The sequence below is a fragment of the Electrophorus electricus genome, chromosome 17 (assembly GCF_013358815.1).
Source record: "Electrophorus electricus isolate fEleEle1 chromosome 17, fEleEle1.pri, whole genome shotgun sequence".
Taxonomy (NCBI): Eukaryota; Metazoa; Chordata; class Actinopteri; order Gymnotiformes; family Gymnotidae; genus Electrophorus; species Electrophorus electricus.
The window spans coordinates 17,517,787-17,640,699 of NC_049551.1; the positions used below are offsets into that span (position 1 = coordinate 17,517,787).

A 122,913-nucleotide genomic window follows, 5' to 3' on the forward strand; every position below is an offset into this window, starting at 1 on the left:
ATCCAAAGTGACTTACGTTATGACCAAGTATTATTTGAACAATTGGGGGTTAAGGGTCTTACTCAGGGGCCCAACAGTGGCAACTTGGCAGCAGTGAGGCTTGAACTAGCAACCATCTGATTACTAATCAAATACCTGAGCCACCAGTACCCTCCACTAGACTGCTGAGCTGCAAGTCACCCTCAGAATTGGACCTTTCTGAGGTTTGTAAATGGGCAAGTGGCCTGCCCCTCAGGAGCAGTTGGGGCTGTAAGATTCCTAAAACACCTGCTCCCTGCAGTCTCAGGATACGTGGCTGAATGTTTAGGAAGCTTAGGAAAAGAATGGACTATGCCTGTGCACAAAGAGCTCCCATCCCTGGACTTACTTTACTCGCAAACAGATCATGTTGTGTTTCACAAGCGCACAACAGTGATGACTGCTGTGCTTTTGAGACTCATCTTCCTTCAGTGTTCTATGGTGGAAGTGGTTCTATGGCTTACGACAAGCAAAACTGTCCATATTTAGGTATGTCTGGTGACTATTTGCACATGTAACAGGTTTTACAGATCCACTGTAGGTCAGTACCATTTTATACATGGATTTACGAAGAGCATGCACCACCTGGAAATTATCTGCATACTGGGCTGTTTCTACCAGGGGTATAGCTAGTTTATGGGCCATATTTGAATGCATTTCCCTCCAAGATATCTGTGCTCTGGTTAGCAGGGTTACCTCACACATATTTATCAGATTCTCTGTGTTTAATCTCAGTGCATGGTACACACTGTGTTCAGTGCAAGAATGCTTTGGAGTCCGAGCCTCTTCTCTTTGCCCCTGTGGATGGTCATGGCTTCATGGGAGTAGATCTAGCCCGTACTGAGATACCAAATTAAAGAAAATGTTTGAAAAAGAATGTTGTGCCCTAGGTCACGGAAAACAGGAGTGATCTTACCAGATGTGTGTCTCCTTGCATTACATATTACACAGTGGAAGTACACAGGAAATAATGGTGCTTTATAATGTATTTCCTGTGTAAAGATAAACATTTTCTTTGTTTTGGTATTAATTCAACATTTATCAAAATAGCCTTTATGTATGATCACAGGGTGATGTATCTGAAGCATCCTTTAATGATGTTTCCTCATGTATGTTTCTGGTATGACGTTCCAAGCTGTTTTAGGAACTGGTCAAGATCATCACATTGGTAAGCAATCCAGTGATTGTGGAGACCAGAACATTTTCCATCATGTAACTCGCTACTCTGTCCTGTGTAAATATTTGACTGTTTTAATATAGATGTGCATATTTATGCTCTACCAAATTGCCATCAATCTAGAGAAATTTTTCTTGCTTCCATACTTTTGGCCTGTTAAATATATATGACTTCCATGATTCACCCTACAGAAATACCATTGAATGAGAAGTAATATTCCACACTCAAACATCGTTTCAGTTCAAATCCATTGTCCTGGAATTTACCACTTTTCAGATACTTCCAAGCTGTGCTGTGTTCCCGTGCACTAGTTTGCTACAGTTATATGATGTCTGTACTCCTGCATAAAACTGAGGTAAATTTATTTGTATAGTGCCTTTTACAACACATCGTCACAAAGCAGCTTTACAAACGTATGAGTCCAGATCCCTAATGAACCATCCAAAGGCGACAGTAGGGAGGAAAAACTCCCTGGGAGGGATTTAGGAAGAAACCTTGGGAGAACCAAGACTCAGGATGGAACCAGTCCTCCACTGGGCAGCCCTGACAGTAACCAGTCCATGTTTTAAATATCATCTTGATATGAAAGTTGGATGAACTGCTTTTGAATTGCAGTCAGTGCTAAAATATTTTGCTTTTAAATTTTGATAGTAAATCAGTAATTGTCACACTATCTAAGGGATCAGTCAGAAACCATCAAAGGTATACTTTTGCTGTAATATTTTGGTGCCTGCCTATAAAACCTAATCAACCTAACAGCTACATCCATGCATGCCTTACTCTACTGCCCCATTGTTGCTTTGAGACCATATCTCTATCTGTTGTACATCTAATGTCAGCTGACAGCATAGTAACAATAACTAAAGCTTAATTATGTTCTGTGTTGGACTTCATGGCTAACAGTCAGCTTTTCCAATCATGCTCTCTGCAGTTTGCAGAGCTAAGTAATATCCCTTAGACTAACACACTTCTAATGTAAATCTTCTCCTGAGAGCCTTTTTGACCAGGTGTGTCAGATAAAAGAGTTGGAACTACACTGGAGGGGAGAAGATCTCCAGGATGTAAATCACCCATCTCTAAAACACTGTTGAGAAATACACAGTTAATGGCGTATTCCACTCGAGCTTACAGGCTTAAAAATGACAGGAATTATACAAAGTATAAGCCTTGCACATGCTCTGTGGTAAAGTAGGTGAAGAAAACCTCACCAGATGTACTCGAAAATGGTGGAAATTAAACCACATTCCTAATTTTGGCCTCTATGAAGACACACCAGTAAACAAAAATATGATTACAGATTTAATTGTACAAATATATGCACAGCCAAATATAGGCGAAGAAACAAATTGTGCATATATAAAAATTTTATTCTACATGTGATACATATTAGAAATGAATGTTATTACAAGAACATTCTTAGGTCCCAGATACCAGTATCTCCAAATAAAGCTGTTTTCATAAATAAATACACATTATGCAAAATGGTACAATTTAACATCTTTTTGTAAAGCATAACCTTTTTTTGATGATGTATCAAGTAAATCAACAATGGTGAGAAAAATAATTTAAATCCCCTACAACTGTACTCACTCCAGCTATAAGGGAGTAGAAAGTTATCCAAGATGTCTACAAAATGATCACATTTACTCTGGATCCATCCATAACATCATCTGTATTTACACATCATTTCCATTTACTTAAAGTATTTGAAAGATCTGCAGCCCCCATCAGAACTGGACCAACAGAATGACGTGGCACCCCCTCTGTTTATCAACCTGACACAAACTGCACTTGGCTTTTTTCCTGTTGTATCACCATGAACATACAGTTCTTAAAAATGTGGAATACTGAATCATACACCACCCATCAAATTTAGACTTCGAATAAAATCACAAAATGGAAGTGTACTATTTCTTAGTAGACACCGTACAAGAAAGGAAATATGAAAGTACAATCAGTTTTTAGTCATTAAGTTCACCATTCATCATAAAAGTGCATACTTAATATCTAACCTGTTAAATGGTTGGCATCTAAGGACTTCATTTTGCTGGTTTTTAGACAATTTCTCAATCATTCCCCTTTCTGCATTTATTAGGCATACATCAAATTAGCTCCAGTAAAATCACCATGAGTTCTGCTAACAAACATAGCCTGTGCAATCCATCACCAACAGCAGTGGCAAAACATGACATCAGCACAATGACACTCCTGCTGACCCACCTCATATGTCGCTAGATAAGGTGCAATATATCTGTTCTAAGGAGAGTTCATCACCACCATCTACTGGACAAATCATGACATTCATAACTTCCCAGCTATAGTCCATTCAGGAAACTGCAACAAACGCATGAGACCTCCTGAGATTTAACACTCTGTGTGTATAAAAGGTGAATCAATGACCTTTTGAAGTAATACTATAAATCACTGGGTATGCAGGAATTTAGCAGCTACATGTTCAAATATTCAATCAAGCTTCACCAACTGGCCAGGGGTGGTATAGGACAACTAAGATCAATCTCTAGTTGAGGATTAGGTTAAGCAATCCTGGAAGATTTCCTTAAAAACAAAACAGACAAAAAACACACCAACTAAAACTGACTGTTATACTCTTAAAATAACACTAACGTGAGTGACATATACAAGATCAAATCAGGACATTTTACAAAGCTACATTTGTAAAATGAGACATTACTATAGTCAAATTTATGGTATATGTATTACAATACTTTATATTAAAATAGTGGATGAACAAAAAACAAACAAACAAACAAAAACATTACAATAAATTATTTCCAAATATGTTTGGTACAAAAAGTAACATTTTATTTGTATGTGTTAAGATGGGGAGTCATTTCTAAAGACTAATTTTCATTTAACATCTCAAAGTGGGTTTTAAACGTCTACAAACCCACTACAACAGAGAACAAATCAGTGCGCAAATTCTGCAAATTGTATGTACAGCATTTTTTAGTGTTGACACTTTATTCAACATATAATAGAGTATGTTTTAAAAAACATCATAAGACTGCAAATCAGCTCTTCTGCAAGTGACTCTGAAGGTAACTTATGTAGCCTATCAAAAATATCACCTTTATTCAACACACAGAACTATTCAAAAATAGTATTTAAGCTTAATAAAAGCTTCAGAAAATTAACTAACTCCATCTACCCATTTAAAATAAACAGAGATGTTCATGAACCCCCGTGTGCTTTCCAAAGCCGGGGGAAATGAAGGCTCACAGTTTACTGTATTAGAAGCGAAATGACAAGTAACCCTTTCAGACGACTCACAGGCTCACTGGAAGCTACTTCAAGGATTGACACCAAGCACTTATGACAAAGACACACCGCAGATGCAAAATCTCAATCAGAAAACAATTTAAAAAGCAGTGCAGTGCCTTAGGTGCAAAGTCTGTTCACTCCAAGTAATATAATATTATTATTATTATATAATTCTAATAATGTTATTTGTTACTCTTGAATAATAATAAAGAATAACAATAACGATATATTATTATATAATTATTATTATCATCATCATCATCTTGCTGTTTTGTACACAAAACTAAATTTCAACAAACTGCATCAAATAAGATTTAATCCATTCTTGATCATTCTAATATTAATTACACCAATTGCTATGCAGTGCAATGGACATTTTCTTACAAACATTTTCCCTGTTTGTCCTATACAGACACTTCTTTGCATACCTTGCGTTTGTCTGCGCCAACCTTTGGCCGTGTGTCTTTCCAGAATACAATTTGTTGGCTCAAAGGAGGACCAACATCCCTGCCACTGGAAGGCGTTGCTCTCACCCTCTTGATTCAGAAACTCTGGGTGATGTAGAAGAAGAACTCCATGTCCACTGCTTGGTGAGGGACAGAAGAGCTTCCTCCATGAATGACGGGGATGAGGGCCCCGTCCAGCTCATTCAGATATTTCTGTGGTAGGAGCCGTCCTCCTGAACCAGCCTGGTACTCCACCTACCAAACAGCAGCGCAATTACAAAATGAACTAAAATGCCCCACGAGTGCTGGTTAACAGTGTTCCTGCAGTAACAAATACCATTAAGCAGATGAACATTAAGTTTACTATTCCAAATTAGTCATTAAGGCAGTGTTTGTACAAAAATGATGCACTGAGACATTTCAGTTCTGGTTCACTTAGGACTCACACTGACATATTTGTCAACAAACTACAAGATGCAGACAAGTCATATGCATATGGATACATCTTAATGGAACAGCTTTTGTGATGGACAGTTTGTGGCATTAACTATGATAATGTCATCCAAGATGGAATGCCACTCTACACTGGGTTGACTGTGGGGTGTGTGTTTGTGACACTGGTGACAGTCACAGCATTATGGAGGCATTTCTATCAGAAAACTGCATGAGCTTCTCTGCTGTAATAATCTTTTTGAATATGTGGGCACATTCTTGTCCTTATTCCAGTACAGTACAGTACTGAGGCATTCTGCCTCCTCATTGCTCCAGACCTGCCCGCTGCTCTTTCCTCCACCTCCACTCTGTTCTGTTCTCTCTGGGGCATTTAGGGCTGCGACACGTCCTTCATTTGGTCCGTCTGATACCTCTGGGTTGGACTGTGTTCCAGGATCATTTGGAACGAGGCCACTTGAGCTGCCAGGCTCAGTGGCTATGTTTGAGGGGAGGGGTTATTTTATCCCTTTCTACCTTATGGTTCTCCATTTGAGCCGTATCAGTGCACCGTAAGCATCAAGTCAATGTTCTACATCCTTCTACATATTAATTTTTATTTTATGCTTACCTACATGGCTGCTAGAATAAAGGACTGTTTACACTAAGTACATCTTTTTTTCTGACAAAAAAAAAAAAAAGGATGCAATTTTTAATCAACTTCACTGCATTTTTAAAAAAACATTTCTATATCATTTAATTTCTCTTCCATATGTGTCAAAAGGTTTTCGCCATGTTTAACATTCAAAAACAGAATCAAATAAAAATAAAATACAAACATGATGGAAGCAAGCTAGCTAATAATTTGCAGTTATTCCTGATTAAGATAAACAAAAAATGAGTATAAACAGGAACCATGTTACAAAAGGTACTCACTGCTGTGGTCTTTCATTATTTTAAAGTTTCAAATAGTCAGTCAATCACTTAAATTTAAATTTTAATAGTCAATCTGCTTCAAACAGTACTGAATGCAGACAGCAAGAAGGTACACAACGTGAGCTAAAAAAAATGACCCACATGTATATCAAATCTTGGGGCAGTTCACTGTGTGTAATGCGTCTAAACACACTGTTAGGCTGTATGAATCTACAGCTTGTGACTAGATCAAATCAGCCCAGCTTAGTCTTTTTTTCCCCCCTTATATCTTTATGTATAATAACCTACTTCAAGGCATTGCTTGCCAGCAGATAAGAGTTTGGATGGCAAAATTGAGAGATTATTCTGATGTCTTTATTAGTGGAAAAAAGGGAGGGCTCAACCGCCCCTGCTGTGTCTGCACGTCAAACGACCCGCGCCACCGCTGGTCTGGAAGCGGACTGAGAGCGACTTGCTCACAGGATCTCATTCTGCTGATCTGGCTCAAATGGCATTTGCTCCAGCAAACCACACTAACAGACCAATCGCACAAGGGTTCGTTTCAAAGTCTGACTGCACCCTAAAACACACCTGTGTTGTAGTGCTCATCTATACAGACTATAAATCACTGTTCTTAATCAAACATTATGAACTGCAATGCCAATGTTTTTAGGTTTTTTATTATTACTCTGTAAATATTCAGAAGAATTTGTAACCTGAAATACATGCTTTGCAATTCACAAAATGTTTGACAAAAAAAAAAAAAGCTTGTATAAACATGATAATACAACATGAAACAGAGTTACCATGTCAGTGTCAGTGGACACCCGAAGTCCAATAGCGTTGATTCCACTCGTGATGAGGACAGTGAGGTGGGGACAGAGGGCGGCACAGCTAGCGGTAGCGATCTCTCTCTGGAACTGACTGCAGGAGGCAAGCACACTGGACAGGGAGCAGTCTGGGCTCTTCAGCAGGTAAAACACCTGGAGAGGTGAGGGAGGGAGAGGTGATGAACAGAGAAACAGCTTGGAGAGGTGAGGGAGCTTAGATTATGGCTCATCAAGGCCCCTGTAGTAGAGAGTGATCTTAGATAATAGCTCATCAGGGCTTGTGATGACGACATTGTAGAGGACGCACCTCGGTACACCGAATGGCACGCTTATCCATCTCAAACTCTGAGTCCTGTTGGATCCGGATACTGGGCACCCCCTCCAGGGACTTCCCATCTATGGGACTGGTAATGCTGTGAATGTCTCACACACACACACACACACACACACACACACACACACACACACACACACACACACACACACACACACACACACACACACACACACACACACACACACACACACACACACACACACACACACAGAGAGAGAGAGAAAATTTAATTGTGAATCCAATATAATGAATCGTATTGAATCGCGAGCAGAGTGCATCATTACACCCTTAGAGTTGAACATTACCATGTTAAATGATGACTTTTATTCTCCAAACAAACAGATTTAAATGCAAGGCCTTGTCTTTTATACAGACCCTATCAGACTTGACCAGCACCATCAAAGCCAAACCAGCAGGCCTACACAGTCTACAAAGCACTTCACAAGACTGGCAGAAGATTTACAACAAGCTCTTGATTAGTATCGATTTGCATGGAATTCAGTGAGCTTGTACCCAGTATTGACAAGAGGAGTCCAGTCTACCCAGCGCACAGTGACATTCTCTCGGGAATCGCTGGAGTCGGCCTTCCCGCATGCAATCTGGAAGTCCGTCTGGTCCTTCAGGGCCTGCCGCAGAGCCTCCATAGTCTCCGGAGGGATCTGCACCATCAGCCCATCTGAAGGTTCCCCAACAGATAAAACATACAAGGAAAAGCCACAAGTTCTGTACAGACATTTTGATCAAACTAGCATCTTTAATCAAATATGATTTAACTACTGTGGCAAAAAGCAATGTGTCATTCATGAATGATAAACAAACCATTTAGTGGCTTTCATTCATTAACAGTATTAAGTATTTTGTCTGGCTGTTAGCCAGTTACCTTCCATGGTCTGGGGAAGAGGCATGCACATTACCTTCCACAATGCTAGATTTGGCAAGAAATCCTGATGAGGCCTTCAGAGCGCCATTGAAAACCACAAAGCTTGCTCCAGTCACTGCGAATGTAAAAACCACCAAATCAAAAAGGTGGCAGCTTAAGGAAGGATACACTGGCTGGCTACACAGAAAGGGGAGCAGCAAAAGGCAGCTGACCTCTCCTGGTCTTTCCCTGAATGCTGTTGGCTTGAGTCTGGTAACTGCCATCCTCGTTCTGTATGCAGACCAGGTGCGAATCTGCCTCGGTACTGAAACAAGCTCCCACGCTTATGACGTGCTCATTGGAGGAACTCACCACCTTGGTCATCTGCAAGTGATGCAGGCCTTTCAATTTAACATGTGCATGTCTTGGGAACATTTGTTTGAGATCCAGGCAAATCAAATGGCGAAGAAAGGTGCAGGATCCCTGCTTGTGTCTCTGTCCCTAAAGCCATGTCTTTACTGAGGTCTCACCTCATTAAACTTTGACCTTGGTATGTCGATGTAGCTGTTGCCCACTTCCATGTGGATCCGTAGGCCCTCGACTACAGGAACACTGTACTGGTAATTTCTCAGATCCTGCAGATTCATAAAACACCGGCGTCATCACTGCCTGTACGAAATGGACAAATGCTACCCAAAACAAATTTAGGCCAGCTCACAAAATGTGGTTTCTATATATACACTCAAGAGCCACTTTATTAGAGATTGCAGGTGCACATGTCATAAATCTTCAAGCTCTTCACCAAATGATGAGATCTGAGAATGGCTGGTTATTTCTGGGTTATATACCACCCTCATCCCAGCAGCAGCTACACTCTGCAAATGAACCTCTAAAACGTACCTGCAAGATAAGTGTATGCAATAAAGTGACCAGTGGGTAAAATTGGCACTTCCAGTAAAAGTAGCAGATAGTGGTGGTGAGAAGAGCACATTGATACACCATGTTTATGTGAAAAAGCTCCGTGATGCACAGAAAGGGTGTAGGCTGGAAGAAACAATTAAAGCAGGAGTAAAAGCGCACCACCCATAAAACCTGTAAATGTAAAACGGTGATCTTCCAAAAAGCCTTTTCTATCAGAAAGTGTGAAACTGGCTGACACACAGACAGTCCCTAAGAGGGTCTAATCTAATCACACGCAGCCTTAACTGGCCTGGGCCACTCGGTCACTAGGTTAGGAAGGCTGACCCCAGCAGCCGCCTTCTGGAGAATCAAGTTGCGCCACTAAAAAGACTATTTAGTTTCAATGACCCAAAAATGTTCCTGCAGAGATAGCAAAACAACATAATTTAATATTGCATTGTGAATAGGGTTACAAAATGACAGACAGTAAAGATGATGAAAATCTGGTGGTCAGAGATTCCACACACTATTTTAATTCTCATTTCATTTCTTTTATCTGAGGCTTTTATCCAAAGTGACTAAACTTCAAATGAACACAACTTGAGCAACTGAGGGTTAAGGGTCTTGCTCAGGGGCCCAACAGTGGCAACCTGGCAGTGGTGGGACTTGAACTGGCAAACTTCCGATTACTAGTTGAGTAACAACCACTGAGCTACCATTGTCCCACAAGGAGCTCCATGTGGACTTGCACTGCAGAAACTTGTAAAAGGCTGTGTGTTATCCATTTTTTGTTATACTGAATGAACATCCACTGCTGTAAAAATCACAGAAAATTTCTCAACTTTCCCCAAGAACTGGTCATGATGGCGTAATCCTTATCAAGGTCGGGTTGATATCTGAGTACATAGCGGAAAGATAAAGAGGAGGTGGTACTTACAGCAAGAAGGTTCATGATGGTATGTCCTGTCTCCCTGAAGACAGACTCACGAAACCTGGCACTAATTAGTGGGCTGGGATACACTGGGGGGAGGAGGGGCAACATGTTAGAAAGTTCATTCAGTTGCTTACCTGTAGCTGTAATATGTTGCGTACTATCAAAAGATCCATAAAACAGAATGCTTTCCCCAACATAAACATGGGCCAATGCAGTCAAACCACCTTCAAGCTAACTTTGATTCACACCATTTTATTCTGGCCATTCATCACTTCAAATCATCTGGGAAAATGGATGATCAGCAATTGGTGAAGTTTTAAAATTTCCCAGCCGCAATGGTACTGTTGGATGTCACGATCAACTTAAGCATCCCTGCAGTTCATCAAAGAATGCAGCGTGATCAAGGGACAAAAAAAGAAAAAAGGAAAACACCTTGGATGGTGTGGAAATGGGAGCAAAACCACTGAACAATATGACATGATAAAATGAAAACTTGTGCATTGTGAGGGGATCGTTCATAGTGCTTTCTCGTCCTGTGAAAATCTTGAACATTACATATGTGGAAGTGATCTTCTCATTTATCATGTCAATGAACTCAATGTTTGGAACGAGTTCTCAAAGACTGCAGACAGCACCATGCGCCAACACCTCAGACTGTCCTGAGCCTCAAAAAGGAAAAAGGAAAATACTGAAAGCTTACCACTAAATTCTGTCCCCAAACTGAGCAACAAGCGGAGGGGGAAGACTTTGGCCCAGGGAACCTCCAGTTTGTGAAGGAGGACCCCACATAGGAAGGGGCTGAGGGGCAGTGCAAGCCCCTCTAAAGGCTGAAAACTCGGACAGAAGAAAAGGAAACCACCATGGTCCTTGCTTTCCAGAAATTTGTCTGCAAATGTCACATTGCCAAGCTCCTCAATAAATTTCCCTGAAGGGGGGAAAAAAAAAAACGCAACATCACATTCAGTAAGACTCTACAAGCCTATAGAAACCATGCAGACTGTTCATTCCATACTGAATTCTAATGAACAAATGGGAATTGGATTTTATCAAAATTATATATTCTTGGGAAGGCCCCATGCTGGCCAGGGACTCACCATTCTGAGCATCTTGGTATATACTAATGTAAAGGTTGAAGATGTCTCTAGGCAAACTGTTCTCCTCTGAGAGACGCTCGAGAACAAACACCAGCTCTTTCTGGCCCACTCCCTGCAGACCAGTGGAACCCAAACACCAGCACTTCCTCTCGCAATCTGACACACAGTCACATACAGTTTTCAGTAAGGTAAGAAAATAAAATGAATTTAAATAAAAATAAATTAATGAATAATAATAATCATCATCAAATATATAATGATATAATAAGGGCTATGTTTCTTTATTCTCTGTACATGTTACCAACTTGACATACATGTTACCAACTTGACATTGACCACGAGGTTGGCATTCAGCACAAAGGTCAAAGGTCTTGGACCTCCTTCCTCCAAGAGCAGCATAATCTGGCAGGTGGCCGGTCGCTCCTCCACCAATAAATCTGTAATATGGAGGGAAGTTACACACCATATCAACATGTGATATGACTAAATTATTCAACTAAAAACCTTCAGCATTCTAAAGCACCTTGACAACTGTTTGGTCTGATCCTGTGACCTTGGGCCTTTCTGAGGAACACAGAGCCATATCACCAACACATTTTTCTCAACACCTGATCACACCCCTTTTAGATCCACCAGGACTCACCCCCTCCATCTTCATCTCCGGTGGCAATGAGCAATGGTGGTAGTCCCTCCTCATCCTCGGGCACAAGGGAAGGCACAGGCTCCACACAGCTGCCCAGGCCACAGAGTAGGGCGTAGTCCCAGGGCCCACTGGGCACCAGGCAGGTCACCTCTGCGCTGCCCTCAGGGTCACCTCCCTCACAATCCTTACTGTCAGGCTTTGAAGAACAAAGGATCGCAAATTAGACAGATTAGACGAACTGGACAATTTTCTTCTGTTCTGCTGTTAGCTTTGTTTGAATGATAGTTTTACATATTCTTACATATTCTTTACGGATGCATTTTCTAGACAAAACCAAATCTGTGACTATTTACAGTTCTAAATGGGGCAAGACTTCCAGGGCAAGACTGAAAACTGGGTCACAAACATAAAAGGCTAGTGTTTAAAGGCCATCTATTATTGCAAGTCTTATTATTAGTAACACAGTAGAACTATGATTACATTTTAGCCTCAGGTCCGAGTAGCCTTAGCTGAGATAAAAGGTAAAGTATTACTCCAGAGCTTATATACCATTGAAGGGTCTGGTGTGACTGGACTGGATTCCTGTGAGGATCTCCGGGGCCTCACAGAGAGCTTTGTGGTGTCTGCCACTTCGCCGTTCGGCAGGATTCCATCAGCAAACCAAACATGCTTGTGTTCTCTCGGAAAACCTGTCAGTTAATAAACACACAAGATATGTTATTATCCTGAGAAGACAGCACAGAAGACATCTAAACCAAAACAAAGATGGACAGATTTCTCCTTTACACCCCCTGGTCATCATTTCTGCTGTTTCTGTGTGTCATATACTGGACTCCACAGTTTACTTAAGGCTGAAGCACCACACTGTTCATAGCCAAGTTTAAGACATGATGGAGCAAATATTTCCTATCACAAAACAGCAAGAACTGGCTGTGCCTGCCCATTGCCCTCAGTGCGCACGCACGCGCAGGCACACACACACGCACACACACGAGCTTGGAGGTGGTGTGCACGTACCGTCGTTGCCGGGGTGCCTGAGGACAGAGACAGGCACCATGACGGTGGGTGGGGGGGAGTTGAGGGTGCCAGCTGCACGTGCCTGCTGCAGGGGGGAGATGGTGGAGCAGTACTCAGAGGGCACGCTGGGGTTAGGGCTAGGGCCGGTAGGGCTCATCATCCTCTCAAGGGCGTGAGCTGCACAAATAAACAAACACCAACAAACAAATGCGTCACTTTCCCCCCCACCATGTACGAGCTCTCTCGCAATAACATTTGTTTTGCGCAAGGGGACATTTAGAGTGTGAGGGAAAAACAAACACAAAAAAAAAGCATAAAACCAAGCAGCAAAAGGACCACCTACTAGCGTAATTCATGTTTTGGTTAAATAAACCCATCAGCAAATCAACACATTAGCCTAAATGACAATAACGTAACCACATCACTGCTAAGAGAAGGCAGTTCCTTTCATCATTAACAAATTGCTAAAATCTATACACTCAGAAATGCTCAAAGTCCAGTGCAATAAAGATTGTTTATTCTTGCACCAATCCTTTAGACATAACACGCAGCCATAATGTTTACCACAGTCGTAAGCATCAGTTAGAGTGAGTGTCATGGGCCAGCCAAGCAACTGCAGAACCAGACCGAACTGTGCATTAAGGTAAGTAAAAGTTGCTTCCAAACAGAACGTCTAGTGCTCCAACCATAGCTGCTGAGTAAGCCTTGCCTCGCAGCGTATCGATTAAGGATCACAGAACCTCATCGAGCTGATTATACTGGCACCAGATGTGACAGTAGTGAACACGCAGGCCAGAGTATAAGCTTACAGTCCCACACAAGTCACCAAAATGATTCGGCAGGCTGAGGTAAAGGAATGAACACGGATGTCCTTCAACTGCGCCACCAAGTCAACCAGCCTGAGCACATCCTGCTTCATTATCGCCAAGGCGACTTCAAGGAAGTTATCACATTTTAAAGTTCAGATATCCGCTGCTAAAAACGTAAGAGCAAGAAAATGCAGAATCTATTTGTCAATGTGCTCAAGGTAGCGTAGATATTCCATTCGGCTAGCAGGTTTCCTCACCTCGGTCTGGTTTATCTCGAAACCAAATTCCCCTACATCTTGGCCCAGCCGGGTGTGTTAGATGCAGAGTCCCTGGAGTGGTTCAGCACGAACTGAGCACGGGGGATGAGCATGTCCCATTCTATCAAATGAGCGACTGAGAGTGTGAGAAAGAGAGAGGGAGGGAGAGCGAGAGGGAGAGCGGGAGGGAGGGAGGGATGGGGGTGCACATCCTCTCGCTTCAGGACTCGCGGTCGGGACAGGGAGCGGCCCACTTTCACGCTCTCACGCTGAGGTCCCATCTGCTTCCCCCAGCTACTGCATCCTGGCTCCCACCTCTCCCCCTCTCTCTGTCAGATGCCTGCACAGATGGTCAAGGCCATCTTAAATGGCTGCCCTGGGCAGACAGAAGCCAGAGAAGAGTGGAGGGTGACAATGCCTCCTTCTCCAAAAGGGAGATGCCGAAGATAAGGGTGAGTGTGCACGTGTCTGTCTGTGTGTGCATGTGTGTCTGAATCTGTGCCCAATGTGGAAAGCAGAGAGACTGAGAGCATTGCGCACGCTGCACCAGGTGCATCTGTACTGCACACACAGTCAAGGACATACACCAGCACCCAGAGGCTCCACCCAACGAGTCAGTATCACTCACTCATTTTCCCCTCCCTCTCCCTCTCTCTGTGTGCGCATGTGTATGTGTACATGTATCATTTCTTGAGAGAGCTGGTTGGCCCCTAGCAGCTGACACTCTGGTGATGAATGTCCTTTTTAATATGCAAATGGACCTCTTATGCTGCTAAACACAGGCGAGCCCTTTTTAGACTACACCGAAGCCCATCAAAGCCACCCAACACAGGCCCTACCTTTATAACTTTAGCAATAAAGTTCCTTCTACAGTCCTCCTAATTCAGCCACACCAATACAACAAGGAAACCACATTACATTCAACCAAATTTTCCAGCGAACAATTAATTAATTCAACCTTAAATTTAGAATTTTTACTGGCATTAGCTAATACCAATATATACATTTTAGCATTATATTCCAGCAGGTTAATAACCAAATATCAAAACACAAAAAAAACAAAAAAAAACAAACTATGAGCTTTTAATGTTTGAGACTTTACTGGGCAAAACGTTTCACTGAATCTCTTCCATTCAGTTAACACCAAAAGGAACTAACCCTACCAAAAGAACATGTGACTGACATTATCTGCTACAATGTCCTAGCTGATGACACTGCAGTAGTGTCTAAACGTCATGTCTCATAAAAACAGAGGTTTACCCAAGTATAATGATCATGACAACAATAAGAGGAAAAGGGTAAACCAGACACCTCAGTGAGCACAGGCTACATGACAATATGATACAGTTTATTTTACAACTTGATTAATACAGTCTTAAAACTGGAAACCATTCGCTATAAACTAACGTCAGGGAATCTATAAAAACACTGTAGGCTCAGTACAACCTGCTGACTCAGGTTATTTTACTAAGCATCTACCTCTCTATATTTAGCCCAGAACTGGCAGACTATACACATACATATGAGTGTGTTTGTGTGTGCATAATAGAAGTTAATACAAATACATAATACATTCTTTGTTTTAGAGAATGCTACTGTCATAGTAGTGCATGCTGCACTACTAGCAACCTGTATGAAATCCAGACCTCACCTAAAGATTAAGGCAGGAAGGTAAACTTTAAAAAGCAACTTCACTGGACTGTACTGCTTCTAAAAAACCTTTATTCAAAGCCATATTGTTAATTTAAAATGTGCCATGGTGAGAATTACTCCCTACAATATTAATATACAAGGGTTGCAATGCTGCCAATAGTCCATAATGCACAATTCTACAATAGTAATCCATTTTTTTTCCCACAGGGAGTTTTCTTCTGCAAAATGAGGGAACACATATAGAAGAGAACACTTTACCTACTGACACAAATATCCACAGCAACTCTAAAAAATAAAAGTATTAAAGTATTTTAATACAGAACACATCAGACTGTAGAAGACAGCAAACATGAGGCTGTATGCTGTACAGATGTAACTGGACAATCTAATTTGACCACTCAAGTCCATTATAGCACCAGCAAGCCATTAATGAGGTACCTGAGACTCAGTGAGCAACAGAGCAGCTCTTTCAACAACTTCCATGTGATTCGTTCAAATTTTCCAGCTTGGCATCAGTTCAAAGTAAATGACAATGAAACTAAATGCACTTACCTTTTTGTATGGTTTCATAGCAGACGACACAAACTCTTGCCTCTTTCTCCAAATACTTCAGTTTGCATTTACGGTTGCAACAAACAGCACAGTATACCTAAAACCATAATCAGCACAGGCTACATGACCAGACGATCCATTTTACTTTCCAACTTGATTAAATACAGTCCAAGCTTAAACGTGGACACCATTCACTATGGACTAATGTCAGGGAATCTATAAAACATTGTAGGCTTACTACATCATCTCTATGTTTGGAGATATTCTCTCTCTCGCTCTGATCCAACTCCCCATCTTGTGTAGTTAACAAATTTTAAGAAAAAATGATTAATGTAGGCAGCATGCTGATTTTAGAGAATGCTACTGCTCAGTACTTTATGTGACAGGGCTACTGCCATATGGCTAGTGAAAGGAAAAACATGAGCGAATATGAATAACATATTACTGTGATTAACAAACATGAACAGCCATGATGGCGATTAATGAGCCTGTTAATATTAAAATAAGCTACAAACATGCCCATGCCAATTGACTCACTTTGCCACAGGCTCTGCAGTGATGCCTCCTCTTGGTAAAGGTGAACCTTTGTGCACATTTCATACAGTTGGGAGCCTCAGAATCAGGGACCCAAGGTGGCTGCCTTGAACCCAGGCCGTCCTCTTCTGCTCCTGACCAATCGAGTGAAGACACTCCTTCTCCAGAAATCTCCCCTGGGTAAGGTGGGGGCTCTGAAAGCTCTTCCTGGCCATAGCTGTCATCATAGTGTTCATGACTGGGGTACTTTGAGTTATTCTCACCCTGGCTGGGAGTCTCACTCACTGTAGGAGTTACAGGAGAAGACTGTGTAGTTTCATCTTCAGAACTCGACACATTCTCCTCTGATTGAGAACTACTCTGTTCCTCTTGTGGTGGTAGTGAGCTTGCTGTTTGGCCAGACAACTGCTTTGGCCGTGCTCCTCCATACCATGGTTGTTGGGTTGTGTTGCCCACAGCCTGAAACTCAGTGGGACTGGGCACATTGTGTTTCTTAATCATTTGCATGTCTGGTTTCGAGGAGCTACTTTCCTGAGATAAGGAAATATTGAAACGTTCACTCTCCTCCAAATACCTACCAGATCTGTCACTTTCAGGTGAAACAATTATGTCTACTAACTCTCCCTCTAAAACTCTGTTAAATCCTGAAAGGTCATCAACTACAAATCTTTCTGCCGACATCTCAGGGTTGCCTTTATCTGCTTGCCCCATCAAGTAAGCATCTAGTTCTTCGTCAGTTACTAACATGATATTTTGCTCACTTTCAGGCAGGTAATCACTGGTGAAGTCAAACTCTGAGGGGTCATCAGGGCTCCCTGTATAGCTAGGAGACTGGCTACCCTCAGGCATGTCTCTATATACGAGAGTCTTTGGAAGAGATATGGTGCAATCAAAGTTTCTGTCAGGGAGAAGAGATGTAAAGGATGCTGCCCCTTCTGGATTTGCCATTATTTGTACCAGTTCGGGATCATCCTCTGGGCAGGAACCCACCTGGCTAAGACATATAGAAGTCCCTACTTCAACAGATGGCACAATAAAGTCCTCAGCCTCTACAATGGCTGGAATTTCTTTGCAGTCAGAAGGTGGGTCTTCAGTTTTGTCTTTGGTTTCTTGCAACATTGTCTCCTGATGGTCAAAAGAGGCCACAAGAGATCCACACATGGATACAGCCATAGGGAGACATGAGAGGGAAGATGCCCCTTCTTTAGAGGGAATGGCTGAGGAAGTTTCTTGGCCCGCATCGCTGTTACCCGCACTCAGCTGTATATCTGCCAAGCTGGACAGACTTGTTCCAGCATCACTGGTTCCTATAATGTCCTCTATCACACTAGAAGAAACTAGGTTATCCGGGTTAATAGTGTCTTCTAAAGAGCACTGGGAGTTGCTGTGAATTTCATACAAGTTTGAGACGTCTGGACAACAACTCTGAGGCATCTCCACTTCATTATTATCTAAAGGTTTTAGGTTATTTGAAATGTTCGGAGTTTCACTAGTCCTTTCCACAGCTGCAGGCAATATGACATCCAGCAAGCTGAGAGTGCTAGAAGAGCCAGTGAAGTGGCCATCATAGTTCAACTGTTGTAACTCTTCACTCTGTTTAAACGAACCTCCCGGAAATGACACAACTGGACTATCAAAATCCACCAGCAGCTCCTCCTTAAGCTGTTTTTCAGCAACCTCCAGCACTTTCAAGGCATCAAGACTGTTTACCTGTGGGAGACTTGCTGATCCTGTATCATTAACTAGGTCACAGACAGGCTTCAAAGATCTATCTGGACATGGAGGAGTCAAGCCTTTGGAAGCCCTGCTGTCAACAGAGGATAAGAGGTCAACACCGGCCAACGCCTTCCCCTTTGCCTCTTCGTCTCTTTGGTTTTGAGTGCTGCTACTTGTAGCTGGACTATAGTGTAGGTCATTGACATCAGGGAGAGTTTGTGAAACTGTGGATGTCTCTGGTGTAAAGCAGCGAGATCCCAAACAGTGACGAGGGTAAGAGGTTGAGCCTTGGCATTCAGAATTTACAAATGTAGTAAGTTTATTCTCTGCCTCCTCTGGAAACAGGACAAAATACAGTCTGTTACAATTAATTTTTAAACCCATATTCTGTAAACTTTATACATTAGCCTAAGCAGCCTTATAACAATACACTTTAACCTAAAACCTACATAAATATGACAAACTACAAGCAAAAAATAAAAATAACGTAAATGACAATTTACATTATTTACAATAATACCGTATATTATATAACCAACTGTACTGTTAGTGAGGGAAAAGACAACGAATTAAATCAGAAATTGCGCATTTATCTTTTTCATTTCACAGGTTATGCTACAGCAAAATACAAAAACGTATCTAACCTGTGTTTAATTCAAAGTCATCCAAAAGCCTGTCCAAGTCACACACAGCAGCTTTGAAGTAACTGTCCATCCTAGGGGTACAATATCCTTCACTTACCCCTGTTGGAAGAAATGAACATCGAGTAAAATTATACTTTTATCGGACACCGAGTGAGTTTAAGATTTAATATGCCGCGGCATGCTATCGTCAGTTAAAGGTCTAGATATCCATCTTAGCCATGTTGGGACTGTAAATGACAGACAGACTAGATAATTAGCTTCAGGAGATTAGACCACTGTTTTAAGTTACAACTTCATATTCAGATACTCCTATGTGCTGTAACTTTACTAGGTTATACATGTCATTGATGTGTCTAGCTAGGATACATTTCCACTGCCAAAGGCCCAAACTAGCTAATAATATGGCCAACGAGCCTTTAAAGTTAAACTTAAGCTAAAATGGTCTTTTCGTGACGAGAGCCGTATCATTTCACTGCCTTATTAGCTGGCTGATAATAATAACGTGCTTTAAGGTTAGAATTAATTACATGCTAGCACCCTAACTACAAAATCGCTGATAAAACTAAAATATCACTGTTTAGTCAGATTGGTTAGCTAACCTAGCTGGCTTTTTGTTTACATCTAACAAACACTGTATACACACTAGCTAGCAACTATCAGCATGTAAGCTATTATCTTTAATAGTTAACTTTAACATGTCTAGTTAGCATCGTGTCGGTTAAAAGAAATATTGTTAGCCAGCGTAGCTAACTAACGCTAAATAGCCATTTAGCTGGGGAGAGCTAACCTAGCTAACCCAGCCTAGCATAAGCTAACCCCCTGACACAAAACAAACCCCAGCAGTGTTGAGATGACTAGTCACGTCCTTGGTTTGTCGGCTAGCTACCGTAAAAAGCTTCATAGTTCAGCTGTCGCTCTTCCAAGCGTTATTCCAGTGCAATAAGTCCTATTGTGGGCGATTTACTCTTGCGAGCTAGCTGGCCGGCTAGCTAAGCCGTATAACTACAGCAGATAAACAAATGCCTCTGTGCTCTGCCACAGCGCACATTCCGTCCTGTGCTGTTTGTGCCATGGCAGGTTAGACGCTCTCTTAAAGACAGCGGGCTCTTGTTTCGAGACATACGCATGATTCGGTGAAATCAACTCATTAATTCTGCAATTAAAAAGAAAAAAGGGGGCAACGACACATTTACTTTTTACAGAACGAACTCAATGTACCAGATATCTATGAATTTTAAGTTCTGCATGTTCCCATTAAAGGGGAGAAGAGATTTCACGCAAAGATGTTTAGAATACTAGTATTATTTTACCAGTACTACTATAGTACTACTACTAGTTTGATGGGCCTGAGGACATGACCACGGTGGCACCGAATAGTTTGAGAAAACCTTCCAGTTAGCTTCCAATAACTGCCCTGTATCGTGTTTTAGACGTGTTTCATTGCGTTCTGCACAACTAAACCTCCCAGTGTGACCCTGACTCAGTAACGTCTACTAGAACTTACTTGTAAGTTTTGCAATCATTGAATAGTAATTTACCACAAAATGATATAAATAATGAACAGAACAGACCAAATAACGTAATCTCTAAAGAATGAACAGTTGGATAGTCCTGTCAGTATTGCATGGATTACAAAATACTACTGATCTATAAAGTTTGTACAAATTACCCTGTACAATCAGAATAAACTAATTCTCTATTAAACCCACAACACAGTTTGTGGCCCTTTGTGTTCCACATCTGAGGTTTGGCTCCCTTTAAAATTTCTTCCTCCTGGGAAGGTTTTCTCTGCCATTGCTGCTGGCTTGTTCATTAGGGCTCCAGTCTAAGATCCTTCTGTGTTCTTCCTTTACATCAGGTGAGCATAATCAGCATTACAAGTTGAACCGCTGTACAACGAGGGACCAGTGCATAAAACGCTGGCTGGTGTTTGCTATACGGCTCAGAAAGACCAAGGGATTATGGTCTGTATATACCGTAACAAGAGAACTGCCTCCAATATAAACTTCAAAATGCTGCAGCGCTAACAAAAGAGCAAGTGCCTCTTTCTCTGTGGTGCTGTATACTAATTGATGTTTTACAAGTTTCTTTGAGAAATAACAAACAGGGTTTTCTAAGCCTTGGGTATCCTCCTGTATTAGAACAGCACCAGCATCTACACCACTACCATCAACCTCCAATATAAAGGTACGTGAGAAGTCAGGCACAGCCAGAACAAGTGTATGGCATAACAATGCTTTAATAGCATCAAAAGCATCCTGGCACATAGGGGACCACTCAAAGGGAACTTTCTCACGGCATACGTTTGTTAAGGGTGTCACAATTACAGAAACATTTCTACAGAAACATCTGTAAAAACCAAGCACACCCAGAAAACATCTGAGACTCCATTTGTTTTCTGGGACAGGAAAGGACAGAATGGCTTGTACTTTGGTATCCAAAGGACGAACCATCCCATGGACAACTAGTTTGCCCAAGTATGCTACCTTGCCCTTACCAAAATCACATTTGTCTAGATTTAAAACAAGCGAAGCATCCTGCAACTTTCCAAAAAAACATTTCTAATGTTTGCAGGTGTTGCTCCCACGTATGAGTATAAACAACTACATCCAGGTAGGCTTCACAATTCGGGACATCACCTAAGACAATATTCATAAGTCGCTGAAAGGTTGCAGGTGCATTTTTGAGACCAAAAGACATAACCGTGTACAGCAGGAATTTATCAGGGGTGGCAAAAGTTGAAATGTCTGAGGTGTGAGGAGTAAGTGGCACCTGCCAATAACCCTTTAGGAGATCGAGATTACTCACGGAATTAGCAGATCCTATTCTGTCAACACAGTCCTCCATACGAGGTATGGGAAATGAATCCTGCACTGTAATATCATTCACTTTATGATAATCTGTGCAAAAGCGAAAGGTTCCATCAGGTTTTGGAACTAGAAGACGGGGGAACACCAAGGGCTGTTACTATGGATGGCTAAAGCATTATAAAGCAGATATGTTGTTTCCTGTTCCAACAAAGCACATTTACTGGGATTTACTTGATAGGGATGTTGTTTAATCAGAGGGTGTGAGCCAACATCTATATCAGGCTGAACAACAGGAGTACATGAAGGGGTATCAGAAAATAGTGATGGGTATCTCTCAGAGCAAGGAGGTCATCCCTATCTGAGGGTGACAAGCCTGACAGTGTCTCTGGGAGACATCACAGGGCTTCTGAGTTGGGTAGACGTGCACACGGTAGACAGTTGTGAGCCAGGTGTAACCCGTTTTGCTCAGAGGAATACTCAGCAGCAACCGTAACCGTAGCCAGGGTATGAGGGATTGATGATGATGAGGAAACCACATCTCGATCCACATAGGGCTTTAGCAAATTGATATGACACATACGCATCTTTCATCTACGATCGGGGTAGCCAAAACATAAGTGGTAGGGGACAGTCTTTTCTACATCACATAGGGACCTGCAAAGCGTGCATTTAAGGAAAATCCCAATATAGGCAAAAGGGCTAATACCTTGTCACCAACCTCAAATGAACAACCAACAGCTTTTCGGTCATAAATTGCATTCATAGCTGCCTGAGAGTCATTAAGATTGTGTTTGACTATGTGTCGAACAAAGTGCACAAAGTGTGAACAAAGTGATTATGTAATTTGGCAGCGAAATCACAAAGAGAGACACTATTTCGGGGACTGGATAATAACCATTGGTCATATAAAAACTTCAATGGAACGCGCACTGTGTGTCCAAAAAGTACTGCATTAGGGCTGAACCCCAAAGAGTCTTGAACTGTTTCACAGATAGCAAAAAGGAGCAGAAGAACACCTTCATCCCAATCTTTATCATACTCAGCAAAGTAAGAACTCGGCATATTTTTAAAAGTCTGATGGAACCTTTCCAATGCACACTGAGACTCGGGGTGATATGCACTGGAGAAGTGGTGTTGGATATTTAACTCACGTGTTACTTGGGTGAATAGGTTTGAGGTGAAATTAGTCTCTCTGTCAGATTAGATACATTTAGGTAGGCCAGAGGTAGTACAGAACTTAATCAATGCTTTAATCACAGCTTTAGATTTAAGTGAACAAATCTAAATTTAAATCTAAAATGTGGTGGTGCACATTAAAGTCAACAAGTAACGATGTCCTGCTCGTGTCTTTGGCAGGGGACCTACACAATCTATGAGAACTCATTCAAAGGGTTCACCCACCACAAGAATTAGAACCAAAGGTGCAGGGGGAATAACCTGGTTTGGTTTTCCAACCAGTTGGCATATATGACAAGACCAACAGCAGTACACTACGTCTTTTCCAATTGATGGCCAAAAAGAAATATCTCAAAATCCGCTGTGTGGTCTTTTGCACACCCAGATGACCTGACAATGGGTGATCATATGCTAAAAACAAGATATGGGCAGGGTATTTAGCTGGTACCACTATTTGCGTCACTGTGTTCCACTCTTCACTAGGATCAGTCAAAGACCATTTTTGCATTAACACTTCAATTTCAATGTAATACTCACTGGTATATCCTATAGTTTTTTCTCCTTGTTTATCTGCAAGGGTGAAGCAATGTAAAAGGGTGCTGTCTGCTTTCTGAGCCACAGCCAGCTCCTTTTGTGATACAAGAGCTGGGATCTCCGGATCAGGACCACATACACAACTTTTTCTTTAGGCATTGCAAACACAGGTGCATCATCACCTACTGGCACATCACACACTAATGTTCCTTTCAGAGGAACCGCATCACTGAGTTTCCGTGCCTGAGCACGGGTCAAAACACAAGCAGGAAGTGTGCCTAATTCCTCTTGTGCAGACTCACTAAGCTCCACAGGATTCTCTATTACCTCAGGCAAAGGGAACAACATACCACCTTCTATGTCATTACCTAAAATGAATGATACATCACGGACGGGCAGTTTAGATTGTACCGCCACTTTACACACTTGAGCGTAGGTACAGATTATGTACAGGGAGCCTCATAATACTTAGTCCTACACCCTGCACCAACACATCGTTACCACTGTATGTGTCTGACGACAATGGCAACACACTTCCCAATATCAGGGATACAGCAGCACTAGTACCGCTTAATCCCGTGATTGGTCATTGTCCCTCATCATCATCAGTGAGAGAGACAGAACCTTGGAAAATAAAGGGCTGAAAAACAGGTTCTACACATTCAATTGTATCTGAGTGTAGAACATTCAACGCATTTATTTTCTTAGCTGCTCTTGCTGCTTTGCACTGTAGGGCCAGACAAGATGCAATGATGTGCCCCTTTTTATGACAATAAAAACACTCCCTTTTTCCACTGTGGGAGAGGAAACAGGTGCTCGTGGTGGTTTCAGGGTTTTGCAAGGACTAGGACTAGGCAGATTTGTAGTTGCATAGGTACGTGGAGCAAACTCAGTTTTGTTAGTTAGAATAAATTAATCCACCATAGTAGCAGCAGAAGTCACCGTGCTTGCTTTCTGTTCATTCAAGTAAACAACAACCGTTTCTGGTTGACAATTTTTAAACTCTTCAAGTAACATTAGCTCTTTTAGCTGGTTGAATGTTTTCACAATACTTGCACTACACCACTTCTCAAATAAACAAGTTTACTCCCTTGCAAACTCTGTATGTGTCTGGTTGGGGGATTTTCTCAAATGCCGAAAATTCTGCCTATAGGCTTCTGGCACCAACTTATAAGCATGCAGTATTGCAGCTTTTACAACATCATAGTTAAAGCTCTGCTCTAAACTTAATGATGAGCAAACCTCTTACACTTTTCCCACTAACTTGCACTGGAGCATGATTGGCCAAAGATCCTTTAATTTAATGCTGTGGCAATAAGTTCAAACATAGAAAAATATGCACCTACCTCATCATCCTGCTGGTACAAAACTTATCTGCTGGCTGACATCAAATCCATGTGCCACTGGTGTAGCGGCTATAGGAGTAGTGGGCGATCTGGGCAGGTGTGGTTTTGGTACTGGGGTACTGCTGTTAATCGAGCCAACTGGCACAGGCGAGGATAACTTCCAGGGCCGAGGAATAGGACCCTCCGGACCCATGCTCTGGCTCTGGATCGCTGCCTCCTTATCTGCCTTTTCAACCTCAAGCTGTAAGGCCCACACCCTCAGTAGCTCCATCTCACGCTCCTGCCTCTTGATTTCCAGCTCCACTTCCTTTAGTTTCAAAGCCAGCATTGGGTCACCACCAGGAAACTGGATGAGCTGAGGCTCTATGCGTGAGCTGAGGCTCTATGCGTGAGCCGACCACAGAGTTGTCTCTGATTTCCACCATTGGCATGCCCTGTGTCAGGTTCAACGCAACACCAACAGGATCACCTCGTTCTGGCAAATATTAAAATACTGAATACCATGATTACTCTACAGGCTTAGTTTATCAACAAAAAAATATAAAACATCATTGGTTTCACTAATATCATTCTATTCTTTCATTTTTGCAAAAAACTGCTAAGGATGAGAATATATTGTATTTATGTTGATACTGTAATACAACACAGTGCTTTAAAAGGTATTTTTAAACTGTTCTGTTATGCATTCTTGTGGTGGTTCAAAGCATAACAAAAGCATGAAGCCAAACTGAAGAAGATGACTGAAAGCGTGTAAAACATGTGGATAAGTTCTGACCTCACTGCCAAGAAAAGACGAATGAGAATGAGCATGGTGAACTGGGAAAAAAAAAAAAGACTTTGACCTTAATTTGCTTATGGTGAGAACAGTTTGTGGCATATAGAGAAAATGTAAGTCTAAACACACTGGAAGAACACATGCTATCCTATGAGTGACTGACTTACTTTTATACTGCATTGTTGGTTGTTAAAAAACAGACAGAGAAGAGGGAATGACATTATTGCCATGCTAGGGAAAGAGAAGAGTAGCCCTGGTGAATGCAGAACTCTCTGCACCTAGAGGAAAATAACGTCAATACTCCAATCAAGGACAACTGTGAACTAGAACAGCAAGTAGGCCATCTAGGGCAACTTGATGATCTGATTGAATCTGATTCTGCATCTTAAAAAAAATTGGAGTTTCTTTTGGTGCCAAAAAGAAAATACTCCACATGAACCTTGAAGAAAAAAAGCTTGAAGGAGATAGTTTGTCAAGGAATTTATCCTTTTGGAAAACTCTTTCAGACCAGACAGCTCCGTGACAAATCTGAGACTGAGCTATTTCCAAAACAAGATTTAATTATGTCTATAAAAAAATTATCTAAATGACAATTTAAATAATTTAAATTATAACGTTTCATCTGTTCCAGAAAAATACTAAGATGTACTTGAGCTGGAGAACAAACTGTGTACTGAGGCTGACTGTGCTAACCTGAAACTACAAATGGAGGATGCAGTTCTACATTAATATTAACCATGTGCATGTGTGATCATTAAGCCAGAAGGAACAGAAACTGCACCAGAGAAAAGATACTTCTATTTTTTCCCAGGCTAGGACAGCCTTGTCCATGTGATAGAGCCTGCCTGCCATGGCTAAAAGGAGGGCTGTACTGTTTAATGTCCAAGGCCAGCACAGCGATTCAGTGAAAAACCTGGTATAAAACTGATGCCATCCAGTGCACCATGTGTCTTAAGGCTGTTAAAAAACTATACAGCATTTTGTCATATTCTTAACTGTAAGAAACTTAAGAAAGATTAAGTGTCTGGGTTGTGCTTTTAGTAAACTACTTACCCAAAAGCTTAAACAAAACTGAAGAGCAAATTAAGGTTTTGAACTTAATGTAAAACCAGAGTGCCTGAACTCTATTTTAAGGCTCCTTTGACAGCTAATCAGCTATTTGTAAACTTGGAAAAATGGAAAAGACATAATAAATAAAATTACATGACTGACAACTGTTAAAGGCTTCAGTTGTCTTACATCAATATGGGCCTGTAAATGAAAGCAAGAAAATAATTGTTTCGACTTACTTTTGGACTTTTCAATAAAGATTGAATACAGTCAGTATAAGGAGGCTCTGGTTAAGATATAGACAAGACGTTGTGAGGGAGCTCAGACGGAGGCTGGCACATTCCTGTGAGGGAACTCAGGAACATATGGAGACAGAAAGACACCTTGCAGCCTAATTGAAATTATGCATAAAACTACAGCCAATACTGAAAACTTAAACTGTATCTTTTTTAGATAGTATATGTATATTTTACTTCTGTATTTCATTATAGAAGATAAAAAGAAGCTGGTTCACAAAATTAAAAGACAAAAATGAATTTATACACATATGGACATAAAATACAATCAAATATTGCATAACGCTTGGTGGCATAGTAGGAAAATCCATGTGAAACTGGTGGCACTGAGCATGCATTAACAGTGCCAGTGGGGCTGGGTACAGCCTTAGTCACTGGAGAGGTCAGTATGGACTTTATAGGCTAAAATGTGATTGGCTGCATGCAGGCAGAGCAGTCGATATAGGGAGATTAATGCTGTGTTTGGGGTTGATGTAATGTGCAAAGCCCATATGGAACTGGTGGCACTGGGCACACAATAACAGTGTCAGTAGTGCTGAATACAGCCTTAGGCCCAGGTAGGTTGGCATCTACAGAGGTGTATGTGCTTACTATAGGAGTGAGCTAGGATGGGGTGGGTCAGGGATGCCAGACCTCACCGTTGAGGCTTCTGGAGTTGTTGTGAGCTTAATTCAGTGAAACACAGATGAAGGGAGGTGCCGACCTGATAACCTGTGAGTGGAGCATGCAGTGTTGTGGTTTCTATTATGAAGTGAGTGTGCTGGGCTCTGTGTGAAACTCTAGTTGTTTGACACAAGATATGTGAAATTCTACTCTGTATATAATAACAATCGCAAATACAAAGCAATATGAATCTAAAAAAACAACATGCAGACAATAAAATTATAAATAGAAATAAAATTATAAAATCATAATTCTAAAAAAATAGCAATAAGTAAAATAGGCAATAAGAAGAAAATGCAATATTATCAGAAATAAAACAATATTAACAGAAATAAAACAATATATCAGAAATAAAACAATATTACAGAAATAAAACAATATAAACAGAAATAAAACAATATATAAAACAATATATCAGAAATAAAACAATATTAACAGAAATAAAATAATAGTAGTAAAGTAAAAAATAATGCTACAATAAATGAAAACAAAGTAATAAAAAACAAAGTGTGTTAAAAATGTTTCAGTAAAATGTGTCTGTATAATCCCAAGGAAACTTTGATACCTTAAACACTAAGACACAAATCTATGCTTAAACGTGCTGTGTGTACGACTAGAAAAACTACCCACTAAAGCCATAATTGTGAATATTCTCAGAGGGAAACAAGCCAGTGTTCCCATTTATATTCAGGAAGGTGTGGAATATGCTGGGAAATGATCAGACGTTTGGTGACATCACTCAGTCGCAGGTTAACAACCTGAGAGCCAAGAGACCAACGAGGTAGAGGCAGACTGATTATAACAACCAAAAATAATAAAGTGCACTGCTATATAATAATGACTCATTTAGTGTTGGTCGCTTTAGTAATGTCTGTTTATTTTTGACTGGGAAAAGATAGAGTAAGCACAGGAGGACTGAAGGACAAGGCTGAATTGTAGTGTCATAAAACTATTTTTTGCTATGTTATTTAATCATATTCACCTTTTTTTTTTAATATAGTAGCGCTTACTGAATGCGTTGAACATGTTTAAGGTATATAAATTTGACAAAAGCACTTTAAAATCATTTATACGAATATATTATTCACTCGTATCATGACAGCTCGTTCCCTTACTTAATAGTTTAACCCGAAGTAACTTTTATAAGTCGATTATAAGACGTAAATACTTGTCCATAGCATAGCGCACACTAGAATGTTTACACGGTGTAAATATTTCCCAAAGCTGTAGGTTAAAAACCTTATGATACAATTGGAAATACAGATATCTAAACTAAAATATTCAGACATCTCACCTTTTGCACCTAGAGGTGCTGCTTCCCTCTGCAGGCGCGTCCGCGAGTTTCATTGTATGACGTCACACTCAGGGATCGGCTGGTCACGTGGTACGAGTTTCCAAACCGCTTCAGGGAAAATGTAGAGGAGTAACAACTTTCCTTGAGAAAAAGACGGTAAGATCGCGTAAAACGCATTACATTGTTATTTTAAAGTATTCTTATCCCAGGCTTACCAAATGACCTGAATTATTCCAGCCTTTATGTCGGCCTGTTACCTGTTTAACTAGCAGCTCTCAAAGAGCGGACAATAAGTTGTCTTCTGGCTAGCTCCCGATGCTAACTACCAGTCGATGTTTATTGTAGCTCGTGCGTTTTGCATGCTCTACGTCTTTGTATAATTGATCTGTATGTGTTTGACCAGGCTGCGCAGATTTGTTTTATTCTATAAACTACTGGCAACATTTCTTCCAAATTCCAGATAAAAAATATTGTATTTTAGAGCATTTTTAAAAATGAAAGTGACTAATGGTCAAAATAACAAAACAGTTAGTTACATAAATTTCAGACCACAAATAATGCAAAGAAAACAAACTCATATTCATTTCTAAACAATAAAGTACTAACATTTCAACTTGGGATGAGTCAAGAAATCAGTATTTGGTGGAATAATCCTGCTTTTTAATCACAGCTTTCATGTGTCTTGGCATGCTTTCCACCAGTCTTTCTCATTGCTGTTGGGTAACTTTACGCCACTCCTGGCACAGAAATTCCAGGAGCTTGGCTTTGTTTGATGGCTTGTGACCATCCATCTTCCTCTTGATCACATTCCAGAGGTTTTCAGTGGGGTTTAGGTCTGGAGTTTTGGCTGGCCATGATAGGGTCTTGATCTGGTGGTCCCTCATCCACACTTTGATTGACCTGACTGTGTGATGGAGCATTGTCCTGTTGAAAAAAACAATCATCAGAGTTGGGGAACATTGTCAGAACAGAAGGAAGCAAGTTTTCTTCCAGCACAGTTTTGTACGTGGCTTGATTCCTGTGTCCTTCACAAAGACACATTCCAGCCTTGCTGAAAGATCATCACCGATCCTGCACCAAATTTCACAGTGGGTGTGAGACACTGTGGCTTGTAGGCCTCTTAAGGTCTCCGTCTAACCATTACATGACCAGGTGTTGGACAAAGCTGAAAATTGCACTCATCAGAGAAGATGACCTTACTCTAGTCCTCTACGTCCAGTCTTACGCAAACGTCTTTTTCTAGCTTTGCATGACTTCAGCCCTGCCTCCAGAAGCCTGTTCAAACAGTCCTCTCTGTGCAATTCACCCCAGCTGCTGCATGCCATTATCTTTGTAAGTCACTTGACGACATCTTACGGTTGTTAAGTGACATTCGAATGAGGTGGTGATCAACACGGTTGGTAGAGTCGTTTTCGACCTCTGCCAGTCTGTAGTTGCTGTTGTCCTGTGTGTTTGCTGCTTGACCTTGTTCTTATGAACCGTAGTTTTTTAAATTTTCAAGATAGAAGTATCCTGATGCTCACTGTATCCCTCTGCCAGTAAAGCTACAATTGAACCCTTTTTTTCCTCATTATGAAGCTTTATTTTCAACTCTTTTGGCAGGGTCTGTAGCTGTATTTTGACTATACAATTGGAGTGGTCTCTTACTTTTTTCCGGAGATAATGGTAATGTAGATATATAGATAATGGTAAAGGAACCTACATTTTTATCTTGGAGTCATAAGCAACAAAGAAAAGGTTGCTTTAAGTGGATTTTGTTTAGGTTTTTTCTGTTTTTTGCTTTATAGTTTCACTTTAAATGTTTATATTCTTAGCAGTAGCTCAATGGAATACTATGGGCAAAGCTTCCAGCTACTTGCTTCAGGAAAAAATTAATATATACAGTCAGTTATATTCATATATAAAGACTTTTTCTTTGGGATTATTGATTGTCCTTTTTGTATGCTCCAAGGCGACTGTTTATTCACTGACAATGTGCTCGTTTGGGAAACAGACAAAAAATGCGTAGCTAGATATATTTTTGTCTTTCCAGGTCACTGCGTTGATGATTGTCCAGGCAAGGTATGCCCACTGAACCGCAGGCTAATGTAAGTCTTGCTGAGTGACTGCATATGAACGAGGTATTCTACAAAATGTTCGCTGTTATTGTTTTTTATTAATTCTGTTTGTTTTATTTCACCAGGAAGATTGTGCTTAACTAAGGAAAGAAAGGTTGATGTTTACGGTCTTGCCACTGAAACAGTTAAAGACTTCAGGACATCAGACCCACAATAACTTGAATGGGCTTGTCCTACTCTGTCTTGACATTTGAACAAATTTTTTTTCTATCGATTCTGCCAGCATAGTGAATGTTTGGGTTGCAGTCTATTCCGGTGTGATCTTGTAGTCAGCCTTTCTTTCTGAGAGGGAACCGCGGGGTTTGATTCCAGTAGTATCAAAGCTGTGTTCGGGAGCTTGACATCCTGTCCTGTATCTGTGTCTGAGAGATTGCATTTCAGCTTGATCTCATTCCTTCACATTCAACTCATCTTCTATACATTTATATGAAAAGAAATGGAGCACATTCTATTTGAACATTTCTTCCCTTATTAGGTTCTCTTATGCTGCCTTCATGTGCAATTCAGAATTATTCAGTAAATGAGTTTGTAATTTGAAAATGTTATATGAACAGTAAAGAAACATGAACTATTAATTTTTAACAGAGGAAGCAAATTGTAAATTTACACATAAAAGCTTCCCATTTATTGACTACTGTTCTCATATTTTCAGTTTAACAAGGAAAAAATGGGGGGATGTGAGAAGCCTGTGAAGGCAGTATTAACCTCTGACAGAGAAGCCTCTGAAGGCAGTATTAACCTCTGACAGAGAAGCCTCTGAAGGCAGTATTAACCTCTGACAGAGAAGCCTCTGAAGGCAGTATTAACCTCTGACAGAGAAGCCTCTGAAGGCAGTATTAACCTCTGCTGGTCAGACCTCAGTAACCTGTACCTCATCCTGGTGTCATGGCTCTTCATTTCTTACTAATCCATTATCTCTTCCTGGGTGAACTTTGGTTTGTCAGTAGGTGCCTTTTTACTTCCTGGTATTATCTCAAATATGTTCATTGTAAATCATAACTAAAGCTCTTGAAATTAGACAATTCCTGTCAGGGGTGTAGTGTAGAATAGTGTCATTTTCCTTGTCAGAGGTTCTGCAGAGGGAAAGATACCCCATCATCGGTCAGTATTACACACATGCTATTTTTTTTTAATTATTCAATTTAAAGCTGTAGCTACAGGTTGTTATTAATTTGAACAGAAAGGAGAAGGTGTTTTTTTGTCATGTACAAGTTATGAAGCTTACTGCATGATTTAATTCACTCCTGATGTCGTGTCTGTCCAGGGCAATCTCCTTCCCCCATGTCATTCGGAGGGGACTCGTCTGGCCGCTTTGAGCGAGTCCGAAATGCACCTCACTGGACCGACATTCCTCCAGGTCCTCTGCAGAGGAGCGAGGCCTTCCCTGTTTTAACACGTCAGTGGTCATCTGAGCTGGCTCTGAGTGCTGACCCACTCCCTCCGCCCCCTCTACCAGACGAGCCTGCTGTCGGGCCCGAGTTTGATCCCAGCGGGAGTGAAAACAGTGACGAATCTGCTGTCGACATCAAACCTGTTCACCGCTTCATCCCTGACTCCTGGAAGAACTTCTTTCGCGGGAGTAACAGAAGCAGCAAGAGTTCGATGCCTGTATCTAACAACTGCAATTCCACCACTGAGGGCGTGCGGTGCTCCCCTCCTCACTCGCCTTTGCCCCTCGACCACTACGGCAGCCCCGGCGGCAGCTACAACTCCCGCAAGGAGAGAGAAGCCATGCTGTCGGGAGACCACTTTGACTTGGCTGACGGCCGCACCGTGCACACCACCGCCTTGACCTACTCGGAGAGAGTTGAGGAGTACCACCAGCGATACGCCTACATGAAGTCATGGGCTGGGCTGCTGAGGATTCTCGGCTGCGTCGAGCTCCTGTTGGGGGCGGCGGTGTTCGCCTGTGTCTGCGCATACGTTCACAAAGACAACGAGTGGTATAACATGTTCGGATACTCCCAGCCACAAATGTATGGCGGCTACGGCGGTGGTTATGCGGGAGATGTGTATTACACGGGACCCAAGACGCCGTTCATCCTCGTCGTGGCTGGCCTGGCATGGGTAGTGACTGTTATCGTGCTAGTACTGGGCATGACCATGTACTATCGCGCTATCCTTTTAGACTCGAACTGGTGGCCTCTAACTGAGTTTGCAATCAATCTGGCTCTGGCCATCTTGTACCTGGCTGCTGCCATCGTTTACATACGGGACACAACGAGGGGCGGGCTTTGTTACTACCCCTTCTTCAACAACGGCGTCAACGCGGTTTTCTGCCGCACTGAGGCTGGCCAGACTGCAGCCATCATTTTCCTCTTTGTTACGATGCTGGTGTACCTGATAGGAGCCATTGTGTGTCTTAAGCTGTGGAGGCACGAGGCCACTCGGCGTTACAGGGAGAAGTATGGCCAGGAGGTGAAGCTCTCGTCTCGCTCTGAGCTCTTCAGGCCCTTGATTTAGTGGGGCTCAGTTGAACAGCTGTGGTTGTCTTTGATGTGAACAGGATTCCTGGTGAAAGGGCCTTTCTTGATCTTGTGGTTGTGGCCTGTATTTTGGTGCACTCATCACTTTTCTCTTTGCTTCAGTGTGCTTTCAGCAGAGGAAATCAAATCAAGCTGATCCACTTTATCGTGCATCAGAGCTGAAATGTTTGAAATGTTACATTTTTAGAAAAATACATGAAAACTGTTTTTTTTCTCTATCTCATCTCAGATGTACCCACCAGAAATGCCTACAAATCATACTTTGGTAAGTGTGAGTATTGTGTATTTGTAAAATGTGTTCAGTCTCATGCTTCGTACTGTAGTGGGGCTCTGAGCAGGTTTGGCTGCGTTACTTGGTTCTTATTCTGTTGGCTGGCAGGTGATGTCTGGACCAAGGATCTCTGAGCCACACCTCCACTCTGTGGACAGTCTGCCTCACAACACACACGCAGCAGCACCCACAGTCTCCAATTCCAAACCGGTTAAAGGTCATATACCATCTGGATACATCCCTAAACCTGTGATCGTGCCAGACTACCTCTCGTGAGTATGATTATTAAAGGGTTATTTCCCAGCTGTATATTTCGGTATCAGTGTATGTTGGCTTTATGGTTCTCCTTTGTCACCTGCAGTAAATACCCGGCAATTCGTACTGATGAGGAACGGGACCAGTACAAAGCTGTGTTCAATGACCAGTATTCTGAGTATAAGGAGCTCCACACAGAGCTACAGGTAGCACTGAGGAAGTTTCAGGAGATGGACAGCCTTATGCGCAGCCTGCCTAAAAATCCTTCAAGTCAGATGGTCTGTTATTATATTATATTATTTATTTTTTTTATTAAAAAAAAACAAACACTTTTTTTAAATGTACTTTTTTTTTTAATTGTTCACTGGCTTCCTGTTGAGACATGAATGTTCATATTATTTCATTACTATTGGCTGTCTACACAGCTCCTGTGCTGGATCCCCAAATTTAGTTTTTTATATATAAGCTACAAATATCAAACAGGTTATGTATGTGCTATATGTAAAGAAATGCTCAGATGGTTTTTAAAAAGTTAATATATGCATGCAATAACTTTAAAAACAGGAAATGTATGTTATTACATTACTGCATGTGTTCAGGTCTGGCACAACTATATATGTGTATATATGTAGTAGGTGCAGTCCAGCACAGACAGTAGACATTAATGCACCCACCATCCACTTTACTAGAAACATTTCTGTTATGTTTTCATTACTAAAACATTTATATATTAGATGCATGTTGTACACTTCGAGACTAGACCATGTATTGCCATGTAACACTTATTGATCCTCAAAGTCATCTTATCAGTTTCTGGCCATTGTTGTCTTGATAATAGTGGCGGATCACTCAGCCCAGCAGTGACACTGGTGTGTAAAAACTCCAGCAGTTCAGTGCCTAACTTGTTCAACAGCATCATGTCACTACCACATCAGTATTGCTGCTGTGCTGAGAAAGGTCCACCACCCTAATGACATCTGGGCTGAGTTTCTCAAAAGAATCGTAAACAAGGCAAGTATTGCATCGAATGGTCACTCTTCGTTTAAGACCATCTTGGCCCTACAGTGCTTTTGGGAAATGGGGCTGTGGACACTGATGAATAAGGCCAAGGGCAGCAGAGAAACTCTAAAAGGCAACAAATGGGATACAGTACACCTATAAAATTCCCATAGGAGTACCTAGTGAAGTGGTCAGTGAATACAGGTGCATGGTTAGTGCATGTTCAGTCTAAATGTGCATCTCAGGTAACAGTAGGTTATTGGATCCTACAGCAGGTTTGAGTAGTGAGAAGGAAACACAGCAGCACATGGCATCTGCATTGTTTTTGCAGCTTGTACGCTTATTCTGTACATGTAACATAACACCAGATCTGCAAAAAAAAAAAGGACTAAACAGTTGAAACAAGTTTCTTGTTCTCTCAGGAATCTGACCGCATACACCGGATCCTTCAGGAATATCAACAGAAGAAAAATGTACGTTCGTGTGCGTCTTGTCCACCAGCTTTTAACATGAGTTCTGTAACTCAGAAGGGTCAGGTTTCCTGTTATTTTAACTCCTAAGGAGAGTCTGGTTGGAGTGTCTATAGCGCACTGCATGTATAGTGCAGCGGGTCACTGGTTCCCTGGTAGAGAATCTTCTTTTCTTCTGTCCATCTCTGCAATGTTACGTGACAGTAGGAATGTGCGGAAGTAGGGGCTGGGCGTCGGGTGGGGGTTGATGGGCAGGGGGCAGCGGTGTGTGTCCGTAGAGGAAATGGCAGTGCTCAGGCTCTCACCCTCTTCATTGTTCCCTTATTTGGGCATTGTATTCAGAGCACTGAATTGTATTGTTATCCAAAAGGCATAAAACTGCTTAATTTGTATTATTATTTTCTTTTTTTGTTAATGAAGGATCCTTCATTTCTGGAGAAGAAGCAGAGGTGTGAATACTTGAAAAGCAAGCTTGCTCACATCAAACTTCGGATTCAGGATTATGACAAGGTTATGGCGTGGAATGATGGCTACGGCTGAAGCAGCTCCAGAGCTGAGGACGGGGAATTCTCTAATGGTCCTTAAAGATCTCAGTATATTTACTTTATATTTACAGCCACAAAGCTATGAGAGGACCTGCATTAAAAGACCATTCAGAGAAGGAAACTGTGAACATATTTTACAAAATTAATTTAACATTCTCCAAAAAGATTGGAGTAATAACTGAAAAAGAATTTCATCTTTTATCCTGTTATATTCCAAGACTCGTGCTGTCTGATGTTATCATGCTTGTTAATTCATCATGTGCACAACTACTATTGTTTGTTCACCTTTAAACAGGTTGGTTAAAGAACTGTGATATTCTATTGCTTCATTCCAGGAATGTACTTTAAAGTTTTCTATGACAACAATACTGCACTTATTTTAAGTTTCTTGCCCTCATTTTCAGTAATGTGTGTGTGTGTGTGTGTGTGTGTGTGTGTATGTATATATATATATATATATATATATATATATATATATATATATATATATAAATATATATATATATAAAAATGTGTGTGTATGTATATGTATGTGTGTGTGTGTATATATGTATATATATATATATATATATATATAATATATGAATGTGTGTATGTATGTGTGTATATGTATATATGTATGTATATATATATATGTATATATATGTATGTATATATGTGTATATATATGTATGTATGTATATATATATGTATATATATATATATGTATGTGTATATATGTATATGTATGTATATATGTGTGTATATATGTATGTGTATATATATATATATATATATATATATATATATATATGTATGTATATATATATATATATATATATATATATATATATATAATATATATATATGTATATATATAGATATATGTATGTATATGTATATGTGTATATATGTGTGTGTATATATATATATGTGTGTATATATATATGTATGTGTATGTATATGTATATATATATGTATATGTATGTATATGTGTGTGTGTGTGTATATATATATATATGTATGTATTCCATTTGTGAAGTAAATAGCATTTCTTACCTTTTCAAAAAACAATACTTTAATGTGTTTAGCACCTTTGCAAGTGTGAAGTCTTCTCAATGTTTCCTAAGGTTTCTAAATAAAATCACAAGCAGGTGAAAGTGCATGCATGTGTGAGCTTGTGTATCGTAGCATTTGTGTGGTATGAGAAGAGAATGCCATTTAGCAAAACTGAGAACAAAGCAGACACAGGAACTAAACTAAATGGGCAAATGTGGGGAGGGTTATTAACAAAGAAACGTCTACATGATGGTAGCACTTAAAAAATGTTCATTTTTAACAAAAAGGAAAAAGAAAATCAACACTATCCAAATACAATCCAAACTGCATTTCCTATTCGGTGACCTATATATTATAACTGACTTATCTGAGGGGGAAAAATGAAAAGTTGGAAAGGATGAACCTCATAAACATGCGCAGGTTGGTGTTTCTGTGGGCGTGGTTTAGTATAGGCTACCTGAGTAGGTAAGTATCGCACTCTCCGTAGAGGACATATCCGTCAGCTGGAGCACTCTGAGTCAGCAGGTGAGCTCGTTAAGGACATAACGCGGAGACTCTGGCTCGGTTACGTCTCCCGTCCTTATTGTTTTAACGTTCTAGATTAGTGGCACATAGCCACGTCTGGACACAGACGCCAGATCGCTAAGCCTAATTCAGTTAGGGGTAGGCCTTTGCCTTTTTGTTAAGAACTGCTCCGACTTCCGTTGCGGTTTAGGAGAGAATCGGGAAAGTTGTTTACAAGCTTTTCCATTTTATCTTAATCTTTCTACAGTAGAATGTCTGAAAAGCCGCCAGGAAGCCCACCTCCTTATGAGTCTGAAGATGAATAGTAAGTTCTTGTAGTTTTTATTGAGCATTTTTATGTGATTGCTTTATTATAACGGCAAATTCATCTCATATTACACTTGTTCGTTTCAGTAGTCTCAGTATGTGTAACTAGTGTAACTCAACACCCAAATTTGTTTAAAAATTGATTAAGAATGTGTAACTGTATTGCTAAAATGATATCTGTTCGTTTGTAGCAATGCAGTACCCCAACCTGCATACTCCTATTACCCTGATGATGAGTTCCAGCATTTTTACCGGTGGTCATCTCCACCAGGAGTCATGAAGATCATGACAGTTCTTGCCATCATCCTTTGTGTGGGAATTTTTGCATGTGTGGCCTCCACCTTAGCCTGGGACACTACTGGAGGTGTGGCTGGTTTTTCTGGCAGCTATGGATCTTATGGAAACTATGGACCTTATGGAAACAGTGGTACCTCCTTTGGTGGAGGTTTTGGGTCGGGACCATATTCTGGCTTTGGCTACGGAGTTCTGGGCTCACAGAATGACCCCAGGCAAGCAAAGGGCTTCATGATCTTCATGGCGATCTTCGTCTTTGCTGCTCTCCTGGTCATATTCATCTTAATGATCTCCCACCAGAGATGGGCACATAGCAGGAAGTTCTACCTGGCTGTCATAATCTCCTCAGCCATCTTGGCTTTGTTCATGTTTGTTGCCACCATAGTCTACTTGGTTGCGGTTAACCCAATGGCACAGACCTCAGGTTCGGTGTTATATAATCAGATATGGGCCCTGTGTTCCCAGTACCAAGACCCCCAGGCTGCAAGTATAATGATGAACCAGTACCTGTATCACTACTGTGTGGTAGATCCTCAGGAGGTAAGCACTTTGCTTAGCTGCACTTTTCCCATTTCTGACTACTACATGATGACCTTTTGTAACTCTGAGTGAATTGTTGAGCCCCAGATCACTTCTTTAAAAATGTGGTAACAGTGTCTAGTTCTTCTTCTTCTTCTACATGTATTTGACTGTATTTTTCTGGACAACTAATTTGCCAAGAGGGTAGTCTTTTATTTTATGAAAGTGGAAAGAAATATGACTTCTCTTTAACTTCTCTGTAAGAGTGAAATGCAACCCCCCTCTCTCTCTCTCTCTCTCATTGTCCTCCAGGCGGTTGCCATAGTTTTTGGGTTTTTGGTCACATTTTGCCTTGTCATCGTTATGGTCTTTGCCATCAAGACTCGGCAGAAAATTAACAGATTTGGCAAGGACAATATAGTGTGGCGTCGAGAGAAACTTGTAGAAGATCCGAACTCTCCCCAAGATGTGGAGGATTGGGTAAGTGGATTTGTTTTCTTAATGGTCCTTGGTTTTTCTGTGAAAAGTAGTTTGGTTTAATTTTATCCAGTTTGGTTTTGAGCTACCATTTTAAAAAGCACTTGCTCTTTTTTGTCTGCTTTTGGATGTATTGTACCATCTTGGGCACGGTGAAATGAGTAGAAGTTTGGCTCACTTTCTGGATCCTTAAAGTGTTGTTATGTTCTAATGCCTGCAGTAAGTTTCGAGTTGCTTGGTGATAACCTGGTACAGGTGGAATGTCAGGTTTCTGTCTCCACTGGCAGGAGGGGGAGGGGAACTTGCACGCCTGGTTTCTGGGAGTGGTTTGTTTTGACAGTTTCACAGTTGTGGAACTGGATTCCACATAGTGTTAGCAATGAAGTAATGAAGAATTACTAATGTGTTCTTTTTTTTAAACCAGCAAGGTATCATTCAAATGGCCCACTGGGGTATATGAAGCACATTTTGTGTATTTCGTTGTCTATGTGTATGTTAATTTATTTTTCAGAAGTGTGTGTGTGTGCGTGTGCGCGCGTGCGTGTATGCGTGTGTGCGCATACACACATGCACGCGCGCATGCACACGCACACACTCTATCTATCTATCTATCTATCTATCTGTGTGTGTGAAATAAAAAAAAAAAAAAATAAAAATAAAAAAAAAATATATATATATATATATATAATGAATTATATTTTATTTTTTGTGTGTGTGTTTGCGACTCTTTGAAATGATCCAATTTTTGAATGTACGTAATTATCCTCAGATATGTATTCATGTTTCACAGGAGTTTCAGCTGAGAATATCAATCAGATATCATGTGTAAACTGGTCAAACTAGTCCCTGAAATCCATGTAGGGCAAAATCCAGGAGGAGTGTCATTTGCAGGTTGCATTATTGTTCAGTGTTACTTCTCCCACACTTGTATACTCTCTGTGTGTGTCTGTGTGTGTGGCGATGTTCCTTTGGGGTTGCTTTTGGATGGCTACAAGTCCAAACATGTGTTCTGCTTTGTTGCAGCCAAAAATCCACCCATGTTGAATGTTATTCAAAGTCCAAAGCAGTAAAGCAACAAACTCTGCTATTGCTATTTATTTATTTACAATACACCATTGTCAGACACAGTATATACAATATTTACAGTGGGAATCCCCCCTCCTTTGTGTCTTCTCAGGTTAATAATGTGTCTGCTGTCCCAGAGTTCAGTGAGTATCCCGAGAAGTTTGGGGGCTCACAGAATTATGTGGATGACCACAGCACAAGCTATGATAAACCACCTGACAGCAACAGTCTTGTGTAAGTACAGCTCTGTTATAGTCTTTCCCAGTTCATGTATGTATTGGACTGCTCTATGTATGTGGGAGTCTCTAGGTATTAGACTGACATGCGGTAAAATGATGAGAGTATCACTATGATTTAGTCAGTGTATTGCATCTAAAGGCTAGATTGTGTTATTTCTTTCTTTCTGCAGGGGTGACCATCATGAGATACCCCTGCAGAGTTCAGCTCCCTATTACAGCAGCTCTGAAGCCACCAGTTCGGTAAGCCAGCCCAAGAAAAAACATGCCAAACACCCCCGCCGGGCTGATGCCTACCACAAGGATGACGCAGACTATGCGTCCTCCGGAGATGAGCTGGACGACGAAGATTTCACCAGGTGAGCGTGCTCACATGGGCCAGCATCCTTGGAATGGGAGTGGAACACCTTGATTGGTTGATGGTTAACTGAAGTGAAACGTTTGTGGTGACAGAGGAGGCCTTTGTTCCTGTTTTCCTCATTGCTTCCCAGTCCTGATCCAGGGCTCCACTGTCTCACTTTAGCATTTGTCCTGCTTTAACACATCCATTTGAAACTCATGAGGGGCTGGAGAGTTGAATCAGGTTTTCTGGGGAGCAGAGAAACCAGTAAACATTCAGGCCCAACTTGGAGACTCTTCTAATTTAGACTACTTTTAGTAAGGTTTAGTCTTCTCAGATATACTTTCAAATATCAACATAGACATTTCTATGTTTATCATAGTGACTTCCCACCCATTGCCCATGTGGAGGAGAGAGAGAGTTATAAGCGTGATTTTGACATGGATCACCAGGAGTACAAAAGCCTACAGGCAGAGCTGGATGAAATTAATAAGAGGCTGGCTGAGGTAGACCAGGAACTTGATGAACTCCAGGAAGGCACTCCACAGTTCCTGGTATGAAAACCAGATTGCCTTGGGTGTTGTGAAATAACTGCTGGGTTGTGTGTTTGTGTTTTTTGTTTGTTTTTTTTTGTTTTTTTTCCCTCTTTCACTTCACTGAGTTGAGCCAAATATGGCCTGAAAATTCCTGTGTTTACCTTAGCATTCATATTTTTCTGATATGCACCAACGAGGTGCCTTCTGTGTTCTGGCCCATGATGACGGCAGTTGTGAAAATATAAATTTGTTTCACGCATACCTCACCCGTCATTCTATTGTAACAGGATGCCATGGATGAGTACAATGCACTGAGGGACAAAAAGAAGGTGAGAGTAAGCTAAATCAATAACCTATCTGTTTTTAAAATGGTAAAAGTAGTCTGAGGTTTTAAAACAAAGCACAGACCGATTCACAGGAAAGATTCACAGATTTGCAGTAAAGTTGGAGAAAGTGTTTGAATGTTTTGTCCTTTAATTCATAGTTTAAATGGTTAAAAGTTGTATCCACTTTGTACTTTTACTGTGCTATCACATCATATATTTTGTGAAGAAATGTTTTGTTTAACTCCTGAGGCATGTGAAAGAAACAGCCTCCAGTAATGGTGTGGTGTGGCTGTCCACACTTAGCCCTGAATGTAAAGATGTCTGGATGTTTGTACAGAGTGGTGATTATCAGGGCAAGAAGAAGCGATGCAAGTATCTGAAGGCAAAGCTCAACCACATCAAGAGGATGGTGAGCGACTATGACAACAGCGCTTGACAGGCATGAGAGAGTCTCGGAAAGCAGACCATTCTCCCAGAATGGTCCAGAGCAAACACACACAGAAGCTTTGTGTCTCATCTAAGCGTAAACTTTTACTGTTTGTTACTGGACAATGGTAAAAACAGGCACATACATACATTTTATATATATATATATATATATATATATATATATATATATATATGTTTTATAAATGGCCAAAGCAGCAGAAATGAGATGTTTTGACAGCCATATACTGACTCAAGCTGAGCCTGTTTTTCCTGTTACTAATTGTGGTTATCCAGGTAGTTTGGAAGAGTATACAGTGTTGGAGATGTTCCAGATATAGACAAATGTGTCAGATTTATTCTGTTTTAATTCCTTCTATTAACTTATTTATGCACAAATGTCTTCCTGTTTCTGAAGAATTTGCAACAACTCCTGTATTTTCACTTAATAGGTTGTTTGGGACTCAGGAAAATAATTTGGGTGCAGATTGTTATATATACATATCGCATGAGTGTTAGTGTTTTATTTGTTTTGATGTTGCATGTGCTGGTTATCTGTAAATACTTGTCATTTATATAGAATGGATTTAGATTATTTTATGCTGTTGACAATGTTTCATAGGTTCAAAAATGTTTTACATAATATTCACTTTAAAGCATTTTTATTCTCTGTTATATGTGAATAAAAGTTTTTACATTACAAAAAATATTCATTACAATTTCTGTTTCTTAATCAAAACTTGGATCAGCAGGTCTTTCTGCAAGCAACATATTCAGAAACAAGCATGACGCAATCTACCATAAAACGTTTTGCAGTGCTGATCATGTGCTGACACCAGGCAATAAGACATGCTTGATAATACACTTTAGGGTGTTAAAACTAAATTCAGTTCACAGCCCCTGTGGTCGTTTAGAGCAGCATTTAGATGAATCCAAACTAACATTTTTGGTTTAGATACATTTCTCGATTAACGACACTGTATTTAATCTATCTGTTTGAGATTTGTGTATTTAAATGAATATATCAAATGGCTATTTTGTACTTTGTATGATAAAAGTCCACATGGGAATTCAAATACCTAGTTTTGTCTGTTCAAAAAAAGAGAAGAACTTGTCAAACTTGTATTACAAATTTAAACTGAAATATCGAGTGTCTCTAGGCTGACAGGTCCCAGTTCTGTAGCCCTTTAGTCACTTCAACTTAATCTTCTGCAGTCCCCCTGATGAAGGAACACAACTCTGATGGGCGAACCTTTTTTAGTCACGTTAAGCTAATCCTGCATAGAAAAGTCCATAAATGCAAAACACCTTCAGCTTCTTCCACTCGTAGTCGGTATAATTACTGGTCATAATCTTTGTCCAGTCCTGTCAAAGCTCTTAGCGCACTCAGACACTGTGGATGTTGAGCCACTCTGTGAGAAGGGGAGTGTTCTTCTCCATCCACCGTATATTCTCCTCAATGTTCTCCAAGGCCTGCTGAACACTGCGCAGTCTGGCTCCCATGTCATCTTGCAGGGAACTGAAGAACAATCGCACCTGAGGGAACACGTGAGGGAACACGGCACTATACACAAAGCTTACATTTTAAGAATGCATTTCAAGAAGCTAATGTTAACTAAGATATAAAGTACATTTTCTTTTGCCAATATATAAAACTAAGCTTCATCTGAGCCTGGCAAAACATGATTAACCACTTTACTGATTTTGTAGATATGTTTTTATAATATTTGGAGGTACACGCACCTCGTTTAACATTTCCTTGGTTGAGTATTGATTGGTCACTCCAACAACCATGCGTGAGATAGAGGAGGTGCCAAGATCAAACCTGTAGGAAAAACAATAAATGTAAATCAATGAAGTTTTTATTTGTGCACTAAAACACTGGATTTCTAGAGAAAACCAAGCTTAAAAAGCACAAACACTACATTACAAAAACTATTCTTAAATCCTTGCAAGAAGTACTTCCATAATATAAAGCAACATGTTGGACAGCAGAAATATCAGCAAATAGTGAATAGCTGTAAAAATAACATACAATTAAATGGGTTTTACAGAGGTTTGTTTGTGCTGAACAAATCTGAATGTGCAAATAATTTAGAAAAACATTAGTATTTCACTGGATCTGTTAATGGCAGCAAGGTCAGCATGTACTCACTTCTTAACCAGTTCTTGCCAATTGGACTTTAGGAAGTCCCAGGCCATTTTGTAGGATTTGGGGTTTTTACTGACACTAATAAGTAGAGATGGCAGTTCATGGGTCTTAAGCATGTCTCCTTTCAAAGCCCTCTCCAGAAGCCTGGAAAGAGAAAGAGAAAAACACATGAATACCCCGAGGACCCTGTAGAAGTATCGTTTAAATGATCATGTGTTCATCTGACAAATCCAGACCAACCAATGCAGCTTGTGAGCCAGCGGACTGTAGGACAATGCAGCTTTGATCTGAGCCTTCTCAGATGGGTACATGGTGTGGAGGTATTTTTCCAGAAGGAAGTCCCAGCCTTCTTCTGTTCTTGCGCCTTCCGTGTACACCACTAACCGGACATCAGCAGGCAACCTGAGGGCAGGAATGTGACCCAGAATCCCAGGCCCTTGGGGTGAGTGCAGTGGCTGTCAGTATTCCATCCTTAATGAGCAAAAACTGGAATTCGATATCTGGCTTAGAGGCAAATGCCAACCTCATCTCGCCATCTGCGTCTTTCCACTTGTGGAAGAGCTCCTGGGCTGTACGGACGCAGGGTGCGTAACGGCGTACGCAGGCAAAAAGAAGCAGGTAATTGCGCAACACACGTTCTGCCACTGAGCCCTCGTCGCTCCACTGCTGCGCGTCGATCAGGCCCTGGAAGAGGTGAACTAAAAAGCCCTGCAAACAGGGTTTGTGTAGGCAACGTGTTTACTGAATAGCACACCACACCAGACTATTAAAGGAACACGCCACTCAAAAGGGCCAACAATGAATAAAAACCAAATGTTATCAAATTAACTCAGTCACGAACTGAGACTGTGAAAACCTGTTAATTTTAGTCCACTGGTTACTACTTTGTTTGCTCTCATTTTCTCGTTCTTGTATATTGGTCGTTAATTGTACTATCTCCTAATGCCTTCACCTTCAGCTTGTGCTCCAGAACTGCCATATTTCGCTTCTCCATGAGTTTGTAGAGAGGCACCAGCTCACTGAAGGCCTGTGTGACAGGCATCACCTCCACTTCATGCCTCAGGTACACACTCAGGCTCAGAGCCTTGTCCAGAGGCACTTTCCCGATGCTGAGATAAGATAAGAGACAAGACCATGCATCTTAGCCAATAGAGGTAACACATGGTCTCCAATAATGGCTTCCTAACACTGAACTTAAAAATTAATACATTCTTATTTGAGTCTAATCTCCGTTGTCTGCTAGAATTTCAAGCACTGATCCTGTGGTTTTGCTCACACCTGACCAGCTGGAAGATGTTGTGGATCAGGCTGGCTCGGTCGTTCCCACTGAACACCGTGTGATTGTGCTGGAGCTGCCTGATCAGAGGGTCCCAACCTCCATCCTCGTAATGGACCATGTAATACCCTCGCATGTCCACGTTGAACTTGATCCACTCCACTTCCATGGGCAAATATAACACATCTGGAAAAAACATGGTACAAAACAGTGCCCCAACTTTATTAGAGATGGTACAAAGCAGGGCTCTAACTTTATTAGAGATGGTACTGTCTTACGAATAGTTCTCACACCTTCTCTTCAATTGATGTGGTACAAACCTTTTCTAGTTTTTAGAAGAAAACGCTGAACAGACCTGGAACTGCTGGTAATGTAGGTCAAGGGCACTTGCCACAGGAAACTTACAAGAAAGGATGGACAGGAGAATAATCACAGTTATGACATTGCACACATCAGTTTCAGTAAAATAAAAACAAACAAACTAGGAACATTGTGCATAATTTTACCTCGAATTCTTTGAAGGATCTGCCCCTTTAAGGTACCGCTCCTGTTTCAGTCTGACCTCTCGACCTTTAACCTCCACAGTGATCATGGGAAACCCCTCTTGCAGTGTCCAGGTATCCATGAGAGCCTTCACGTTCAGGTCATCCTCCATATACCATTTCTGTTAAACACAATTTTAATTCAATGATAAGGACCAAAAGCTTCTAATTAATAAACTCACTTAGTCATAACAATGTGGTTTATTCATGCAGGTTTATGTAATGGATGGAAGAGTCAAGGCTGTTTAAAATGATTAAGAGTATTTCCAACACATGTACTTCTCTGTAAACTAAAGTCACAGAGACATACGGAGGCAGAAGTTCTAGACTTCCTGTCAGAGCAGAAACCAGCTGCTTTCAGTCTTCCTGCATCCAAGTCACCTGATTGACATACCTAAACAAAAACAATAAATAAATAACTGACATTTGTCCTCTGAGGTTGATATTGTTGACTTTATCCTTCACCATGTGTAAAAAGAAACAAAGCTACCCTAAGATCTTAAGTATTGTGTATTCACTAGGATTGTCTTGTAGTACAACTTACGTTTGTCAGACTGTACCAAAGGTGGGCATTCACAGTGTTCTGGTAGCTGTGCTTTTTCAGGTAACGTATAATACCCATTTTAAAGACTTCTGGGGTCAGGAAATCTCGTAGCATGTTCAAAACACAGGCTCCCTTAAGAAAATATATACAACGCTAGTTAAAATAATAAAGTAAAGAGTGGAAAGGCTGTTAAAGAATCCAGGTCAGCTGCCAGTGTACCTTCTGATAAGATACATCATCAAACATCTCCCTTATCTCTGCAGGATTCTCCACAGGAGTAGAGATGGGGTGGGAGGATCTTAAAGAGTCTACCCCCATTGCAGTAAAACACTTCTCCAGGAAGTAATCATTCTATAGTAGGTAAACAAAGGTGTTGTGCATGAAGCAATTGAACATTTAAATAATAATGTGTCTTTGATTACACAACTATCAATAACACGGTCAAGAAAACTGCTAGTCTCACCACTTGCAGCTCAGGGTAGGTGATGTCGATGGACAGAAACTCCATGAACTTGGCAAAACCCTCATTTAACCAGAGGTCATTCCACCAATGCATTGTCACCAGGTTTCCAAACCACTGCAGGTAAACAATTAGATAATGCAGCTAAACTAATAGGAATGTGTGTTTGGACCCAAGACATGCAGAAAACCTCAAAGACCCCACCTGATGGGCAAGCTCATGGCCAATGACCTTGGTGATGCCCAGTTTGTCTGAGGTAGATGACCGTTCAGGGTCAAAGAGGAGCCCTGACTCTCTGTATGTAGTCAAGCCCCAGTTCTCCATAGCACCTGACTGGAAGTCTGGGATTGCTGCAAGATCTGGGCATAACAGTTAATGCCATTTTATATAAAATCTAAATATGCATACAGGTGTGAAAATAGTAAATTATTTAATCAATGTAACACATTAAAGGTCATTAAAAGACTAAAGCAGGGTTCACTATACAGGATACAGAAAACATAAGTATGACACATATTATACGGCACCTTATTTGACAGTGCACAGAACTCACCTTGTTTGGGAAGTGGATATGGGATTTCAAAATAATCATCATAAAAGTCGAGCAGCGTCACTGCTGTGTTTAGGGCGTATTCTGCCTGACTGATTTTCTCTGGAACGGTGTACACCGATATCTAGACAAAGGACAAACACTCCACTAGAAAAAGAAGTACAGGAGGCAGCCATGGCATTAATAGTGGCATTCAGAAGGACATATCACGCCACCTCCACTCCATGCTGGCTCCTCTTACTGATGGAGAGAAAATCACAGATGATAAAGGCCACTAGATAGGTGCTCATCTTCACACTGACATCATACTTGTCCTCCAATACACCATCTGCAAGCTCCACGGTTTTCAACTTTGGGAGAGAAAAAAAATGTATACCATACATGTTCAAATATGCAAACAATGTTTTCTGATTCACAATGGTGCCGTTCTGCAAGGCCAGCCGACTACACCTTAGGCATATTGGAAATGGAAATATGCCTCGGCTCTCGACGTATACGGATAGAAAAGTTGGCTTTGAAGGATGGTTCATCGAAACATGGGAATGCAGCTCGGGCATGTGTGGGCTCAAACTGGGTGGATGCCAACGACCTGAAAAGGACATCAATTCATTTTTTGGTTTCTATTTGTTATTATGCTTCACAGTCACTCCAGAGTCTAAAGAGTTAAAACAATGGTTTGCAGGACTGATTTTAGTGAACAGATATTTTTGAACTATGACTCTTCAGTGATTCTGATTTTAGAATGTATGGTGATTAATTGGAATTTTTCTCTGGGCAAAGTTTAAATTCATCAGCCTGAATATAATTAATACATGAACTAAAATCTTGTACATTCATACAATGCATCTCATTAAAATGTCTCCTTACCGGACTTCACCACTGCGCGTGGTGTATGAGCCTTTATAAAAGCCGTGAAAACTGTCAGACAGGTTAGCAGAGAAATGCAGCTGTATTATATGGTTTCCCCGAGTAAACGTGAAGCCTTCGCAGAACAGTGCGATCTGCTCGTATAGTTCAGACTCGCGGACGACAAGGTGATGAGGATGTCTGGATCCTAGAATGAATGCTTTTGAGATATGAAGGTTCTTGCTGTGAAGAAAGATGTGTTTCGTTTCCCGCTGCACCTCTAAATGAATTTGTACAGTTCCCGTGAAGTTCAGTGAAGTCAGATTTGGGTGGATTAAGAGATCGTAGAGAAGTGGTTTAACAGAATCCGTTAATCTCATCTTCCATTCGAACGATGGACCAGTTGTACCGAAACTGCCAAATACAACATTTCCACCATCTCTGGCATCAAGAGTAGGGGTGAGGGAAAGGAAAAGTATAATGCTCAATTTCAACATCTTCTAGATGAAATAGGACAACCATCGGTTCCAGACTCTGGAGGTCCAGAGGAAATAAACATTCCAGTGGGTGAACACCAACTAGCCTGTAGGTACAGCCACCTAATGATGCTCAAACTACTCGAATGATTTCGGAAATGTGAATTAAAAATTTTAATAATCCACTTCTGGTTTTTAACATGATGTGTCGTTTTTTAACAAAAAGAACAAACCTGAATAATGACATCCACTCGGTGCTAAATGAAAGTGAAAGTAAAGCACGTCCTTAAGAAAAGTCAAATTGTCGCGGTGAGACAAAATAGTAAAATATCCGATTATTCCGACACTATGACCTGTTTATAATATTACTATAAACTACACGCCTGGAGTTCCGCAGAGCTACTGGTTCCGGTTATCGTACAGCCGCAGGCAATGGCGGTCTTTTCAAGTGTCAAAACCCCTACGGGAAATAGCGCCCTCTGTCGTAACCAAAAAGTAATTAAAGATCATGGCGCTGCAGGAGGCTCATATTGTCCCGCCTTTACAATCCTAAAACTTTCCAAGATGTATTGCACATTGGCTGGCCACTGCTGCCGTATAATAAATCTTTAAAAATGTTTGGCCTCATTTTATACACCGGTCATAGCTCCAAAAGGCAGTCCAAGATCACAAACTAGATTACTCATCCTAAAATGGGGGGGGGGGGGGGGGCCGGTTGGGGGGGGGGGTGGGGGGTGGGGGAGACAGATATTAATAAGGCTTCTAACTACTTGTCTGTCCATATAATGAATATTCAATATTACTGTAATCCATTTTATTGACACTTTGAAATATATAAACTGAACTAAAAAAAAGTCTTAAATCTTTGAGTGAAGGAATCTTAAAAATATTTATGTTTGTGTCTGGACACTGCATAACATGCATATGCATAATATGCAATATTGCCCATTCAGCCAATAAACGTGAATCTGCTACGTACTGGCATGCGCTCCTCCGTAAGCATTAGCATATCCGTAGCTGTACCATCAGTACTCATCACTACCACCTGCAGTGTTGCATATGCACATGCGCAGAATGACTACATGCGTCTCAGTGTTGCCATGCTCACTGGGCACACATGGCAACACAGGCTAAATATAGCCAGGCAGCCCAGCGTACTGGGAGCAGGGTTTCTTCCTGTGAACACACAAACCCTCCATCAAGCAACCCCTGCTCCCGGATTGCAAGGGTTGTAGCGCCAGTCCCATTCACAATCTCTTTGAAAGAAGTGGTAATGGCTTTGTTGGTTCTTACTCCAACGTAGATGGGAGAAGCTGCATTTAACTGAACTTGTTGACTATGACTGCCCTCCTCCAAACTGTAAGGATGCTGTGTTCACCTACACACTTTCTGCAAATTTGGAGAATGGCAAGAATCTAAGTAACTGAGCAGTGTAACTGTCAGCATGAAAAACACAACAGGGCGATTAGTGTGAATATTTATCTGTGGCTGCACTCAACCAAACCCCAAATCACATGTAGTGCTCAGCTGTTCCAGAAACAGACAGAGTCCAGAGTGACACCACTCAGGCAGCAGCATGCATCTTGAATGTGAACTAATTCCAGCATGAAGTATTAAAATCTATTTTCTCATTGTTTTTGATCAAATATATTTGCTTTGCTTTAAAGCATGTTCAATCAAATTAGATGTGTGAGATTGATTGTCCAAAGAGAAAAATGTTTAACTACTCTTTAAAAATAGAAAAAAAAGTTTGAATCACCACAAAAAATAGGGGCAATTTCATACTCCATTCATATTTTCCATTATAAAACAAATGTAATATTGTATTGTAATAGAAAACAATCGTATTTTTTTTACTTGTCTTCTTGGATGTTAAAAATGGACAAAATCTTAACATACAAAAGCAAGAGACAACAGGAAAGGGAATTGTTTTCCATCAATTATAATTTCCTTTATTCTGTTACAAACATACATAGCATTTTCTAAATATAGACTTGTAAATCTCCATTTGAAAAACTGTGCAGCCATAGGGAAATGGATGGCTACCCAGTCTGTGGTTTACAGGAGGCAGGCTGAGTTTAGGGGGTCAGTTAAGAAGCAGCAGTACTGCAGGGTCTGTCTTCATGTCATGACAGAGTTCCTACTGCAGGAATATTTACCATGTCTGCCTCCCCACCACTTCGAGAGTGAAGGGAGGGAGGGATACGATGCGCATGAGACGAGACATTGAGGATGCCGAAAACCTGAGTAGGAACCGGACACGGGCTTGCTGTTCACATTAAAATCTCTGGTTACATCATCAGATTACTTGGAAAAATAACCATTTCTCAGACTTGAGAAAGAATGTTCCATAAATTGCTAAGTCCATACTTGTATGTCTAAAATAGTCCACTAGCACATTTGCTGAGCTCTGTAGAATGACCTGGAATAGTAAAGAGAAATCGTCCCAGACAGTCATCATTTCAATATAGGAGAAAACAGTTTGGACATACGGGAAGGGTCAACAGAACCTTCACATTCCCCAACCTTGAGACACAGGAAGACAAATCACCCAGTTACGGTGAGGAAACTGGCAGGAACCAAGTATATAAACCCATTCCAGTGTATGTTCCTTCCTGTTATCACTTCCATCAAGACACAAATTATTAAGAAACTACATGTTAACTTTTGAAATAAGATGTAGTGCATACTAGTAAGCGGAATATCTGGGCTTGCCTTGTATAACAGATGTTTTACTTTAAAAGCATCCACTACCTCTTAAAAAGCAAACAGTAAGTGCCTCTTTGAACTGTACTAATAATTTAAATTTGTTATGACAGACTCATATATTAAAAATATTACCATACACTACTACAACCACATAGATCTCACAGGCTTACAACTTGATCACTATTTTTCTTTCTTGGGAAATGAAGTTGTGTTGATGGGGGAGTGGGGCTCTCTCATTTTACAGCAGCTGAAGAGCTGGGAGAAATGTCTCACCAACAGCTGCTGTGTTACGCTTGGCTGGCTACCGCCCCAGCAAGGCCACCGAAAACGCTTCAGGTGTTCCCCGCAGCTGTCTGATGTCAACTTAATAGTCTCAACGGTCACCAAATGCATCCTGAAAATGGCTAAAAATGTCAGTGTTCACTGTCCGAACAGTGAATGGTCCAAACATTACCAATTTGATGTATGCATGTTTGGTGCAGTCTTGCTAACATAGCATTTTTGGGAGAGGGAGGGGTGTGTGTGTGTGTGTGTGTGTGTGTGTGTGTGTGTGGGGCAGGCTTGACGATCAAGCCCTTGTGTCTGTCTGCATTTGCGAGCTAATGGCACAGCTGCCTCCTCTGCCACCAGCGCAGGAACACTAGCTTTCCCATGCCTCTTACATTAAAATAGCCAGCCTTAGTCAGCTCACTGCTGCATATGAACAGCTGCTGCAATTGTAGATTCAGAGAGAACCCCAATGGACAGAGCAACCAGTACAAAGCACACACAGAGACAGAAAACCAGCATCTAGACAGAGCACACAGACACAGAGAGAGAGAGAACCAGCGTCTGGACAGAGCAGTCAGTACTGATTTTGCAACTGACAAGTGTGCCAAAACAAGGTTTATACAGGAAACCCATCAGGTTACATCTGGCATATTTACCTTATTGTGATCTATCTGTCAAAAAATGTGCTCTGTGGTTGGACTTAAGTGCATCTTCGGCAAAAAAAAACAAAACAAAACAAAAAAAAAACATTTAGAAAGTGTTGAGTAGGATGTTGATAGTTTACAGCAGGACACATAATGACTGGAACAGCTGCCATTTGACATGAAACAGTACAAGTCAGTAGGGATGATAAAATGTGATTTTATATATGAATGCAAAACACTGTTGTGCCTCCAAATGATCCTAAAATCCTTTGCTGTGAGAAAAAACAAATATCCAGATATACATCACTCTATAAACTGCACCGTATTTCCTGGGACGTTGTCTCGCCTAATTAAAGTGTGACAATGAAATGTGGCAAAGAAATCAACATAACACACCTTTACTGTTCACGGTGATGAATCATCAGTCTGCTTGGTAATTCACATATTCTTTAGAAGAAAAGGAATATACATGACCAGTTTTCTGAACATTCACACTAGACAACACCTACAGATGTAAAAGGTGCTTAAGAACTCACATCATATTTTGCTTTCCCATTAAAATCATATTTAGGATTGAGAATAAAGTGACAAAACATGAGAACATCAACATAGCAGCATACACTATGTTGAAGGACTTAATAACTTAACAGGCAATCAGATATGGGCATGAACAACAACATAATTACTAAAAGGACCAATTGACAGACACGAGTGACGTTTTTATTAAATGTCACTTTAAGGGGAAGTTTTAAATTTTTTTTGATTAATAATGAATAAAAACCTAGTGCTGCCTGTTAGCATGACACCATACCAAACAGGAACATTTAAAAAAATGAATTGTTAATGTTCCCTGTTAGCAAGAAATCTTGCCAACCAGGAAAATAAGTTTTTTATTCATTGCTAGCCACTTTAGCATTGTCTGGTTTAACTTTCCCTTTAAATGGGGTAATTTTGACAAAAAATACCACAAATTATTGGGTGAGCTCAACACAAACGTACATTCCATGTGATGAGTAAGGAATGAGATTTACATATTATGAAATAAACTGTCACAATATATCATACCAACTCTCTTTACTTACACAGAGGTTATACTCTTCCACAATTTTTGGAAAACAAATACATTGGACATTTTTCCATTTCATATCTTATTTTTTTTTCTTTTTTACAAAACTGCCTTTCCGGCTTTAATAATTCTGTAATACACATATATTTTCTATTTTATGTATTAAAAATATGCTGGTTTGTTCAATTATTCTGTCAAAGTATAATCTGTCAAGTTTTCTAAACAAAAAAAAGAAAGGGAACAAAAGGAAAATACTCCTCTATGCATTCTGTCCTTTAAATAAAAAAGGAGTGTGGTTTCATTGCATTGACTCAACGGGTCTGTCCTTATACCTACAGGGAGAAATGACTTATTACTTTAATGTGGTCATTAAGTTTGGACCCAAATTGGAAAAGACAAATGCTCTGATAATCTGGTTTCACTTCAGTGCCACATTCCTTGATGTTGCGGGCAAAAGCACTCTGCATTCTTCACACGTCTCACTCAACCCCCTTCTCCTGTCATGTGTGAAGGTGGGCTTCCCCAATCTGGCCTTTAACATGTCAGTATACCAATTAGTCAGGCTTCATGTAATAGACTATGTCATTAGTCTACAGTGTAATTTCTCTAAAGGTTTTATTGTAAAGATTCCTATGGCTTATAAACTACTCTCCACATCAAAGTCAGTAGCCTATACAGCTATCGAATGGATGGACAAGTTTCAGAGAGTTAAAGTCCTTTGATTATCGCTGTCTTGCGCTTCAACAGGACTCCATCCAGACTAATGAATGTCTACGCTCACACATTTCTTATTAAATATACTGAGCAATATGCATCCTTTCCAACTGCTTTCATTCACATGCACTTACTGCCTTTTAAATTCAGCAGCATTAGTGTTTGATATTATAAAAGTTTAAATTATTATCTCGAACAATTAAACTTCTGGTTTGGGACAGGGCGGTTTCAGTAATAAATCATATTTCTCACCTCATTAAACATCACTCGCTCATGGCTTTAGGCGGTTTTCTTGAAATCCCCAAACGTCATCACATTAACTTCACAACCTCATTATCTATATTTTCTGTCAAATTAATATCACGCCACAATATTTTAGTAGGCTATTTAGGTCCGATTCATCATGCACTTCTTCGGTCGTTTCTGCGTCTCGTAACCAACTCTCAGCAGATCTGAGGTGAACTTCTCGACTCCATCAGTCATCCTCCACGTCTTCACCCTCCGACTCTTCCCTCCGCTCGTACATCTTATCCCGTTGTCTCTCCTGGATTTCTTTCATCTCCTCTGCGTATCGGCAGAAAGCGCCACCAAATTTACTCCAAGCTTTGAAAGGAATCGTGATTGAGTTCCGGTAGCTCGGCTTTACCTCACTGACTCGCAGGAACACCCCATACTTGTTGGACCCGACATCAAAAAAGAAGCGCTTGGAGTCCACCATGATGGAGGTGCCCTCGGGCAGTTCGCCGTAGCTCCCCGCCGCGGTGCCTCCGCTCAGCTCTTCGTCGTCTCCGCCATAATCATCTATAAGTTTGGCCAGGGCGTCTCGGAACTCTATCAAGCCCTGCGCCGGGAGTGCAATAGTCTGGCCGGCCTGCATGCCACCCCCGGGGCCTCCGACCCCAAAGCCGGGCCCTCGATTGACGGTCTGGCGGATTCGCAGGAACCTCCCCCGCTGATTCTCCTTCAGATCGAGGTAGTACTTGCGATTTTCTCTGACTAGGAACTCGCTTTTTAACGCTCTTCGGGGTCCACCGTCGTCGCCGCCAGAGGACTGCGCGATCTGCTCCGGGCTACTGGGCCCCAGCTGCGCGTAGTGCTCGATGAAGTCGCCCAGGTAGTCGCGAAACTCGGCCGCCACGGACATGGAGAGGGTCAGGCGGCTCTTCGAGCCCCCGGCGCCCACCTCGGCTATCTTGATGAACCTGCCCTTCGAGTTCTGCTTGACGTCCAGGTAGAAGCGCTTGTTTTGAATGTCGAGTCGCTTGGACGCCAGCTCCTGGGTCTCCTGCTCCCTCTGGAAGTGCGGGAAGCCCCCGCCGCCTCCACTGCTGCCCCCGCCGCGCTCACTCCCGCTGTCTCCATCCGCCATCTTCACCGCCACCAGCCACTTCTCCCTCGCACGGGGACACCAGCACGCCCGGCCAGTTTACGGGTACTGAACCTCTACTACGGCATTGGCCTCAGACGTGCCAATAACACACAGACGCGCTTCCAGACTGGACGGTCTGCCTGTCATTAACATTGCAGAGGCGGGTCCACGTTTGCTATTGGTGTGAAGTCTTTTCACTTCCTGTCTTTGCGAGCGGAGGCTTTGAAGGAGAAAGTGCGTCACGGGGTGATTCAGGACCAGCGAGTGTTATTCACCCCAACACAGTTCACACTGAACACACACACTGAACTGAACACAGGTCAGCTTTTCAACCAGTGTTTTAACCACCTTCTTCGACACTATTGACGAGCGTCAAATGACGTTCACAAAATTGAGGTCATTTTATTCACCATATTTGGATCATCTTACCATGATCCAATTTTAATAGTAGGCTAAAAAGTAATTTGGAATTATATATTTATATTTTAAATACATTTTCACAAAATATTACTTTAAGGCATTTAAGTACATCAAATTTAGGCTACTACTCCTATTTGATTACTAAATTGAGGAATAATGCCATAATGAATTTATTCACCGTTTCTGCACATTGACATGTTAGCATCATTAGAATGCATGGATTTTATATTGCCTGAAGTGGAGATTAAGTATAAATCTTTTGTCTTTGTGTATTAATACAGTTTTGATTAGACTACTATTATGTATTTGATTAGACTACTAATATGTATTGCGTAGAATCTGCATTTGTTAAATTGTATTTCCTTTTGTATGTCCTTACAGATTATAGATTACCGCCAAGGTTATGACGATTTTCTGCAATGCAGTTCCTCACAATCACCACATGGGAGCACTAAAAACTATCGGTCGCTTATTCTCGAGCAATGGTATTCATGAGTGCATGTTGAACGCTATAATGTCAGCTAGAGAATCTTGTTTGCTGATTTAGTGTCTTATGATTTGGATTTATTCACTTTCTAATAATAATAATAATAAGAAGAAGAAGAAGAAGAAGAAGAAGAAGAGAAAAGGTTATGATGATGGTTAATAATAATAATAATAATAATAATAATATTATTATTATTATTATTATTATTATTATTATTATTACTGGAAAACGGTGCTGTAGTATAGCCAACACTATTTTCCTTAATTAGCACTTCAGCATATTTCCTTAATTAGCACTTCAGCAGATTTTTTTTTTTTTAAACCAAACTGTTTCTGGACAAAAGGATTACAAAGAGTTTCTCAACGGCAGGCAGACCAAGAACTCCTTCCACTCTATAGAAGGAACACTTGTGTTGCTTGTCTTAGAGAGCAAAAGTAGACAGGCACATAAGTCACACACATCAGGAATACAACACATGCATTAAATGTTTGCTAAAAAATTCCAGGAATGTTTATGTATGTTTAATATCAATATATTCCTCGAGAAATATATCAATAATATTTAAATTAATATCAAAATTGATTCTTAAATTTTCTTTATGTATTGAAGTATATATATTGATGGATTTATTGATAAGCTGCACATTCCTGGTTTTTAGGACCACCGAGCAATTTCAAACTATTTCTGGGGAACTACAGAAATCTTTTTGGACACAAAGCATGTATTTGTCAACACTTTATTTCAATATTACTAACAAAATAGAAATACATTTTACAATAAATAATAAATTATGTAGAAAAAGTAAAAAAAATAAATACATTAATTATGTTTGCATATATGCATAAATCAATTAACAATCAGATTAACAAAATTCCAATAACAGATTATTAAGCTTCTGGTTTTAAGACTGTACTTAGTACATACTTTACTACTAACTGGTTTTCTGATCAAATCTAATTATCAAACACTACTGTCTTATCATAGAGCGTGAAGACCTTGAGGCGGGAAGCGTCATTCTCTACGCACATGTCCACGCATTCGTGATCTGCCTGGGAGGTACTAATGAACCAGCCAGGATACTTGACTGATTCAAAGGTGTTCACGGAGTTCCCTGTGCCCCTCCTGAGAAACAGGACGCGATCCATGTCGTTGTTTGCGCTGATCGTCTTCAGGGTGTCCTTGTCATTTATTTCCTAGAAGAGACAGAAGGTGTTACCTCTGCTATTCAAAACAGGAACTCTCGCAAGCCATGTGAACACTGTGTGCAGGTGCTGTCATGGGTATGCACGTACTTCAATACTGAGGGTAGGGGTTCCAGACACATTTGTGCATGAGAGGTACAGCTTGCTTTTTGCAATTCCCAAACAAACTGGCTGGCCTCTTAGGTCAGAGCACCTCGGTGGTGTGTAGGATGACAGGTGGAACAATACTGTTGAAAGCAATTCAGGTCTATTAGTTTAGGGTCAGCCTGTTTTACAATACATGAGTCAAGGGTGACAGTGGCCAGAAATCAGACTAACGGGGAACACAGCAGTAGTTATAGTGACAGAGTTATAGTGATGAAACTGCAGGGGTAAGAGAGACAGATACAGAAGAAAGAGGTGAGTGGGCCTCCCATTCACAGTGTCTAAAGGCTTAGGAAGTCTAAGTAAAAGAGTTAAGAGTCAAAAAAGGGGGAATCAAACTCAGTATTCAGGCCACATCAGAAATTATTATGAGCATTTATTATTATTGTGAGGTAAAGGAAGTTTACCTCTTCTGTGAAGGTTTCCACCCTTCAGTGTAACAGCCTGAAGAACTGGAGCAATTGTACTCTTCACCAAGCTCTTCTGGAGCTTGTCACACACCGTACACTCCATGACATTGTCCTGCTTGTTGTAAGTCTTTGATGCATCACAACAAACCACGTTGGCCACACTCTCTGTGAGAAAGAGAAGAAAGAGCTCCAGCATTAAGCAAAACAAAATCAAAAGGAACCACTCTTTCACAAAAGAGATATCTGACACTTTTTGTATCAGAATAGCATTTCAGCTGATATTAATATTGCTAATAGAAAAAAGCAGAGAGAGAGGTGTAGGGGGTCAGATACCCCTATTATTATTAATATTATTCTTATTCTTATTAGGGGTCAGATACCTTCAACCACACTGTCCATGAAGATATTAAACACTTCATGCTCGGTGAACATTGTAGACTGAACTTTATGGTGGGTCTTAAACTTCTGCATGGCGATGATGATTTTCACCAACTGCCCCATGGTAGTAGGCTTCTCCTCTATCTCAATCTGGACGCCTTCATGCAAAGCACATCTGCAAGTCTGCATAAACAGGAGTCCATTGTCAGTTAAGATAATGATAGTCACCATGCATAGCATGTCCCTAAGGATTTTAAAATTAGTAGAGGATTTACCATCTCAGAATAGTCTGGCTCATCAAAATCCATGTATTCAGATTTACTTTCGATGCAGCTGTAAAAACAAATTTAAATAACATGTAAATAAATTTTATATGAAAAGTTTTTAAATAAATCATAAACAATACTTCTGAAGGCATCATAGGTTTTGTGTTTTTTCAGTGCATATCAGCACTTTTCAAATTCAGTTTCTAATTGGCATACACATCAAATCAATCAATCATGATTAAGTGTTTTATATAAAAAAAAGACTTACATTTCTAACTCGAACAAATCCTTCTGTGCCATTTCTGAAAAAAATAGTTCTACATTAGGATTTTTGTTGGTTGATTAACAAAGAAACAAATAAATAAAAGTTTAAATTAATTAAGTCAAATTGAAACATCAAAGCACATACCTGTACTGAATGTTAGGGCCACTAACTTTAAGAATCCTTAAACTGTCTGCAGCTTTGCTTTGTTATTCTGCTGATAGAAGGACTGGACTGGAGTACTTCGTTTTATAGTCTTAAAGTGGGAAATTTGTACAGGAAGTGTGTGTCATAATGTGATATCTGTCACTAGTTTGTTCCGGATTTGCTTTAGGCTATATTAAGATTATTTTAACACTTTATTTAAAGAAATTAAATATTTTAACCGTAACCCTCTCTTTACATTAATATCACACACATATAATCTGCACCTCTTTAAAAATCCCACCATGCAGCTTTCATCTCATCTAAGGTTTTAAGACAGAGGTGGGTCATTCTGGCCTTGACAGCCTGACATCAACAATTGGTGGTTTTGGTGCTTAAATAGGTTAAGATGCAGCATAAATTACCATGGCGATGTAAGTTAGCACAGAAACAAGCAATAAATGTCCATTCCAGTTTTCTAAAATTTCTAGTCTGATTTTCAACGGTTTGCGTGTCTGAAACTCATCTTGCATAAGAACGTCTGTCAAGGGCAATGGAGAAGTAGTTGTCTGGGGTGGAGGTGTGCTGGGCTACAGCAGGGGACATCAGGGGGTGGTGGGGGTAGCCATGGCAGCTGAAACTGGTTGGGGCTCAGTAACATTGTGACATCAGGAATAGGTGAACCTGATTACATTATTATTACATTGTGTTACATTGATGGAAAAGAATCCAAATAATTCTAAAGGGTTCTGAAACCTTTCCAAATTTTAAAAATGAAAGGGAAACAGTAAAGATTTGGAATTCTACACCATCACGGATTTTCAGAGTTTTCTATAGAGCATTTTGTAGTCTTTCACTATTACCATTATGAGCTTAGGAGTTTACGGTTAGTTAACACTTCCTTATTTTAACATTTTAAAAATATGAAGTAAGCAGGAAAGTTTCATACTAATGCAAAAGCTCACTTTCACATGCTTCCTCTTTTTGTGCATTAATTACATTACATTTATCCAAGGCAACTTACAATTATGACAGAATACAACTTGAACAACTGAGGGTTAAGGGCCCTGCTCAGGGGCCCAACAGGGACAACATGGTGGTGGGGGCTTGAACCAGTGACCTTCTAATTACAAGTCAAGTACTTTAGCTACTGATTAATTAATTCTTAATTAATTTCTTAATTTCTCAATTAAATTGTAACATCTGTCCATTCCAATTAAGTGAAATACAGTAACAGTAACAGTGACATACAGTGACATATATGGTCATTGGATTCCGTCAACATATTTACAATCACAAATGATTTGCTACTATTAGATGTACTCATCTATGGCTGGGAAATTTCAGTTAGTAAACAACAGTGAAATCACACACTTGCACATACTTTGCACAATAGCTTCCTCTTTTGTTGTGGGTTTTTTTGAGGACATATGTTATTCCATAGATTGCATCATAAAGGACACACTCCGTAAGCTGTGATGAAGGCTATTTTCAACAGAAACAGCCCTCATAGCAGTGACAGAATAACTTCATGTTGACAAAGCTGCCAAACTGCATCTGCCTTGATTCTTGATTCACAGTAAACCACAACACTCTCCTCTCTGTTCTCTCCAGGCTTGGTGTGACTGGCTTTGCATGGTTTCAGTCCTATCTGGAAGGATGGTCCTACCAGGTAACCAGGAGAGGATCCGCATCCAATCTATGTAGGCTGTCCACTGATGCTACTCTGTTAGGCCTTCTTCTCTTCTCTTTGTATACTTGTTCTCTTGGTGATGTAATATATTTTCATGGCTTCTCCTGCTATACCACTGCTATACCGATGACACCCAATGAATTATTTCTTTCCCTCCCTCTGACACACAGGTTTCCGGATGTATCTCAGCATATTTGACTGACATTGCATCATGGATGACAGCCCACTGCTTGAAGCTCAACCCCAGTAAAACCGAGATTCTGTACATCTCAGGAACTCCCAGACCTTACCATGACATCACAGTTTCTTTGTAGAAATTCCTTGTATCACCATTTGAAGCTACTCAGAGTCTTCAACTTTGGACAACCATTTTCATTCAAACTTCTCCATGTGTAACGAAGGCTACCTGCTTTCATTGTGGCCTTTGTTCCCATTTGCCTGTGGGATTCCACGTATATATCCTTGTGGTTTGCTTGGTGAGATGGATTAGTGATGTCTCATGTCAGCAGCACATAGACTAACCAATCTCTAGTTGTGGTAGCAGATGTCAGAACACGAGTCATTTCAGTGTTAGTCAAGATTTTGGGTTTCAGAGTAGCTCCCACATCCTCATAAGTCCTCCACTGTCATCTTGTATGAGTATTCTGTATTTCAATAGCCCACTTTCATCACCTGCACTCACAGCATCTGACCCTTGTTGATCCAGGCAGCATCAGAGCCAGCATTTAGACATTGTTAGTGAGGTTAAGGACCTTGCCTAAGGGGTCACACTGGAGACACCCTGGTCAGGATTTGAACTCCCAATCTCCCATACCAAAGTCAGTGGTGCAACCCAGCCCAACCTAACCAACCACTATAGCATAGTAACACTTCCAGAACACCTTTCTTCCATCTCTGCAATATGTCTAAATTGGGGTGTTCAAGTTCAGATTATTCTAGAATGTCAAGTTATTGAGAATAAACACGCTTGACCACACTAGCCCTGTTTTATAAGTAGCACACAGGCCACCAGTTAAATCTGCATCAAATACAAACAATTACTGACTAATATGTACCTCTGACCTCTAAAGGTCTTGTCCCTAAGAGCTCACTTAACTTCATGCAATATATATTTGCAGTAATGCTTGCTATGGAACATTTTAGTAGCCTGAAGAATGAACCAAAAAGAAACCTGCAAAGCCCACCTGTGATCCTTACACCTAAAATCCCTGCAATATGAATAGAACAGAAAGGTGACTTCTAGTGGCCCAACTCTAGATTACAAGATGTATACAACACACAACTGCAAGTTTTAATATATTTGTGACTATACTACAAACTCACATTTATCACATGTTCATAATCTATTTAAAGGTCATTTCAAAACATTGACAATTTTTATTCAAGCTTTATCTACTGTAAAAAGTACACAAAGTATACCAATTTAAAAAATGAATTCCAACTTAAGTGGGTTTAGTGGGAATGCATTTGTATCAGCACAGCTGTTGTATTGTATGCTGTATTGTATGTACCGTTATATGATGGCTACTCTTTTCTAGCTGCATTTCTGTCATTATACAGGCCAGAGCTGTATGAGCAAACAGGCCTGTCCATGTCCTGGGGGCAAATGTTGGTGCCCCTCTGGCATGATCTCTCAGCACACGCTACACGTATGAACTGTATGATGAAGTAAACACATAATTTAAACAATGCTCATGATAAATATCTTAGATGTACATTACATGACAGTAAACCTGTTTGCAGTATATATTTACACCACACTGGGCGCTATGAAGCAGTCAAGCAACATCACACAGGGCTCTTCTGTCTACATATCACACCTCAGCGGTAACCATTCATGAATTTGGGTTGAACCAACCATGAAAAAAAGAGTGATAAGCCAACAAGGCTGTACAATAATGTGTGATCACCACCACCTGCTTCCTTCACTTGGTCACACAGACACTTGCCATATTTATAAGTTGCTAGAAGTGGAAATGTCTATATTTTCATCATTATTGCAAATTCATAATAGAGTAAGTTATTTGCTGAGAGATATTTTTGAGCCTACATCTCAAACCTTTATAATCATGCATTCATACCATGATTCTGGATCTTATTGTCCACTTGTCCGAGTTAACAGACTACATTTGTAACTGGGGCTAAGATTTATTGCACCACCTAGTGGTGGAGCATGAAACTCGTTATGTCCAATATCACCATTTTAAACAGTTTCAAACAGTTCAAAGTACAGCTTGCACACTGGTCTGGTTTTATTTCCTAAGAAACAGTTGAAACAGAGCATTCAATGCAACAAGCAGTATTCAATGTTACAGAGAGGTTTAGAATTACTACTACAAAAAACAAAACAAAAACAAAAAAACGCTGTTTACAATTGTTTTGTACCTGAAGAAAAAAAAAATATATATATAAAAATTAAAATCATCTGCCAGCAATTATTCTCCATTGATATATTCTATCATTTAAGTAAATTAATATACAGCAATCTCTATCCTACCAAAAAGGAAAGAACAGCATTTTTCCAGATAAATACAGTAGAGCAAGAAAGTTTTACTATATACATTCATTCTTAAAAGAGAATACAAAGCAACAGTTCAACAAAGAGTACAATGAATTTTAACATCTTAAAAAACATTAACTTGGGATTACACTCCGAGTTCATTACAATTAGATGAACAACATTCATTCAAAAATAAAATGACCCATGGAAGTGCATTTTTCAGTGTTTATGAACACACCAGCTTAGTGATCTGGAACTTATGCATCCAGAGCAAAGACGACACCAGTCCTGCTGAACCAGAGCAGACGGCTCCAAGATGTCTCGCTTACATACCCATTACCAAAATGACCCCAGAAAAAGTAAAAACAAATGAGAGATCATTAAGTTGTGAATCCATCTGTTTCCAGCCTCAAACCTTTTCCAAGACAAAGACCATGGCAACACTGAGGTCATGCAACCCAAGCACTTCCAGACAGGTGAATAGGGGAATGTCATTGGCTTTGGAAAAAACACCATGTCGTAACTCATGTCTTGCAAGGAGTGAAGGTACCTGGTAGTAGTGAATCACAGGCATCTATGTGGTTCACCATGTGTGAGAGCACATAGAGGATGGATAGTGTGATCGACATTTGTGCAAGAAACCCAACATTAGTGCAACAAGAGTTCAAATCAGTCAGCATCTCACTTATATGAACAGATTTTAATCTCTTTCCCACAAACCCACACATATACTGACCCACTCAAAGTTATGTCTCAATAATGATCTGAGAGACACCTTGTAAATGTTACATGATGATCCGCTGATCAAAGGACAGGGAGAGATATATTTAGAATTAAAAACAGATCCCAGAAAAAGTACATGAACACGTTCAAAACACAGGCAGCCTGTTGTCTGAATTTAGCAAATATATGCAGGGTCAGGAACATCAAACTGTCCACTCCTGTACACAGTGACTAGCTGAACATTCACCTCATATTACAGCAATACTGTACTTTGCACCCAGACTGCATTTCTATCTACACCTCATCTAAAGGGAAAAGATATTAATTCTCTTGTTTTCTGGAGGGTCTCAGAATAACTACTGCAGTTAAAGCTGATTAACATGCAAAAATGCATCCATGAAACTTTCACTTCTGTTCTACTTGTTTATTAGTATACATTTTGGCTTGCATGTAAAATGCAAGGTGGTGGCGGGGGGTTGTTATAGGTGTGCTGCATATTCCGGACTGACAGGTGTTCCCAAATCCCAGAGCAGTTCCTGCTGCTCTCGTCGGCACTGGCTTGTCCTTTAGGCACATAAAGATGCATATCCAGAGGGCTCAGAGTTGTATGACCATGCCGCATGCATCACTCAAGGGGCGCACAAATATATTTGAAAACGCACACGTGCGCGCAGACACACACACACACACACACACACACACACACACACACACACACACACACACACACACACACACACACACACACACACACAAATTGCGCAGGATACTTTAAACCAGTAGGGGTGCCGAAGAAAGACTACGAGACCTGGTGGAGGATGCTGACAGTAGGGGATGCCCCATCTCAAACAAACAAACAACCCACAGAGCTTCACAACATCTGTAAAAAAAAATCTGTGCGCTCCAGACATGGGGAGGAAAAAAAAAAGAATGACGAAAGTCAAGCTGGACGTTAAAAGGCAAACCTTCTTGTGAGCTGAAGTTAAATCGCTTAGACAGAAAGTCAGACAGCTTCTGTAAGGGTCAGAGTTTCCTCTTCCCTGCATTCCTGGATCCTGCTTGCACCTGAAAAGCCAAGCAAAGTGGAGGGGATACATGAGATTCCATCGCACGATCGGGCACGCCCGCATGGGCACGCTCGCACGCGCTCACTTGTATAGTGCTGCTTATTAAAGAACAAGCGCCCATGAAGATCACCAAAAGAAGCCAAACGTAATGACATAAATTAGTTTAAAATAGAAGTTTAAACATTAGATTAAAATGTAATCAAATTACATAAACAAAAATTGAAAAGTACAAACAAACAAATGTATAAAAAAAAGAATAAATTAATAAATAAATAGCAGCAATTTCAGAAGCCAAGCACCATAGGATAACGTGGGCCCCTTGCACTCAAAACACTGCAGATGAGATTTGACCACAGTGGAGTGTGTAAGACTGGAGGACCAGAACAGCTGAGTGAAGACTTGGCTTATTACACCCAAGACGACAGAAAAATAAAAACCCAAATACTAAATAAAACTACCAACAAGCCTTTGGTGCTTGGTCTGTAATTTAAGGAGCATCACTGCAACAGCACCAAAGCAGTAAAATATAAAAATAATCTACAGTCAGAAAGACACACAAGACACAAACGGTGCCAAAAAGCAAAAAGGTGAGATTCTGGGGTAAAAAAGGATTTGAAGCATTTTGAGGGCTCAGATGGGTACAGATGTTAGAACCTAGCTGACTTCAGTGAGGTAGTTAGGTTCACATAGATGGAAGCAATGCTTCATTACAACAAGAAATGATATCTTAGCCTCACAGAAGGGAGGGACCCGACAGCTACCAAGACAGCAACATCTAGAGTTAACGATGTTGAGGGAACATTTTCAGAGCAAAACGAGGTGCGCACGTGATGCTTGTAGCCCCTGGGTGAAGTCTCTGTGCAACAGGCAGGAGTACATTTAAAGTGCTCACACTCATGCTTAGAACTGAACCTGCAATTACCTCATGCAAAGTATACTAACAGTAGTTGTCAAATGCATCAAAGAAAGAAAACTGAAGAGGAAAGTCTAGGTTTGTAGTTAGGGAGAAAGGGTAAATGGAACAAAATGGCACGAAAACAGAGAGAAAGTCTTAATTCGAGGAACAGTTGTAAAGGTAAAATAAAAGAAACAGCTTCCTTCTATAATTAGCTCATGTGTAATCAGCAGTAATATCCATGTGCCGAGTTTATCATGGCCAAGTTATTTGCACTAAAGCATGTTTAAATAAAAGGTTGTGTTGGAGAGGTCCATACCCGGAGTCATAGCTCTGTACCTTGGGTAGAGTTCTTCTCATTTAGGAGTTTGGTCTGGCTGTTGGGCAGGACCTTATTAACAGGCAGGCCAGGGCTTTGTGCTACCCGAGATGCCATCAAGGCATTGAGATACTGCAGGCGGGTTACCTGAGGGGCAGGAACAGAAATCCCAGCAATCTTAGACACTGTACCAAAGAAACAGGACTTCATATTGTGTGTGTGTCTTTTGGACAGGTGTAAGTGTACACTAGAAACCAGATGAAGGTTGTATTACATATTTAGGCCTCTCATCTTATTCGTTAACAATAATTATGTGTGTACTGGCACTGACTGAGATCACATTATAAAAATAGCAACAACATTGACTGCTCATTTGCATCATCACGGAGCTGATCTGCCTCGACCTGCTCACCCTAATGATCTGCAGGTCGGCGAGGGCTCGGACCGTGTAGTCAGGACAGTAGCTGGATGGGCTGGTGGCCTCTCCCAGCTCAAAGGGGTCTCTGGGAGAGCGGCACTGCGTGGAGACTGGAGACTGATGCACTGCGTACACACACAGAGGGTCGGTTTCCACCCCATGCAAGTGCAATACACCTGACCCCGGCTAACTGGCATCTTTTAAAGACATCGATTAACTAGATTAGCTGTCGTGGTGAAGATCCAAGTCAGCAGAGGTAAAACAGGGACAATGACCACCATCCTTGCACTTATGCATAAAGGTCAGTGTGACGGTGATGCCAGTGAGGTAGTTGTGGAACGCAAAACGGTAAAAACAACAGTGATGACATACCAGAGGAAGGTGCAGTCAGAGCCGAGACGCCGTAGTAAGTAAATGCACCATTCTCAAACTTTAAGCCCTCTTTTCCAATCTCTACCTCCACACGCCCCTACACACACACACACACACACACACACACACACACACACACACACACACACACACACACACACACACACACACACACACACACACACACACACACACACACACCAATGAAAGCTTCTAATAAGAGCCATGTCAGAACTTTGCTAAAGGTATGAGTTTAATCAAAATAACCAATAATAGAATGAGGAGGAGGATGATGAAGGAGCATGGTCATCTATTTTATTCTCCACCACTGCCTCCATGTTGACTGCCTGGGGAACTCCTGGTAATGACACACACATGAATTTTCCAAGCATATGTCTGACTCAGCTCATAAAAGGCATTCAGAATTTCCTGATGGGTCAAATGGAAGGAAGTGTAGTTCTACCAAACTGCATTGAACTGGATTTGCTTGCAAGCTAACTGGTAAGACATTTACCAGTAAGTTTACCCCAGTTCAGCTCAAATTAGTGCTACCTAAAGTAGCCTGAAGCTAGCTTGCTAAGATGGAATACCCAGAACCACTCCCCTATCAGGACAGTGATACCCAGAGCATTTCACAAGTCCCAGGGCCTGTGGTGCCATTTACGGACAGGCTCATCATCTCTGAACTTTGTTTTACAGCACACCAGTCAATATCCAGGGGACTCTTACTGGTAACCCAAGTGTTCACTATCTTCAACACTCCTACGAGATGACAGATGCCCTGAAACGCATGACTTAGCGGCAGCACTTGTACTTCCGCCCCACTCACCTGCAGTAGCAGAATAAAATAGTCCACGGGGTGGTTCCGTGTATACAGGTAGTGGTCAGGACTCAGCCGGTTGCTTGGGTCAAATTTCACTTCTTGGTTGACGTTCGGGTGCCGCAAGAGGTGAAATAGCACTTTTTCTGAGACACGCTGGGGACTGAAATGCTCCACCTCTGGAAGAAGATGGTGATATGTAAAGAGAAGAGTGAACCGAAATGACGGCTAGTAAAGATCGGGTTCAGTGTCCATGAATCAAAAGTAAATCACAAGGTAGCTTAATGCTCAGTCCTAAATATTCATAACCTGTTTTCAGGACTGAAAACCAGTTACAAATAAATAGTTTGTACCAGGCAGATTTGGATGATGTGTACAGCAGTACTGCTCAAGGGCTAAACCATCAATTCACCTGTGCTGCCTACTGCTAAATATGGAATATAAAAAAACATGTTTAAGGTTTTGGGGGCAAGCACAGACCTGCTTAGCCAACTTTAAGAGGATCTGAGGATCGCCCAAGACCAAATAATTCAAAAGAAAACAAACAGGTGGCTGCAGACACCAAACCCAACACAGCTGTCACATGCCATGTCCAAACTAACCACAGAAAGCAGTGTTTAATATTATTTGGCAGGGTCCAAAATAAACACTAGACAGTTTCTAAATGTGGGTAAAATTTTGCTTTGCTGCAAACTAAATAAAAATATAAAACAGGTCACCAGCAAGTGGCTACTTGCACAAGTTCTTTTGGATCTGAAATATACCCTAATGCAACACAACACAATCCTGTGGGTATTAAAAATATTCTCGCTGGTCATTTTTACCTAGTTTATTTACCCTTCACAGAAACGTCCATTTTGAGTGCTGCTACAGGGCAAATCTAATCTAATCTTGTACACAGAGACTTGCACAAACACCTTCACATAGAATAGGGTGTGGTTTCCAGCAGACCTCTGGAGAGAAAACGATGCGTGGCAAGCAGCAGCTGAGGAGACGTCCGGATCTTAGGCTCGCCTTCAGGCACCTTGAAGAGGGAGAACTCCTCCCGCGTCACACGCGGCTCCAGAGGAATCGCCAACGGGGCCAGAGGACGCTTCACTTTCATGTTCACTGCAGAAAACCAAACAAAACACACAGAGACTTAAAGTGAGGCCTGACAATGGTCTTCTAGGGACAAATATGCTCAGCTGTTTAAAATTCGGAGACAAGGAGGTGTCTGAGGTAAATGTGCTCTCCACCGTAGCCATCAGACTCGTCCAGGATCTCTGACTTTATGATCTCCTCGATGACGTCCTCCAGTGTGACCAGTCCCAGCACCTCATAGAAAGGGTCTCCCTCGCCCTCATTATTCACTCTCTGCACTATGGCCAGGTGAGAGTTTCCTAAGGAGAAAAAAGGAATCATGACCACAGAGCATCTGTAAGGAGCAAATAACCTCCTAGTGCTTCTGAAGAAGTGTATTAAAAATTAAGTTACCTTTCTTGAATTCCTCAAGCATAGCATCCAACTTGGTGTCATTAAAGACAAAATGCAGAGGGTGATTATAGAATTTTGTGATTGTTGTCATGGGTGTGCAGTCTGCAGGGTCTACCAAGGCCAAATCCTTTACATAAAGGATTTCTACAATATTTGACTTTTCTTCTTCATACACAGGAACCCGGGTGTAGCCGCTCTGCATAATCTCAGACATGGTGCTGAAGTCCAGCACTGCTGTAGATGGCAGCATAAAGCAGTCTTTCAAAGGGGTCAAGATGTCTTCAACTGTTTTGGTCCTCAAAGTACCTCGACGGAATTCCTCTTTAACGAACTCGTTATAAGGATCATTAACGTTAGACCGGATCATCTCCATTATTTTCTCGCGCACACCACACGTGCTTACGTCGCGGTGAAGGGCCAAGTCGAGAAGCAGACCGAGGGGGCAAGACAGCGGACAAGTTGCAATCAAACACGTTTGGGCTAGCCATATCATGCCCGGAGCGATCTGGAATCCATAGCCTGAACTTAGTATGTGGGGTAACAACTCGCCAAGCAAGAATATGAGAGCACCACACGTGAGTACAGCGGGTAAGACGGACCCAAACGCGCGGTAAACAAACACACCGAGTGCAGCGTGACAGAGAGCGCATATCACCAGTAACGCGCACACCAGAAAGTTGCCTCTCCTCCGAATGGGCTCGAGGCGCTTGGCGACCCGTCTCTCGTCTTCAGAGCCACAGCTGTGGAGCACATACAGCTCCACGGGATCAAGCCAAAGCAAACTTAGGTTTAAACTTCGTATCACCCCACAAATAAACACGAGTACAATAATGATGATGGCGAGACCCCAGGTGGGAACAGCATCGGGTGGTAAATCGAGATACTTTACACGGAATCTGTCTGACCCAACTGATTCCCAGTGCTGCTCTTTAAATATGCACAAGTGGTGGAAAGCCGGCCGTTCGCCATCCTCTTGTTCGGCTGCAGAGAGCTTTCTTTGCACGGTGTGAACTTCTATCAGGCCGCTGATTTCTTCGTCCGCTTCAAACTCCCCGTGGACTTGGAAAGCGGAGGAATTTCTTAGACTCTCGTGCCTGCAGGGATCGTCTGCGAGCCGCGCAGCACCTGCCTGTTGCACATCTTTAGCGTCTCCGGCAAACGCGAGCCTCGGCCAAGTCCCGTTAGGTGGGCAGTCACCAAATAATCTGAGTTTGAAACTAGATCCGTACGCAGCTGTAATGACGCTTCCGCGCATGTACACTCGATCGTTAGCCTCCTCTAGTCGCAACCCGAACACGTGCGGCAGGGTCTGCCGCCTGCAGGCGCTCGCGCTGAGCGCGCACAGGAGCGATGTGATCCAGCAGACGCGCGCGCCCGTCCAGCCGGCCACCATGTTGGACTGGGGCAGCTCGCGGTCTCCAAATCATGTGACACCGCAGCGCCGTTCTGCTAGCCTCCTACTTTTCTTCTCGTTTCCACGGAAAATAACCAAAAAAACGTCCTCGCTTTCACCGCCATGTTAGATTTAAGAAGTCCGAAGACCTTAAAACTCTCGCGCGATTACTCGCCTCATCCCCAGTCTAGAGCAACAACAACAGTTTTATGGCGGAACTACGTAATCCTTCATGGGCCAATGGGAGCTGCGATCTTCGTGACCAATAGGAGACCCCGATAACAGGGACGCCACGCCCACTGTGGTGTGTTAGGTAAACGCCACATAAACAAACCGGGAGCGGAACTTGTCCGCGGCGCCTCTTAGTCCAACAGCTCACTGAGGACAACGAGCTGATGGTTAAGACTATTTATGTCGAGAAAAGGGCCGCATATGCACAAAGGAAACATGTTCAGATTGTACATACGATGTAATTGGGCTAAATGGCTGAACAGAACTTGACATATTTATTTAGGAAAAATTAACGCAAGACTTGACGTCCTTTAGAGAATTTACAGCCAAACATTGGTAACTAAATTAATAGAATTACGATATAAATCGAAACCGTAGTTTATTTACAAAGCAAAGTGGCAAAGGTGTATAAGCAAATACAGGGGAACAGTTCTTATAGAGAAATAGAGTTAAAATTTTATTGCAATCTTTATCCGAATTCCTCCCCACGAGAGATTTTATATATATATATATATATATATATATATATATATATATATATATAAACAAACTGTGTACACATTGCTTTTAGAACCATCAAAGAGGTACAGTACATTTGGTCATTACATTCTCTTTCCCATTAAAGACAGACCCACCATGTCATGTATTAATAATGAATCACTTGAAAATCCATGCCTGGGCAACAGTGAACATGTAGGGAGGAAAAAAAAAACCTGGAAGTTACACAACTATAATGGATTTTTCCCACAAAAGACAAAAAAAATTTCATAACAATGGAAAACAAGTTTTTGCTATGGCAAATAGACAGAGAGTACATAGAAGACAAGCACGTTCTGAAAAATAATGGGGTAGGTTGGTGGTCAAAAGATCTATGCTGGTTTGGAAGGCAAAGACCTCAAATGCTTCATGAGACGCATGACCACACTCACAGTAAATCTTGCACCATGGAAAATGAACCCACTGCCTACAGCACATGTTCTTGACCTTTAACCTTCACAAATCACAAAACTGAGGAAGCCTCACTGGGAGAGGAAAAAAAAATCTTGTAACTCAACCAGGAGTGAAAATGTCACTAACATGGAATTGTAAAAAAAAAAAAGTAAAAAACAAAAACAAAAAAATGCTTTAACTCGACTGGGAGTGAAAATGTCAAAAAAAGGCCATGAACATTAAAGGCAGATTACTGGACTGGACTTCAAGGAATTTAATTAGTTCTTAGCTCCCTCCATAGTTTAAACCCAGTCAGCAAGCAAGATTATTGCAATGAAAGAGATACAGGCAGATCAAAAGGAAAAAGGCTTTGGCCATTATAATAATCAATGAAATGTGACATGATAACTCTGGACATGTTAAACAATAATTATGGTCAAAAATTGCATGGTCATGAAAACTATGGTTTTTATCTTCCATATATTGTGGTTTAAAATGCAATGGATACTTCATTATTGCATACATGCAATGTCAACTGAGGTAAAATCCACTGTTTGTGCAAAACCAATATGCAAAATCCCTGTAACAACTAATTCTAGTCTATTGCTTTTCTTTTCAGCCCTCTCAAAAAAGGCCACAACACATTTATAAATAATTCAAAAGCTATATAAACACTGGACAAGTGTCCACTTTACAATGTTCAACATATAAAAAAACAACATATTGATCACCATAAAATTTGTTAAGTTAAGCAAGCAACTGACCAACTCCTCTTTCAATCTGGCCATCTCACTAGCCAGCAGGGTAGGAATTGAACTATGGGACCATTACATATATGAGAGCATTACAACTTTTACACATGTGTCAAACTAGTGACCTACTGTGAGAGAATACTGCTGACTGACAAGGATCAGAATATTTTCCCCTTACGTTAACCTTTGATCATTAGGTAATGCAATTAAAGCGTCGTTTAAACTTTTAAGTGAGATCTAATGTGAAGAACTAGCAATGCTACCACAGGGTTTCCTCATGCTGGTACATGGGGATGGGGACCTACGTTGGGGACCTACGTATGGCCTGTTTACTACCCGTTGCTGTTGTATGACAGTATGTGATTAAAGTGGTGGAATGGTCTCCATCATTAACATTCATACAACATCAAGTTGGTGACTGTTTTTGTCTTTAGATCAGCAAGAATTTTTTTTTTTCCCCCATTGTCCTAAGGAGCTTTTCTTTGGTGTGTGAGGGAAAAAGTACAGTACACTCAATGTACAGTTTGGTTTCTGTTCACAGTGGATCTTGTCTCAGCACCAGTAAAGCTACAGTCCATTTTAAGGTCTGGAATGGATTCTTGGTATTCCATTTCATTACTCCCAACCATTCTCACACTTCCACACAAAGGTCTGTAACTGAGAAACACAAACATTCATTTAAAGAAGTGCTGGTACCTAGTGCTGGACAGTCTGGACAGATCACAGGCTCTCAAATAAACAAAATATCACAACTGAGTCCAAACAAAACTAATACAATCATACATACACAAATTATTTAGGAAAAAATAAATATAATTTTTCATGTATTTGTATAGCATATATTCTGTACTTAATGTCTACACGCTGTGGTTAGACCTGTTAGACCTTTTGTGCTTGTGGCTTAAAACTAATTTGACAGACCCAAACAGATGTGAACTGTACCACCTGTTTACATTATTTCACACCTTTTGTGATTGGTCTTTTAGCCATTTGCATAACTGTTAGAGAGAATCCCCCTTAGTTTAACATGTATACCATTTACAGTAGAGTACCAACTAATAAGTCAAATAACTGTGTTGTGTATTAGAACAGCGTTCCACTGCAAAAGCAGTAAATATACTGAGATTTTAAAAAGCACATGGAATTCTCTTTGAAAAGAATATGATTTGTGCTACATAGGGCCCAGTTAGTTTAACTGTAAAACAGCAGGTGTGAGTGCTCTTGGCAATAGTAGCCTATGGTTTGTGATCCTCATCACATATGTTTGTAAATCTCAAACCTGCCCCTTCCACCCCAAACTATGCTGGATATGCTTTCTAAGAGATTTTAAAAAGTGCTTATATACACTAGTGAAATATTGTTAAATCACTGATTAAAAATGCCAGAGCAAGTAGTCCAAGGCATAGGTTCTTGCTACAGAATCATCCTTCCAAAATATCTGAGACAGTAGTGTGTGTTTGCATTCCTCATGAGAGTGATGGTAGCCAAAAATAAGCAATGGCCCTCATGAGCCTGTAGTGAACGTAGTCAAAGCCTCCTAACCTCACACTGGTCATTTTTATAAACACGCTTCATCAGTCCAGTCTCCAGCAAAGTGCCACTCAGCTGGGCCTAACTGGGAAGAGGAAGGATGGAACGGTGATGACAAGCTCGTCTTTGGTCCATTGAGACGGTGATGACGTGCTCGTCTTTGGTCCATTGTTTGGAAGCTTATGTGAAGTGGCTTAGTCAGATTGTGCTCTCTGTGTGTGCATAGGTGTGGGGGATAGTGTGGATGTTGAGGTGTAGAGGCATGACTCGTTGACTGTGGGAGTTGAGGTGTGGGCTAGAGTTGCAGTTGGAGTTTGTGTAGGACAGTGGTTGGCTGGAGCGCTGGTTGGCCTTGCTGTTCCTGTCGTTGAGCAGCGAGGTTGTCTCGCAGATGCCCTCCCTAGAGGTCAAGCTCCGGCTTGCAGAGAAGGTGGGAGTGGTCATGGGCGGCAGAGGAACGGGGTCCAGATGGATGTGATTGCTTATGGGAGACTGAGGGCTACTATCCAACTTGGAGGCCAAAAGACCATTTTGGTACTGAGCACGACTGATCTGAAAAAAGAAGAAAAAACCCAAACAAACAAAAGGTTGAGTACTGGTGCATGTTTAACAAGTATGCTTGTAGTCTTACATGTAGTCCTATATTCAAAGTGTCTGAAAAACACTGAATAGCTCTTTCACATTCACCTATTTAAGGTGAATTCCAGGTCACTTGAGTATTTGAAATCATACACTCTAGTATGGTAACTAATTAAAGCAAAGTAACTGATTAAAGAAATTCTGACAAATTATTCTCTTCAACGGCAAACAAAGAGGATTAAGCAATAGAATGACCAAATTAACATTCATCTGAAGCAGAATAATCCAAACTGTTGGAGACCCTAAGTAGAAAGGCTAAATAACCCTCACCTCCATTTATCTAGTCAAGAATATGAAAAGACTTTTCTTTCTTTTTTTTTGGCCCCAATCTCTGTAGCGTTTGACCCAAACGCTTTAGATAGAAATGCTGATTTCTGTTGAACTAGTTGCGTATGGCTTTCACGCTTCCATCCAGCCTGCACAAGCTCCGCTGCTGCCATCATTTCTTTCCATGTTGCTCCTACCTTGACAAACTGCAGGTCTGTGAGGGTGCGCACGTTGAAGTCGGGGATGTACTGTGGGGGGGGGGTGCTGGTGAGCTGCAAGGTGCTGCCGTTGGTGGACACGGTGTCCACCCTCTCTGTGCAGCTGAGGGAAGCTGAGCGGTTCAGGCTGCTCTGGTGGGTCTGCGAGTGGAGGTCTGCTACGCGGGGAAGGCAGAGAAGATGTGTGGTCAGGACTAGCAACCTGCACCATCCAGCATGACGCACCATGATGGATGCAAATCATAAGCCATTGCATGGGTGCATTTTGAACACCCATATGCCTGCTTAAAACACACATTCGCACCCCCCCCCCCACCCCCACACAAACCTGCAGGCACGCCCGCACTTCATAAAATAACACGTGGAAATTTAACAAGACACATTTACATTGCCTGTTTCCATTTCATTTCGAGCACACAACTCAAAATATGAAATAAGTACACCACAGATGAACCAAGAAAACCACAAAAAAACAAAAAAAAACTAACAAAAAAAAACACGTAACATCAGTAATGTAATAGCGTGTCGATATCTGTTACACAGAATCTGTACATACTGTGTATTAATCTACAGGCTCCCCCTACAGATTAAAGTTAGTAAGTGCCTTTACCTGAATTACTATTGCAGTGTCATTTCTAACAACTATGCAGTGCCTTGTTACGACAGTGATATAGAAATCAATGACAGAAGCAATGGGAACAGACCAGACAAAAGGCAAAAAAATAAGTTCATACATAATTGACAATGTGGCCAATAACTGAAAAAAAGAACTGCACTAATTCAAGAAATGCCTGGCAGATATGACACCAAAGCTTGGGTTGTCTGGACCAGGGTTGGGTCTGTGGGCTGCGACTGAGGCTGAGTGAGCTCTCGGCAAAGGAAGTGAAATTAGGAGAAAATAAGGGGGCAGAAGTCTGGACTGCAGTTCAGTCCACTCAGAGCCAGAGTCCACGTGTCCAGCAAGTCGTGTTTTCACTTTCACCCCGACACGTCATACTTTCCTAAGTGATGTTCTCTTGCCTACATTCAAATCAATGGACCTTGGTGTGGACGAGGACCAATGAAAATTACACCTATCATTTACATATTAAACACCCCATTAACATAAATGCATAAAGAAAGCTGTGATTAGATGGTTCAAGCCTTTAACCACAGCTTCACCCCCCTGCAGAGGTTGTACATGCTGGACAAGGGCTCCTGAGTGGATGAACTGGGAAAGGCCGATGTTTTTTTTCTTTTAATTAGTTATTTCGTTAAAGACACGCCCACTCCCTAAATCCCCCGTTAATGCTACCATAGCTCCCGACATGCAGGAATTTACCTGGGAAGCGAGAGAACAGAGAAAACCTCTTAAGAGAGAGGCGTCGCCGGGGCTTGGGTGACACCATCAAGGGTGACAGAGAGGGCGTGATAGCTGGGGTGGGGCAAAGAGCGACAGCCAGAGAAGAGGAGGGGAGAGACAGAGACCATCTTTACAGTCCGCATTCGGTCCATCATGAATCACAGTCTCAATGTCGGGCCGCTTTCCCCAGTTTACTCCCTACCTTGGCTTTGACTCACCCAGTTATCGATAAACGTGTCTAATATGACCAAGTTTCTCCACACAGCAACCAATTACACAGATCAGCGCATCTTTTTGTCACTGCTTGATTACATGGTGACTCCATGGAATGTCATTTTTGTTTGTTTCATTGTAAATCTTCCAGCCACTTTTTGTTCTGTTCTTTGTGCCACAATCAACTGGTACAGGAGCCCAGCAGAGTAACTGGAATCAGTGGGACTTGAGGTGATCACACGACTGTCTTTTATGAGACGATCGCCTGACTTATATACACCTTGTTGTGACCAATCAGGAATGTATTCTCACTACAACAGTCAGATTACAAAGATCATTTATACATTACAAAGATCAGTGGCATTTTAACAATATAAAATAATGCTGGTATTCTGTGCACATAAACACATGGAGACACTCAGACAGATGCTCGGCACATGAAACACCAGAGGTTACAGTCTAAGCACAGTTCAAAATGCAGCAGCGATGTAGATGTCATACTAGATGTCAACACAGTGAAGTGTTTTCACCCTCACCTGCAACTTTGTTTACTGGGGCCACACTTCTAATGAGATATTGTACTAAGGGATTCAAAATATGAATACATATTTGAAGAGTTTATAAAAAAAAAAAAATAATAAAATAAAAAAAAAATCAAAATGAGGAAAACTATGAGGAAAAATAAAGTTTACTGCCACACCATATTAAAATGTAAAATAATAATAATATTATTATTTTACATTTGTAAAAATGGTGGTCACTGAAACAGGGATGGTGCTTGCACGGTGTTGGGAGTGTTTCCTGTCAGGCTGAAATCCTGCCCTTTCCCAGAAGTGTGAACAAATGAGCAAATCTATTTTAAAACTATTTCAGTTTATATGATTTCAGTTTATATTGGTTTAAAACACATAACAATGAGTAATCAGTCCTTATGCTTGTTTCTATTTGAAGAAGGCACATGCTCACCATGATCCAGTCCATCTGGTCTGATTACTGAATGATACTGGACCTGATTACTGAATGACACTAGCATTCATGAGCATATTTGTAGTCGGTATCTGATAAGAACATAACTACAGCTAATCAGATGAGCTACAGAAGAATCTGCTGTTTCTCTAGCAGTGTTAGACAGGAGAGATGTGAAGATGTCCATGTTAAGACTCACCCAAGGACGGAGTAGTTAATGCCATAATACCGTAGAAAGAAAAGGGGCCCGTCTCGAACTTCATGTTCTCATTTCCCGCCTCCACCTCCACTCGGCCCTGAGCGAGAGAGGAGACATAGAAAGAGTGCAAACCAAGTGTCTGCCATCACGACGATTAACTTCGGACACATGGTGCAGTCCTTTATTGTATCGGTGCTTAACCAGAACATGTCAGAACTGATGCTGTATTTTGAGGGCGATATTTGAGAACTCCTTGCAGCACGAGTGCCGTTTGCTGTTCAGAAAAAACCTGTTCATCAACTAAAAATGACGTTCAACAAACACGATCCATTGACTGTAATTTAAGCTGTGACCAAAAGACATTCAGATGTAGCCAAACAGGCAATCACGCAACACCCAAACAGATGTACAAAAACAATAAGCTATGGGCTATAGCATGCCAGCATGGGTGTGTTGTGTTCTTTTTCAGCTCTGGGTCAAAGGACAGACCACGGGAATCAGCCACTTCAGCTCCTGCTGGCTCTCGAGTTCCATGAGCTACAGGGTAAATGTAAATCTTCCTTTAGTACTGAAACCCAAAGGCCCTGTCTGCTTCTATGGTCATGTGCTCCTGCTGAATAATGCAAGGTAACAGATACTGTCACACCATCAGCAGCTGCTCACCTTGGTCATGCACACCCACCCCTGCACACCTACATACACCCATGTACACCCATTGATATGTGTGCACACCTGTGCACACCGGTGGACACCCATGCTCACTCACACATGCACAAATAAAAGCTCCATTACATGGGTCTAATTTCACAGACACTGCCAGCAAATCAGACCCAGGACTAACAGAGATGAACTCTTCACTCTCAAGGAATTCCCAACTTCAAAAGGAATGAGCCTATCCACAAAAAATGAAAAACAAAAACAAAACATTTGTTTACTTGTACCAATATTCAAATTACCTATCCTTTTATACATTTCCTTGAATCACGCAACAGCATAAAAATGTGCATTTCATTGTTGTTATAAGTGAGCAGGTTGTACAGCCTGTGGCATTGGTAGTGTCATAAAGTGCTGAGTGGGGCTCTCTTCAGTGGCGAAGCCCACTTTAGTGTGCGCTTTCTGGGTGCGCTCGGTGTGACATGACTGGTAATCCCAATCCCTGACCGTCATAACCGTAGCCCAATTCAACTCCCTACGGAGGGCATAGTGCGTCTAGGTCTAAGGAGGCAAGGCCCCCCCCATTTGTCCGCCTTCAGCTGAAGGGAGGTGCAACAATGATTTGGTCTCACGGCTGTGAATTTGGTAAGCAACATGTTCCTTCAAACTTTAGCATGAAAAAGCAGGGCCTGTGAATCTGCCTTGCACCTCTACCACCTGTGGCCATCATCATAAAATAAAGCCACTGAAAGTATGAAGAGAGTGTGTGTGTGTGTGTGTGTGTGTGTGTGTGTGTGTGTGTGTGTGTGTGTGTGTGTGTGTAGGGGAGGGGGGTGGAATTAGTACCCAGGTTCAAAGTCAGTGAATGGCAGCCTGTGGGCCACACTTGTTCAGCCTACAACAGGGTTGCAGCTGCTGCCTCGCCCCTCACTGTGTAACATGAGCCCAGATGATGCCACAGGGCACAGAGCTGGAGGACATCCATAAGCCATCACCAGCGAATGGCCAAGACTTAAACACACACCTAAAAGATTGTTCTTGTCACTGTGACAGAGTTTATGCCTAGATGCAGCACCTATTGAATCCAATGTTCATTTGACAGTTCAGTTAACATACAATGGGATATAGCCTAAGTTAATCACAGAGTTATTCCAGTATTGTTTCATATTTGCAATTTACTGTTGTCGCTATAGCAAAATCCCACTGTATGGAATCTGGTTTGGTGAAGCTCAGGTAAATAACTTAATCAATCAATAATCAATCACAACCGTCACTTACCTGTAAGATGAGGATGAAATAGTCGATCGGCTTGCTGCGCTGGTAAATATAGTGATGTTGTGAGTGCTTATTGCTCTCGTTGAACTTGATCTCCTGGATGACGTCCGGATGCTTAAGGATCCGTAACAAGACCTTGTCGGAGATCTGGAGTGGACCGAAGAGGCTTACCTCTAAAGAGATAGATCCAGATCAAGATCCTCTCCACACCCAGACAACGGTTCTCCAAACATTCCCTACAAAGCACTTAGGGAAGGTCGAGCTACAGGGGAACATACCAGTGGCCAGGAACCGATGCGCAGCCAAGAGGAGCTGTGGCGAGATCTTAACCTTGGATTCACTTTCTTGTTTAAAGGCTGAGAAGTCCCTCTTATTCTTATTAGGGTCTACCTTCTTCCTGTGGCGGTTATCAGCTGATATAAAAAGAAAATTGACAAAACATTTTGTGAGAAACATTGTCACCGACTGGTGAATATTAGACAAATTGCTTTCAGGTCAACTCACTGTACAGGTCTGACTCGTCCAGGATCTCTGACTTTATGATCTCCTCGATGACGTCCTCCAGTGTGACCAGTCCCAGCACCTCATAGAAAGGGTCTCCTTCACCTTCATTATTCACTCTCTGCACTATGGCCAGGTGAGATTTACCTGTGGTGGAGAATGCCAGAATTAAACAGTTTGTATGTCCCATTTGCAAGATGCGAAGATTTTCATACCTCAAGTCAATGAAGAGATTTCTTGTCTGAGTACTGCATTTCAAACAAAAGTGGTTTCTAAAGTTAATCTCTGCTGAACGTTTAATCTGTTGTGACAGAATGATACTGTGGAGCTCAGATGGCTTCACCTATGGCAATAAATGTTAAAACCTGGTGTTGTGTCACAGTTAGAAAAATACATCATTATTGGAGTAAAAAGTGAAATGTGTGAAAGAGGATCTGGATGTGTGGTAGGTGACCTAATGTCCTCCAAAGTCATAGGGAGCCTGTGTGTTAATGTGTCGTGGGTTGTTCCACAGCTTGCACGGTAACACACTTCACAGCATGTCAGGTGATAAGCAGCACAGTGACAGATTTCAGTACATGCGAATATAGAACAATGTCTGACTCTGGTGTTTCAGTGGCTGCCGAATGAGGTCATATTCCAGAGGGTCTTCACATTATACTTTGATAAATTTGCAGCAAAATATCCCACTCAGAGTTTATCAAACAGATTCAGTTAGCATATCTTATATGTGTCCAAACTTTATTACGGTTAGTGTGCATCTATTGTGTATTCTGCCCATGTTGTCAGCAGAAATGTTTTTGATTAATGTAGTGTTGGAAAGCATTCGATGAGCTGTCGATGGCCTTTGCAGTTCTGCAGTGGTCAGAAACCCCCCCCCATAGCAGATGCATCAGTCAGCCCGTCATCTCAAAACATGGATCACAGGGACCTAAAAAAACTAGGCTATCAACACAGAGCAATGCGATTATTGCTGGGTGATATTATCTAACTGTTATCTACTTTCAATATGGATTTAGTCTGATGTAGATATATGTAACACTACTGAACGAATTACTTTTTCAGAAATATTGTTTTTGCTCATCGTCACTAAATATTTTAACAAAAATATATATTAAGGTGTGCCCACAACATCATTTATAATAATATGTAGGATATATCAAACATCTGCTAGGGTAAGACCATTTGTTTTAGACTTAGCTATTTATAATTAGACATACAGTTTGTGTTCATAGTAAGATTTATCTATACTGTAAGGTTTATATATAGATACACTAACACACACCATCACTATGCCATTATGTGATTCATCATAAGGGACATAAATTACTACCGAAAGAAAAGATGGTGTGTGGTTACGAATGACAGCAGATTAGGAAGTCAAGTTGGTGAAACTAAAGACTGTCAACGTGATGTACCTTAATAACCAGCAGAAATTTGACATCAGTCACATCTACATTTTCAATAATTAATGTGACTGTCTGAGGCACAGCAAAATACAGTGAAAGAGAAAACATATGGTTATTGACTGAGCTCTACATGTGTGCAGAACTATGGATTCCAAAATCAATATGAGCACAAAAGGGCAGTGTACAAGTGGTCTCATTATGATTTCTGCTATTCTGACAGTCAAGACAGGTCAATTCATTATTTTCAGTCATGTTGGTACCTGGCATTCAGTCTTTAAATGTGCTACACTGGCACTAGTCAGCATAACTAACCTTTTTTGAACTCCTCCAACATGGCGTCCAGCTTGGTGTCGTAGAAGACAAAGTGGACAGGATGGTTGTAAAACTTGGTGACAGTTTTAAGCGTTGTGCAGTCATCTGGATCAACAAAGGCCAAATCCTTCACATACAGAATGTCCACGATGTTGGAGCGCTCGTCTTCATAGACAGGGATGCGCGTGTAGCCGCTCTCCATGATCTCCGTCATCGTGTTGAAATCCAGCACTGCATCCGACTTGATCATGAAGCAGTTGTTAAGGGGGGTCATCACATCCTCCACTGTCTTGGTCCTCAGCTCCAAGGCCCCCTGGATCATGTTCAGTTCCTCCTTCACCAAGTCATTGTACGGTTCAGTCACCTTCAACATCTCCACCAGCTTCTCCCTGTTGTAAACAGTGCCAATTTCCTGTCCCAGCAAACAGTCAAGCAGCTTGCTAATCGGAAAAGACAACGGGAATGTGAGGAGCATAAAGCATTTGGTTAACAGGATCGTATTTGCACCAACTGCCAAACCATGGCGAGAGCAGAGTGCCTGTGGTATGATTTCACCAAAGATCACTATGCCAACAGTGGATACTACCACAGCACCCAAACCGGAGCCGATCAAATCGTCCAGAAGGATGGTAAGTGTAGTATTTACCAGCACATTCCCCAGCAGCAAGGAACAAAGCAGGTAGTTCCCTTTATTACGAATGGGCTCGATCTTTCGAGCATACCTCTTCTCCTTATCAGTGCCGCAACTTTGCACAATACGAAGCTCCATTGGGTCTAGTGCCATTAGCCCTAGGTTAAGTCCACTAAATATGCCTGACAGAACAAGGAGGCAAGAAACCAGAATGATCTGAAGCCACAGAGGCAAAATTGACATTTTCTCCTCAACAACTCTTAACATGCAATCGTCATCCGACAACATGTACCAGTTCCCTTCCGGACTCTTAACGCATAAGCAATACTGCCTCTGCCGCTCAGTCTTACGGAGCGTCTTAACGTTTACACTCAACACACCAGACGTACCGCGACTGCTGACATTCATATGGCTATTTATGCTAATGTCTTTGGTAAAATCAACACAGGTCCTGTTTATTACTGCATGTCGGTCCAAGGAGTCATCCTCATTCGCATGGTCGGTGAACCTGATCTGAGCCGAGGAGTCCGAGGTCAGCTGTAGCCCGTAAAACCTGAGCTGGACACTACTCCCCTCCGTTACCTCAATCATCCCCACATCTGTGGTAGTGGCTGCTTTACTGCTTTTCTCCAGCCTCATGCCCAGTATCGGAATTCCAACGACACTCGCTGCTTCCGTTCGAGCACCGAAAGATGTCCAAAGAAAAACGGTTAACGTGAGAACACATCCCTGTCCGCGCCAGTCTGTCGCCATGTTTATGAGCTGTGAGTGACGTCACACGCTTAGCTCCCTGCACCGCCCTCATCAGAACGCAACGCCCACTAACGCGCACAGGTAATCTCTCTCTCTCTCTCTCTCTCTCTCTCTCTCTCTCTCTCTCTCTCTCTCTCTCTCTCTCTATATATATATATATATATATATATATATATATATATAGCTCCAGAAAAAAATGAGACCACTCCAATTTTTCTTAAATCAGCATCTCCACAGCAGCCATTCCATTCAAGTGTTTGTTGAATTCCTTCACTGACACACCTCAATCTACTTAATGAGATGCTGAACATCTTAAAGTCCTGTTCTAACGAGCAACAGTATAAAAACCTCTGCTGCTGTCATCACTATTCTCTTGTTTCAGAACCAGCTGGATGGGAAAAGCAGTGCCAGGACTACTCAAAAAGTAAATGTAGTCAAAATACAGCTACAGACAATGCCAAAAGAGTTGAAAAGAAAGGTTCTTAATGAGGAAAAGAAGGGTCCAGTTGTAGCTTTCCTGGCAGAGGGATACAGTGAGTGTCAGGTTGCTTCCATCCTGAAAATTTCAAAAAGTGAGGTTCATAAGAACAAGGTCAAGCAGCAAACACATGGGACAACAACAGCTACAGACTCGCAGAGGTCAAACATGACCATGATGATCGCTAGCTCATTTGAATATCACTTAACAACCGCAAGATGACGTCAAGTGACCTACAAAAAGAATGGCATGCAGCAGCTGGGGTGAATTGCACAGAGAGGACGGTTCGAAACAGGCTTCTGGAGGCAGGGCTGAAGTCATCCAAAGCTAGAAAAAGTCCTCTAGGAGAAGCAAAGAAGAGCCAGACTGAAGTTTGCGAAAGACCGTAAGGATTGGACTATAGAAGACTGGAGTAAGGTCATTTTCTCTGAGTGCAGTTTTTAGATTTGTCCAACACCTGGTCATGTAATAGTTAGATGGAGACATGGAGAGGCCTACAAGTCTGAGTGTCTCGCACCCACTGTGAAAATTGGTGCAGGATCGGTGATCTGGGTGTGTTTGAGCAAGGCTGGAATCGGGCAGATTTGTCTTTGTGAAGGACACATAAATCAAGAGGAAGATGGAGGGTCACAAGCCATCAAACAAAGCTGAGCTCCTGTAATTTCTGTGCCAGGAGTGGCGTAAAGTTACCCAACAGTAAAGTGAAAGACTGGTGGAAAGCATGCCAAGACGCATGAAAGCTGTGATTGAAAAGCAGGGTTATTCCACCAAATATTGATTTCTTGACTCATCCTAAATTGAAATATTAGTACTGTGTTGTTTATAAATGAATATGAGCTTGTTTTCTTTGCATTATTTGTGGTCTGAAATTTCTGTTTTGTTATTTTGATCATTAGTATTTTTCATTAAAAAAAACAAGCATGCTCTAAAATACAATATTTTTTATCTGGAATTTTGATGTTGCCAGTAGTTTATAAAACAAAAATAAAACAAAACTGCTCAGCCTGGTCATATACCCATCAATTGTAAAACTAGAGAAACTGATCATTTTGTAGTGGTCTCTTTTTTCCCCCCCAGAGCTGAGTAGGAAAAAAAAATAAAATGAATCAAATTTTTAAAAATGTTATATATATATATATATATATATATATATATATATATATATATATATATATATATATATATATATATATATATATAGTTCATTTTTCTGCATGAATGATAAAGCTCAGTTTAAAAAACACTTGGTGTTTCAAAACACTGTTGACTAATTTCACAAAATTGTGATTTCATCAGCCACCAAGTCCCTTGATTTTTTTGTTCTGCTAAAAGGTATCAAGATTATATATATATATTAATTACAATTAAATGACAATTTTATCTCAAGGGCGTAATATGCAAAAACGACTTGTTCTTAAGTTTTATAACTGTAGATGTAACGTACTGCCTAGGAGCGCGTGCTCCTGGTTCGGTAAATGCACACGACACGCATAACATACATGTACAAGACATACAACATATCAGAGGACTTCTTATGTACGAGTGCGTATGCAGTGACATGCCCTTGTATGTCAAATTGACTTTACTTCTCAGGAAACAATGACAGTAACAGAAATATTGTCTACATTATTGTCTAGGTGTCATTAATTAGCAAAAGAATTGAGACGTGATAAGGAGGGTCTATTCCTTTCACTATTAAGAAACCTTAGCGCAACAGTAAATGCCATGCATCAATCAGATTACACTTTGGTTGCAAAGTGAAAAACTCCATACACCACAATCAGTTGTACACAAAATGATGACACCTTTGCCATCATTTACTGGGTTTAAAGGACCAATACGTCATTTACCAACAAAAAGTGTCACACAATATTTATGAAACTGATTATAGTCTTTATACATGTTCTGTAAAGTGCAGCTCACATAATCAAATTTGATACTTGTAGCAATGCTTCATTCCTCAAATGAGCCAGCTGATGCTCCATATAACAGGTGCCCCACAAGGAGGCGGCCATATTTAAAATAAATTTAGTACAGAATCTCTGAAACATCCAGGCTACCAGGTGTCAGTATAATGAATGTTTCATAATTTGAATAATGACTTATTTTTCCTTTAATTTATGCAATCTACAAGTTTCTGTTCTCTAAATTACTGACAAATATGATTTAGCCTATAAGTGATTTCTTGCCCTACCAGTGTATACAATGAACAATGCGCCCTAATGCCACACATTTTATACTATTACACATCATGACTCAAGGCTACAATGGTAGAGATGCTAGTTAGCAAAGAGAGTCCACACTGTTGACCTCATTAATTCAGATTCCAGTACCAATCCGCACATAATTAGGCCTATATCATACTACAACAGAAACAATCTGGCTCAAATCAATGTTCCAAAAGATTAGTTCCTTCTTGTACCATTAAATAAATAATTTAACATTTGATTCAAATATTATTATTATTTCTAATAATATTACAAATCATTATTTTACATGCAAGACATCTGTGGGTGGAACAATTTCCATTACAAGCAGGAACAGACATTTCACTTTCTGAAAGAACCATCGCCATGCAGTATTGCACTGTGCCATTAACACACATCCACAGCGGAGCTGCCTGTTTGCCAAATCATATGTTTTCCCAAACAACAATCAAATTATTTACATTTAAAATAAATGCCTAAGTATGTGTTTTAATGTTGAGTCAAACATATTTTAATGTTACAGATTCACACAGATTAAGTGAATTAAGATTGACCTATAAATCTGTTCTTGAATTGCACTTCTCCAGTTATAATGATTCAAACTTCATTTCTACTGAAGTGTCCAGTGATCATGTCAAGTGCTGGGTATGTGAAGTGTTCTTTCTCCAGTCTGGCTTCATGCCTGTTCTTCGGAATTTGTGTGCATGGCAGGTAAAACAACATCCACTGTGAATCTTATCTTCTTTGAGTGAATCACACTGTATGTGTTATCAAATCGCAGAACATCTGAAGAGTCCAACAGATAGAAATAAAGATCGAAAGATTAAATTATTGAAAATAAGAAGTTGTATGATATGTGTTACAAAACAAGAATATCTATATACAATTGCACCTTTGTGATTTGACATCTGTGATCATAAAATCACAGGAAATATATAGGAAATAGATATTCCCAGTATATTAGCAGATTAGGGTAGGGCATCATCAAACACTTGACACTGACCCAAAGCATTTGCGTTGTTAAAAGGAACACTAATATTTAGTACATTTTCACTTACAGACACCTGGCTGGTCACAGGTATAGGATCCATCTTCTGGCACCAGATGGGCATTGTAACGTGTAGTCGGCAACACCTCTTGCATTTCTCCAACTTTCTGTTTAACACCAACTTTAGTCTTTATGTAAATGCCAAAACCAATATCGGCCCCATCACTAGCAAACTGCCATCTGGAGTTGAGCAAAAATAAATGGGGGAATAGTTTAGTATAAAAGAGGCCTAAAAAGCAGTACAGAATGACAGATAAAACAAGGCGAGTGAAAGTGCCACTCACCGTAATAAGCAGTCAGGGATGAGCATCTCATACTCCAGCTGGTGGTCAGACCCACGGTTGATAGTGATGCACTTGTCATACTGGACTTTGATGGCATCCTGAAGGTAGTAGGATTTTGGCACTGTGCCACCATAATTAATCTGGAAGAAAAGCCCAATTATGATTAATGAAGAGTTCTGACTGGGTGCCAGTACATTTGTTAACTGAGTGCATGTACTCTTGCCTCTGCATAAAACTCACCATGGTTTTACAGTAAGGGTCTTCATCTGGATCTGTTAGTGAACCTCCATAGACTACAGGCAGTTGATCTGGTGCTATATACTTCTGCAGTACTTCTTCCCAGTTGGCTTTAATATAGTGGAAATAATATAACTTTTAACATCTACCAGATTTCCCCTTAGGAACCAATTACGAACAACTATCTAATTTTCTAGGATAAAAATAAAATTAGATTGATTGTGATTGAATTTTTTTTTTCTACACGCTAAAAAAGAATGAAAATAATATCAAATGTAGCATTTTTACACCCAATCACAATAATCTTTCGTCGAGTCTCTTCGCACATAAAGTGCTTGATCAAGTTGAAGGCAATAGGGAAGATTTTAGGAGCTGCAGGAAGTACAAAAGGAAGAACAGAGTAATAGTCAAATTGTATATTGTACTGTATATGTAGCCATATTTTGTACTGAGTGGCGTCATAACCAACAATACTATATATTTATATAAACAAACAAATAAAGTTTATTTGACATGACAACCACTCTTACCTTTAATAATAAGAATCCTCTTTAGGCCTTCAGGATAGTTATCCTCAAACATGGTCAGAATCTTCAAAACAACACATATGTGAAAGACAGACATTACCAATTATATCAGTAAACTGAATCAGTAAAAATTTAAATCTAACAGAGGCTTCTCATTTCTTAGTGTATTAAGAGATTGAATCCTCACATCTCCATATGCATCAACAGATGGCTTCCACAGATGTTTCATGCCAAGGCCTTCACAGTCATAGATCAGAGTGATGGACTCCACTATTTTCCCAAGCTGATTAATAAAATTTGCACACAACATAAATAACACTACTGAATAATTCTGAAAAAATCCCAATAATTCTAATTTTGCCCCAGTGTTATACAGTGAAATAGGTTAATAAGTCAACATCAACATTCTCTAAAAAATCATACCTTCTCTGATTGCTTTAAGCACTCTCTTCGTAGACGCTCGGAGTCCCTGATTTTGGTCCTGAGTAAATCTTGCTTGGTTGCAGACATCAGAAGACCCTTTGGGTCTAGGGGGCCTAATACATCAATCCAGACAGGGCTTCCCTCTCTGTCATACCCACACATTCCACCGGACAGGTACTGCTCAATCACCTGATCAGATTAGTACACCATCCAATACACAGCTAAATCACACCTGTAAACCACTGTGCAAGATCAAATCAATGATTGTATATTGTAAAAGTAAACAACATTAGTGTAGAAAGATTTTATATCAAATTTACCTCTGGTGGCTTCCAGTCTTCTACGATTGTATCTACTTTCATTTGCTTGCGAAACTCCAAGTGCTAGAAAACAATGACATACATCATATATATGCCTTCACTCCACTTGTTTGGAGCATTACTGGGTTTAATGTCTTCAGCTTCCTCTGGTTTTTGTGTCACATCATTTGTGTCACACAAAATTAGCACACAAACCTACTCTTCTTGTGAAATTTTAACAGACTCAAGAATTATTTTATTAGAACGGTAAGAAGAATTTATGATGAATGAATGAATAAATGAATGGATGAATGAATGGCAAGAACCCTTTTACCTTCCTAAGCATTGCTTCAGCTTTTTGGACAATGAAGCTCCTGGCTGCAAGGAAGTAAAGAGCGAGAGGAAAACTTCAGATGAAAGGCAGGAAAATTCAAAACCTGAATGGCAGGAAAATTCAAAACCTGAATGGCAGGAAAATTCAATAACCTGAATGGCAGGAAAATTCAATAACCTGAATAAGAGTTCTTTCCTTTCATAATTAAAATGAATTCATTCACATTTTTAAAAAGAAGGGTACATCTTAATTTTTAACACTGCTCAGATGGAAAGAGCAAATGGTTTTGCAATGAACAGGTGAATGGAACTACAAATATTTGCACTTGAAGCTCCAATAATTTCACCTTGAACTTTTCTCTTGGTGCACTAAGTAATATTTTTATATTTCACTTAAATGTCATTAGGAGAAGCAGAGACATTTGACAAACTTTTATTAAGATAAAGAGTGAACTGAAAAGTAAATTCCAGATCAGGTGTCACAAGTTTTTAAGGTACATAGAAATAATATGCCAATCAAAGTATTTTTTACATTAGTTTACAGCACACAAAATTTTCTATACCTGCAAAAAACTATCATATTACACACACAGATTGATGTTCAGTATGCAACAGGGTTAGATTAGTATTCCACTGAGACCTTGAAATTCTCAAAACATCACAGACTCATAGGAGTAGTGAAGGTATGGGGGACAGCATGCACTGAGAGAGAGAGAGAGACAATATAGAAAATGTTGTAACTGACCACTCCGATAAAGCAAAAGATGAGTGGACTCTGTTCTGCACTGATAGTCAATCAATATATGCTCTGATTTCAAAGTAAAATACATAGTTTATGATTTCAAATGTCTTGCACAGGAAAAGCAAGCTGGTCCACCACTTTCACTGTCTCAATTTGTGAGCTTTCAGTATAAGCAACATTCATATTTTTGGTTTATTATACATTTGAATATAAAATAAACAAGAAGCATAGCTTCTTATATTTATTTATTCTTATTTTTCTAGGTATTCAGCACTAATGTAAAAAATACTTTGATTGGCATATTATTTCTATGTACCTTAAAAACTTGTGACACCTGATCTGGAATTTACTTTTCAGTTCACTCTTTATCTTAATAAAAGTTTCTCAAATGTCTGCTTCTCCTAATGATTCAGGCTAAAAAATACAAAATACATTATTATTCACAGGTCACAGCTGCATTTATTTCAAATGATTAATGTATGAATGAATGAATACCAAATTAGCTATTCCTCACCTCGGAGCCAGCGAAGCAGATAATGATCATTTTGACTGGGAAGCTGGGAGTATACATCTCCAATTTTCTCACGAAACTATAAAACAACAACAACAAAACCATTTTGAAAGTAGGATAGTGCACCAGGGCTCAGTACTGAAACTATGCATCATTAGGGTAGCAGTTATAGAACCACACAGATAAAAACAGACTTATGTAACACTGCTGTAATAACATTTTCATTTTGGAGTTTAGTGTATAAACCTGCAAAAGGATCACCTGTTCCAGAGCTTCAGCCTGCTTAGGGCTAAGGTCTCCAACACGGCCACTCATTCTACTGAGTACAACAGCTCTCTATGTGAATTGTTTCTTTGCTTTCTGCATTTTGCACTTGTGCCATTTATAGGCAATAGGTGAATGGCACTCTGCTTTCCTGGAAAAATATCAGTGGGGCATTACCTGTAGAGCGAAGTCTGACACAGAACCTTTGGTCATTCTTAGCAACTGTTTGCTTTAACATAAACTCAAAGTTCCTCAGAATATTTTTAGCAAGGGTGCTGTAGAGAACACTGGCATTGGGGCCTGGCTGAAACTGTTCCTACAGTTCATAAAAATGTCATGTTGAGTAAAAATGACACCATAGGCAATTTTCAATGGCAAAAGTATAGAGTACATACTGTAGCTATTCGTAGTTATTAATAGACGAATAGAAACTTAATAGAAGATGGATTACTGCCAAAATTTAACCATACAGTATATACTTGGATGACGTTGTTAGCTAGGTAGTTAGTTGTTAGTAGGTTATTGGCTGTTGATAATAGCATTGTTCATTACTGTTAGTAGACAGGGTATTATGAAGTGGATACGTTCTGAGTAACTTTAATAGGTTTGTATAATATAACCACTTTTGGGAAATATTTTGGAGTGGCCTCTATTTTTGGCTGCAGCTTAACTAGCTCACTGGTACTCAACTAAAATGGATAACCGGCTAACCCGCAAACCAATTTTTGAATTTAAAAAATGCTCATCTCTGTTCACACGCACACCATATGTCATATGTCTTGTCTGAAATTACAAAAATCAACCAATGACAACAATTAAACAAATGATTGACATGTCATGAAATAGACATAGAAACGTTATGGCGGGCGGGGCTAGTTAAACCGTTGAGCTTTATTAACGGCTGAATGGTCTTTTAGTTCCAACGTTGGCACGTAGAAACTTACGAAGCCGAAGTTTACTAACATTAGCTTCATTAATTACCAGCAAAGTTGACAGATCAGCTTTCAGACAACGATTGTTCCGATTTGATTCCCACTGAAAGCTGTAAAAATGGTAAGTGACTAATTTTGTAGTGCAAGGAAACGTTAGCTAGGTTAGCTAATGAGGTATTTATTGCTAAACGAGCTTCATCGTGCTAACGCTCAGTTATGAGTGATTTTGCCAGCGACCCTAGCTATCGATTACCTCCCAAGTTAGGTTAGCTAGGCTAGTGAGAAAGTCAAAATTAACCAAATAGACGACGTTGACTTTAAACCAGTAACGCTAGCTAGGTTGCCAAATTAGCCAGCTAAAATACTGACTAGCTAAATTAGCTAGGCTAGATATAGCTAAATCAGTCAGGCGAGGAAAGAAAAACGTATTTGAAATAATTAGTTAGCTAACTAGATAACTATGTATCTGAGTAGCTTAGTGGATAATTGATAGTTGGGTTACATTTATTTATTAAATGTAACTTTTAGACTCTAACATTTTTTCCCCTCCATACAGCGCGAATGCATCTCGATCCACGTGGGGCAAGCAGGCGTACAAATCGGAAACGCTTGCTGGGAATTATATTGTCTTGAACATGGGATCCAGCCTGATGGCCAAATGCCAAGTGATAAAACAATCGGAGGAGGAGACGACTCCTTTAACACGTTTTTCAGCGAGACGGGCGCGGGGAAACATGTGCCAAGGGCGGTGTTCGTGGATCTTGAACCAACTGTTGTTGGTAAGCATACATGAAAACATTTCCAGTTTAGTACCAAGGTACCTTCCTATCTTCTGACTTTTGAAATGAACTGGATATACATCAATATTCCTTTTACCATAAACACACACAAAAATGATTTGAGGTGCTTGCATAGCTTTGAAGGACTTCTGTCCGAAACATCCTGTTTGCAAACCTTGTGTGCTTCACTGCAATTTTAACAATCTCTGTGGCTATATATAATGCAAGAGCATGGCTTTTTCTTTTTCTGCATTTAAAGATGAGGTTCGTACTGGGACATACAGACAACTGTTTCACCCTGAGCAGCTTATTACTGGAAAGGAAGATGCTGCCAACAATTACGCGAGAGGCCATTACACCATCGGCAAAGAAATCGTTGACCTGGTGCTCGATCGCATTCGCAAACTGGTAAGGTTTAATTCTTCACTCATTTTGGTGTAATGTTGTCTAAAATTGCACTTTATATTGACAAATATAAAGTTGACTTTTTATTCCTCTTTTTTTTCCATTTTACTTTCTCAGTCTGACCAGTGCACTGGGCTCCAGGGCTTCCTCATCTTCCACAGCTTTGGGGGTGGCACAGGCTCAGGCTTTGCTTCTCTTTTGATGGAACGATTGTCAGTAGACTATGGCAAGAAATCCAAACTTGAATTTGCCATTTACCCTGCACCACAGGTATCACAGTATTCACATTGCCTCATATTTGATTTGACTTCAGATTTGTTTTGTGTGATTAGACAGTTTATAAATTTAGTGCTGATTTTGCTTTAGGAGTAGCATTATTTGGCATATTTGTGATAGTTCACCTTAAAATGCAAGTTCTTCTCCAAATATGTTAACAGTTTGAAGGTCTTCCTGTTGTCATTTGTGTTCTGTTCATCTTGTAGGTTTCCACAGCAGTAGTAGAGCCCTACAATTCCATCCTGACCACTCACACCACACTTGAGCACTCTGACTGTGCTTTCATGGTGGACAATGAAGCCATCTACGATATCTGCCGACGCAACTTGGACATTGACCGGCCCACCTACACTAACCTCAACAGGCTCATTGGTCAGATTGTGTCTTCAATCACTGCCTCTCTCCGCTTCGATGGTGCCCTCAATGTCGACTTGACGGAGTTCCAGACCAACTTGGTCCCTTATCCACGCATCCACTTCCCACTTGTCACATATGCACCAGTCATCTCTGCTGAGAAAGCATACCATGAGCAGCTCTCTGTTGCAGAGATCACCAATGCTTGTTTTGAGCCTGCCAATCAGATGGTGAAGTGTGACCCTCGTCATGGGAAGTATATGGCTTGCTGCATGCTGTACCGTGGCGATGTGGTTCCTAAAGATGTCAATGCTGCCATTGCGACCATCAAGACCAAGAGGACCATTCAGTTTGTTGACTGGTGCCCCACAGGCTTCAAGGTAAATTTGTTTTAGGAGGCCCACTAGTGTACCGGTCAATTTATATTTGTATTATGTTTCTCATTTCAACAAATGGTGGATAACAAGTGTTTCTGTTTTTGAATGAGGCTATCACTGTGTTTATTTCTGAAAGCTTCTGTGATTTAAAGTAAGATCACCAAGAATCAGTTACATCAAAAACACTGCTGCTGTTGCCAGGTTGGGATCAACTACCAGCCACCAACTGTGGTTCCTGGAGGTGACCTTGCCAAGGTCCAGAGGGCTGTCTGCATGTTGAGCAACACCACTGCTATTGCAGAGGCCTGGGCCCGCCTCGACCACAAGTTTGATCTGATGTATGCAAAGAGAGCGTTTGTGCACTGGTATGTTGGAGAGGGAATGGAGGAGGGGGAGTTTTCTGAGGCACGTGAAGATTTGGCAGCTCTGGAGAAAGATTATGAGGAGGTGGGAATTGACTCTGTTGGAGATGACCCAGAAGGAGAGGAGTAGAATTTGTCATGGAGATGTTCATTTGTTAAGGTGTTCAGTCTATCGATTTTAAAAAATTGTTCATTTGGTATTTTTCTTTTTTGCTTATTAATGACTTTCAAATAATAAAACATAAATTACTAGGTCTCTTCCTAAAGCATATTTGAATAAACCTATTTTATTAAGCATGTTGAGATTTTTGGCATGGCTATGTAAGTGAATTTAGTCTGAGTCCAATCTTGCTTATGTTTACTAACAAAGTCTTAGATTTTAAAAAAAAATAAAAATAAATAAAATGCACACTAAATATTGACTTGACCATGAATGAAAGTGTCCTGAGTAGCAATTTAATTTATCCACAAGAGGGCAACAGTCACCTGGAGATTAGCACTGAAATACTGCTGAAAAGTTAGTGTTTTATTTTTCTTTTAATAAAAAAACAAAACAAAGGTGCCTTAAGGACTCAGCACTAAGAAAACAATTACAACATACTTTACACATGGAGTTCTAGGTTGTGTACAAGGGCACAAAGAAATTATACCATGCGTTACACTGAAAATTTTTAGCAGTAGCTTTTGCAGTGAGATAGATCTCAATAAAGCTCTCTAGGGGGGGAAAAAGGGAGGGGAGGGGGGGTGACCACTGCAAGGCACACTTGAGATATGGCTGTTCTTTGAATCTAACAGGGCTTCACTTGTCTTCATTAATTCACACTAGGCAAAGCTATACACGTTTCACATCCCATTCCAACATGACAATATTTTTTTACCATCAGAGTTTCTGCAAATGTTTTAAGATCTGCCTTTATGTAGTATGTGGTACAGTAAATGTCTAAGGGAACACCTTTTGGCAAGACTCCATTGCTTGTACATGCACCTTGTGTTCTATATTTGCAGCTGGCTTGAGAAGTTTAAAAAGTCTGCATAGCAGAAATGTCATTTTACAACATTACAGGTCATAATTCTTAAGGTTTAGCAAGAACAGTATTTCATAGGTATTGTCAATTTTCCAAAATAAATAGCACAACCAACTTGGTTCTGATTGAAATATTCAACGTTTCTATATTATATTTAAAAGAGATCTGACTGAAGTAATTAGATCACTGGAACAGTAATTGGATAATTGTAATATGTCAAGTTTTCAGTGTTGTATATACTACATTCAAAACTAGTTTGACATTTTGCTACTCAACTATTGGAGCAAAAGGGGAAATATCTTTGGTTGCTGGTCAGTTCCATCCAGTAATCCAAAATGTTCAAATGAAACCTGTTTTCCTTGCACACAAAAAATAATATAATCTCAATCTGAATATGATCCAGTATAACATATTTCAAAACTTCAGCATTATACGTTTTCTGCCATTTATACGAGAAATCTCACTTCACATGTGATTTCAATGAGCAAAAGTGCTTCTCAAATTTTAGCTGGTCAGTATCTCGAAAAAAAGCATGCATCTGATGGAGTTTTTGTTTTGATTTTTGGCTGTCTACAGTTAAAAATGAGAATTATTTTAGATTTCTATTAAGACTAGGAATATTGAATCTACTGCAGTTCACCACTGAAACCCCTCACACTAACTGTAGCTGTCAGTAAATAAGCATGGTTCATAGTAAACCATTCATCATCACTAAGGGTAAGATACCCAAAGCTGTATGATCAAAGTGCTTTTGGAGAAAACAGGAAAATGCCCAGTTTATACATTCCCACCAAAGGAAAGAAACACTTAAAGAGGATTACATCATTGCATGATGAAGCCTGTCCTTTGGGGCAGACCACTGGGCCCCTGGGAGAGTGCTGGTGTATACTGCTGTAGATGTGGGCTTGGCACTGATGGCACCATAGAAGGAATAGTGACAGAAGGGTAGAGAGCTGGTGGGTATGGTAAAGCTGGCTGCTGCCCTGCTGGATAGGTTGGTGGAGGTCTTGTAGGAACTAGGGACCCATTGGCCTGGTTGCAGAGGGGCACAGGGGAGTTGTGCTGCACAGGCTCATTAGAAGAAACCTGCAGCATCTGGAAGTGTTTGAGCACCATCTCCCGTAGTTTGTCAATCTTCACACGCCGCAAATGAGCCAGCTTTCTCTTGTTCTGGTACGCATCAACGAACGAATCCAGAGACAAATCTCCGTCGAGGAAAGAATCGGCCATGTTCTAAAATGACCAGAGGAGAATTTGAGGCAAGCCATCATGATGGCAAGACAAGTTGCACATTTCATATATGTTTTGATTGTCTCTCATTTTACTCAGATTAAACTGACATTACCTCAGTTTCCTCTTCAATCTTTGCTCCTTCAGCTTGCAGTAAGGCCAACAGTGTGTCCAGTGAACTTTTCCCTGAACTGTGATCTTTGTAAGAAAAAGAAATTGACATCCTGAGCCAACACACAGCCATATCCACCAAATATCTCATACTCCTGCACATCTGAAGTTTTGGCATGCTGAAAATTACACTGGAAATTACACTGGAGCTAATTTTGCTTATACACCAGAATACTACATATGTTTTGGTTCAAACCATGAAAATGATACAGAAGTTAACTAAGTGGGCTGCATCAACTGCATTGTTGAAGTTTAGTCTGATTTCATGAGCATGCTTTTTAAAATTTGGTATCACAATTACAAAACATTGTTTAAAAAAAGCATATGAAAATCAGGATGTACAGATGACAGTCAAACCTGAATTTGCATTTTAGACTTTCTTGAAAATGACACACATTTGAAAGGTTTAGGTATAACTTACAATATTACATTATAAACATCAGTATTGATAATATGTGCAGCTTTGTTTTGCAGACATGGTTTGGAATAATTATTTTATATTTTGCAGTATGAAACTAACTAAACCAGATCCCAGCTGTAGATAATATAATGATTAGCAACAGAGCAGATAAAAGTAGACCCAGGTGAAACGAGCTCACCTAGAGTGGATTTGCGAAGCTGGTAAGTCTCATAGAGTTCCTGTAAACAACAGTAGCGTTTGGTTAATTGCATCTTCTGTTGGTCCAGGCCAGGCTGCAGGCTAAGGTTCTGCTCTGCTAGGCTGCGGTTACTGGCAAGGGTCATCTCTTTAGTCTGCTGCACCTCCTGCATCTAAAGGTAGAATGAGAACAGTGATCAGGAAAGCCTATAGTTGTATCAAGCAAATGTATTACAACATACAAAGGGTTATACAATATCAATAACTGGTTCGTCTTTGACACCTTTTGTGATAAATGTTTAGTTTCCATCACAGCCAAAGAGTCATTACTGCATCATGGACTTTTTAGATTTGACTCTAGATTTAACAAATCTAGTCTAATCCATGAGCAAGGCCAATAACACCCAAGACCAGTTCTAGAGATGTACTGCTCTGCAGAGTTTAGTTCCAACACACTTGATTCTAAGTATTATAGAAGGACTGGATTAACTGTATTAGGCATGTTAGGATTAGACTGAAACTCTGCAGACCCTGGTCCTGTAGGACCAGGCCAGGGCACCACTGGTTTGGTTTAAAAACACACCTGCTCCAGTTCAACAAGGTTTTCCACTGACATCAGAATATTAACTTGCATCATGTTTGTTAGAACTAAACCTTAAAACAATAGCAGTAGATCTTCAGGACCAGAGTTAGACATGCCTGACTAAGACAGTTGTATGACATAACAGCTCTTCATCTCAGATCAGGGGTCTTTACCTCCAGATCTGGGACATCACTGTCCTGCACAGTTTAATGTTTCCCCAGACACCTGATCCAGATTATGAAGTGCTTGGTACCTGCCTGATTATTTGGATCACATGTGGGGTAATGAATATCTGAAACAGTATAGTGGTTCATTATGACTGGAGTGTACATCTAAAATATCCTTAAAAAGAAGTGTACTAACAATTACTGCTTTAATGGCGATGCACTTTGAAATAATCTTCCAGAGACATCTTGTTTATTCATTCAAATCATAATTCAAATCCTGCTATTTTTCTCCCTTATGTTATCTGATGTCCATCGTTTTTGTTTTCTGTTAAACTGTAGGTGGACATGCTACTGTCCCCCCCATTATCTGTGCTTTGTGTGTCTTATGTTAAATTACGTTGCGATTACGCTTTCTGAGAAAGCCGCTTTATTAAAACCAGCCCTGAAAAAAAGCTATATAAATTACAACGAATAAAACGTTTATGTCTAGGAATTAAGTCATGCAATAGTTATGAGCTATGAAAGGCTACAAAGTCCTCTAGCAATCTCAGTTTGAGTATGTGCTCATATAAGGAAATGTGAAATGGAATGACTAATAGCATAACGTTTCTCACAAAGGGAACGTTGACTTACAGTAGCCAGCTATCAGCCTCCACAGATATGCATCCTTATCCCTTACATGAGGCTCACAAATGCACAATTAAAGGGGCCATTTTATTCCACAAGCAATTATACGCTTTGGCTTTATTACATACATGACTAGCGTGGCAAAACTAACAATAGAAGGCTGTCTTAAGTCTAATACTTCCTCAGTGACCAGAACATTTTTAATAAATGACAAACATAACCGTGCCGTATTGAGCGCTTAAGTCCTGTAGCGTTAGCGTTATCAAGATAACACAATACTGTTAAAGAATAAATATCTCGCTGCCTTTTAAAGACAGACAACAAAGAAAGCAGTTCTTGCATAGCCTCAAAACAACCAAGCTAGCTAGTTATTCTTATCTTCGTGCAAATCAACACTTGAGAAAGCAGATGCTTGAACGCGAAGGTTAATAGAGACTACAGCAGCCTAGCCGAGTCTGCCTAAAACGACAAGATAGGTTAGCTTAGCTAGGTTAGCTTAGCTAGGTTAACAAAAGGAGAGCTTTTTCGATAGTTTAGTAAAGACAATTCTGCTTTGCTAGGCTGACCCGTTCGCTTTGTGGACTAACGCTTACCTCATCCATCTCTTTGACAATCGTACTGAGCTTTTCATCATCCTCAAGCAACTCGTTAAGCTGTGTCACAGAATAAGAGCTGAATTTGTTCGTGATAACAAATAAGTCTCCCATCGCTGTTTATTATTCCTGTCACTATCCCCTACTGTCCTATCAGCCGGAAGTCAGCATTTCTGGTCAAATCAGCGCGTGAACAGTGCTGACGTAATCAGATTGACAGCGGCGGTGACACGCGCATCTCCGCCCTCGCGCTGCAGAACCGTCTCTCTCTCTCCGGTACACACACACCCACAAACACTGCAGACATCACGTTAGGGGGCGTGCTTTTTAAAGGCATAATTAATAGAGGTTTCCGTGAAGCTTATAGTATTTGTTATATATATTTTTTTCAACTGAGGCCGTAGGAAGCAAGCTACGGTTTTATTTGCTTTTGGACGCTGCAGACTGTGGCTGCTATATTTGATCCATACGCGTACGTCAGGCGCCACGCTTCACACTATGCGTGAGGTGCTGTACGCTAGGACTGTTCAGAAGCCCGGTTCTCCATATTATTGTGCATAACACATCTATCTGGTGATGGGTCTATCCGCCGAGTGAGCTATGCATAAGGAGTGACACCCCGGAACGGTTCGTTCCATGGATTAGTTTTATATTTTTAAAATAGCTTTATTTTTTGCATGCATCGACGTGTCTTTACAAGTTCACTTCATATTCATATATACAAACTCATGTGTAGACATATCAAGCAGTATCTACTGGACTAGCAAAAAGATTTTGCTTGTAATTACACAGCGGTTAAATATAATGCATGTTAAACATAAAATGTAATTTTAGGTCAATCTGTAGCCTATACTTTTTTTTTTTTAATTCTTACATCTAAATGTATTTAAAGGACAAATACAGAAATACAATCATGTAAAAAGAAACAAAATAAAACAACCAAAAACAGGATTTAGAATATTTAGATTATATAGTTTAAGTGGCTGAATATTATGGTATGTATTAAATGTCCTTATAGAGAATGCTAAATTAAAAACTTGTGGATGTCTGTGCCATTCAGCAGCTATGCAGTTAAAGTGCGCTGTCCAATGACCATATGGTTCAGCATTTCAGTGTATATGTCTGGTTAAAGTGTGGTCTCAGTGCTCATGTCAGTGTCATGGTTACCATGTGGGTAAATTCCCTCCTGTTCAGTTATCTCTGAAAGCTGAGTGGTGGACATCCTGAAGGACTGGAGTATGAAATGGAGAAGGTGGGAATTAAATCTTCACACCCACACAATTGCACAAGATTACAAGATTTCTTTGTGAAGCATCAAGTGTGTCGAAAAAAATGGACAATAAAAAGAGAACAACATCACCACACTGGTGATTATTTGGGGAACAGATTAAAACACAGCATGAAAAGATGAATCACTGTGATCTTTAAGAAGAGGAAATCTGCAGTTGTGGAAACCCTGAATTTCTTTCTTTATTGGCTGGTTGGTTCATTGAATGTTGTCACCAGATGAACAAGTTGCAATAAATAACTGCCATTTATCATTTATGTATTATTTGCCTTGACCATGGTAACAAATAAGTTGGCCATACTCAGTGAGCAATGAGGCAAAGCCCTTCTATCATCATCATTTGGTAAATGGTGGCACAGATAACATGTACTGACGCTCTGATAATGAATCCACGTTTAGCAGCTGGTGAATCAGATGAGTTGCAGGGTTTACAGCCATGGAATGGAGAGAAGAGCCAAGCTATCATGTGACTTGTGTGAAATACTGGGCATTAGGTCTGCATTGTCAAAAAAGGGAACATGCAAATGACACTACAGCTGTCCAGTTTTGGGGGTAGATTTATAATGGTGGATATATTCAGTCATTGTGTACACTTCTACTGCATGCAATTGGTGCAGTCAATCAAAGGACGTTACAAGAAATATGGGTTTCTATGGTCAGGACATGATTGTACCACTTAAATACACAGTGTGGATAGAAATATGTGGGAAGTATGACACCCATCATGGGAAATTCTCAGTGTCAGCATTGGTATTATACTGCAAGGTAAACTAGCCAAAACAGGAGATGTAGTCAGTAAAGACAGAGGGTCCAATGGCATGGAAGGAAAAATGACAGTTAATAATGTTAAACGGGTGAGACATTACTCACAACCTTAGACAGTACATTTGAAATGAATTTCATAGATCACACAGAATAAAAGCTACCTGGCAACATACTAATACAGAGAATCTTCCAGAAATAGTGAGTGAGACAGAGACAAAAATGTCCCAAGTGGATGAGTAATAACAGGCTTCTTATATGAAACAAAGAATGCATTGCATTTGTGTGCAGAGCAACCAAAGCTGAGGGTGCTGTCTAAGTTATTTTAGAGAAACTTTGTACAGCCAAACTGAACACAATCAGGTATCACTTCACATGTACAAACAGCATTCTGTTCTCAACAAAGTCAAAGGATCCATTTGTGTTGGAGTATCTAATTTTGTTTCTAGTAAATATGGTTTTACACAAAATCATACTGGTAAATAAAAAGGATCTTCATTTCTTAAAGCTGAAAGCAACACTATTTGAGCACTTTTCAAGGTTCATTATAATATCACCTCAGGATACGTAGGCAAGCATAAGGAAACTGAGGCATAAGAATTACAATTAAAAGAATGAGGCATAAAATTCAGTCTGCAGCATAGGAATTATGTAGCTGCATGTCTTTTTGAACATCTAACACACCACATCACATGTGCAGTCTTTAGTCAAACTGAGATTCATCTCATTAAATACTTCATATCATTGCATTTAATCACTAGACACCCCTTGTTCTTATTCTGTATGAACGTGCCTATATATTTCAGCCCAATACACTGGTATCATTGAGTAGTACCAGATCTCTGCCTCATGATGTTCATTTCGAAACATCAGCTTCTTACTTACAAACCTCCATGTAGTCACAAAACTAGTGTTTATTTAATCCAACATTATTGTACTTTTACAATAACTTTTACATTGTTATTGGTCTGAAGTACTATTACAATAATTGAGTAATTACACTAATAACCTTGTGAATTTTCTGAACCTGTGCCTGCATTTTTAAATGTAATCCAACCAGCATGCAATTGCAATTCTACAAAATAGCCTATACTGCAGACATGCAATGAAAGCAAAATGTTTAATGTATGAAAAAGAGAGACATCCTAATTTAACTGCTCCTACTTCCTATTAGTGTCCTGACCAGGACACGTCCAGTCTTCTGACCATGATCAGAAAACATTTAAAAAATGGATGAAAGATGTGAGCCATATCTTATTTTAAAAAGCATTTACACTGGGTGTTTAGTTTGAGTTGCTCCACATTCAGGGTTCACGGCAGAGCAATATAAACACAAAAACTCCTGTAGCGTCCTGTCACATCACGCCACTATAAGGAAGAGTCCACACCTAGTCATGACTATAACACCCCCCACAGAGAGCACACACACACGCTGACAAATATAGTATGGATAATAGTATCTGCCAAATGCTGTAAATGTAAAAAATGTGTTCAATTAACACCTATGTTATTTAGGTAAGAACATGACAAAAATAAACAATTTAGAGATTCCATATATTTAATTTGCTGCATAAACACCAGGTGGGATCATCAGCTCACTGTATGGAATGTTCACTTGATGTTCACATCCAGAATCTGAAGACTGAGTCTAAATCAAGGGGTGTGCAGAGGGAATAAGGGTGATTCTTCTCTATATCCACACACACGCATGCACGCACACGCGTACACACACGTACACACATAAAAGGGCCAGGACAAAGATAAATGGAGAAAGAACACAGAGATGAGACACATATGTCAGTAGTTACAGAACAAAGCTATAGTAGCATTAGAGTATACATTTCCAAGTAACTGATGTCAAAAATCACCACCAACAAAAAAATGCGGTATTAATTGTTATTGCGTAAAGTTAGACTGAGGAACAACAAAAACAACAATGCTATCTGGCCACTTTCTACTCATATTCAAATGATCACATTACTGTACATTTGAGTCTTATTTAGTTATTAGCAAAAGGCTTGATTCTATTTGTTTAAACATCCATTGTGGCTACATAAGTAAGAAACATGCTTCATTTTTATAGCAAATATGCTAAATTTGTCACTAAAACAAACAAATCAAAAATTAATTTTCAAGCACCATCACTCTCCAAAGTCACCAGTTTGAATAATCTCCCACTTTGATGTTAAGCCTCAGATGTATGCTGTAACCGGGTGCACGTGGTTGTGTATGATAATGACAGTGGAAGGAGCTCACAGTTATATGCAGGGAGATGTGTTAGTGAGGTCAGGGGAGGACGACGGATGGTAGATCCAGTGGTTCCATGGGGATCTTCACTGAGCAGGAACTCTTTCTGGGACATTTCGACTGGCAGAGACACAGAACCCACACATGGTCACCACAAAGGAACATTTAGTAGCTCCCCTATGTACATTACACACAAAGCAACTGCAAGACAACCAGCAAACAGGAAAGGGAACCCAGCCAGACAAGCCCCTCTAGAGTAAATACATGAGACTGGGAAGCCCCAGAGAAAAGCACAAAACAGTGGGTTGGATCAGACAGATGTGACAAACAGAGCTTTTAGTAAATGTTATATATTCAGCAAAACTGCAGGACAAAAGCAGAAAAGTTATTGTATTAATAAATATATAATAAACTAATAGTACTATATATTAATATATGAATAATATACTAATACTGTATATCAATGTATATAAATATATTAATAATCAATAGCAAAACACAGACCAATTAAGATTGTGTCAAAGAGGGTGAGGGTGTTATTGTGCTTAGGAGACGCGTGCCTGCACACCTCTTCATCATCGTCACAGTCTCTGCCCTTGGTTTTCTTTTTCTCCCTCTTCTCATCTTCCTTCTTTTTCTTGTCTTTCTCGGGGAGGATATCGTCCAGCCAGGCCAGGTCACGCTGGGAGAAGACCAGGTCAAGAATCTTCCTGACCACCATCAGTCCAAGAATCTGCAAACCGGATGTAGCCACAACTCATTAAGGGTTCAAGTCTCTGAAAATGCAAAATATCATCTGCCAATATCCTCAGCTTTGAAAAAAATACACTAGTTTGATTCAAGAACATTGTGAAGTTTAAAAGTTAAGCCCTTGCAATACATTTTCAGTATTTGGCAGGTGCTATCAACCAGAGCAACATTCATACATTTATGAGCATGCATGTATTCCCTCAGAATCAAACGCACAACCTTGTTGTTACTAGCACCTTACACGTTCTTGCTCTACCAGGTGAGCCACTGCAGTACAGCTAAGCTCTTACCATGACTGGGAAGATTATAGCTGCCACAGTAGACTTGAGGGTCCAGAGCACAACCAGACAGGTAATCTGTACAAGAGTGAAGAGATACACACGGCGCAGGGGAACATGGCGGAGAAAAACAAAGTCTGGCTGGTGCTTGGCTGGCATCAGGAATAGCTTGATCCTCTCCCAGAACTACACAATATGAGTGAGATTGAATATTTATTAAGACTGAGGTGAGATATGAACAAAAATGTGTGTGTGTGTATGTGTGTGTGTTTGTACCTGAATGCCACTGAGAGAGGATACTCCCATATACAGGAACACCCCATAGAGTACAGGCATGGGAATGTACTGGAAAACATCAGCAAACTGGTTAATAATATAACATTATGAAGCAAGAGGCATCAAGGGCTGTTTAATAAAATCTGATGAAAGAATTCTGATCTAAGAACAATTCAAGAAAGAAATGTAGGTTTACATAATGGAAAAGTTATTATTTATCCCCATGCTTGTCTATGGCTCATCAACAGTCCAAGTTTAAAAAATCAATATGTGGGATTTGAGCACTCATTTAATTCAAAATATAAAATTGGAAATGCGGAAAAAAGGCTTTTGAAAATGGCTTTTCTTTAGCGGGGCTTACACTTTTGCTTGGAAGCATTTTCAAAACACTTCTGTGATGAAATGTGCAGAAGTGCTTTCAGACAAATTTACTTCCTTCAGAAAGGTCTTTTCAAATGCAGGGAAGGTTTAACAGCCTGAAGGTCAAAGAAGGTCAAAGCCTCCATTGACCAACCTCCCCTGTCAGGTGACAAAAGTCTTAGAATTCAGACTGAACGAGGAGACAGAATAGAAATTATTCTAAGTAATTAGCACATATGACAAAATATGTTGGAAGAAAAGTCCTGAGCCTTTCATGGATGTATAATAGTTATCTTGAAATTAGCTCAGACAGTTTGAAAGGATTAAGTATTTGGTAGGTATTGCTCATGCAAGGCTTCTGGTAAACCAGATGCAAAATCCAATAGACATTTAGCTGACACTTTCATCTAAAGCGACTTACAATTATGACTGAGTACAACATGAGCAATTGATGGTTAAGGGCTCAGGGATCCAACAGGAGCAACTTGGCAGTGGTGGAACTTGAACCAGCAACCTCCCAAGTCAAGTACCTTAACCACTGAGCTACCACTGCCCACTGCACAATAGACCAGATGCAAAATCCCATGCAATGGTCATTTATGTACTTATGTAAATACTACAAAAGTCATACCTGACACACCTCTGAATGTTAAAATCTCAGTCCCAAGTCTCACCTGCAGTATGGGAGCGAGGAAAATTGAGACCCCAGTAAGTACAAAAACCAAGATACCTGTCAACCTCTGCTCCCTGTGAAAGACAAGAGAAAAGGTGTGGCCAACAAGACACAGAAACTATTGTTTCTCAAGAAGCCACAAAGAAATATCCAGCCAATTATATGTGATAAATGCTTTCAGATTATTGTAAAGCTCGCTCACCGTACACCGAGGAACTGTGGCTGTTCCCCTGGGGCACTGCTCTCACTCTCCATCTTAAGAGAATCGATGTGAGCAATGGAGATGACGGTGGCTGCCACGTACCAAGGCAGGCCCAGGAAAGAGCAGGCAGCCATGAGGAGCCCCACCCAGAACAGGTCCAAATGGTACCCACAGCCTTTCTGCACAAGTCCAGCATGTAAAAGAAAAATCGGATACAAAATACAAATGGGGAACACAACAAAATCTATAGTTTTAGTCTCTATCATGTAAATACAAAAGTAGAAAAACATTTAGTTTCAGGTCACTTTTTGTCTACAAATACAGCATGCATTCTCTAATGATGTATTATATTTATTTAAGGAAAACCAAAAGACTCTCCTCTAATTTACTTCTGTACCTTGAGTTTGTTCTCCTTACGGTTGATGATGACAGCCGTGATCTGTTGATCCATGAAGATGAGGATTGTAACCAAAAGAGCTGGCACAAAGCTGGCCAAGTAAATCCACCAGGGGCTCTTCCCAAAGGGCAGGACCACCCAGCTGCGGTCTGGCCGGGTGGGCTACAGACAGAGAGATGGAACAAATGAGTAAATAAAAGAAATCACTTATAATTTTAGTCCAGGACTATTTTTAATTAGTAGCCAGTAATATGGTCTTTATATGTTCGTAACAAATCAAACCAGTGTATTATAATGTCAGTGGAAATGTCAGGGACATAATCAGTGTATAAGCTGAGTTAACCATGCTCATACCTTAACCTTTGAGGGCACAAGAAGCTTTGGTGTATCAAGCCCCGTTAACATATCAAGACCAACAAATGCCATGATTGATGTGAAGATGGTAATCACTCATGAGTTTCCGAAGCTACACATTTGCAAAGAAATACACAAACATGTCTACATATAAAGGGAGACATGTAGGCAGATATATATATGTACAGGAAGACAAAGAAAAAAGAGGACTGAAGGCCTGGTGTTAGAGGCAAGACAATGACATGCAGAACTCACAACACTGCTGTAGACAGCTGTGGTAGTCCACGGTCGATTATGCAAAAGACTTAGATTTCAAGTTAATTCTGAAACAGGTAAGTAGTATAAATGTGAAGAAAAGGTCTGTCTGAGAACACGATTATGACAGAGTAGGAGAGTCGGGCAACCTTGATCTCACTGGGGACATGCAGTTTGGGAGTGTCCAGGGAAACCAGGAAATCCAGGCCACAGAAGACCAGGATGGAAATGATAATGGAAAAATCTGCGATGAAGGTCCGAAACTGAGGGATATGGAGGTAGATGGGAAGATGGGAACAGGGATCAAAACTGGCAAAACTAAACACATGCATAAATATAAAATGTAGGAAAAGGGACCGCCTCGTGCCTGTCCTGTCAACCTTACTGTTTTATGTTTAAGCAAACAGGATACATATAATAATAAAAACAGCAATAAAAAGCCCAACATATAACAATAATAATTATTATTATCATTAATATTATATAACAAAAAAAATCCCAGCTCAGTCATCACAGAAAGCAATCCTAGACCAAAACAAATCTAGTCTGACCTTGGTGGGGAAGTATTGGCTGGATTTGAATTTCTTGAGTGAAATGGTCATGGTATATGTTCCAAAGAACAGGATGAAGGACATGAGAGCCAGGTCAGCAATGTAGTTGCAGGACTTGCCCACCAGGGCGCCGCCATACTTCAGACAGTCCTTCTTACTCAGTTGGCTCCAATCCATACCTGTGGCATTGTACTGAGCAGGGTTGAGGTTAAATACATATACAAAGGAAGAGAGTCAAATACAGGAAGGTAAAAAGGAAAAAGGAGGCAATGTAACTATATGAACATTAAAAAATCTAAAAATATTTATAAGAAATCATTCCTAAGAAAATGACTTTGAATTAATTTCCCTTTATTTAAAATAAGTTTGATATCTTTCCTTTACAACTGCAGCAGCTCAGCACTGCTCCAGTAATAAAGAAAAATTCCATGGACAGTTTTCCTGTCTGCTCTTACCAAGGAGTAAGCAGTCAGGTTGTCTCGGACTACTAAAGATGAAGAATTGAGAACCACTGAAGTCACTATTACAAAAAAAGGAAGGATACAGAATATTAAGAACATAACATGTGAGTTAGGGCATTTTCAGGACTATTTAGAGAAACTCTGTGGCATTTAGTGACACTTAGGATCAGGCAGCAACTGAACTGAGTGCGTGAAACAACACCAAATACAAGACAGATGATGACCAATAGGCAAGATGACCAATCTCTAAAATGGATCATGTCCCCTTGTCCTCTCCAAAAAGTCTGTGAAATGTAACCAAGACATTTGCGCTTTAGGCCCACCTTGGCCTGGGCCCCGGCATTCACACTTGTAGGCTGTGATGGAGTCAGGCGTGAAGTACGTGTTAATAGGGTAGTTCTGGAAGGCTCCCACCATCTTCTTGATGGCGTCAAAGATGAAGATGAATGAGATAAGGCTGGAGAAGCCTTCCTCTGTGAAGCGCGTCATGTACTTAATCACGTAGCTAGCATCTGAGGACACCAGGACCAGACACTGAAGGCAGGAGTGCAGGCCAATCCATAGACGCAGCTCCAAGTAGTCGATGTCATTGTTTCTGAGAGTCAATGCAGCCAAGACAACTGAGTTCAGCAGGAGATCCATGAACCCATGACATTACAAACTGATATTCACCAAGAGATGAACCGATGAACATAGTACATGTAAACACTTTGTGAAAGTCAAATATTTTTCATTTTTCAACTAAAATTCAAATTGGCTTTCTTACACTGAACAAATTCTAAACCAACACTTAAGGCCAACACTTTTTTGCACTCACTTGCAAAACTCAAAGAGTAGCTTTTCAAACACCAGTATAGGCCCTGTGGAGCTTAGGATGATAAGGGGTTGACCTCCAAGCAAACAGAAGACTGTTCCTGCCAGAGCCGTTCCCAGGAAGCTCTCCATCACACCCTAGAGGACCCAAAAGGAACGTCTGAATCAAGATACTCCAAGCGCCAGCCTCCCTGTGCTTTAAAAGAAGCTCCAGACTAGGTTCACTTATGTTTTCCTTTATGATTTCTTTTCACTTATTATCTCAGAATAATCTGCAAGTCTTGTCTTGTGCATGACTGACTGAACATGGAGAGGGAGGTTGCGTGCACTGCACCCATAATGTGTAGAGAATGGACAATTTTTTTCAAACCACTACTAACAGAAGCACAGCTTAAGATGTATGGAGGAACGCACTAAATGCTCAGTCCTACCCTCATACATACAGAACCATAAACCCTGGCACTGCTGTGTCGGGAGAGGGAAGTTTGTCCCTAAGGACCTTTCCCACAACACTTTACTTATAAAACAATGATTAAGATATTCTGGCATTGGCCATGGACTTGGGGCAGTGGGCTAGTCAGGAGAAGTGGAGAGGGACTCGATGAGGATGTGTTTCTTTCACATGAACTGTTGTAAAAATAAACATTATTGATCAAAATGCACGATACCTAATGTAATATATCAGATAGAAGCATATTTTGCAAATGTGAGTCAGATCTCTGAGGGGGGAGCGCTGATGGTGCCCCTACCCATAAATCATGCACCTCTCTGAAAATTTATTGAGTTAGAATTCATGTTTAAAATGTTGCTGTTGACAGACAGATTGTGTGAATGTCTTGATGTTTACCTGATCCTTTTTTCTTTTAGTTTAAGTGGTGTTTAGAATTGTATCTGTAATATCTACCCATTTCCAAGTCTTCTTCACTGACACTACAATATGTTAAATGGCTTCATTACTAGCGACGTGTGGTGCACATCTGAGAATATAAGGTGAGCCTGAGCTTCTTACGGCAATGTACTAAAGAATGTTACTTGGTAGTTGTCAGTAGCGTCTCCTAGGAGGCCCCCAAAAGTAATGGCGTTCGTGACACAACCCAGGTAGATGAACAGCACAGCCGAGATGCACTGGGCATGGAAGCCCTCATAGAAGTCACTCAGCAGCCAAGGGAGTTTCCGTTTGACATCAAGGCAAAGACCACCACAGAATCTACGTCAAATACAAAAAGACCATCATAGAATCTACATCACATACACAAAGACCACCACAGAATCTACATCACATACACAAACACCACCACAGAATCTGTCACATACACAAACACCATCACAGAATCTGTCACATACACAAAGACCATCACAAAATCTGTCACATACACAGAGACCACCACAGAATCTGTCACATACACAAAACAAAGACCACCACAGAAGCTACAACACATACACAAAAACCACCACAGAATCTACGACATATACACAAAACAAAGACCACCACAGAATGTATGTCACATACACAATGTCGAACCAAAGGTTGTAAACAGCACCACAGATGTGCAATCATTGCAGTCTACCAACCCCTTCCCCATGCAAATGCATAAAGAGGCAGAGAATGTGATCAGGCTTTATGGCCTACCTCCCAGTGAAGGTCAGTTCTTCTCCCAGCTTGTGAGAGGGAGGCATTTCTTCATCATTAGCAGCTGCTAATCCTACTCCTCCTGCACTTCTGTTTGCCTGACCTGACTCATTTAATGTAAAAAATGACTTCCTGCAAAGAGAGAGAGAGAGAGAGAGAGAGAGAGAGAGAGAGAGAGAGAGAGAGAGAGAGAGAGAGAGAGAGAGAGAGAGAGAAAGTAAGTTTGCTAGCCAAAGCCAGAGTATTGTCATTAATGCATATTGTCCAGATGGCATTATGACCACTGATCATGGTCCACATGGTCCACATGGTCCACATGGTCCATACATGGTCCTCACACTCATACCTCATCTCTGCTGAAGGCACTTTCTTTGGGGGTTCAATCCGGATCTTTGGGTCCCACTCTCCTGGTGGAAGTACTGTCACCTCATTCAGAAACTCATCAATTCCTGCAATCAAGTCCTCACAACCTCTGGCCTTATATGCCACACTACTGAAGAGCTGGACAAACCAGGAGGCAGAGACTTCATTACAAGAAAATGTATTTTTGGGCTGTCTGTGATTCATGTATTACATGCCATCTCTCATATTTTTGCACATTTAAAAAAAAAGATCATTCTATTTATTATAAGACCATAATTCAGCATGAACATTATGCAAATAAGATGTATTAAATATATCACTGTAATTTATTCCAGTGTTTCCATTTTTTTTCTTATTCATAACTAGTTTACAATATAAAAGTTGTAATCTTTCCTAGAGTCACAATGTAGGAGAAGTTTGAGGAACAGTAATAGAAGACTGTGTATCCACAACACCTTTAATCTCATCTGACTGTTTAAACCACTTTTAATCTCATGTGCATCTCACATGGTTTAAAACACCTTTAATCTCATGTGCCTCTCACTGTTTAGATCTGAGGAAAATAATACGTCTGCTGATGCTTACATCATCAACCATGAGAGTGGCAATGGAGCGGCCAATCTCACTGTAGGACTTGGCTTTCCCAGGAGGACCAAGCAACACAAACAGAAACCTAGTTAAAGAACAACAGTACAGAGACAACACAAAGTGCTGAAACGTACAGTACTGAGACAACACAAAGTGCTGAAAGATGCAGTACTCAGGACTGGAGCACAGCCACATAAAGATGTGGAGGCTGCACTGAGCTTGTTACCTGCTTGGCATGGGAACTTCAGTCAGGCCACCTAACGTAGTTGCTTGAGCAAGTCGGACGAAGGCCACAAAGGGCTTTTCCAGGAAGTCCACCTCTCCAATCAGCACATTAGACGCCTCTGCATCTCTGGGGAGTTTCTTCATGAACTTGTTCTTGAGCTGGTGAGCAACATTACAGTGGATTTAGAAGTAAGATCAGGTAGTTTGTAATCTGAATTGCACACTAAGTACACCAGTGAAGCACAGCGTTGGCATTATGACCACTGAGGGTTAGTTTAGGTATACACACATACGCATACAAGCACACAAACTGACAGCCTAATCAGAACACCCTGTTATTGTCTCCAGAGGGCACGTGGCTGTGGTATGGTTAGTGCTTAGTCGCCTCTTAAGATCCTAATGTTGGTTTCAGAGTTAGTTCACTTTCTGCCTGGAATAAACAAGCACCCTTCTCACGTTCTTCTATTGTTCTTCTCATGTTCTTCTCATGTTCTGGCCTTAACTTGCTTCCTTTTGTGGCTATTTGCTACCATGTCAATGTTCAGGCTCATGTAAGGGGACAAAGTAGGATGAACACAGGATAAATTGAAATGCTACAGGTGTACTGTCACGGAATGCTCCTCCAACCCCCCCGGTTTACGTGGTATGGCCTGCCGTGTGCAGGGGAATTTACGTTTGTTGCCATGCCCACCATGATGGCACGCACCTGCACAGGGTTAATGTTGGGTGTGTGTCTGTTTATTTAAACCCCTGTCAGTGTGGGCCTCATGGTTGGTCATTGTTAGTGTCTGTTTAGAATGGTAGTGTCAATGACTGTGTAGCCCCTGTTAGTGTAATCCAGCGTTTGTATCATTTTATGTTGTCATTGTTACTGTTTATACTGTTTGTGTATTCCTGTCCATTAGTGTTGTTATGTGTGAGTGTCACAAGTGTCATGTTTTATGTTTTTATGTTTTATTTCATTAAATGTTGCATAGTTTGTGCTTCCTGCTCAGCGCCTGGTGGCACTCGGGCTGTTACATATACTAAAAAAATTATTTAAGACCACTGTAAGATTACAGTCCTACAATAGTTTTTGGGAAGGGGGTTGGCACTTGGTGTCCAACTAGGACACTAGTCATACAGAGCCCTCTATACCAGTCAAATCATTTGTCCTTTATCAACACGTAGTATGGAAGATTACATTAATATGAAAATAAGGTCAATGTGACCATTCTAGTTGTGAACGTATTATGGAATAGTACTCTTTGTGTTCCGACCTACCACGTTAGATCTGGGACAGATAATAGAGGTTTTAATTAGTTAAATGTTTCCAGTTGCTGGGACTCAGCAGAAAGCTGTGAATGTGGATTCTTTGATCCTTTTCTCAGACCTTTGGATTCAATACAAATAAATCAGCCTGGAGACATAATGTCTGTCTATGAAAGAACAGCAAGTAATGTGGATTCTTAATGAAAATAAAGAATGAACATCAAATACTACATTTGGGAAATTATGTCATTTCTAATACAAAGAAATCACTGATGGACTTGAAACTTAGCAATGACTATGTTGGCTGGGAAAAGCAACTTTCATAAGAGAATAGCAACTTCTTGTAATTTTGAAGAGAAACCTTTAGCAAAAATATACTGGAAGTGTAGGAACTATGTGATATTTTCAAAATGATCACCTGTCCAAGAATACAAATCAATAAAACTGCACAAATTAGTGTTTCACTTTTTACAACTATAAAAGAAATGATAGAAATGTAAAATAGAAGGAAAGGAAACATTCCTTATGAATTGAAAGTTCAGGACCAGGCATGGTCTTAATATAGTACTAAATATTCCTATTTCCAAGTCTCTTAACCTGCTTCTCAAGCAGAACTAAATCTAAATTAGTGCAAATATGGAGAAATGGGATTTTTCAAGCTTACATATATGACCGTACCGACGCTGATTTGAAGAATTCTACAGTAGGCTACACTTGTTAGGTTAGCTTTAACTCAATGGTTTGTTTTCGCTTCCTAAATTGCTTCGACTCGAAGAGACTGTTCAAGTAAAACAGCTTTAAAAAAAGTTTGGTGGCAAAAATGTAATGGTTAATGGTGAGAACTGAGCTTAGATGAGCTTTAGCTTTATATCAGGACTGACCAATTTACAAGGAGAGGGAAAAAAGTCTGGTGAGGTACATGTAGACATTAACACATCACCATGAGATCAACAATCACCTAATCAGAAAGCAATCGTGGATTTAAGATCCTTGGAACTTTATAGAAAATAAGATAATTACACATTTCAATCTAGTAAGTCAATGCTGTGAGGACATTTTAATTTCATTGATCCCTATTTTGATTTCACATATTAATTTAGTCACAGTGTTAGCAAGTTCATATTGATTACTTTATATCTTAGCTGCATAAACATTTATCAAGAACTGCTAACCCTACTACATGACTAATATAGATTGATATAAGAATTAAGACAATATAAATAAAGGACTATGTAAGCTGTTTGCTTTGTTGTGTGTTCTTTAAAGTTGTAAGGTACATATGGCCCTTGTGTTCGTGGAACAACTTTGTAACACTTATCAACAACAGACTGGCTTTGTCTGCCTGTCTAAGGAAAAGCAGAACTACAGAGTAGTGGCGTCAGTTTCTGGTTATAAGAGGAGGCTTGTCATGTGTATGTAGCAGAGAAGTGCTGTCTGCCGTCTAGCAGCTCGGCGGCCCAAACCCACAACATTAAATAAATAACCTTTGCTCAGTGGAGTGCACTGTATATCCTTCCTAAAATGGGGAATCTGTGATTTTGGGAATTGTTTCTCCAACATTTCATTCTTAGATGAATTGTTGTTCGAACAAAAATGGCCCAAAATATCTTTGATTAGGACACAGTGCCACAGTTGCGAGCTCTGAGGAGATGTAGCTGATAAAAATTCTGGAGGGGGACTGTGATCAGGCCGAGAGGGAGTGGAAAGACCAAAGTGAGCACTGTGTGTCCTCCTCAGGGCCAGAAACCCATTAAAGTGTGCTGAGGCTCATACTGGGAGGTGACCAGCGCTACTTTAAACTCCACGCTGAGCAGCGTAGCCATCTGCTTACCACAAACTCCCCCTCTCCCTGCCCAGACTTTACGAGTCATTTACTTTCTTACTTTGTTTTATTTCAAATTATTTATTTATGGGTACAATCATCTAAGAAATTAAACAAAGGAAAATAAAATAAGAATAAGCACCCCTGCTTTAGTGTTGACGTACTGTCTGTATGACTTGTACGGATATTGGAAAAGACCCTGCAGGTCCCTGTCCTCTTGCTCCCTTAACCCGGAACGTTCCACCTCATGCATGTCCTCGGCTGTAATGAACTCCCGCAAGGGCCATATTCACAGCCCCATGAATGTCCAAATTACCACAAACTCTCCAGCTCATACCAACCAAGGCCAGATGAATCAGTGACTGGTACATCGCTTGCTAATTCTCTCCTGATTAACACCCACTTCATCAGCACAGACACACAGCAGACACAAAGATGTCTGCCCTTTCTTTTGTTCCTAGATGCAACCCATACCTGCTCAGTGGTCGGAGTGACTGAGATGTCATCCATACTACGACTCTGATCATGATCTGAAATACAAATAATGCAAACATCATTCCTGATTGTGGCAGCATAAGGTGAATTCTCAGTCCAAGAGAACAAGCCTAATAATCACAATATATCATATGACTCAAATTTTGCTTTATCAGTAAAGTCATTATATCTCAAACAGGCAAGCAAACTGTGTATTATAAACACATTATTTGAAAGGCAGCCAGATAATGTAAGACAAAACAACCACAAGAGAGGAGAGGAGGGGAAGACAGAGTAAGAGACAAATACAGAGAGAGCCAGAATGTGGGATAGACCAGTAGGAATGGGAATGCCAGGGAGGGAGAAAATGAGATGAGATCATTAATCAAAAAGAAATAATTTAACAAATGAATGGGAAGAAGGTTTGAGTGTGCATGAGAATATTACTTTTATCATTGGTTAATTATCTGTTTTTGTCTGATTTTCTGTGAAGTTGGACAGAGCTGGTATAGCGACTCTCCCACACCCATAACATGTCCAAGCGAGACCTTTGTTTGAGGGGCTGGGTTTTCCAATGTCAGCCAGTGAGCGATGGATGGACTTTTTGGTGTGGTGTCGATGCTTCCTCAGCAGGACAAAAGTGATCTTTTCTTTGAGTTGTGGAGCAATCAGACCATCCTGGACCTGCTTCTCCACTATTTCATCTGGATGAGAGAGAGAGACACAGAGGCACACTGATGATATGAAAGAAAAACAAACATAGGATCATTGGAGTTGTCTTTCCTCTAATCGCCACACTGTCCAGAGGCTGGTCATCCTTTTTTGCTGGATATTAAAAAAACCCACCGACTATCTGAGGCAGCGAGTGAGCCTCCAGGCCCAGCACAACACTGCTAGTCTGCAAACAGGTCCGTAGCTCAAACAGACTGTGCAGTGAGAGTGTGGAAACATGGGGCTTGCTCCACCTCTCTCCACCCTGCTCCACCTTCTCCTCAAACTTCACCCACCTGAGGGGACAGAAAAACTCAACAGCATGATTGTGTGTGATGTTATTTGAAGAAGGGGATAACGCTGACCAATACAGCAGTAAAAAACAGAACTGAAATGAAGAAAAAAACATTTATTCTCTCATATTCCTTAACTGCACCATGGGAAAAACATCACTCTGTCCTGTTCAGCTCACAATTGCACTGGTTTGTAATATAATAGACATCTTAAATAACGAATAACACGCCATTAAATTTGGGACATTTTAAGAGTTTATAACAAGCATAACTGTGTTAATATGATGTATGATGTATGTGTTTCTAAATGTGTGTGTATAAACAGGTATGAATGTGTACTGGGTGTGTGTTACCTGGCAGATTCTTTCCACTCCAGTTCACCACCTTCATGTTGCAGTCTGTCCATTTGAGTGAAGAGCGTCGGTGTGGGGCCATCTTCATCTGGAAGGATGCAGCTCAGTCTCTCAGGAGACTGAGCAGCCGGAGAGACTGGTGCACATACACACACACACACACAAACACATGCACGTACGTGCACACACAAGCACACACACACACACACACACAAACACACACATGCACACACAAGCACGCACAAGCACGCACAAGCACGCACACACATGCAAACACACGCGCACACACACACACACACACACACACACACACACACACACACACACACACAGAAATACACACACATGAATCACAGGGTTTAATACAAATCAGCACCAAGTGATTACATATTCAATACAAAACTCCTGAGGGAACATGGCCAGAGTATTAGCACGTATTAGCAAGCTGTAAAGTGCTACCTATCAAAAATATCAAACAAGTATTTTCTGTATTTCCGTTTTATTCTTTTATATTCATTCAGAATAACCATCTTTTTTTGCTACATCTGTGAGTTCCTGATAGGAAATGCCAGACTACAGAAATTACAGTGCTTCTGATAATGACAACAATAATTCCAACATATTACAGCGATTTCAGCAGTGTACAGTGTAACTGCTAAACCAAACGTAAGCTTGTCATGAGCTGAAAGCTCATAGTTGCCAATAAATTAGACCTTGGTGTATACAAACCACAAACCAACCCAGGGTGCCTTTGACAGGGTGACACACTATATGAAAAACTAACATGAATAGATTTTAATGTATGATTTTATGTATCTTTATTTATTGGTTTGTTTGTTTGTTTATTTACTAAAATCATGTCATTATATCTCCTTCTTTTCTCATGCTTAACTGCTTAACTAAAGTTGGATCTATTCTATATGAGCACCAGTCAGAGCGGTAAATACTCATTATTAATATTGACTAAAAGAATAAAAAATGACACCAACTTCATGTAGAAAATCCATTTCCACGGTAACGTCTGCTGACCCTGGATTGGCCACAGCACACTGGGTGAGTGTAAGTCTGGAACTCCTGCACCAAGGCCTCAAGGGATTATTAATGTGTGGGTGTTTTCCTCTAGGCACAGACTGCTAGTAATCCTACTGATCCCATGGCATAAGCACAGAAGTGCTTGCCTGTGGTATGCCACTTTCAGCCTTTAATACTACGGCTTAATGTACACTCGTGCTTTCCAGCCATCAAAAAACATATTTCTTTGTTTTTCACCTTGGGTTGTTTAAAGGGGGCAGTAAATGAAAATTTACTATGTTCCATTAAGAAATATGGTTACATGTTCACAACAAACGTTTAGTTGTTTGCCTTTCAAGCAAGAGGATGAAATGAAATGATTCAGCACTTCAGATATATGGTTGACTGAGATTGTTGAAAATACTCCAAACACACTGCAGTTGAGTTCGTAGCAGTGCTTTCTGGATCTGTAAGGTACCTTACATTAACAACTATGACTTGGCTAATACACCCATTTACATTATGACTTTATAGACTGAACAGTATGGAATAATTAATTACATTAATGCTACCACTAAAAAATTAGCATTGTGCAAACAGAAAAGTGTTTAAAAGTCTAAAAAGAAGAGAAGCAGATGCCATCCTGACTTTGAGTGCAGCACTGTGCATGTGTTTGAAAGGAAAAACGTATGAGGGTAAGAAGAAGCCTATGAAGAATAGAAGGTCTGAAGGTGAAGGTCCATGAGTTTACCTTTGTAGATGCTTGGTAGAAGAGTGCAGGAGTCCAGAGTTGAGGAGAAGGGAGGAACAGAGTCAAGAACTCTGCATGACACAGCTGCTGAGTCAGAACTTCCCTGATCCATCCTTCAGTTACTTCACAAATGAGCAACAATGTGATCAGGAATATTTCAGGACTATTTGGCACAAACGGCCCAGTCACAGGTCTCTTGCTCTGTGCTCCTTTGTCCTTCTTTATTATTCCTTTAGGAACTTTCTATTTTTCCCACTTCCTGTTCTTTTTTCATTTATCAATCTAGACTGCATCATTTTGGTCATTTCTTGCTGATCATGTTGTGCTGTCTTGCCGTCTATGCTCTTTTCAAACCCTGCCGTAGCAAAACTAACATGCAGAGACCAAAGTGCCTTATGCATGAACGACGTAACAAGAGCTCTCCTTCTCCTTCTCCTTCTCCACCTCCTGTGAGCCCTCCTCTTCTCATTGCTGGCCACTCTGCCCTACTTTTATGCTGCAGTCTGTACCTATAACCCAAACCCTACATCTAGTTACAGATTTTGAGGGGTAATTTTCTGTCTGAATAACCCTCTTTATACACCAAACCCATCTTGGGTGTTTGCTGCCAAAAAGTGCTATGTTTTGGTCTCAACTGAGTTTGTGTACTAGGTACTCTAGGTACTATGAGAGCAGAAGCTGTCTTTAGGTATTCTTAAGGTATAGGTATAATTCTTTAGGAATGGGAAGTGGTGTTTGTATTTCCAGAGACTTACTGACCTCTTGGTGCAAATAACCTCTATAATTCCCTGATCATGACTTGTCAAGATGTTTTTATTCCTCTCAGACTATCTTCACTATTCATGGGTCCAAGGTACACCTGCACCCTGACCTTAGCACCTTTGATCGTGGTAGGATAGTTTAAGCCCAAGCCTAACCTTGCCTGTTCTATGATCTTCCACAGCGCTGTCATCCTTGACTGTTCATGCATAACTGTTTCATGTGTGTACCAAGCATGGCATTAAAATAATATACTAGAGAAAAACAGGAGAATAATGGAAACAAACCCAGGCAATCCACACCTAAATTCAGCACTGGTGTGCAGAATGTCATCTCTGAACACAGCACTTATTGGAATTTGTCTTGATTGGGTTACGACAACCAAAGACCACTTTAGGACCTTTCGGTGAGAAACAAGAAAACATTTCTCCAGTGGGGCAAGGTGGAGCAAAACTGGACCATTGAGGATTATAAAATATTGGCTAGTTCAGCAAATCCAGGTTTCTTTTGTGCCATGTTGATGGAAGGATCAGGATTTACTGCAAGCAACATGAGCCCCTGGAGCCAGAGAGCGATGATGTGTTTAATATGTTTCTGGCACACAACAGGGCCCCTGCTATCCACTTACAGCAAATCTGAGCATGATTGCTAACCAAGTTCATCCCTCCATGGCAGTAGTTCACTAGAAGAACACATCTGATGATAGCAAGCACGTTGAAACTTATGGTCACTGAATGGTTCCAGGAGTATGACAGCAAGTATCTAGATCTCACCCCTAATGTCTTTGGCATGAAGTGCACCATCTCCATGCCCTGCACTGTAGAGCTCACCATCTCATCTCCTGTTCTGGACCCCGGCTCCTAGCCTGGCTCTGTCACTGGCCCCATTTGTCACCTCACCCTTCAGGAGCCATGCTCATGGCTATGCTTCTGTCATGGTTTCCCACGGTGCTAGCGCCATGTGGATGTATTTGTTTCTATTTTATTTTTGTATTATTTTTATTTTTGTATCCACACTATCCTGTGTTCTGTTCTTCCAGCCCTTCATTATTCACACCAATTTTGAATTTCCTCAAAATTATCCAGTACATATACCTCTATATATACACTTCTTGTCTTCATGTGGGTGTTTGTTGAACATATAATTTATGGGCTCAACATTGCGTCTATGTATTTTGATCCTTGTCTTGCTGTCATTTTATCATATTTTCTTTCCTTGCCTACTGGCTTACTGGTTTGTGACTACAACCATATGATTGGAATTGCCCTTAATAAAAGTTCACCTATGCATTTATGCCCTTTCTTACATCCACACCTTTATTTCTAGCAAGACTGATTACTGCAATATTCTCCTGTAATAGTCTTCATAAAAAGACAGTCAAACAAATTCAACTGATTCAAAAGGCAGCTTCCAGAATTTCTTAATAGATCCAAAAGAACAGAATGTACTATGCTGAATCTGTAATCCTTACACTAGCTCCCAGCATGTTACTGAATTGAGTTTAAGATACTATTATCTATAAATCCCTAAATGGTGTAGGGACAGTGTATCTGCTCAAACAATAGAAGCCAATCAAGACTCTTGGGAGCTCATTGGTTACTCAAGCTTAAGGTGAATACTAAGCACAGACAAGCACCATTTAGCTCTTATTTAGCTTCTATGCAGCTCGTAGATGGAATCAGGAATCACAGGACCACAAAAGCAAACAGTGTTATACAGAGACTGAGAATCTATTGATTCATCTTTCATTTACCCCCAGGAGTTTGCACAGGGACATGATTTTATGCACTTTGTACCTTTTTATTAAATATGACTTACACACACACACATGCGCGCGCGTGTTTGTTCTCCTGTGACTATCTGCTTTGTGCTCTCCAGTCTTCCTCTCGGACCTGAGTCCTACAGCTGGCTGTTTAGCACCAATTCAATCAGCACCTCGTACGAGCTTGTCATGGGAAATAAAGACGCTCGAGAACTTCGCTCGCCTCTCGCGCAATCACCGTCACAGTAAAATAAGCAGCATTTAATTCTCCTTCTATGCAAAGCACTTTGAAAAAGTGTATGAAAAGGGCGTCTCAGTGTATCCAAGCAGTAACTAGGTAACGCTAGTTATCTAAATTAATGGTATACACAAGGTGATTAAGACAGCAATAAACACCTTATTGATTGTACAGTGACTGTTGTTCTCCCATCAATTACATAATTAATTAAATAAATACAAGTGGATTACATCCAAGAAAAATTTCCAGCGTTAGCTAGCAGCTGTTGCAGATTGCTTATGTTAACATTCTTGCAGGGTTATTGGTTACTCTATTTATTTAACTTGCTGAACGCGTTTCACTTTGCCCCAGCCAATAGGCTTATTAACTCTCAAGGTAACATGAAAGATCACGTTATCATGTCAGTAATCTCAGACCCTGACGAGAATATTGTTATACATTAAAATCCAGGTAAAATCCAGGTAAAATCCAGGTAAAAGGCAGGTAAAAAGCAGTTAATAGGACAGCAACAACACAACTATTGCCTGAGAGTAATCACTATGGTAATAGTTTAGTTTAGATTTCTTTAAGAGTGCTGGAGTGGCCAGTCACTCGACCACGGACTTCCTGCGTTCCTCTGTGGTCAATGCTTTCATTAGGCATATCCTCATTAAATATGTCGCTGTGTGCCGGACAGTTTCTAAGGACAGCTCAATAGGGCCCACCTCAAAATGTAGTCAACATATTCAGTGATTTAAATCAACCAGATCTTTTGGGATTTGTTCAAAGAGCTGAAGCCAACAGACATCTACCATGGAAATTACTAAGGTAATTGACAGTCAGTGTAGTCAGTTTGATTATTCTCCAACACAGTGCATGTCAAACCCATCACACCTACGTAATTACATTACACAACAGCAGAATTGTACAGCACACCAGCATAATCACAGAGTCTCCTAGGACCACTTCTCCTGCTTCTGTGATACAGTCCATTCTGTGCACAGAGAAACAAACAGAAAGAGCTAGAAGTTAGAGAATTCTCTAACTCTGGACTGTCTTACCCAAGTAATAAACAAATAACTAAAATTACTATATTTAAAATATTTCCGCCTTGTCGTCACAGGCTACAGAGATATGATATATAACATATAAAA

The 122,913-nt window shown here is 40.6% G+C and overlaps 12 protein-coding genes across 20 annotated transcripts; 3 read left to right on the forward strand and 9 right to left on the reverse strand.

Moving 5' to 3' along the window:
- Positions 1–2,541: 2,541 nt before the first annotated feature.
- Positions 2,542–20,109, reverse strand: zfyve16 (zinc finger, FYVE domain containing 16). 2 transcript variants are annotated; one of them, XM_027020104.2, is made up of 18 exons: positions 19,933–20,109; positions 19,047–19,145; positions 16,690–18,737; positions 16,153–16,249; positions 12,882–13,058; positions 12,414–12,553; positions 11,865–12,060; positions 11,536–11,658; positions 11,222–11,377; positions 10,828–11,052; positions 10,131–10,213; positions 8,824–8,928; positions 8,527–8,677; positions 8,349–8,429; positions 7,948–8,110; positions 7,405–7,510; positions 7,074–7,250; positions 2,542–5,178 (listed from the first exon to the last, which is right to left on the reverse strand). In XM_027020104.2, exons 2-18 carry the CDS (start codon positions 19,114–19,116, stop codon positions 5,020–5,022), a joined length of 4,257 nt encoding a protein of 1,418 aa, XP_026875905.2. In that variant the 5' UTR covers positions 19,117–19,145; positions 19,933–20,109; the 3' UTR covers positions 2,542–5,019. The 2 variants fall into 2 exon arrangements, with proteins under 2 accessions (XP_026875905.2, XP_026875913.2); XM_027020112.2 differs by having other exon boundaries at positions 19,882–20,109.
- Positions 20,110–29,101: 8,992 nt separating this feature from the next.
- marveld2a (MARVEL domain containing 2a) lies at positions 29,102–36,510 on the forward strand. 4 transcript variants are annotated; one of them, XM_035535721.1, is made up of 8 exons: positions 29,102–29,146; positions 31,023–31,110; positions 32,372–33,525; positions 33,823–33,858; positions 33,973–34,136; positions 34,226–34,397; positions 35,541–35,591; positions 36,009–36,510. In XM_035535721.1, exons 3-8 carry the CDS (start codon positions 32,389–32,391, stop codon positions 36,126–36,128), a joined length of 1,680 nt encoding a protein of 559 aa, XP_035391614.1. In that variant the 5' UTR covers positions 29,102–29,146; positions 31,023–31,110; positions 32,372–32,388; the 3' UTR covers positions 36,129–36,510. The 4 variants fall into 4 exon arrangements, with proteins under 4 accessions (XP_035391614.1, XP_026876393.2, XP_026876411.2 ...); XM_027020592.2 differs by having other exon boundaries at positions 29,113–29,146; positions 31,023–31,077; XM_027020610.2 differs by lacking the exons at positions 29,102–29,146; positions 31,023–31,110; positions 33,823–33,858 and adding an exon at positions 33,897–33,912 and having other exon boundaries at positions 32,367–33,557.
- A 1,155-nt stretch (positions 36,511–37,665) lies between these two features.
- Positions 37,666–42,354, forward strand: oclna (occludin a). Its single transcript, XM_027020619.2, has 9 exons — positions 37,666–37,696; positions 37,944–38,000; positions 38,194–38,836; positions 39,128–39,295; positions 40,470–40,591; positions 40,767–40,952; positions 41,316–41,487; positions 41,757–41,798; positions 42,133–42,354. Exons 2-9 carry the CDS (start codon positions 37,948–37,950, stop codon positions 42,229–42,231), a joined length of 1,485 nt encoding a protein of 494 aa, XP_026876420.2. The 5' UTR covers positions 37,666–37,696; positions 37,944–37,947; the 3' UTR covers positions 42,232–42,354.
- Positions 42,355–42,866: 512 nt separating this feature from the next.
- Positions 42,867–49,484, reverse strand: erap1a (endoplasmic reticulum aminopeptidase 1a). Its single transcript, XM_027020572.2, has 18 exons — positions 48,613–49,484; positions 48,196–48,334; positions 47,961–48,095; positions 47,749–47,869; positions 47,400–47,554; positions 47,199–47,312; positions 46,955–47,086; positions 46,736–46,867; positions 46,502–46,585; positions 46,156–46,313; positions 45,970–46,049; positions 45,652–45,835; positions 45,326–45,482; positions 44,897–45,081; positions 44,614–44,775; positions 44,377–44,517; positions 43,965–44,046; positions 42,867–43,757 (listed from the first exon to the last, which is right to left on the reverse strand). Exons 1-18 carry the CDS (start codon positions 49,086–49,088, stop codon positions 43,608–43,610), a joined length of 2,787 nt encoding a protein of 928 aa, XP_026876373.2. The 5' UTR covers positions 49,089–49,484; the 3' UTR covers positions 42,867–43,607.
- A 1,509-nt stretch (positions 49,485–50,993) lies between these two features.
- Positions 50,994–56,239, reverse strand: purbb (purine-rich element binding protein Bb). Its single transcript, XM_027020628.2, has one exon. The coding sequence runs from the start codon at positions 55,837–55,839 to the stop codon at positions 54,946–54,948; it is 894 nt and encodes a 297-aa protein (XP_026876429.1). The 5' UTR covers positions 55,840–56,239; the 3' UTR covers positions 50,994–54,945.
- A 1,240-nt stretch (positions 56,240–57,479) lies between these two features.
- On the reverse strand, positions 57,480–59,628 carry il1b (interleukin 1, beta). Its single transcript, XM_027020770.2, has 7 exons — positions 59,556–59,628; positions 59,415–59,448; positions 59,156–59,213; positions 58,883–59,063; positions 58,500–58,667; positions 58,039–58,175; positions 57,480–57,939 (listed from the first exon to the last, which is right to left on the reverse strand). The coding sequence occupies exons 2-7, from the start codon at positions 59,444–59,446 to the stop codon at positions 57,700–57,702; spliced, it is 816 nt and encodes a 271-aa protein (XP_026876571.2). The 5' UTR covers positions 59,447–59,448; positions 59,556–59,628; the 3' UTR covers positions 57,480–57,699.
- Positions 59,629–63,466: 3,838 nt separating this feature from the next.
- LOC113583841 (metal transporter CNNM3) lies at positions 63,467–71,451 on the reverse strand. 4 transcript variants are annotated; one of them, XM_027020432.2, is made up of 9 exons: positions 69,836–71,451; positions 69,598–69,741; positions 69,311–69,469; positions 68,369–68,538; positions 67,540–67,636; positions 67,162–67,292; positions 66,770–66,896; positions 66,458–66,522; positions 63,467–65,533 (listed from the first exon to the last, which is right to left on the reverse strand). In XM_027020432.2, exons 1-8 carry the CDS (start codon positions 71,226–71,228, stop codon positions 66,473–66,475), a joined length of 2,271 nt encoding a protein of 756 aa, XP_026876233.2. In that variant the 5' UTR covers positions 71,229–71,451; the 3' UTR covers positions 63,467–65,533; positions 66,458–66,472. The 4 variants fall into 4 exon arrangements, 3 of the variants coding, with proteins under 3 accessions (XP_026876233.2, XP_026876226.2, XP_026876234.2); XR_003411353.2 differs by having other exon boundaries at positions 65,516–65,533; positions 66,750–66,896; XM_027020425.2 differs by lacking the exon at positions 66,458–66,522.
- Positions 71,452–72,017: 566 nt separating this feature from the next.
- Positions 72,018–84,120, reverse strand: LOC113584559 (metal transporter CNNM4). Of its 2 annotated transcripts, none has more exons than XM_035535953.1 (7): positions 82,667–84,120; positions 80,949–81,092; positions 80,723–80,857; positions 80,448–80,617; positions 78,516–78,612; positions 75,775–75,950; positions 72,018–75,223 (listed from the first exon to the last, which is right to left on the reverse strand). In XM_035535953.1, the coding sequence occupies exons 1-7, from the start codon at positions 84,048–84,050 to the stop codon at positions 74,870–74,872; spliced, it is 2,460 nt and encodes an 819-aa protein (XP_035391846.1). In that variant the 5' UTR covers positions 84,051–84,120; the 3' UTR covers positions 72,018–74,869. The 2 variants fall into 2 exon arrangements, with proteins under 2 accessions (XP_035391846.1, XP_026877358.2); XM_027021557.2 differs by having other exon boundaries at positions 75,775–75,953.
- Positions 84,121–87,411: 3,291 nt separating this feature from the next.
- Positions 87,412–91,466, reverse strand: sec14l7 (SEC14-like lipid binding 7). The gene is made up of 12 exons (XM_027021187.2): positions 91,401–91,466; positions 91,143–91,218; positions 89,888–89,931; positions 89,575–89,637; positions 89,255–89,443; positions 89,019–89,114; positions 88,835–88,895; positions 88,593–88,676; positions 88,308–88,414; positions 88,068–88,207; positions 87,794–87,963; positions 87,412–87,521 (listed from the first exon to the last, which is right to left on the reverse strand). Exons 1-12 carry the CDS (start codon positions 91,452–91,454, stop codon positions 87,412–87,414), a joined length of 1,194 nt encoding a protein of 397 aa, XP_026876988.2. The 5' UTR covers positions 91,455–91,466.
- A 1,512-nt stretch (positions 91,467–92,978) lies between these two features.
- On the forward strand, positions 92,979–95,018 carry tuba7l (tubulin, alpha 7 like). The gene is made up of 5 exons (XM_027020492.2): positions 92,979–93,114; positions 93,374–93,522; positions 93,637–93,789; positions 94,002–94,529; positions 94,728–95,018. Exons 1-5 carry the CDS (start codon positions 92,994–92,996, stop codon positions 95,016–95,018), a joined length of 1,242 nt encoding a protein of 413 aa, XP_026876293.1. The 5' UTR covers positions 92,979–92,993.
- Positions 95,019–95,393: 375 nt separating this feature from the next.
- On the reverse strand, positions 95,394–100,027 carry vps37bb (VPS37B subunit of ESCRT-I b). The gene is made up of 4 exons (XM_027020782.2): positions 99,883–100,027; positions 97,914–98,085; positions 97,259–97,341; positions 95,394–97,146 (listed from the first exon to the last, which is right to left on the reverse strand). The coding sequence occupies exons 1-4, from the start codon at positions 99,994–99,996 to the stop codon at positions 96,736–96,738; spliced, it is 780 nt and encodes a 259-aa protein (XP_026876583.2). The 5' UTR covers positions 99,997–100,027; the 3' UTR covers positions 95,394–96,735.
- Positions 100,028–103,603: 3,576 nt separating this feature from the next.
- slc4a5b (solute carrier family 4 member 5b) lies at positions 103,604–119,133 on the reverse strand. Its single transcript, XM_035535554.1, is given in 25 exon segments — positions 103,604–103,622; positions 104,189–104,299; positions 104,748–104,912; positions 105,220–105,393; positions 105,484–105,552; positions 106,518–106,590; positions 106,719–106,897; positions 107,116–107,277; positions 107,470–107,557; positions 107,559–107,581; positions 107,874–107,987; positions 108,276–108,467; positions 108,731–108,795; positions 109,060–109,331; positions 109,554–109,687; positions 110,582–110,756; positions 111,180–111,311; positions 111,526–111,680; positions 112,128–112,215; positions 112,357–112,514; positions 115,903–115,958; positions 116,451–116,606; positions 116,749–116,909; positions 117,260–117,395; positions 119,034–119,133. Coding segments are annotated over 24 exon segments (3,108 nt in total). The 3' UTR covers positions 103,604–103,622; positions 104,189–104,218.
- Positions 119,134–122,913: the final 3,780 nt, after the last annotated feature.

What these genes read in the sequence shown, in the direction of transcription:
- zfyve16 (XM_027020104.2), bottom strand. Translation starts at nt 19,116, where the DNA reads ATGGACAGTTACTTCAAAGCTGCTGTGTGTGACTTGGACAGGCTTTTG. An exon ending in TGACTTTGAATTAAACACAG is followed by an intron (nt 18,738 to 19,046) that starts GTTAGATACGTT and finishes TCCTGTTTCCAG; the next exon opens with AGGAGGCAGAGAATAAACTT. An exon ending in CCATCATGAACCTTCTTGCT is followed by an intron (nt 8,929 to 10,130) that starts GTAAGTACCACC and finishes ATGAATCTGCAG; the next exon opens with GATCTGAGAAATTACCAGTA.
- marveld2a (XM_027020610.2), top strand. Translation starts at nt 32,389, where the DNA reads ATGTCATTCGGAGGGGACTCGTCTGGCCGCTTTGAGCGAGTCCGAAAT. An exon ending in AAAATCCTTCAAGTCAGATG is followed by an intron (nt 34,398 to 35,540) that starts GTCTGTTATTAT and finishes TTGTTCTCTCAG; the next exon opens with GAATCTGACCGCATACACCG. An exon ending in AATATCAACAGAAGAAAAAT is followed by an intron (nt 35,592 to 36,008) that starts GTACGTTCGTGT and finishes TTGTTAATGAAG; the next exon opens with GATCCTTCATTTCTGGAGAA.
- oclna (XM_027020619.2), top strand. Translation starts at nt 37,948, where the DNA reads ATGTCTGAAAAGCCGCCAGGAAGCCCACCTCCTTATGAGTCTGAAGAT. An exon ending in CCTGACAGCAACAGTCTTGT is followed by an intron (nt 40,592 to 40,766) that starts GTAAGTACAGCT and finishes TTCTTTCTGCAG; the next exon opens with GGGTGACCATCATGAGATAC. An exon ending in GACGACGAAGATTTCACCAG is followed by an intron (nt 40,953 to 41,315) that starts GTGAGCGTGCTC and finishes TGTTTATCATAG; the next exon opens with TGACTTCCCACCCATTGCCC.
- erap1a (XM_027020572.2), bottom strand. Translation starts at nt 49,088, where the DNA reads ATGTTGAAATTGAGCATTATACTTTTCCTTTCCCTCACCCCTACTCTT. An exon ending in ATATCCACTTCCCAAACAAG is followed by an intron (nt 47,555 to 47,748) that starts GTGAGTTCTGTG and finishes TGTTATGCCCAG; the next exon opens with ATCTTGCAGCAATCCCAGAC. An exon ending in AACATCTTCCAGCTGGTCAG is followed by an intron (nt 45,483 to 45,651) that starts GTGTGAGCAAAA and finishes ATCTTATCTCAG; the next exon opens with CATCGGGAAAGTGCCTCTGG.
- purbb (XM_027020628.2), bottom strand. Translation starts at nt 55,839, where the DNA reads ATGGCGGATGGAGACAGCGGGAGTGAGCGCGGCGGGGGCAGCAGTGGA.
- il1b (XM_027020770.2), bottom strand. Translation starts at nt 59,446, where the DNA reads ATGGCACAGAAGGATTTGTTCGAGTTAGAAAT. An exon ending in AGCCAGACTATTCTGAGATG is followed by an intron (nt 59,064 to 59,155) that starts GTAAATCCTCTA and finishes CTGTTTATGCAG; the next exon opens with ACTTGCAGATGTGCTTTGCA. An exon ending in CCCCTACCCTCAGTATTGAA is followed by an intron (nt 57,940 to 58,038) that starts GTACGTGCATAC and finishes TGTCTCTTCTAG; the next exon opens with GAAATAAATGACAAGGACAC.
- LOC113583841 (XM_027020425.2), bottom strand. Translation starts at nt 71,228, where the DNA reads ATGGTGGCCGGCTGGACGGGCGCGCGCGTCTGCTGGATCACATCGCTC. An exon ending in GCTTGAGGAATTCAAGAAAG is followed by an intron (nt 69,742 to 69,835) that starts GTAACTTAATTT and finishes TTTTCTCCTTAG; the next exon opens with GAAACTCTCACCTGGCCATA. An exon ending in TGAGAAGAACTCTACCCAAG is followed by an intron (nt 65,534 to 66,769) that starts GTACAGAGCTAT and finishes TTGGCTTTTCAG; the next exon opens with GTGCAAGCAGGATCCAGGAA.
- LOC113584559 (XM_027021557.2), bottom strand. Translation starts at nt 84,050, where the DNA reads ATGGCGACAGACTGGCGCGGACAGGGATGTGTTCTCACGTTAACCGTT. An exon ending in GTTGGAGGAGTTCAAAAAAG is followed by an intron (nt 81,093 to 82,666) that starts GTTAGTTATGCT and finishes TCTCCACCACAG; the next exon opens with GTAAATCTCACCTGGCCATA. An exon ending in ATTTCATCCTCATCTTACAG is followed by an intron (nt 78,613 to 80,447) that starts GTAAGTGACGGT and finishes TCTCTCGCTCAG; the next exon opens with GGCCGAGTGGAGGTGGAGGC.
- sec14l7 (XM_027021187.2), bottom strand. Translation starts at nt 91,454, where the DNA reads ATGAGTGGCCGTGTTGGAGACCTTAGCCCTAAGCAGGCTGAAGCTCTG. An exon ending in GAGGATTCTTATTATTAAAG is followed by an intron (nt 88,677 to 88,834) that starts GTAAGAGTGGTT and finishes TACTTCCTGCAG; the next exon opens with CTCCTAAAATCTTCCCTATT. An exon ending in AAAGATTATTGTGATTGGGT is followed by an intron (nt 88,415 to 88,592) that starts GTAAAAATGCTA and finishes ACTATATTAAAG; the next exon opens with CCAACTGGGAAGAAGTACTG.
- tuba7l (XM_027020492.2), top strand. Translation starts at nt 92,994, where the DNA reads ATGCCAAGTGATAAAACAATCGGAGGAGGAGACGACTCCTTTAACACG. An exon ending in TCGATCGCATTCGCAAACTG is followed by an intron (nt 93,523 to 93,636) that starts GTAAGGTTTAAT and finishes TTACTTTCTCAG; the next exon opens with TCTGACCAGTGCACTGGGCT. An exon ending in GGTGCCCCACAGGCTTCAAG is followed by an intron (nt 94,530 to 94,727) that starts GTAAATTTGTTT and finishes TGCTGTTGCCAG; the next exon opens with GTTGGGATCAACTACCAGCC.
- vps37bb (XM_027020782.2), bottom strand. Translation starts at nt 99,996, where the DNA reads ATGGGAGACTTATTTGTTATCACGAACAAATTCAGCTCTTATTCTGTG. An exon ending in TTGTCAAAGAGATGGATGAG is followed by an intron (nt 98,086 to 99,882) that starts GTAAGCGTTAGT and finishes TTCTACCTTTAG; the next exon opens with ATGCAGGAGGTGCAGCAGAC. An exon ending in GCTTCGCAAATCCACTCTAG is followed by an intron (nt 97,342 to 97,913) that starts GTGAGCTCGTTT and finishes TTTCTTACAAAG; the next exon opens with ATCACAGTTCAGGGAAAAGT.